Source organism: Pseudophryne corroboree, chromosome 5, assembly GCF_028390025.1.
Source record: "Pseudophryne corroboree isolate aPseCor3 chromosome 5, aPseCor3.hap2, whole genome shotgun sequence".
In the NCBI taxonomy this organism is placed as follows: domain Eukaryota; kingdom Metazoa; phylum Chordata; class Amphibia; order Anura; family Myobatrachidae; genus Pseudophryne; species Pseudophryne corroboree.
Genome location: NC_086448.1, coordinates 609281041 through 609425219, shown reverse-complemented (window position 1 = coordinate 609425219; position 144179 = coordinate 609281041). Strand labels below are relative to the sequence as shown.

The following is a 144179-nucleotide window of genomic DNA, read 5'->3' as shown; positions in this document are numbered from 1 at the left end:
TGGATAGGAATGGAGTGTGTAAGATGGGAATGGATAGGATAGGATGGGAAAGAAATGCATAGGATAGGAACAGATAGACTAAGAATAGACATGATAGGAATGGAATGGATAAAACAGGAATGAATAGGATAGGAACAAGTATGATAGGAATGGATAGGATAAGATAGGAATGGAATGAAATGTATAGGAACAGATCGGATAGAAATGGATGGGATAGGATTGGATAAGATAGGAATGATTAGGATGGGATAGGAACAGATAGGATAGGAACGTATACGATAGGAATGGAACGGATAGGATAAGATTGGAATGGATAGGAAGGGATAGGATTGGAAGTGATAAGAATGGACAGAAACAGATAGGATAGGAAAAGATAGGTTAGGATAGGATTGGAACAGATAGTAAAGAAACAGATTGGATAGAAACAGATAAGATAGGAATGTATAGGATAGAAAGGGATAGCAAAGGAATGAATAGATAGGATAGGCATGGATAAGTATGGATCACAATGGATAGGACAAAATAGGAATAGAATGGCTAGGATCAGAATAGAGTTTAGGAAAGGAATTGAATGGATGAGAAGGGATGGGATAGGAATCGATATGATAGGAATGGGATGTATAGGAACATAAGGATCAGATTGGATAGGAACAGAATGGAAAGGATTGGATGGGAACGAATGGGACAGGAACAGATAGGATAAGAATGTATAGGATCGCAACAGATAGTAAAGAAAGAAATACAACGAATGAAGCGCTGTCATGCCATCGTCATGGAAGTAGAATTGTTGTAATGAACATTGGTCATTTGGATTAATTAATTATTAATTAAATATTATTTCTCATACGTCCTAGAGGATGCTGGGGACTCCAAAAGGACCATGGGGTATAGACGGGATCCGCAGGAGACATGGGCACACTATAAGACTTTGAATGGGTGTGAACTGGCTCCTCCCTCTATGCCCCTCCTCCAGACTCCAGTTAGACTCTGTGCCCAGAGAGACTGGACACACACTAGGGGAGCTCTCCTGAGTTTCTCTGAAAAGACTTTATGTTAGGTTTATTATTTTCAGGTAGACCTGTTGGCTACAGGCTCCCTGCATCGTGGGAGTGAGGGGAGAGAAGCAGACCTACTTCTTCTGAGTTCAAGGGCTCTGCTTCTTAAGCTACTGGACACCATTAGCTCCAGAGGGTCTGATCACTTGGTTCGCCTAGCTGCTCGTTCCCGGAGCCGCGCCGTCACCCCCCTCACAAAGCCAGAAGAAAGAAGCCAAGTGAGTAAAGGAAGAACAGAAGACTTCAGTGACGGCAGAAGACTTCAGGGTCTTTGAGGTACCGCGCTGCACACCATTGCTCCCACACACAAGCGGCACTACAAGGGTGCAGGGCGCAGGGGGGGCGCCCTGGGCAGCAAAAATACCTCACATACATGCCTGGCAAAGAGGTATACAGTGCATAGGCACTGTATACTGACCCCCGCCAGTATAAAAATGTAAAAAAATAGCGGGACTGAAGCACGCAGAGAAGGGGGCGTGGCTTAGCCCTCACAACTCTATACAGCGCCATTTTCTCCTCACAGAGACGCTGGCCCCGCCAAAAACACTGTTGAACACTAACAGTGTAAAACGAGGGGGGGCACAGTTGTTTAGTGCACTATAGGTTCATATAATGAAGCACTATATACATATATATATATATAAATGAGCGTGTGGTTAATGAGTTGTTAAAAGTTTCTGTGTTTTCCCTGCTACCCATTATAGCGATGTCGGTGGGTATTTTAGTACACGTGGGTCGACGTGTGTGTGCTCTGCTACAAACAGCTATGGGAATCCCTCTGTCGGCATTGCCGACTCCTAATGGTACTTGATTCAGGAGATGAAATGTCAGTATTGTAAGCTTTTCCAAAGTAAACACTGTATGGGAGACACAGTCGTATGTGGGTGACCCTGTCGGCACCAACTGTTCTAACTGGGTGTAAATTAACATGATAATGTAAAAACCTATACCTGTATGGTATCCGGACTCCAGGTCGACAGAAAAAGGTCGACACACCTTAGGTCGACGCCAATTGTCAACACACCTTAGGTCGACATGGACAAAATGTCGACAGGAACAAGGTCGACATGGAAAAAGGTCGACATGAGTTTTCACGATTTTTTTCTTTTTTGGAACCTTTTCATACTTAAAGATCCACGTGGGCTCCGATTGGAACGGTAATCTGTGCCGAGAGAAGCGGTAGCGGAGCGAAGGCACCATGCCCGAAGCATGGCGAGCGGACGCGGTGCACTAATTGGGGTTCCCGGTCACTCTACGAAGAAAACGACACCAAAAAAACATAAAAAACTCATGTTGACCTTTTTCCATGTCGACCTTTTCCTGTCGACCTTTTGTCCATGTCAACCTTTCGTCCATGTCGACCTAAGGTGTGTCGACCAATTGGCATCGACCTAAGGCGTGTCGACCTTTTTGCTGTCGACCCTGAGTCCCAGACCCACCTGTATATATGTATATATGTATGGTACGGTTGCATTGAGAGGTAACTCGAGCACAGACGTGATATTAAAATTATGTATATATGTTTCCCTCAGATCCCTCGGGGTCGCAAGAATGTTATTTTGCCCGGTTACTACTCCCTGTTGTCGACGAATACTATGTCTTATGTCGACCATGATGTTTCCTGAATAGATCCACAACTTTGGCATTCAGTACATGTTCATACACATTCAGAACACATTAATGTCACTAGGGACCCTGCTGTTCCTGACAAAATATATATATATATATATATATATATATATATACACAACAAAAATGCCCGGCACTCTGATATGCTTTGTGTATCCGGGTGCCCTCCGCAGCGAAAGGTGCATCAAAATAGGAAACAAAAAGGCAGCGGCACTCCGGCGATGAATGAATCAAACGTGTATTAAATCAAAGCATTACAAACAATGGTTCACCGTGACCATTGTTTGTAATGCTTTGATTTAATACACTTTTGATTCATTCATCGCCAGAGTGCCGCTGCCTTTTTGTTTCCTATATATATATATATGTATATATATATATATATATATATATATATGTGTATATATATATATATATATGTGTATATATATATATGTATATATATATATATATATATGTATATATATACAAAATAGAGAATTCAGCACTCACCATAGCAAGCTCACTTGTCCTCACAACATATATGTATATATATATATATATATATATATATATATATATGGGATGTATATATAGATATATGTGTGTATATGTGTATTTGAAGGTGTATATTTATATTACAATTTCTAATGAATGCTGAAGTAAAGTTATTCATTCTCATGTGCTGGTCGCTCTGTTGATAAAGCTCTAGGTCAGCCGTGACAAGATGGTCTCAAATCCTCACGAGGAGTCCGAGTGTTTATTCTTTTCCCGCCATGGATAGAATAAAGTGAAAAGTCAACCCCTGGTCTGCACGGGGCCCTGTCACAAAGGATCGTATACAGGAAGCTAAGTGATATTTTAATTATATGCTTTGATGATATTTACATTACATATGCATGGGGGAGTGCTTGTATTCAGAAATGGTCGGTTAACCTTGTCATCCGATATAATTACCCTGGGGAGAGATGAGATATTCCTTAAGTTGGGCCTTATCTAGAACATTGCAGCTTGCTGCCGTGCGACTACAGGAGGTATGGCGGGAGTGTATTCCCTATGAAGGTGTAACCTGGTTTGGGGATGGCTTTGTTAAGTTGATCTCGGCAGATACCACTGGTAAGTCTACCTTCTTGAGCTATGTTCCCTCACAACGGTTGGTGACGCATTTTTTGTAGGATGCAGTCATTTTGACCGGTTGGATACAGTTTGTTTCCCCTTCTTTGCAGGAAAAGGAAGGTGAAAAGGTAAGAGGTCTGCAGCCTTTTTAAGGTCGCAGAAGCAGATATCGTCCTCTGTTTTCTACCACATCCACTGCATGTCGCTGGGTCTATCTTGCTCGAGCCAACACCGGTGGGAACTCGTCTAATACTCTTCGGTCAGTCCTGGAATGGACTTGGACCAGTGAGTTAAGAATAGAGTCAAAAGGGGGACATACTGGAGTTTCCAGATGATTTCCCTCGCTGATTTTTCAAACAGATCTTACCAATTCTCCTCTGGTCGGGGAGGTAGTATGCGACGCCATACAAGAGTTGGGTCAGGATCAGGACATTGTCCTGCTGTCCCTGTCACACAAAAAAAAAGCTGTTATTCAAGCTTTTTTGTGCTTCTGAGCCTGGACAGCTCGGTCAGAACAATCCCAAAAAGAAAGAGGATTTAAATGCGGTTTCAGCCGCATTAAGCTTACCTGGTTTTGCTATTCAGGATTGTCATTGCCATTTCACAGGAGTGATGGCAGTATGATGGTTTTCCTTGATGGTTTTCCTATGATGGTAAGAGCCATTTTTATTCTGTACTGGGACGCTCTCCTCACTACGGCGAGGTCAAGAAACAAGTGGTACAAATCGTTGTTTCTCTATGACAGTTCTTCAACACAGAGAATCGCTGTTGATCCCAACGACGCAGAGGTCGGAGTTGGGAATAAGATTAGATACTGAACTGTTAAGAGTTTGTTTTTTCCTGTGGAAAGAGATCTGAGGATCCAGAGTCGGATCACATTTGCAACAGTGTAAACCCATCAATACGTTCCGTTGATGCAGAAGATGGTTGCGGCCTACGAGGCCATTCGGTGAGCAGGTCAAAAGCCAGAGTTGTTTTTGCGGGACCAGTTGGACATGTGGTCCGGGTCTCACCTGCACATGCACCGGAAAATAATCTTATTTTCCAGGACCAGGATATCTCTCCTGTCGTGGCTTCACAGTTCTCACCTCCTAGAGGGACGAAGGTTCGGGATCCAGGATTAGATCCTGGTGTCCATGGATACAAGTCTCCGAGGCTGGGGAGCAGTCTTTCCAGGGCAAGAATTTCCAGGGGAAAAGGTCAAGCCGGGAAGCTTGTCTGCAATAAGCATTCTTGAATTAAGAGCTATTTACAACGGAACATCTTCTTCGCAATCTGCCCGTCTTAATTCTGTCAGACGACTTAACAGCAGTGGCGTAAGTAAGCCGCTAGGGCGGAACGAGGAGCAAAGCAGAAATGGTAGAAGCCGCAAAAGTTTCCGCTGAGCGGAAAGGCAGGTAAACGCTCTATTAGAGGCCTTCGTTCCGGGTGTAGACAACTGAGAAATAGACTTCCTCAGCAGACACGATCTCCATCCAGGAGAGTGGGGTCTTCATTAAGAAGTTTTCACAGAAGTGGCAAGTCTTTGTGGAATTCCTCAATTAGACATGATGGCGTCTCGCCTCAACAAGAAACTTCAGGAATATTGTTCCAGGTCAAGGGACACTCAAGCAATAGCAATGGACGCCCGCATGACACCATGGGTGTTCCCTCCACTTTCACTCTTTCCGAAGGTGATAAACAAAAGAAGAACAAAGGTTCAGGCGATCCTCATTGTTCCGGTCTAGCCAAGGAGGGCTTGGTATCCAGATCTTCAAGACTTACTCATAGAAGATCCCTGGCCTCTTCTACGAGAGGACCTGTTACAGCAAGGACCGGGCATGTATCAAGATTTACCACGGCTGCGTTTGACGACATGGCGGTTGAACGCCATATCCTAGCCCGAAAGGGTATTTCCGGTGAAGTCATTCCCACATTGCTTCAGGCTAGAAAAGGAGTAACGGCGAAGCTTTACCACCGTATTTGGAGGAAGTATGTGTCTTGGTGGGAATCCAAGAAGGCTCCTACGGAAAAATTTCAGCTCGGTCGTTTTCTCCATTTTTTGCAAGCAAGTGTGGATGCAGGCCTAAAGTTAGGCTCCATTAAAGTGCAGATTTGGGCCTTATCAATTTTCTTTCAAAAAGAATTGGCCACCCTTCCAGAAGTTCAGACTTTCGTGAAAGGAGTGCTGCACATCCAACCTCCGTTTGTGCCCCCAGTGCCCTTAACGTGGTGTTGCAGTTTTCTTATGTCACACTGGTTGGAACCTTTATGAAAGGTTGAGTTAAAATTTCTCACTTGGAAAGTGGTCATGCTATTGGCCTTGGCGTCCGCAAGGCGGGTGTTGGAATTAGCGGCTTTGTCTCACAAGAGCCCCTATTTGATATTCCATGTGAATAGAGTGGAGTTGAGAACTCGGCAACAATTTCTGCCAAAAGTGGTTTGTGCGTTCGCAGGAAGCAACCTATTGTGGTGCCTGTGGCTACTGAAGCCTTGGCTGATTCAAAGTCTCTCGATGTAGTCAGAGCTTTGAATATTGATGTCGCCAGAACAGCTCAGATTGGGGAAACAGAGGCTCTGTTTATCCTGTATGCTCCCAACAAAAATTGGGGCTCCTGCTTCTAAGCAGACTGTTGCACGCTGGATCTGTGATACGATTCGGACTGCTCATTCTACGGCTGGATTGCCGTTACCGAAGTCACTGAAGGCCCATTCTACCAGGAAGGTGGGCTCTTTTTGGGGCAGATGCCCAAGGAGCCTCGGCGGTTCAACTTGGCCGAGCAGCTACTTGGTCGGGTTCAAACACTTTTGCTAAGTTTTACAAGTTTGATACCCTGGCTGATGAGGAACTCATGTTTGCTCAGTCGGTGCTGCAGAGTCATACGCACTCTCCCGCCCGGTCTGGAGCTTTGGTATAGACCCCATGGTCCTTTTGGAGTCCCCAGCATCCTCTAGGACGTATGAGAAAATAGGATTTTAATACCTACCGGTAAATCCTTTTCTCTTAGTCCGTAGAGGATGCTGGGCGCCTGTCCCAGTGCGTACTGTATCTGCAGCTATTGGTTGTGGTTACACTCATGTGGTGTTTCTTTTCAGTCAAGTTGGTTGCTGCTGTTATTCATGCCGTGGCATTTGGTATGTGATTATTGGTCATGTTTACACACAGGTTGTGTTACATTTTCGGTCAGCATATTGCTGTATGTTTTTTCATGCCGTCAGCTGGTGTTCTATTGAATGCCACGGTCTGCGGCATGTTCGAGGTGTGAGCTGGTATGACAATCACTGTGTTTAAACAATAAATTCTTTCCTCGAAATGTCCGTCTTCCTGGGCACAGTTCTCTAACTGGAGTCTGGAGGAGGGGCATAGAGGGAGGAGCCAGTTCACACCCATTCAAAGTCTTATAGTGTGCCCATGTCTCCTGCGGATCCCGTCTATACCCCATGGTCCTTTTGGAGTCCCAAGCATCCTCTACGGACTAAGAGAAAAGGATGTACCGGTAGGTATTAAAATCCTATTTTAACTGTTCCCCATTTAGAGGGTGCTTGATTTATCCATTAAAATGACCAATAATTCATTGTGGTGTTCTATGTAAATGTTTTTAATGAAATATTGACACCGGCCGTGTGTGTATTTGTTTTTATGTGTTTTTGTTATAGGATATGGTGGGATAAACAATAAATAGAATTTTAAAACAAAAGATTCTGGTATGACAGCGCTTCATTAGTTGTATTTCTTTCTTTCTTGTGATCATGGAGATGCAGTGATCTCCTCATGAAGCAGCAGTATACCAGGATTTATTAAATCATAAAATATAGATTGTCCCGGATTAGTCAGCCCCCGGTATTTGTTGTTGTTTTAGATAGTAAAGAAACGGATAAAAATGGATAGGATAGGAGCGGGATGATTAGGATAGGAACGGGACAGAAAGGAATGGCTAGGATAGGATTTGATAGGAACTATTTGGGCAGGATAGCATAGGAACAGAATGTATTGGAACAGAATGGATAGGATAGGAACAGATGGGAACAACAGACAGGATAGGATGGGATAGGAATAGATAGGATAGGAATGGATAGGTTAGGAATGGAACAGATAGGAATGGATAAGATAAGAACTGTACGAATGGGATAGGACAGAAGTGTATAGTATAGGATAGCATAGGAACAGATGGGAATGGATTGGAAACGGGATGGCACAGGAATGGATAAGAATATATGTTATTGGATGGGAATGGATAGGATAGGAATGGTTTGGAATGTATAGGACAGGATAGGAATGGATAGAATAGGAATGTATAGGATGGGGATGGAAATGATAAGATAAGAATGTATAGGATAAGAATGGATAAGATAGAATCTGAACAGACAGGATGGGAAAGGAATTAAATTGATGGGATGGGATAGGAATGGATAGGATAGGAATGGTAGGAACATATAAGATAGAATCGGAATGGATAGAATAGGAACAGATTGGATTATATTGGAACGCATAGGATATTGGAACGGATGGCATAGAAATGAATGGGCTGGGAATGTATAGGATAGTATAAGAATGAATATGTAGGATAGGAACAGATGTGATTGGATAGGAACGGATAGGGTTTGGACTGGATTGGATTGGAACAGGATGGATAGGATTGGATATGAAGGGAATGAATAGGAACAGAATGGATGGGATGGGAATAGATAGGAACACGTATGATAGAAACGGATAGGATAGAATAAGAGAGGCGTGGATAGAATAGGAATGGATAGAATTGGAACAGATTGGAATGGAACAGATGGGATAGGAACGGATAGGATAAAAATGCATAGGATATTATAGGAACGGATTGAATAGGAATGGATGGGATAGGAACGGATAGGATAGGATAAGAATGAATAGTGTAGAATAGCATAAGATGGGATTGGATAGGAACAGATAGGGTTTGGGATGGATAGGATAGGAATGGATAGGACAGGATTGGATAGGAATGGAATGAATATGAACAGAATGCGTAGGAATGGAATAGGTTAGATGGGATGGGAATGGATAGGAATGGAACAGATAGGTAAGGAATGGATAGGAACATATAGGGTAGAATTGGAGTGGATAATAACAGATAGGAAAGGAACAGATAGGATAGGAATGGATAGAATAGAAATGGATAGGATAGGAACCGATCGGATTATATTGGAACACATAGGATATTATAGAAACAGGTGGGATAGGAATTGATAGGATAGGATAAGAATGAATAGTGTAGGATAGGAACAGATAGGATTGAATAGGAATGGAATGAATAGGTACAGAATGGATGGGATGGGAATGGATAGGATAGGCTGGGATAGGATAGGAACAGATAGGATAGGAATGCATTGAATAGGAATAGATAGGATAAGAACGGACAGGATAAGACAGGAATGAATAGAATTGGAACAGGTATGATAGGAATGGATAGGATAGGCTAAGAAAGGAATGGATAGGATCGGAACAGATAAGACAGGAATGGAACGGATGGGATGAGAAAATATTGAATAAGATGGGATAGGAACGGATAAGACAGAAATGAATAAGATAGTATAGGAATGGATAGAATAGAAATGGATAGGATAGTAACAGATTGGATATTATTAGAATGCATATGATATTATAGGAATGCATGGGATAGGAACAGATAGGATAGGATAAGAAAGACTAGTGTAGGATAGGAACAGATGGGACTGTATAGGAACGGATCAGACAGTATTGGATAGGAATGGAATGAATAGGAACATAAAGTAATAGGAATGAAATGGCTAAGATGGGGTGGGAATGGATAGAATACGATGGGAAAGGAATGGAACAGATAGGATAGGAATGGATAGAATCTGAACAGATAGGATAGTAATGGATTGGATAAGAAAGGAATGAATAGGATAGGAACAGGTATGATAGGAATGGATAGGATAGGCTAAGAAAGGAATGGATAGGATCGGAACAGATAAGACAGGAATGGAACGGATGGGATGAGAAAATATTGAATAAGATGGGATAGGAACGGATAAGACAGAAATGAATAAGATAGTATAGGAATGGATAGAATAGAAATGGATAGGATAGTAACAGATTGGATATTATTAGAATGCATATGATATTATAGGAATGCATGGGATAGGAACAGATAGGATAGGATAAGAAAGACTAGTGTAGGATAGGAACAGATGGGACTGTATAGGAACGGATCAGACAGTATTGGATAGGAATGGAATGAATAGGAACATAAAGTAATAGGAATGAAATGGCTAAGATGGGGTGGGAATGGATAGAATACGATGGGAAAGGAATGGAACAGATAGGATAGGAATGGATAGAATCTGAACAGATAGGATAGTAATGGATTGGATAAGATAGGAATGAATAGGATAGGAACAGGTATGATAGGAATGGATAGGATAGACACGGATAGCACAAGATAAGAAAGGAATGGATAGGATTAGAACAGATAGGAAAGGAATGGAATGGATGTGAACAGAACGGTTAGGATAAGAACGGATAGGATAGAAATGGATAGGAACGGATGGAATAAGATAGGAATGGATAGGATAGGAACGGGACAGATAGGATAGGAACTGATAGGATTGGACAGGAATGGAATGCATAGGAACGGATAGGAAAACAACCGATAGGAACAGAATGAATAGGTTTGGAATGGATAGGATTACATAGGAGTGGATAGAATAGGATAGGAAAGTATAGGACTGAAACAGGAATGGTTAGGATAGAAACGGATAGGATAGTAATGGAACGGATAGAATCGAAACATATAGGATAGGAACAGAATGAAACATATGGGGGTATATTTACTAAAATTCGTAATTTACTGAATGAGGTTAAAGTTCAAACACGAAGGACATCGAATGTGTGAAATTGCAACTTTTTGAATTTTTTACGACTCATTTACTATGCTGTCGTATTCTGCATTTTCGAGTTTTCCGATGTCGATGTCATTCGTATTTTCAGGCAGTGTTTTACGGGAGTGAATAGTAAAACACTGCCGACATTAACACAATGAATCTCGGCCGGATCTGTGAGATCCGTGCAGGGCTTCATTGTGCACCTTTAAAAAAAAATTAAAGTGTTAAAAATAAAAAATAAAAATGCGTGGGGTCCCCCCTCCTAAGCAAAACCAGCCTCGGGCTCTTTGAGCCGGTCCTGGTTGAAAAAATATGGGGGGAAAATGACAGGGGTTCCCCCATATTTGATCAACCAGCACCGGCTCTGCGCCTGGTCCAAAAAATACAGGGGACAAAAAGCGTAGGGGTCCCCCGTATTTATTGTACCAGCACCGGGCTCCACTAGTCAGAGAGATAATGCCACAGCCGGGGGACACTTTTATATAGGTCCCTGCGGCCCTGGCATTAAATCACTAACTAGTCAGCCTTGGCCGGGGTACCCTGGAGGAGTGGGGATGCCTTAAAACAAGGGGTCCCCCCCCCTCCAGCCACCCAAGGGCCAGGGGTGAAGCCCGAGGTTGTGTCCCCCCCCCCCCATCCAAGGGCGGCGGATGGGGGGCTGATAGCCTTGTGCAAAAATAAGAATATAGTTTTTTTGTAGCAGTACTAAAAGTCCCAGCAAGCCTCCCCTGCAAGCTGGTACTTGGAGAACCACAAGTACCAGCATGCGGTGGACAAACGGGCCCACTGGTACCTGTAGTACTACTACAAAAAAAATACCCCAAAAAAAACAGGACACACACACCGTGACAGTAAAACTTTATTACATACATGCACACCTACATACACACATACTTACCTATGTTCACACGAGGCTCGGTCCACTTCTCCATGTAGACTCCACGGGGTACCTGTGAAAAAATATATACAACCATAATCCAGTGTAGCAAGTGTCCTCTTTATAATCCACGTACTTGGCAAAAAAACAAACCGGAAACCCGAACCACGCACTGAAAGGGGTCCCATGTTTACACATGGGACCCCTTTCCCCGACTGCCTTCTGCCAATCAGGGAGCGCCACGTTGTGGCACTCTCCTGATTGGCTCTGCGCTCCTGTACTGTCAGTGAGGCTGCGCACTGAAGATACAATGTAGCGCATAGGTGCTCCATTGTATCGAATGGTGGGAACTTTGCGGTCAGCGGTTGAGGTTACTCGCGGTCAACCGCTATACATTGTAAAAAAAAGCAGGTCTATTTTAAAACTGCATTTTTTTACGATTTGTATTTTTTCACGGCAGTGTTTGGCTATTGCCGGCAGTGTTTGTGAAATAGAATTTTTAGTAAATTACCGAGTTGTATCAAATAACAGCCGTATTTGACCGATGGTGTATTCATTCGTATTTTTTTTTCTTTGACTTAAAAAAAAAAATACGAATGCCCTCATCACTGCCGAGATTTCAGCTTAGTAAATTCCCGAGATGACACTTTGATGAAAAAACACCAAATCGGTCAAAATCGGGAGCTTAGTAAATATACCCCATGGTATGGGAACAAATAGGATAGGATGGAATAGGAATGGATAGGATAAGAATGAATAGGAAAGGAACGGACAGGAGTGTGTACTGTAGGCTAGGAATATATATGTAGGATAGGAATAAAGATAGAGATGTGCGGCTGGCACTTTTCGTGTTTTGGTTCTAATTCCACTTTCGTGTTTTGGTTTTGACTTGGTTTTGCCAAAACCACCCTTTCGTGTTTTGGTTTTGGATCTGGATCAGAGTTGCCTACCCTCCCTCATTCTGCAGGAGACTCCCTGAAATAGTAGCAATCTCCCTCACTCCCTGAATAGACCAGCAATCTCCCTGATTTTACTTTACATTCTTAGAGTAAAAAAAATAAATCAGAGATCTATACATTCAAATGAGGTCATCAGTGCCATTTCTCTGCATTGTTATAAGGCACAGTGATCCCTAATGGCTAAATGAATTTTAAATAAGGTTTCTCTTGGCCACTTAAAGTATAAGGAAGCTCTTCTAAAACACAATACACGAACAATTCCTGAAAAATAGCAGTGTCTTTTCTTCAACAAGTAGATCTTACAAACTTTGGGGCTCATTTACATTTGGATGTAAGTCATTTTTATGACACGCCTCTCAGATGTAGCAGTACACGTCCGCGCTGATAGGTGTTACTTTCACAATCTCCCTGAAATGCTTTTTCAAAAGTAGGCAAGTATGATCTGGATGATTTTTGAAAAAAACATAAAAACAGCTAAAATCACAGAAATTGGGGGTAATTTTGCTCCTACGGTATTATTAACCTCAATAACATTCATTTCCACTCATTTCCAGTCTATTCTGAACACCTCATACCTCACAATATTGTTTTTAGGCCTAAAAGTTGCACCGAGGTGGCTGTATGACCAAGCTAAGCGACACAAATGTGCAGCACAAACACCTGGCCCATCTAGGAGTGGCACTGTAGTGTCGGACAGGATGGCAGATTTAAAAACTAGTCCCCAAACAGCACATAGGCCCTCATTCCGAGTTGTTCACTCGCTAGCTGCTTTTAGCAGCCATGCAAACGCTAAGCTGCCGCTGGGAGTGTATCTTAGCTTAGCAGAAGTGCGAACGAAAGGTTCGCAGCGCTGCTACAAAAAAGATTGTGCAGTTTCTGAGTAGCTGGAGACCTACTCCTAGCTTGCGATCACTTCAGACTATTTAGTTCCTGTTTTGACGTCACGAACACGCCCTGCGTTCGCCCAGCCACGCCTACGTTTCCCCAGCCACTCCTGCGTTTTTATCTGACACGCCTGCATTTTTACACACACTCCCCAAAAACGGTCAGTTACCTCCCAGAAACACCCACTTTCTGTCAATCACTCTGCGGCCAGCAGTGCGACTGAAAAGCGTAGCTAGCGCTTGTGTAAAACTGCATCGGCTTTTGTGAAAGTACGTTGCGCGTGCACATTAAGCCGCATGCGCAGAAGTGACGATTTTTAGCCCGATCGCTGCGAACGAAAGCAGCTAGCGATCAACTCGGAATGGGGGCCATAATGCAAAGAAGTGTCACGCACTGGATGAATGTCGAGAGTGGGCCGCAATTGTTCAGTAAACTGACAGCATCTCCAGCATGCCCCATTTTTTTAAAAAATCTGCAATTGGTGGACTTATACGGCAGTACCCCAGGACTAATACATCAGTACCCCTGGACTCATACGGCAGTGTCAGACAGGATGGCACTTTTCAAAAACTATGCCTCAAACAGCACCTCATGCAAAGATGTTGAAGAGGTGCAATGAGGTAGCTGTATGACTAAGCCAAGTGACACAAACAATTCCCACTGGAATTATACGTCCAAATCACTGGAATTAAATGGCAAAATCACTGGAATTGTACGTCCAAATCACTGGAATTATACTGCAAAATCACTGGAATTATACATCCAAATCACTGGAATTATACGTCCAAATCACTGGTGTTATACGTCAAAATCACTGGAATTATACGTCCAAATCACTGGAATTAAATGGCAAAATAACTGGAATTATACATCCAAATCACTGGAATTATACATCTAAATCACTGGAATTAAATGGCAAAATCACTGGAATTATCCATCCAATTCACTGGAATTATACGTCCAAATCACTGAAATTAAATGGCAAAATCACTGGAATTATACGTCCAAATCACTGGAATTTTTCGTCCAAATCACTGGAATTAAATGGCAAAATTACTGGAATTAAATGGCCAAATCTCTGGAATTATACGTCCAAATCACTGGAATTAAATGGCAGTACCACTGGACATATACGGAAGTGTCAGACAGGATGGCACTTTAAAAAAATAGTCCCCAAATAGCATATGATGATAAGAAGAAAAAAAGAGGTGCAAGATGGAATTGTCCTTGGGCCCTTCCACCCACCCTTATGTTGTATAAACAGGACATGCACACTTTAACAAACCAATAATTTCAGCGACAGGGTCTGCCACACGACTGTGGCTGAAATGAGTGGTTTGTTTGGGCCCCCACTAAAAAAGAAACAATCAAATCTCCTTGCACAAACTGGCTCTACAGAGGCAAGATTTCGGCCTCATCCTCATCCTCCGATTCCTCACCCCTTTCACTGTGTACATCCACCTCCTCTTCAAAGAGTATTAATTCGTCCTCACTGGAATCCACCATCACAGGTCCCTGTGTACTTTCTGGAGGCAATTGCTGGTAAAGGTCTTCCCGGAGGAATTTATAATTAATTTTGATGAACATCATCTTCTCCACATTTTGTGGAAGTAACCTCCTACGCCGATCGCTGACAAGGTTACCTGCTACACTAAACACTCTTTCGGAGTACACACTGGGGGTGGGGGGGTGGGGGGGGGGGGGGCAATTTAGGTAAAATAAAGCCAGTTTGTGCAAAGGCATCCAAATTGCCTCTTTTTCCTGACAGTATACATGCGGACTGCCTGACATGCCTACTTGGATGCTGTTACTCATATAATCCTCCACCATTCTTTCAATGGTGACAGAATCATAAGCAGTGACCGTAGACATGTCAGTAATTGTTGGCAGGTCTTTCAGTCCGGACCAGATGTCAGCACTCGCTCCTGACTGCCCTGCATCACCGCCAGCAGGTGGGCTAGGAAATCTTATCCTTTTCCTTGCAGCTCCAGTGGCGGGAGAAATTGAAGGAGGAGCTGTTGACGGGTCATGTTCCGCTTGAGTTGATAATTTACTCACCAGCAGGTCTTTGCACCTCTGCAGACTTGTATCTGCCGGAAAGAGAGATACAACGTAGGCTTTGAACCTAGGATCGAGCATGGTGGCCAAAATGTAGTGCTCTGATTTCAACAGATTGACCACCCTTGAATCCTGGCAAAGCGAATGAAGGGCTCCATCCACAAGTCCCACATACTTTGCGGAATCGCTCCGTCTTAGCTCCTCCTTCAATTTCTCCAGCTGCTTCTGCAAAAGCCTGATGAGGGGAATGACCTGACTCAAGCTGGCAGTGTCTGAACTGACTTCACGTGTGGCAAGTTAGAATGGTTGGAGAACCTTGCACAAGACAGAAATCATTCTCCACTGCGCTTGAGTCGGGTGCATTACCCCTCCTTTGCTTATATCGTAGGTGGATGTATAGGCTTTAATGGCCTTTTGCTGCTCCTCCATCCTCTGAAGCATATAGAGTGTTGAATTCCACTTCGTTACCACCTCTTGCTTCAGTTGATGGCAGGGCAGGTTCAGGAGTGTTTGCTGTCGCTCCAGTCTTTGGCACGCGGTGGCAGAATGTCGAAAGTGGCCCGCAATTTTTCGGGCCACCGACAGCATCTCCTGTACACCCCTGTCATTTTTAAACAAATTCTGCACCACCAAATTAATTGTATGTGCAAAACATGGGACGTGCTGGAATTTGCCCAGATGTAATGTACGCACAATATTGGTGGCGTTGTCAGATATCACAAATCCCCAGGAGAGTCTAATTGGGGTAAGCCATTCTGCGATAATGTCCCTCAGTTTCCGTAGGAGGTCAGCAGTGTGCCTCTTACGGAAAGCTGTGATACATAGCGTAGCCTGCCTAGGAACGAGTTGGCGTTTGCGAGATGCTGCTACTGTTGCCGCTGCTGTTGTTGCTGCAGGAGGCCATACATCTACCCAGTGGGCTGTCACAGTCATATAGTCCTTAGTCTGCCCTGTTCCACTTGTCCACATGTCCGTGGTTAAGTGGACACTGGATACAACTGCATATTGTAGGACACTGGTGACTCTTTTTCTGATGTCTTTGTATCGCCTGCCTAGTGAAGTGGAACCTAGATGGGATTTGGTACCGGGGACACAATAAGTCCATCAATTGTCTAAATCCCACTGCACTAATGGCGGATATCGGACGCATGTCTAACACCAACATAAGTGTCAAGGCCTCAGTTATCTGCTTTGCAACAGGATAACTGCTGTCATATTTCATCTTCCTCACAAAGGACTGTTGGACAATCAATTGCTTAGTTGAAGTAGTACAAGTGGTCTTCCGACTTTCCCTCTGGGATGACAATCGACTCCCAGCAGCAGCAGCAGGTGTACCACTCAAGGATCCTCCGGAGGAATCCCGGTTAGGAGAGGACTCCTCAGTCCTCAGTGACAACCTTCGGGACTACTGACGTTCCTGGCTGAGGAGGAAGTTGACGTTGAGGGAGTTGGTGGTGGGGCTTGCAGGAGCTTGGGTACAGGAGGAAGAAGGGATTTAGGTGTCAGTGGACTGCTTACGCTCTTACCCAAAGTTTCACAACTTGACACTGACTTATGATGAATGTTCTGCAGGTGACGTATAAGGGAGGATGTTCCTAGATGGTTAACATCCTTACCCCTACTTATTATAGATTGACAGAGGCAACACACGGCTTGACACCTGTTGTCCGGATTTGTGGAGAAATAATTCCACACCAAAGAGGTGGCTTTTTTGGTAGTTTGCCCAGGCATCACAATGTGCTTCTTCATCGCACGGACAACAGGTGTCTCCCCCGGTGCCTGACTTAAACAAACCACATCACCATCAGAATCCTCATTGTCAACTTCCTCCTCAGCGCCAGCAACTCCCATATCCTCACCCTGGTGTACTTCAACAGTGACATCTTCAATTTCAATATCAGAAACTGGACTGTGGGTCCTCCTTCCAGCACTTGCCGGGGGCGTGCAAATGGTGGGAGAAGCCACCTCTTCCCGTCCCGTATTGGGAAGGTCAGGCATCACAACTACTGACACACTTGGACTCTCCTTGGGAATTTGTGATACCATCTCAGAACGCACAGTTCTTTTCTGTGCTTTTTCCATCTTAACTCTTTTAATTTTTCTAGCGGGAGGATGAGGGCTTCCATCGTCATGTGAAGCTGAACCACTAGTCATGAACATAGGCCAGAGCCTCAGCCGTTCCTTGCCACTCCGTGTCGTAAATGGCATATTGGCAAGTTTACGTTTCTACTCAGACCATTTAAAAAAAAATTGGGGGGGTCTTTTTACTGAACTTTGGCTTTTTGGATTTTACATGCCGTCTACTATCACATTGGGCATCGGCCTTGGCAGACGACGATGGCATTTCATCGTCTATGTCATGGCTAGTAGCAGCAACTTCAGCACTAGGAGGAAGTGGTTCTTGATCTTTCACTATTTTATCCTCCAAATTTTTGTTCTCCATTATGTTTCTGGAGTTATATAACATAATATGCGGCACAGGAATGACTGATGACTGATGGCCAGGACACTACCACTGGTCTGATGCAGCACAACACAGCAACACTGTGAGGGACTTGTTGTTATTATTATTATTATTATTATTATACGGTAGCAGTGGACATATAGCAGCAGCGTATACCACTGTGACTGCCTGGTCACTGGAATGACTGATGGCCAGGACACTACCACTGGTCTGATGCAGCACAACAGAGCAACACTGTGAGGGACTTGTTATTGTTGTTGTTATTATTATTATTATTATTATTATTATTATTATTATTATTATACGCAGCAGTGGACATATAACAGCAGCGTATACCACTGTGACTGCCTGGTCACTGGAATGACTGATGGCCAGGACACTATCACTGGTCTGATGCAGCACAACACACCAACACTGTGAGGGACTTGTTGTTATTATTATTATTATTATTATTATTATACGGCAGCAGTGGACATATAGCAGCAGCGTATACCACTGTGACTGCCTGGTCACTGGAATGACTGATGGCCAGAGGCGGATTTAGACCTCATGGGGCCCTAAGCGAAATACCGATTTGGGGCCCCCCTACCTCAAACAATCCATAGCACTATATTTTTGTTTTGACTTATGCCCCCTTACATTGCAGATGGAGTTCCGTATGTGCCTGGGCCTATCACCGCGTCTGGGGCGCACACATGTCCGTGACACGCACGCGCCCCATTCACTGGAATGAGAGCGTCTGTGTGCACTCCCGGCGGGGCTAAGCGGCGACCAGACAGAGAGTGCCCCATAGAGGTACTGTGCCCCACGGCGCGCGCGCGCCAAAAAAATGGGTGTGGCCAATTAAAATGGGACGTGAAACACAGACATATGCCCCCAATAGTGCAGTGCCAGATCCACAATTGCCCCCACAGTGCCAGATCCACAATTGACCCCACAGTGCCAGGTATACAAATGCCCCCACAGTGCCAGATCCACAATTGACCCCACAGTGCCAGGTATACAAATGCCCCCACAGTGCCAGGTATACAAATGCCCCCACAGTGCCAGATCCACAAATGCCCCCACAGTGCCATATCCACAAATGCCCCCACAGTGCCAGATCCACAAATGCCCCCACAGTGCCAGATCCACAATTGCCCCCACAGTGCCAGATCCACAATTGCCCCCACAGTGTCAGATCCACAATTGCCCCCACAGTGTCAGATCCACAATTGCCCCCACAGTGTCAGGTAATACCTGACACTGTGGGGGCAATTGTGGATCTGACACTGTGGGGGCAATTGTATACCTGACAGGTATACAAATGCCCACACAGTGCCAGGTATACAAATGCCCCCACAGTGCCAGGTAAACAAATGCCCCCACAGTGCCAGGTATACAAATGCCCCACAGTGCCAGCCAATTGCCCCCACAGTGCCAGGTATACAATTGCCCCCACAGCAGCCAGTGCTGCAGCTGCTTACCGCTGCTGCACTGCTTCTGCTGCTCCTCCTCCGGGCTCCGGCTGTGAGGGACGGGTGAGTCAGGAGAGGAGAGCGCCCGCCAGCGCGGCTGTGTCTGGCGCGGCGGCGTATAGCGGACTTCGTTCAAACCAGCCGCCGGTTCGTGAGCCAATCAGAGCTCGCGGACCGGCGGCTTCTGATTGGCTGCCGGTCCGCGAGCTCTGATTGGCTCACGAAGCGGCGGCTGGTTTGAAGTCCGCTATACGACGCCGCGCCAGACACAGCCGCGCTGGCGGGCGCTCTCCTCTCCTGACAGCTGAGACACGCTGCCGCCGGACTGAGCGGCAGCGTGTCTCAGTGACACAAGCGGGGGGCCCGCTTCAGGCCCCCTGACCCGGCGGGCCCTAGGCAACCACTTAGGTTGCCTAGCGGCAAATCCGCCACTGCTGATGGCCAGGACACTACCACTGGTCTGATGCAGCACAACACAACAACACTGTGAGGGACTTATTGTTGTTATTATTATTATTATACGGCAGCAGTGGACATATAGCAGCAGCGTATACCATTGTGAATGCCTGGTCGCTGGAATGACTGATGGCCAGGACACTACCACTGGTCTGATGCAGCACAACACAGCAACACTGTGAGGGACGTGTTGTTGTTATTATTATTATACGGCAGCAGTGGACATATAACAGCAGCATATACCACTGTGACTGCCTGGTCACTGTAATGACTGATGGCCAGGACGGGTGGTCTTCTGCTTGCCGAATGTCGGGATCCCGGCGCACAGTATACTGGCGCCGGAATCCCGACACCCGGCATACCGACACACATTCTCCCTCGTGGGGGTCCACGACCCCCCTGGAGGGAGAATAAATAGCGCCACCGTGCCCGCAGCGTTGCGAGCGTAGCGAGCCCGCAAGGGGCTCATTTGCGCTCGCCACGCTGTTGGTATGCCCGCGGTCGGGCTCTCGGCACCGGTATGCTGGTCGCCGGGAGCCCGGCCGCCGGCATACCATACTACACCCGGCCAGGACACTACCACTGGTCTGATGCAGCACAACACAGCAACATTGTGAGGGACTTGTTGTTCTTGTTATTATTATTATACGGCAGCAGTGGACATATAGCAGCAGCGTATACCATTGTGACTGCCTGGTCACTGGAATGACTGATGGCCAGGACACTACCACTGGTCTGATACAGCACAACACAGCAACACTGTGAGGGACTTGTTGTTGTTGTTATTATTATTATACGGCAGCAGTGGACATATAGCAGCAGCATATACCACTGTGACTGCCTGTTCACTGGAATGACTGGTGGCCAGGACGGGTGGTCTTCTGGTTGCCGAATGTCGGGATCCTGGCGCACAGTATACCGGCGCCGGCATCCCGACACCCGGCATACCGACACATATTCTCCCTCGTGGGGGTCCACGACCCCCCTGGAGGGAGAATAAATAATGCCACCGTGCCCGCAGCGTTGCGAGCGCAGCGAGCCCGCAAGGGGCTCATTTGCACTCGCCACGCTGTCGGTATGCTGGCGGTCGGGCTCCCGGCACCGGTATGCTGGTCGCCGGGAGCCCGGCCGCCGGCATACCATACTACACCCGGCCAGGACACTACCACTGGTCTGATGCAGCACAACACAGCAACATTGTGAGGGACTTGTTGTTCTTGTTATTATTATTATACGGCAGCAGTGGACATATAGCAGCAGCGTATACCATTGTGACTGCCTGGTCACTGGAATGACTGATGGCCAGGACACTACCACTGGTCTGATACAGCACAACACAGCAACACTGTGAGGGACTTGTTGTTGTTGTTATTATTATTATACGGCAGCAGTGGACATATAGCAGCAGCATATACCACTGTGACTGCCTGTTCACTGGAATGACTGGTGGCCAGGACGGGTGGTCTTCTGGTTGCCGAATGTCGGGATCCTGGCGCACAGTATACCGGCGCCGGCATCCCGACACCCGGCATACCGACACATATTCTCCCTCGTGGGGGTCCACGACCCCCCTGGAGGGAGAATAAATAATGCCACCGTGCCCGCAGCGTTGCGAGCGCAGCGAGCCCGCAAGGGGCTCATTTGCACTCGCCACGCTGTCGGTATGCTGGCGGTCGGGCTCCCGGCACCGGTATGCTGGTCGCCGGGAGCCCGGCCGCCGGCATACCATACTACACCCGGCCAGGACACTACCACTGGTCTGATGCAGCACAACACAGCAACATTGTGAGGGACTTGTTGTTCTTGTTATTATTATTATACGGCAGCAGTGGACATATAGCAGCAGCGTATACCACTGTGACTGCCTGGTCACTGGAATGACTGATGGCCAGGACACTACCACTGGTCTGATGCAGAACAACACAGCAACACTGTAAGGGACTTATTATACAGCAGCACTGGACATATGGCAGCAGATGACACCACCACTGTGAATGGTCACTGGACTGACTGATGCCCAAGACACTACCACTGGTCTGATGCAGGAAAACACAGCAACACTGTAAGGGTCTTATACAGCAGCACTGGACATATGGCAGCAAAGGACACCACCACTGTGTCTGATGCAGCACAACACACCACCACTGAACTGATGCAGCACAACACACCACCACTGAACTGATGCAGCACAACACAGCACCACTGGACAGCACTGGACATATGGCAGCAGAGGACACCACCACTGTGACTGATGCAGCACAAAACACCACCACTGAACTGATGCAGCACAACACAGCACCACTGGACAGCACTGGACATATGGCAGCAGAGGACACAAGCACTGTGACTGGACAGATTCAGCACAAGCCACGGACACTAAGAGAATGGAGACACGTCCTCTCTCTACACTCTCCAATGCCGGAGTGAAAATGGCGGGGACGCGCGGCTCCTTATATGGAATCCAAATTCTGCGAGAATCCAACAGCGGGATGATGACATTTTGCCTCGTTCGGGTTTCCGAGTCAGGCGGGAAAACCCGAGCCTGGCTCGGAACCGGACTCAAATGGTGAAGTTCTGTAGGGTTCGGTTCTCTGAGAGCCGAACCCACTCATCTCTAGATAGAATAGGAAAGTTTAGTATAGGAATGGATAGGATAAGATAGGAATAAAATGGATAGGATAGGAATAACTATGATAGAAAGGAATAGCTAGGATAGGAACGGATAGCATGGGATAGGAATGGATAAAATAAGAATGGATTGGATAGCAACAGATAGGAGTAAATAGGAAAGAAATTAATATGATAAGAATGTATGGGATAGGAATGGATATGATCAGAACAGATACAATACGAATGGATAGAAAAGGAATGGATGGGATAGGAACATATAGGATAAGTTCAGAACAGATAGGTTAGGAAAAGATTGGACCGGATAGGATAGAATAGGAACATTTAGGATAGAAACGTAACAGTTAGGATAGAATTAGATAGGATTTGGATTGGAATGGATAAGAAAGGAACGGATAGGATATGGATAGGATGTGAATGGATAGGAAAGAAACAGATAGGTTAGGATAGGAATGGATAGGATAAGAATTGATAGGATAGTATTGGATAAGCTAGTATAGGAATGGATCAGAATGGATAGGACAGGATTAGAACGGAACAGATAGGATTGAAACAGATAGGAAAGGAATTGAACGGATGGGATGTGATGAGAATGGATAGGATAGGAACAGTACGGATAGGAATAGATAGGACAGGAATGTATAGAATAGAATAGGATCAGATGGAGACAACAGGAATGGTATGGATAGGATAGGAATGGATAGGTTAGGATAGGAATGAATAGAATAGGAAAGGAACAAACTGGATAGAAAAGAATAGGAAGGGAACAGATAGAATCGGAACAGATAGGATTGGATAGAAATGTATAGGATAGTAACAGATAGGCTAGGATAGGAATTGAACAGATAGAATAGTAATGGATATTATAGGAATGGATAGGATAGGGATGAAAGAAATGGAATCGGAATGGAACGGATAGGATAAGATTGGAATGGATAGGATCACAATGGATAAGATAGAAACGTATAGGATAGGAATGGATAGGTTAGGATAGGAACAGATAGGATATCGGATAGGAATGGATAGGATAGGAACAGATAGGAAAGGATAGAAATGTTTAGGAACGGATAGAAAAGGAATGTATAGGATAAGAACGGATAGTATAGGATTGGATAGGAATGGATAAAATAGGTTTGGAACAGAGAGGATAGGAAATTAAAGAAAGGATAGAATGGGATACGACCAGATAGGATAGGTTCAGATAGAAAAGTATAGGATAGGCTAAGATAAGATTGGATAGCAACGGATAGGATAGGACAGGAATGAAAAGGATTATATTGGAGGATAAGAAAGGATCAGATAGTATAGGATGGAAAAGGAACAGAACAGATAGTATAGGAATGGAATTGAACAGATGGGATGGGATGTTCCACTCTCACTGTCTACCCTGTGTCACCCCTGTCTGTCTGGCCCTCCCCTTTAGAATGCAAGCTCTCACGAGCAGGGTCCTCTTCCCTCGTGTGCCTTTTCTCCTGTTACTTAAACCATCTTCTACTCCGTACTCCCTCGGCTTTCTGCCACCCTAATACTTATTTCAGTGTCGTCTGTTGATGCAGCTATGTTTATATACCCTGTAATTGTCTTATATTGTCTTGAACTGTAAGTCACTTTTTTGTTTTGCTTGTTTGTTTATGTACTCTGTATCTGGGGTGTTGCGGATCCTTGTGGTGCCATATAAATAAAGGATAATAATAGGAGAGGAACGGATAGGTTAGGAATGGATAGCATAGTATAGGGAAAGATGGGATAGCATAGGAATGGATAGGAATGGGAGGGATAGGATTTGATTGGATAAGAACAGAAAAGATAGGATAGGGACAGATATGAAAGGACGGATAGGAACGGAACAGATATGATAGGAATGGATAGGAACTGAAAGAATAGGATAGGAATGGATAGGAACAGAGTGGATTGGAATGGAAAGCATAGAATAGGAATGGTACAGATAAGATAGAATTGGAATGGTTGGCATAGGATAGCATAGGAACACATGGGAAGGGATCAGAACAAATAGGATTGGATAGGATAGTATAGGAACATATAGGATAGGAATGGATAGCAACAAGTAGGATAGGAATGGAAAGAATAGGAATGGATAGGATAGGAACAGATAGGAATGGATAAGATAGGATAGAAACAGATAGGATAAGAATGGATAGGATAGGAACGTATAGGATAGGAATAGATAGGATAAAAATTGATAGAATAGGAATGGCTAGGTATGGATTGGAATGGATAGGATAGGATCAGAATAGAAAGTATAGGAAAGGAATTGAATGGATGAGATTGGATTGAAATGGATAGAATGGGATAGGAATGGAATGGAAACGATTGGATGGGAAAAGATAGGACATGAATGTGTGGGATAGAAACAGATAGGATAAGAATGATTAGGAATGTATAGGAACTGATAGGATAGGAATGGATGGGATGGGAATGGAATGGATAAGATAGGATCGGAACAGAAAGGAATGGATGGGATAAATACAGATAGGGTACGAATGCATAGGAATGGTTCGGAATGGATAGGATAGGAATGGATAGGGTAGGAATGGATAGGATAAGAATGGATAAGATATGATCAGAACAGATTGAATTATATTGGAACACATAGGATATAGGAATGCATGGATTGGAACGGGTAGGATAGGTACAGACAGTATAGGAAAGGAATGGAAAGGATAAGAATTGAATGGATAGGATAGGAAGGAACTGATAAGATAGGATTGAATAGGATAGGGTAGGAACAGAATGAATAGGAATGGATACGGTAGGAATGGAACAGATAGGATAAGAACTGAATGAATAGGGTAGTGAACCAGTGCTGTTTCTAATGGCTGGTGAGCTGTGCTGCTAGAAGTGGCTGCTATTCCCTGTGACATCACAATGCAACTGCGCCATTTTGAGAAACTTCCTTTCACCCCCCCCGAGCAGAGTATTTTGGGATGGAGGAGGGGGAGCAGGATAGGGGTCAGCAAGCGCCACAGTGGGCGCCACCTAGTATACACCCATGGCAACAAGCATTACCCCTGGCAACGAGCATTACACACCCCTGAGAACGAGCATGACACCCAGAGCATGAAACCCCTGGCAATGAGCAATACACACCCCCTGGGAACGAACATGACACCCAGAACCAGAGCATGAAATCCCTGGCAACAGGCATGGAAACTAGAAACCCCTGGCCAGAGCCGGCCTTAACTATAGGCAGGCTAGGCATTTGCCTAGGGCATCCAAGCATGTCTAGGGGCATCCAAGCATGTCCCTGCAGTATCTCATGCTGCAAACTATCTGTTACTTTCTAAATGTATTCAATCAGTACTTGCATACACTGCTGTTTACATTTGTCAAATAGAATGCAGACAGTCCCTTAAGCTCCCTCCAACATGCTTGAATGCCCCTGACTTGTGAGACCTCAGACAGCAGAAGCCCAGTAACTGCAATTCCTAGACCTGTGACATTTTCACTGACTATATAAAGTTATTACTGGATGGATCCTTATGATACCACATGTGTATTTTTGAAGACTGATCCACATAAATCTGACATCACCTATACTGCTTGTGCACATGGGGGAGGGGGGCCCTGCTATCCTGTGTCCCTTATCCCTGTGCAAACCCCAGGTGTCTGCAAGGATATAACATGGGCAGTGTTCTCCCCACACTTTATTTCTCAGTCAGTCCATGGCATAAAATTCCCCTGCCAACCAGCACTGTAACGTGGGCAGTAAGTTGCGTTGCGTTATTTCTATATGAAACATCAGTGCAGCGTGACTTTCAGACATGTCAGACTGGAGAGCAAAGCAGTTTGCTCCTGCAGTATAAAATAAAGGGCATGCAGTTGCTGGGAGTAACAGACACCAGCAAACACAATGAACAATAAAGAGAAGACAGTTGCTACATGTTTGATACTGGTCTTTTTGTATAACCAACAAGTATGGCAGTATCTGGACTTTGCTGCCATCTGTGTCCAACCAGCAAGCTAAAATAAAGGATGGGGCTTGCAAAGGACGCCATACCCTGTGAGGTCACATCCCTTGTACGGGTGCCCCTTTAACGGGTGCAAGCGCAAGCACTCACCCATCCTGCCATCCCCCACCACTCAACGCAGTCACGGATCTAGGGAGTTGCATGGGCGCACACACTGACTGCAAGCACACCAGCAGTTTTATAAACAAAAAGCTACTAGCATTACTAATGGGGCATATGTGTAAGGTGAATTGCTGTGTGACATTATGTGTATTATGGGCATTACTAATGGGGCATATGTGTAAGGTGAATTGCTGTGTGATATTATGTGTATTATGGGCATTACTAATGTGGGGCATATGTGTAAGGTGAATCGCTGTGTGACATTATGTGTATTATGGGCATTACTAATGTGGGGCATATGTGTAAGGTGAATCGCTGTGTGACATTATGTGTATTATGGGCATTACTAATGTGGGGCATATGTGTAAGGTGAATTGCTGTGTGACATGTGTATTATGGGCATTACAGTGGGGCATTATGCAGGGTTGAACTTGCCCACAGGGGCACAGGGTAACCCCCCGGTGGGCGTCACTGCCTGAGTGTTGCTGGGTCAGATGCAGAACTAGCGGCGGTATTAGTGCTACGGCGCTGGTCTCCGGAGTAGTGTCGGGATTCCGGCGTTGGTCACATGACCGCTGGCATCCCCACCGCTGGGATGCCAAACTCATCCCAGCAAGCTAAAATAAAGGATGGGGCTTGCAAAGGACGCCATACCCTGTGAGGTCACATCCCTTGTACGGGTGCCCCTTTAACGGGTGCAAGCGCAAGCACTCACCCATCCTGCCATCCCCCACCACTCAACGCAGTCACGGATCTAGGGAGTTGCATGGGCGCACACACTGACTGCAAGCACACCAGCAAGCAAAAGTAAGTTTTATAAACAAAAAAGCTACTAGCATTACTAATGGGGCATATGTGTAAGGTGAATTGCTGTGTGACATTATGTGTATTATGGGCATTACTAATGTGGGGCATATGTGTAAGGTGAATCGCTGTGTGACATTATGTGTATTATGGGCATTACTAATGTGGGGCATATGTGTAAGGTGAATCGCTGTGTGACATTATGTGTATTATGGGCATTACTAATGTGGGGCATATGTGTAAGGTGAATTGCTGTGTGACATTATGTGTATTATGGGCATTACAGTGTGTTAGGGTCTCCTGCCCTGTGCTGCCACGTCGTCATGGCAACCGGGAGACAAGTGCTAGTGGAGTAACCTGAGCGCAGCTGATACTCCGGTTCGGGTCTTTTGCTGTGCAGTGGTTATAGGCTCTGTGCACGGCAGGGGATCCGGTGCTGGTTTTTGTGCTCACAGTCTGTGAGGTCTGAGTGGGGCGTGGACAGCACCTGCTTTATAAGGCCTCTTTTCAGGGTAAGCAGATGCTGCTGAATCTCTGTTGGTTAGTCAGTTCATGAAAGTTAGCCAGTACTGTGTAGCTTTGTATTTGTTTGTTGCTTACTGCAAATAGGCCTGGGGATTTGGTATTACACTCTGCCAATCCAGACCTAGCAGTAAGGCTGGAGTCAGTCGTTTAGCTTGCTGGGGTTCTGTTATTACTCTGTGAACTTAGCAAGTTTGCGGCTGTATTCTAACACTTGCCTGTCTAATCCTGTCTCACTGTGCTAGGTGTCAGGGGTCAGTTTAGTGGCAGTAAGCTTAAACCTGTGCACTGCAAGTGAGAATCAGGATTGTGGAGGCTCTCCTTGTGTCTATCATTCCATCTCTGACCAAGGAGTTTACTGCCACACCCGTTGGTAACCCTTTAGGGTTTTGCTGTTGCCCTTAGCAACAGCATTTCGGGTTCTCTACGTATTAAAACACAACATCTTGCTTTTTACATCTGAGCAGTTCTAATACAAGGGAGATACCCAGTTCCTTAGCCTCTGGGCTTCTCTGTTCACTGTGTGTGTATTTTGTTACCCTATCACCTTCTGTGTACGTTATGTCATATTCCCCAGTTTGTCTGTGAGTCCATTTGTTTTGCATAACAGTTCAAACACCAGTACATTCCTGCAGACACTGGAGTGCATAACATATTCAGCAGCCTAATACTCCTGTTGAAATTTTGTGGGAATATGGAGCATACCCCTCAAAATACGTTGCAACAGGTGGTCGATCAGGTGCAGGTCCTGACTCGGCAATTTAATGATTTGTCCATTAAAATGCACACCTCCCAGGCTGCTAGCGGAGCTCCCGCAGCAGCAGCACCTGCAGGGGTTAAGGAGCCGAAAGTAAATCTCCCGGATCGTTTTTCTGGAGATCGCTCGCAGTTCTTTTGTTTCAAGGAGAGCTGCAAGCTATACTTCCGGCTTAGGCCTCAGTCTTCTGGGTCGGAGATTCAGCGGGTGGGCATAGTGATTTCCTTGCTACAAGGAGACCCACAGGTCTGGGCATATGGGTTGCAGCCTGACTGTCCGTCGCTTAAAAGTGTTGATGCTTTTTTTACGGCACTGGGCATGTTGTATGATGACCCTGACAAGACGGCCTCAGCCGAGGCTCAGATTTCGATCCTTAAGCAAGGGCGAAGGCCAGTTGAGGTTTACTGTACGGAGTTTCGGAGGTTGGCCCATGATACCCAGTGGAATGACCCAGCCCTGAGACACCAGTACCGAAGAGGTCTTTCTAACCAGATAAAGGACCAACTGGTACAATATCCCTTGCCTGATAGCTTGGATCAGCTCATGCAGTTATCCATCCGGGTGGATAGACGGCTGAGAGAGCGTAGGCTTGAAAGGGAGACTGAGATTTCCTTCCTTCCCAAGGGAACCTCAGACTCTGAGGAATTTTCTGAGGAGCCTATGCAGATTGGGGCTACCCGCCTCTCCTCGCGTGAGAAGACGCGGAGGAGACAGCAGGGGTTGTGTTTGTACTGTGGGAATAAAGGTCATGTGGTAGTATCATGCCCAGAAAAGCCGGAAAACTTCAGGGCCTGAGGGTGATGGGAAATATCCTGTCAGGCCAGAAGTCAGAATTTCCCAAGAAGACTTTTATCATTCCGGTGACCTTGAAGATCCTCGGTCAAACTGTCAAGACTGAGGCCTTTGTGGACAGTGGGGCCGACGGGGTTTTTATGGACCGCCAATTCGCCCTAAAACACTCTGTTCCCTTAGTACCCTTGGCATCGGAAATTGAGATTTGTGGGTTAAACGGGGAACCATTATCCCAAGGTAAAATTACCTCTTGCACTAGCCAGATTTCTTTGTTTATTGGAGCCACACACTCTGAAAAATTGTCCTTTTATGTGACTGTCTGTACTTTTGCCCCATTGGTGTTGGGGTTACCCTGGTTAAGGGCCCACAATCCTCAATTTGACTGGGTCTCTGGGGAGATTCTTAGTTGGGGTACTGATTGTTTCAGGAGTTGCTTGAGCCTTCCAGTCAGGCTCTCGCAGCTAAGTTTGCCAGGATTGCCAGGGTGTTATGCAGATTTTGCGGACGTGTTCTCCAAAAAAGTTGCAGAGGTACTACCTCCCCATCGCCCCTATGACTGTGCCATTGATTTGTTGCCAAATGCTAAGCTTCCCAAGAGCAGGTTGTACTCCCTGTCACGTCCTGAGACTCAGGCTATGGCAGAGTACATTCAGGAGAACTTGGCTAAGGGATTTATCAGACCTTCACAGTCTCCAGTTGGGTCGGGGTTCTTCTTCGTGGGTAAAAAGGACGGTTTGTTGCGACCCTGCATCGACTTCAGGGAATTGAACCGTATCACGATTAAAAACTCATACCCACTGCCTCTCATTTCGGTCTTGTTTGACCAGCTTCGTACTGCCACCATTTTTTCTAAGATTGACCTACGCGGTGCGTACAATCTAATCCGAATAACAGAGGGGGATGAATGGAAGACTGCCTTTAATACCCACTCAGGGCATTATGAATATTTGGTGATGCCTTTTGGGCTCTGTAATGCCCCGGCAGTCTTCCAGGATTTCATGAATGATGTGCTCAGGGAATATTTGGATAGATTCTTAGTTGTATACTTAGATGACATCCTAATCTTCTCCCATTCCCTGGAGGAACATCGGAAGCATGTACGCTTAGTCCTCCAGAAACTCAGAGACCACCGGCTTGGGGCGAAGCTGGAGAAGTGCGAATTTGAAGTTCAGCAAATCGCATTTCTAGGATATATTATCTCCCCAGAAGGTTTCCAAATGGAGGGTTCCAAGGTACAGGCAGTCCTGGATTGGGTGCAGCCCACTAGTTTGAAGGCGCTTCAGCGTTTCCTGGGCTTTGCGAATTTTTATAGACGATTTATCGCTGGATTTTCGTCTATAGTGGCGCCCTTGGTGGCACTCACTAAGAAAGGGGCGGATGTTGCTCACTGGTCTTGTGAGGCTAAAGCGGCTTTTGCCCGTCTCAAAAGGGCATTTGTTTCGGCCAAGGTGCTGCGACACCCAGATCCAGAGCGTCCTTTTGTGGTGGAGGTGGATGCCTCTGAGATGGGTATTGGGGCAGTGCTTTCTCAGATGGGAGTGTTTGATTATCGCCTTCATCCCTGTGCTTACTTTTCCCGTAAATTTTCGCCTGCCGAGATGAATTATGACGTGGGTAACCGGGAATTGTTGGCTATTAAGGATGCACTCGAGGAGTGGAGACACTGGCTTGAGGGGGCTAAGTTTGTGGTCTCAATCCTCACTGACCATAAGAATCTGGCATATTTAGAGTCAGCGAAGCGTCTCAATGCCAGGCAGGCACGATGGGCTTTGTTTTTTGCTCGCTTTAATTTTTTGATAACATATCGCCCTGGGTCAAAAAACATCAAGGCTGATGCGCTCTCGCGGAGTTTTGCTCCAATCCAGGAGACCACCGAGGAGCCGTTGCCCATTGTTTCCCCATCATGTATTAAAGTGGGCATTACCCAGGACCTCTTATCATTAGTCCTTAGAGCACAGGAGCAGGCTCCTCCAGACCTTCCGGTAGGTCTTTTGTTTGTGCCTCCTAGGTTAAGACAGCGAGTGTTCCTGGAATTCCATGCCAAGAAGTCGGCAGGTCACCCGGGTATTGCCAGAACTCGGGAGTTGCTATCTAGGGCGGTGTGGTGGCCCTCGGTGGCTAAGGATGTGGATCAGTGGGTTCGGGCATGTGACATCTGTGCCCGAAATAAGACTCCTAGAGGGGTTCCTGTTGGCCCATTACATCCACTCTCTATCCCATCTAAGCCATGGACCCACATTTCAATGGATTTTGTGGTGGACTTGCCCAAATCCTCGGGGATGACAGCCATCTGGGTTGTCGTTGACAGGTTTTCGAAGATGGCGCACTTCGTTCCACTGGTTGGGCTGCCATCAGCCAGACGCCTGTCTGAATTATTTATGCTGCATGTTGTGCGTCTCCACGGGTTGCCACTTGATGTGGTCTCTGACCGCGGATCCCAGTTTGTGGCCAAATTCTGGAGGGCATTTTGTTCCGATCTCCAGATTTCTGTCAGCTTGTCGTCAGGCTACCATCCGCAGTCTAATGGGCAGACTGAAAGGGTGAACCAGTCCTTGGAGCAGTTCCTCAGGTGTTATGTCTCCAAGTGTCAGACTGACTGGGTTGCTCATCTGTCCATGGCGGAGTTTGCCTATAACAACGCGGCTCACTCTGCTACAGGGATCTCTCCCTTCCTTTGTGTGTATGGGCATCATCCTAAGGCCAATTCTTTTGACCCCCTGGACTCCACGCCTGGTGGTTCCTCTGTGGTTTCGGTCCTTAGAGGTATTTGGCGGAAAGTGAAGAAAGCCCTTGTATCTGTGTCATTAGTGACCAAAAGGGTTTTTGATAAGCGGAAAAGACCCTGCAGCTTCAAATTAGGAGACTTCGTCTGGTTGTCTACCAAGAATTTGAAGTTGAGACAGCCATCTCATAAGTTAGGGCCCCGGTTCATCGGCCCTTATAAGATCACCAGGGTTATCAATCCGGTGGCATTTCAGTTAGATCTGCCCCGTTCTTTGGGTATCAATAAAACATTTCATTGTTCCCTTTTAAAACGGGCGATTAGTAATCCTTCTTCCAGTGGAAGACCTTCCCCTCTTCTGATACGTGGCCAGAGGGAGTTTGTTGTTGAAAGGATTCTTGACTCCAAGGTGGTTCGGGGTCGGCTGACATTTTTGGTGCACTGGAAGGGGTATGGGCCGGAGGAGCGGTCGTGGGTGCGCAGTTGTGATCTTCATGCCCCCAGACTGATACGCTCTTTCTTCTCGCAGTTCCCCGATAAACCCGGTGGTAGGGGTTCTTTGACCCCTCGTCAGAGGGGGGGTACTGTTAGGGTCTCCTGCCCTGTGCTGCCACGTCGTCATGGCAACCGGGAGACAAGTGCTAGTGGAGTAACCTGAGCGCAGCTGATACTCCGGTTCGGGTCTTTTGCTGTGCAGTGGTTATAGGCTCTGTGCACGGCAGGGGATCCGGTGCTGGTTTTTGTGCTCACAGTCTGTGAGGTCTGAGTGGGGCGTGGACAGCACCTGCTTTATAAGGCCTCTTTTCAGGGTAAGCAGATGCTGCTGAATCTCTGTTGGTTAGTCAGTTCATGAAAGTTAGCCAGTACTGTGTAGCTTTGTATTTGTTTGTTGCTTACTGCAAATAGGCCTGGGGATTTGGTATTACACTCTGCCAATCCAGACCTAGCAGTAAGACTGGAGTCAGTCGTTTAGCTTGCTGGGGTTCTGTTATTACTCTGTGAACTTAGCAAGTTTGCGGCTGTATTCTAACACTTGCCTGTCTAATCCTGTCTCACTGTGCTAGGTGTCAGGGGTCAGTTTAGTGGCAGTAAGCTTAAACCTGTGCACTGCAAGTGAGAATCAGGATTGTGGAGGCTCTCCTTGTGTCTATCATTCCATCTCTGACCAAGGAGTTTACTGCCACACCCGTTGGTAACCCTTTAGGGTTTTGCTGTTGCCCTTAGCAACAGCATTTCGGGTTCTCTACGTATTAAAACACAACATCTTGCTTTTTACATCTGAGCAGTTCTAATACAAGGGAGATACCCAGTTCCTTAGCCTCTGGGCTTCTCTGTTCACTGTGTGTGTATTTTGTTACCCTATCACCTTCTGTGTACGTTATGTCATATTCCCCAGTTTGTCTGTGAGTCCATTTGTTTTGCATAACAGTTCAAACACCAGTACATTCCTGCAGACACTGGAGTGCATAACACAGTGGGGCATTATGCAGGGTTGAACTGGCCCACAGGGGCACAGGGTAACCCCCTGGTGGGCGTCACTGCCTGAGTGTTGCTGGGTCAGATGCAGAACTAGCGGCGGTATTAGTGCTACGGCGCTGGTCTCCGGAGTAGTGTCGGGATTCCGGCGTTGGTCACATGACCGCTGGCATCCCCACCGCTGGGATGCCAAACTCATCCCATTTGTATATGTGTTTGAGAAGTAATATGTATTGTATTACAAACAGCAGACATATAACAATATATAACCTTTATAGGTTTATGGATTTTTTTTCTTATCCTCTGTATAAGCAGAAGCCAATATACAGAGCCAATGTTTCCCCTCCTAATATATCAGAATAGAAAGCTGCCCTCTTGTTTGTCAGATGTGTGTAAGAGCTGCTGCTCCCTCTAGCACTGGAGATATTATTATTAATAAGAATAGCAGTAATCTGTGATGGGGATGGGAGACAGGAGGGAGGTGCTCTAGAAACTGGCTGCAACTTTTTGTGACTAGCATATTGGGGGCTGGGATATCCCAGACCCTCCTCCTCCCTCTCTCTCCCATACGCCATCAGAGTGCAGGGAGACTGCTGCAGCAGAGAGCTGTGTAGTCTCATCCCTGTTGTAAGGAGGATTCCGTGACCCCGGGGTGAGGACTGAACACTGTCCCATACAGCCAACTGGTAAGCACCTTACAGGAGCTGGGTTTGGGTGTCATGGAATAGGAGAAATGATCTTTAATTGATTATTAGAGGTGAGTTTGGAAACTATTAGGAAACCAAGTGATTTCTATTCTTCCCGTGTCAGAGGGAGAAGGGATGAAGGGGTGGATTTTATACAGGCATTCCTGAACTTGGCTTGGGAGAGGGGTGCACAGACTTTACCTATAGGGACGGGAGCATCAGAAGGAATGTGCTCGTGTAATTAGTTGCAATGGTCTGTGCTGCTTAACCCATTGTACTCCCGTGCAATAGCCCATTCCATACTCCGCTCCTGGGGCTGTGCATGCATGTCCCTGTGCGGCTGGAATCTAGCATTGATTCCATTTGATTCCATGTCTTCTGTGCGGGATCTGCCTGCCCATTGCATGACCATTGCTGATGGCAGGGAAGATTGCATAACCTTCCAGCGTTGTGTGTTTGCTGCTACCTTTACAGAAATGTTTTCGTGATCCTTTTTATTTACATATTCTTATAAAGGCAACATTTCTATATCAAAATAATTCAACGAAGGCTAAGGCATTTATCTTAAGTGGTAATATCCCTGCAAAATATCAGAATAAGAAGTATTAGGCTCCCAGGTGTGTTGTTGTTGTTGTTGTTCTTTACTGACACTTTGAGTTTCAGTATAAAATGTTATGACTGAATCTCACTTATCTTTTGTTCTGCAATGCAGAGGAATATATTTTGGCCTATAAATGTTATGTATGGGTGGCACAATGGCAGTATTGCTGGTTTACCACCATCTGTTGCTGTTTCAGTGAAATTTTTTTTAGTTCTCCCTGTGTTTTTGAGGATTTTTGCCAGGTAATTTGATTTCCACCAATAGTCTAAAAAACATACGGCTAGTTAATAGTTTTAGTGAATTATATTGTAACTTCACTGGGGTAGGATTGTAAAGTTCTGTGTAATATACTGTAGCCATGTAAATAAAGCATAATAAATTAAAGGGTCTATGTACTTTGCCTTGGAGAGAGAGAAAGTAACAGTAAATCAGCTCCTGTCATTTTTCAGGCACATGCCCAGATTTATCAAGCCTTGGAGAGTCTTAAATTGCACGGTGATAAAGTACCAACCAACCAGCTCCTAACTGTCATTTTTCAAACCCAGCATGTTACCTGACAGCTAAGAGCTGATTGTCTGGTACTTTATCTCTTTTTAAGGCTTAGTACATAGACCCCAATGACTAGCTTAGTAGTTTACATTATGCAATATATTAACATCATACTGTACTGTAGGAGTAATATTGATCATAATAGAGACCACTGTCCTTGAATATATGTTGTTGGTGTTTGTTTTTTTTCTATCAGAAATAGGTACGTTGGTCACCTGTTTCCTGGGATTTGACCAGCTATAGCTTTAGTGAGCTGTGGTGAAGGCTGCAAGCATTAGGTAAAATGATCTTTCCCTACAATGAGAGGCCCAAAATTCAACATGCTAATTAGCTTCACATCAGTCATCAACTGGAATGTGTTCTGGTTATCTTATCTTGGTGTGGAGTAAAACTGTACTAATGAAAAGACTTACAGACTTTCTACTTTCTAATGCAAAGACTTACTACATTCTATTTTTCAAAACTCTGTTGGGAACAAAATCTGAGCTTCCTGTCTGATCATTAGACTAAAGTCAGAGATAACCCTGATTGTTGCACCATAGTAGCTTTCATATTTAGCACACTAGGCAGGAAAGATAACTTGCCATCTAAGCATCAGAACGGGGATGATCATACAAACTGTTTTACCAAAAATAGATAATGATGCTTCTACTAATTCTGTTATTGCATGTCCTATTTTATTGTGTCTGCAAAGGAATGCTAAACAGCCATGTTATATGATCATAATTCACTGAGTTATTTTTAGATGCTTGGTTAGTTCCTCAACTCCATTACTCTTAACCTTGGTAATACATAAAATCAATAATATAATAACATATTTGTTAAGCTTGTGCTATGAGCCGTAACAAGTGACAATAAGCAGAAAGGATTTGGGGTCTGCAAAGCAAAGGCTTGGAGAGTGGCATGCGACCCTGGGACCTCTTGAGTGCATTATAGCGATGATTGTCAGTAACACTGCATATTATTGCCAATCAATAAAAAGAGCTTAGTACAAAGTAAATATGACATTTTTGGGATATTAGAACACAGAGAGTTTTGCTGCATATCCCTTATAGGCCCTACACACTGGCCGATTTTTGGAAAGATATGAACGATCTCGTTCATAAATGAACGAGAACTCGTTCATATCTTTCAGTGTGGAGGCTCCAGCGATGAACGATGCGCGTCCCCGCGCTCGTTCATCGCTGGTCTCCCGTCGGCTGTGCATGCAGGCCAATATGGACGATCTCGTCCATATTTGCCTGCACTTCAATGCAGCCGCGTGACGGGGGGAGTGAAGAAACTTCACTCCCCCCGTCACTGCCGCCCCGCCGCCGGGTCGCTCGTCGGCCGTATCCGCCGTCGGGCAGCTCGGCGGCGGATCGGCTAGTGTATAGGGCCCCTTATTCCCATTTCTGTAGCTCCCTGCACAGCGCTACAGACACTTGGTGGCACCAATTAAATGAAAGCTAATAGTAATTGCAAGATCTGCTTGTATCTCATTACCCATCCTCCCAATCCAGCAGTACTCCCAGAATCTCCTGTGGTCCAAAGAGTCCCCTTTCCTGATGATAATGGTAAAGCAGGCATCTAGAGAGACTTCTCACTCTCAAGGCAGACTTTTTTTTTTATCTGTACAGGCATTGTACTGTCCATCCACACTCTGCAGCAGAGGTTCTCAAACGTGGTCCTCAAGGCACCCCAACAGTCCAGGATTTAGGTATATCCATAGCTCAGCACAGATGGTTAAATCAAATTGACTTAGGTGCTAATTAAGTCACCTGTGGACAAGCATGGATACATTTAAAACCTGGACCATTGGGGTGCCTTGAAGACTGCATTTGGGAACCTCTGCTATGCAGCCTGCAGAATCCCTGGATAAATAACATTTTGTTTTACACGTATGGAAGCAATTCAGTTAAGTCACATTGACGATATTTATATGCCACTATTATAAGTGTTCCCATCACATGCTGAGAGAACATCACCAACATCACATTAAATTGCATTGTCCCCATAGAACGCCAAATAAAGTTATACTGTTGGTTTTGGGTGGAGTTCTCCTTTACAAAGATGGTTGGCGAGGAGAGCATTGGTAGCATGCAGAACAACCTAACCATGGTCAGCTGACATCCACCTGCCAAAACCTCACAGTCCCTTCAGCTCTTTTTTTTTTTATTGGTAGTCCACCTAGTATTGTCATGGTACCAGCCACTGAGTTTGGTTAGTAAATGTGAGATGTTAAGTCATTTATTTATTCCTCATATTTACACTTATTGAAGTCCATGTGTTAACTTCAGACAGTGGAGTCCGCTATTTTGTGGGTTGAACCAATAATTTCGAGACATATTACCCCATTTGTTATCAAGCAAACTCAAATACATAAGTGTTTGGGGGGAGATGTACTAAGCCTTGGAGAATGATAAGGGAGGCAGTTAATTGGCAGCCTGTCTGGATCCCGACACCAGCTGAAATACCGGCGGTCGGAGTCCTGACCGCCGGCTTGTTACCTCTCTTGGGTGGTGGTTCACACAATCACCCGGAGGGGAATAGAAACCTGTGGCGAGCGCAGCAAGCCCGCGAGTGGACACGCTGCGCTCGCCGCTGGGATCCCGGCTGTTGGGCTCACAGCTTCTTTCTCCTGACCGCCGAGATCCCAACCGCCGGGGTCTCATACTGATCCCAATGATAAAGTGGAGAGAGATAAACCACCAGCCAATCAGCTCCTAGCTGTACTGTTGCAGTCTGTATTTGAAAAATGACAGGAGTTGGTTGGTTGGTTCTTTATCTCGTCTACTGTATAACTGTCCAATGCTTAGTACATCTGTGTCTTTTTAGGGTTATAACTTGTTTGGGCTGCATATCCATTTGTCTGATGTGTCCTTTTCTCAGCTTTCTTAAGAAGTTCTCCTTATCTGCTATAAAGAATGAAGTGCTCCCACTTTCCCATCCCAGCAATAGCAATCATCCTCTGCATCTCTTGGATCCTGCCCATTCGGTGTTGCAATAAAGCTCTCTGCGCAAGTGATGTCAGCAAATGCTTAATACAGGTAATTTGTTATAATGTCATAGGTAGTATTTGGTATGCGGGACTGTGTAGTTGGGCTAAGCTGCTGTCCGCACACACTACAATTCAGTTGTCCAGTTTATGGCTTGTCAGATGGCAACTACAGACTTTAAATACAGGTGCTTGCCCTTGAAATCATAATCCTAAAGCATGTGGATATTTGACATTATATAACCTGGATCTTCACATGACCCAATAAAATCTGGTTGACAGACTAAAATTGCACATATCTGTCACGCAGCGGGGCATTCCTTTCATAACCTGCAACTGCCACCAGGCAAAGGGAAAAACTGACTAAAGTTCATTCAAAGCACTAGAAGTGAGAAGATTCAAATAGCATCACATGATTCAGTATTAATTAATGACCCTTATTTACAGAGCGGCACAATAAATGTGCATCTTTGCAGCTGCATCCTAACAATTTGCTAAGTTTCAAACACTGCTGCTAAGACCGCTGCTTTTTCTGCCTCTTATCGGACCACACCTAGCATCATAATGCTACTTTACTGTCTTACATTGTTATGAGTCTTTAGGTCAGTAATACTCAGCAAATGAGAAACAAGGTTGCCATATACAGGTTGAGTATCCCATATCCAAATATTCCGAAATACGGACTTTTTTGAGTGAGAGTGAGATAGTAAAACCTTTGTTTTTTGATGGCTCAATGTACACAAACTTTGTTTAATGCACAAAGTTATTAAAAGTATTGGCTAAAATGACCTTCAGGCTGTGTGTATAGGGTGTATATGTAACATAAATGCATTCTGTGCTTAGATTTAGGTCCCATCACCATGATATCTCTTTATGGTATCTAATTATTCCAAAATACGGAAAAATCCCATATCCAAAATACTTCTGGTCCCAAGCATTTTGGATAAGGGATACTCAACCTGTACTAAACAATATGTTTCCTCCAATGTCACAAAGCATCGGTCATGTCACCTACACAGCGGACCAGTAACTCTCCACACTTGTCAACATCTTTTTGTGGAAAAGTTAAAATACAAGTTGCCTAATAGAAAAATGTTGTTCGGATATAGAAATGTATAGGTGAAGTTCCTATAGCTTGACAGAATTTAAGATAATTATCTATATATTGTTCTGCAGCAAAACACAAACTACTGACCTGTTATCCTCCAGCTAGGTATAGGAGAGTGCCCCCCGACAGTCACACCTATATTTCTAATGTTGTTGATTGATGTCATAGCTGATACTTTGTAGGTTCAGTGGCCATTTCAAAGTTTCAAAATGCAGTTTTTGAGGTTTTCTTTTTTTTGTTTTTTTGTTTATGGCTTTTTACCTTTTGGAAGCTAACAGGAATCCAGTAAATGGATCTGTCTTTAAGATAATAAAGTGGGGAAAAAGAAAACTGTTAAGGAAAGCTACAATTGGGTAGTATGCATACCTGTGCTGACAGTAACTATTGACAAATAGCCACAGGCAAGTTTTTGTGTTGGAGAAAGTGAGAATCATGCTGGCCTTATTACAGCTGTCTACAGTAGAGAACTGAACAGACACAGTGGTGCCTGGTCGAGGTCTAGAATTGGGGAGACGCCCAGGAGTCCGTTCAATATGCCTTTAAGACTAGACTATGTTACCACATCTGACAGAGTGCTGCAATGTTGTCATTTTGCAATTTTAGAACACAAAATTTTTTACATTTTCGGAGGTGTTGTGGCTTGTGTTTGTTTCTATTTTACTGGTGTCTCACACAGCACACGATTATTCCAAATGTGTCTCTCCATGCACATGTAATGCCCACTTTCAGGTGAGCCCAATACCTTATGAAATCCATGAAACGCCATAATTGTGCAAACAACAAAGTACAAATAAAAATAATAGCACACTTACCCTACTCCTGCAGAATGGCCAGCATATGTTGAAAGGGAAACAGCCCATATCTGCAGCCTAATGCCTCCATCCTCCTCCCGCCTCGCTTGTTGATCCTCTTCTATTATTAAACTAAAACACTTCAAACTAGCTAACTATAACTTACACTACCTAAACCTAACACTTTGTTACTTATATAAAAACTCTAAACCATTACTATTGCCAACAATATGATCGAACACTACCAGCTCCAGAGATTGCTTCCTGCACTAGTGGGGCCAGGCAACAGGATAAACCCTACTGTGCTGCCCTGGCTTACCACTTATTGTGTAATCATAGGACCATTGTGATGTCATTGCACATACATTAGCAGCAGCTATACAGGCAAATATTTGTGTGACATAAAGTATCAGACGGTGTATAGGGGTAAGCAGGGCCAGAATTGCATATCTCCCACCTGCCTCAATTTAAACACCCTGAATTGGGCAATATTTTAATCAAAATCGATGGAGCTTTGCAGATTGGGGCGGGCTTATTTTGTTCCATTGTCACGTGTCTGAACGCTGTGAAGTGGATCAGGCATTGTAAAGCACCATAATAAAGTTTGGGTAGGGGCTTTGCGATTCTGCTTCAGCCACACAGGGCACTCCCTGTGCTCTTAGAAGGGCAGAGCGGGCACCTCGTATGATTATGTGTGCCCCTGATAAAGCCAAAAAAGCGACGTGTGCATTGGCAGAACGCCCGCTGTATATTGTTATGGTAACAGTGATATGTTACTCTGTGTGAGTGAGGGTTAGTCAGTGGAGCTAGATAGTGGGGTTAACTGCGAGCCATAGAATAGATAGGTGCCGAATGCTGATTGGCAATACTGACTCACCCAATCTATAGTGTAAAAGTAGGGATCCTATGGTCTAAACCAGTGGTTCTCAAACTCGGTCCTCAGGACCCCACACAGTGCATGTTTTGCAGGTAACCCAACAGGTTCACAGGTGTATTAATTACTCACAGACACATTTTAAAAGGTCCACAGGTGGAGTTAATTATGTCACTTGTGATTCTGTGAGGAGACCTGCAAAACATGCACCGTGTGGGGTCCTGAGGACCGAGTTTGAGAACCTGTGGTCTAAACAATTATATCTACTGACTAAACCAGGGGTGGGGAACCTTTTTTCTACCGAGGGCCATTTGGATATTTATAAAATCCTTCGGGGGCCATACAAAAATTCTCAAGTTAAAAAATTACCCTGCCCCCCAGCAGGTCTGCCTCATAGAGGTACTGTGTGTGCGCTGCGGAGGCGCGCGCACCAAAACAATGGGTGTGGCCAGTTAAAATGGGACGTGATACACATATGCCCCCAATAGTGCAGTGCCAGATCCACAATTGCCCCTCACAGTGCCAGGTATACAAATGCCCCTCACAGTGCCAGGTATACAAATGCCCCTCACAGTGCCAGGTATACAAATGCCCCCACAGTGCCAAGTATACAAATGCCCCTCACAGTGCCAGGTGTACAAATGCCCCTCACAGTGCCAGGTGTACAAATGCCCCTCACAGTGCCTGGTGTACAAATGCCCCCCACAGTGCCAGGTGTACAAATGCCCCCCACAGTGCCAGGTGTACAAATGCCCCCACAGTGCCAGGTGTACAGATGCCCCCACAGTGCCAGGTATACAGATGCCCCTCACAGTGCCAGGTATACAGATGCCCCTCACAGTGCCAGGTGTACAAATGCCCCCCCCCACAGTGCCAGGTGTACAAATGCCCCCCCCCCCACAGTGCCAGGTATACAGATGCCCCCCCCCCACAGTGCCAGGTATACAGATGCCCCCCCCCACAGTGCCAGGTATACAGATGCCCCCCCCCCACAGTGCCAGGTATACAGATGCCCCCCCCCCCCCACAGTGCCAGGTATACAGACGCCCCCCCCCCCCACAGTGCCAGGTATACAGACGCCCCCCCCCCCCCCCCCCCCCACAGTGCCAGGTATACAGATGCCCCCCCACAGTGCCAGGTATACAGATGCCCCCCCACAGTGCCAGGTATACAGATGCCCCCCCACAGTGCCCCCCCCCTTCCGTGCTACTTACCGCTCCTTTCGGCGGGACACGGAGGAGAGCGCGGCTATGTTGGGCTATGTTGGGCGGCGGCGTGTAGGACTTGAAACCAGCCGCCGGTTCGAGAGCCAATCAGAGCTCGCGGACCAGCAGCCGCGGCTCCTGATTGGCTGCCGGTCCGCAAGCTCTGATTGGCTCACGAACCGGCGGCTGGTTTCAAGTTCTACACGCCGCCGCCGCACTCTCCTCCCTGTTCTGACACTGACAGCTGAGACACGCTGCCGCCGGACTGAGCGGCGGCGTGTCTCACTGGGAGAAGCGGGTGGGCTGGAGCAAACGGCTTTGCAGGCCTTATACGGCCCGTGAGCCGGAGGTTCCCCACCCCTGGACTAAAGGAATAAAGACACAGTTAAAATTAAAGCTTGTTCTTTTAGTTAAATAAATATCATGTGTGTTATTTAATAACAGATTGAAATGTTGGAGTGAATCACAGCACACTATCCGTCAGTGTTACATCTACCCTGTATTACACCTGGCTTACAGACACATTGCGTGTATCTAAAGCAGCCTACCCTGTATGGCACTGGCTTACTGACACATTATGTGTAACTATAGCAGCCTACCCTGTATGGCACTGGCTTACTGACACATTATGTGTAACTATAGCAGGCTTCCCTATATGGCACTGGCTTACTGACACGGGGCGTGTACCTATTGCAGCCTACCCTGTATGGCACTGGCTTACTGACACATTATGTGTAACTATAGCAGCCTTCCCTGTATGGCACTGGCTTACTGACACATTATGTGTAACTATAGCAGCCTTCCCTGTATGGCACTGGCTTACTGACACGGGGCGTGTACCTATTGCAGCCTACCCTGTATGGCACTGGCTTACTGACACATTATGTGTAACTATAGCAGCCTTCCCTGTATGGCACTGGCTTACTGACACGGGGCGTGTACCTATTGCAGCCTACCCTGTATGGCACTGGCTTACTGACACATTATGTGTAACTATAGCAGCCTTCCCTGTATGGCACTGGCTTACTGACACGGGGCGTGTACCTATTGCAGCCTACCCTGTATGGCACTGGCTTACTGACACATTATGTGTAACTATAGCAGCCTTCCCTGTATGGCACTGGCTTACTGACACGGGGCGTGTACCTATTGCAGCCTACCCTGTATGGCACTGGCTTACTGACACATTTTGTGTAACTATAGCAGGCTACACTGTATGGCACTGGCTTACTGACACATTTTGTGTAACTATAGCAGGCTACACTGTATGGCACTGGCTTACTGACACATTGGGAGAGATGTGCTAGGCCGGTCAGCTCCTGTCATGTTACAGGCTGCGTTTGAGAAATGAAAGTTGGGAGCTGGTTGTTTGGTGCTTTGCCTATCTCTGGTGCTTAGTACATCTGCCCCATTTTGTGTATCTATTGCAGCCTACGCCAGAATCCCATTTATCTAATACCAGAGCTCGCCTGTCACCTATTTGAGGTGTGAAAATCCTCTCCCTATAGTATCAAGGCACTTGAGACTTCCTTTTGATGCGTTATGATGAGGTGTGACCAGTTATAAATGTGTCCAACATTATATTTGGAACAGGCAAAGTGATTGCAACTATAATTAACTATACAACTTCTCATTTATATGTTAAATCATGTACTTTCTTATGGCCCCCGTACTTTCTGATTTGTTGTTATCCTTCATCTGCAAATTGGAATGATGTCCCCCTAGGATACACGCCCCGTCACACCTTGCTTACACACCATGTTGTAGAAAACGGAAAGTCAGGATGACAAACATTAGTGAGTGCAAGAAAACTTCTGCTGTTGCCTTTCATCTCCATTAATGAACACAAATGTATTCAGTTACTTTATACTACTAAAGTTGACCCTGTCCTAGCAGTACACTACTTGTTCATTTCTCTCTGCTAGATGTAAGCAATGGCATTTTATTTATTAACTATGAAACAGCATAACAGTAATGTCAGCGCCGGTGGCTGTAAGCGCTGGAACGGAGCTACAATTGAATTGCTCCATCGGGTACTATCTAGTGGCCACGGGTGTACAAGGCACTTGAATCCCCCCCCCCCCCCATAGATGTGAGGAGCAGCACTGGCCTTTTATCGATGGCCTATATCGATGCCATATACAGGTCAGTAAATGTAGGCATCCCTGCATATATAAGTTATGCCATTCTGTGCTCCCCTGTAAATGATCTCATCCGTTGTAATCGCATATAGTCCAGAATTGGGATGGGGATGGGGGTGGGGGTTGTTATTTTTGCACTGGGAACTTAGAAGTTGAAGAACTTGACTTTGGCACTGTACTTGACCCTGCATCAGCAGGTCTACAGACCATGGTCCTATTTCCAGTGTGCGCTGAGTCAGATCCACATTAGATAACACCTGCTCTAATATAGTCCATTCTAATTGCTTACACCACACTCTCACCATTTCATCAGCGGCTCAAAACCTAAAGTAAATAAAATCATTATGAAGTTATGTCTGTGTAGCTTGCCATACAGAACCTAGACCCCTGTTATAGTCAGCCCATCCTACGTCTACAAATATGTACATAAGACCTACATCCTGAGGCATAAGTTACACACATCTCAATATAACAAAGCTAATGTGTGGTTATTCATTTTTCTGAGGTTTGTATGTTCTATCTGCAAGATATAAACTCAGAATGGGACATACGGTGCTCGCTGTAAGAAAGGAGTAAACATTTGTAGCACTGTGCTCCATCCTTAGAACAGTAATGAAGCATCACACTACAATGTAAACCTGGTAACTTTGCTCTGAGCATTGTTGAAACACAATTAAGGAGTTGGTGTGTAAACAGAAGCTTAATGACTTCCTTTTGTGTGACCTTTCCAGACATTTGTTCAAAACTAGACCAGAAGTCTCCGCATTGCAAAGCGCTTTGCACGGTGTCTCCTGCTGAGAGCAGTAATGAGGACTATGACAATCCCAGTGAGCTCTGTCTGTCCTGATGTTTATCCTACTTGCATACTGTAGCTACTGGTTTTTGTTACAATTGTACATATAAAGGTTCACAAACCTTACTAATTGAAACAAAATCATGTTTTGTTTTGAATTTCATATTTGTGGCCTTTCATTAACCGTTCCATTTGATTGTGAATAATAATTATTATTATTATGATGATGTTGCTTGCAGTGATTTGTACTTTGTTCTATCAGGAGCTCTGCCAGTGTCGACCTACAGATGGAAACTGCTCATGTTGTAAGGAGTGCATGCTGTGCCTGGGCACACTCTGGGATGAGTGCTGTGACTGTGTTGGTAAGTGTATCCTATAACACTAGTGACACCATATATACAATTACTCAGCAAGCTTTCAGGGTACGTCCAGATGGGTTTTCTTGTGTTGTATTGGAGTAGTTATTGTCATGTAGGATACCTTTGTTGTGGGTCAGTGTGGACATGATCAGATGAACAATAGTGGGGTCTGTTTGTTTCTGCATAGGTGAAAGGAGGTTTTGTAACGTCACATGATTATATTGCATGAATGCACCCATCTGTGCAGGGGAAGTGCATTCACTAAGGTGTCAGGAAGGCAACACTTTTACTTCGAATGTGAGGAGTTGGGCAAAATGTTAATTTCGAGATAAATGTGGGTTATGGCCAAGAGTGGGATTTCTTGTAGTACAAGATATATTGTGTGCTTAAAGCAGACTGTGGACAGTATAGGCAGTACATGCCGATGACCGCAGTGCTTCTGTGACTGTGAACAACTGACTTGCTACTATGTGGTGACCGTTACAGAAGTGCGTCTGTCACTGCGGGTCATCAGCCTCCTCTTCTGGGATTTCTGTTAGATATTAAATACAGGTTGAATATCCCATATCCAAATATTCCGAAATACGGAATATTCCGAAATACGGACTTTTTTGAGTGAGAGTGAGATAGTGAAACCTTTGTTTTTTGATGGCTCAATGTACACAAACTTTGTTTAATACACAAAGTTATTAAAAATATTGTATTAAATGACCTTCAGGCTGTGTGTATAAGGTGTATATGAAACATAAATGAATTGTGTGAATGTAGACGCACTTTGTTTAATGCACAAAGTTATAAAAAATATTGGCTAAAATTACCTTCAGGCTGTGTGTATAAGGTGTATATAAAACATAAATGCATTTTGTGCTTAGATTTAGGTCCCATCACCATGATATCTCATTATGGTATGCAATTATTCCAAAATACGGAAAAATCCCATATCCAAAATACCTCTGGTCCCAAGCATTTTGGATAAGGGAGACTCAACCTGTATAGATAAAGCTCATGAAGACATTGATGGGTGGCATTGTTTAATGTGTGTGGCAAATAAATATGTTGTCCAAAGAAAAGACATTTAAAATGAATTAAGCTGTAAAGTGTATTATGGAGAAACCGCTTTCAGCACTTACAGTTGGGTGTGTTTGATCTTTCCATTATGCATTTTACTACAATACAAACTGGCAGGCAACCAGGACTACTGCTGCCACAGGACAACAGTTGTAGAGCTCTAGAAACATTTAACCATTAGTTCTACAAGGAAGCAGCTATGTTTTAAAAGTTGTTTATTAGCTATAAGGTGGCAGATAAACGAATAAAATAAATTCCTTGACATAAGCAGGTAAATAACCCCCCCTCTCAGCCTTGCTGCTTACTGTGCACTGGCTGAAGTGAGTGGCCATTGCTCAGTAAAGGTTCAAACAAAAATGTGAGCTTGACAGTTAAAAAACAACTTATTGAGCTCTTCAATATACTGGTGTGCTTGTAGATATTTCTGTGTTTCTTGGATGGTCAGTGCAGTTGTCAACCAGACTAAAAAAAACACTTGAGTAGTTGGGGAAGAACCGATGAATACAAACAGACTAGTGTAGGATTTTAATACAGGTTAAACCCGATGGACAACTTGTCTTTTTTTCAACCTCATTAACTATGTTACAATATATGTTACTGATTCGGATTGTAGCATTGTGTAGCGGGCAATGGACCCTATTCAGTAAGGATTGCGAATTCTGCTTTTTATACTCCTTTGCCTCCCATCGCAAGGCAAGCCCGCAATTAGTGCACAGTCGCAGAAATTAGGGAAGCCTCCTGTCGGCACAGCCTGGCTGTGTCGGCAGGAGGCCCGCCACCATCTTTTTGACGTCACACAGCCACCCCGATCACGCCGCCACCACGCCCTTGTAACTCTCCATCTCCGCCTTGGAAATGGAACATTGCCGCCCCGCGAATGCTTCTGCTGTCAATCAGGCAGAGGCATTCGCAAATACTGCGGGGCGCCTGCAGTAAATGCAGGCGCATGCGCAGGATAGGCCCTGTGCATGCGCCTGCCGGGGCGAACCCAGAATTTCCAGTTGGATGGCGATTGTCTGTATTTTGCAGGGTGATGGTATTGACTGTAGCATTGTGTACCATATATCACATGCAATAATTATTGTCCAAATTGTGTAGATATATTTTAAAAGCTAAACGAGAAAAGAGTTTTGAAACTGCACTGGATCTTGTTTGTATATTAATTAATTGTCAACCAACATACCGGCTATAACTGCAAACAATTTCTTTTTAGCTCTTAGTTGGTGGTGCTCCCAGATAATTAGTCCGAACAGACTATACAAAAAGGGGTTTTATATAAGGCATAAAGAAAGGGGGACTGGGGCACACTTATAAATTCATCATTTAGAATAGAATTAAAAAGTAACCTTTAATAAATAATTTAAAAAAAGCTAGGCTTTATTGCGACATAACCCAGGTAGTACTTACATACGAGTTAAATCTATCATAAATCCAATTAATAATGTAGCGAGAATATGAAAAGTAGTGTCCGGAGATTAAATTCCCATCAATTTATCTACCAATAGAGTCTTTTTTGGGAGGTCTGATCGTTCTGTTCACCACCACGATAATACAAATAAGACAGCAGAGGAAAAATAAAAAAGCTTGTTTTTGTTGTTGGAGTTTGTTTGTACTCCCTTATTTTATCACCTCAAATGCGTATTATTTACTAGGATGAGTAGTTCTCCACCAATCATTCGTGTGGGTAACAACTCATCTTGTATGCAGCAACAAATAACAACCTCTATTTAAGCAGCAAATCCTTATTGAATCACCTCTAATAGATGTTGAGTATTAGGATATGAGTGGTGCTCCACCAATCAGTCATGTGGATAACAATCCATCCAATATTAATCTCCATCTATAACATGGGGACAAAAGGTATACTTCCTTAGGGTAGATATGGCTGATATGTATATGTTCAGATGTATAAGTAACTTGATCTATAGCAGGCTGTCACATGGCATATTAGTTAACTGTAAAAATATTACACATTTAATTGCATAAAATATATCCTTAATAGGGACCAGCTTTTGCAATGTATGTAACCTTGCCCTAAGCATGGAAAGAGACTACGATTCTACAGATGGTGGTGACAGTACATGAAATATACTAGATTTGGCCATAAAAAGTGTTGACCATAGTAGTGCCTGAAGTATAATTACCTGTAATGAGCTTATTACATGCAATTGACAATTTTGTAAATACACACTATTACATTTGGTGAAATTATCTTTTAATACTTTTGTCTTTGATGGTACGTACTGTAACTCATAATACAGCAATATTGTGAATTAAAAACGCTGTTGTACATGGATGTGTCTGGTATACCTGGCCCATTGGGCTGCAGAGTTGCCCTTTTATGGGTCCCATTGCTGTCAGTATAACATATATGTACATAGCAGAAAAAAAAATCCAATTCACTGGAAATAAAGATCCTGTAACAGCTATTGTTAGTTCCATGCATTAACCTATATTACAGCTGTTATAATTGGATTTATCCTAATTCAAGTGATATTTGGAAAATATTTTTAATGTGAAGTATATTAGCTATATTAATGTAACAATGTGTACAATACTAGAATAGCTAATATTTAATAATATGTGAGAGGAAGTTCATGACATGCACTCCAAGTTATTTCTGACAGGAAACCCATCTAGAGCCGTTAAATCCCCCCATCAGTTCATGAAAAGTGTGCAGGTAGTGATGCACGATAGATCACACTGCTAGTTTGTGATGTCTCCAGCCGGCTATGCATGATTGAACGCAGGTGTCTTAGGCGAGGGCCAGACTAGAACACACCCTCAGGGCCCGTTGCGCTGTGTTTGTCTCCAGATGTGCCGAGTTATGGGCTGACATCACTGCTTACACAAACACTAGCTGTAGCTGCACTTTCATTACACCTCCAGTAATAAACACTTCCCCTCTCCAACGTTTGTTTGATTTTTCTTTTTAAATAGATCTTCACTTTTCTTTCCTAACTGAGTATGTACATCACAGATTATAAATTGTACAGTTGTTTACCAGGCGTTTATAACTAAGGGATATAGCTTTAATAACCATCCTGACTGTCCTGTAAAACTTCCAAAGTTATTTTATTTCCTCCATCTCTGAGATTATAGCTTTGATATGTGCTGGTGATTTCTCTGCAGCACATACAGGCAGTTTGTGGTTCTCTACATGTTGAATTACAGATACCAGCATCTCTTGTAGGTCTTGCTGGAACTTGTGGTTAGCTGGAGGAGTGCAGATTGTCAGAAACGTATACAGATATGATTAGGGCCATATTCTTATCTACTCATATTGTCTTATTAAGACGTCTGGGCCTAATTCATTTGCAAAAGCGATCCTTACTACATTTTGCTGATGTTCATAGACTGCGCACACTGAGTACCCATACTGCGCATGTTCAGAAGGGGTCCTGCGATCTTCTCACTAAAACGCGAACGCCTCTGCCTCATTGACGGGCAAAGGCGTTCGCGGGGAAGGCCGGGGTCGTCCAGGAAAACAGAGGCATGTCGCCCCCATTTTCCGGGAGTGGCAAGGCCAAGGACTGCGCCATGAGATGCAGTTTCCTTGGCCTCGCAAGCCGCTCTGCATCGGCAAGCCTGAGTAAGCTGAAGCTGAGATGTGATCGCATCGCAAATGCAGGGTGGAGGTAGGGTATCCGTTCAGATGGTCGACCATGTTATGGTCGACAGTCATTAGGTCGACCACTATTGGTCGACATTGACATGGTCGACATGGACACATGGTCGACACATGAACCGGTCGACATGAGTTTTTTAACTTATTTTTCTTTTGGGGAACTTTTCCATACTTTACGATCCACGTGGACTACGATTGGAACGGTAATCTGTGCCGAGCGAAGGCACCATGCCCGAAGCATGGCGAGCGAAGCGGTGCACTAATTGGGGTTCCCAGTCACTTTGCGCAAAAAACGACACCAAAAACAGTTAAAAAACTCATGTCGACCTTTTAATGTGTCGACCTTTCATGTGTCGACCTTGTCCATGTCGACCATGTCAATGTCGACCAATAGTGGTCGACCTAATGACTGTCGACCATAACATGGTCGACCATTCATACCGGAACCGGAGGTAGTATGCACCTCCTCTTGCCGAATCTGGCCCTTGGCCTTAAAGTGCCATATGATAAAGGACACTAAATACTAAAATGGAAACTTTCAGATATTGGTGGTCATTCCGAGTTGTTTGCACGGCTGCTAAAAACTGCTAGCGAGCGAACGCTATGCTGCCTCCCACTGGGAGTGTATTTTAGCTTAGCAGAAGTGCGAACTAAAGAATCGCAGAGCGGCAGCAAACTTTTTTTTGTGCAGTTTTAGAGTAGCTCAATACCTACTCATCGCTTGCGATCACTTCAGACTGTTCAGTTCCTGTTTTGACATCACGAACACGCCCTGCGTTCACCCAGCCACGCCTGCGTTATTCCTGGCACGCCTGCGTTTTTCCGAACACTCCCTGAAAACGGTCAGTGGACACCCAGAAACGCCCTCTTCCTGTCAATCACTCTGCGGCCAGCAGTGCGACTGAAAAGCTTCGCTAGACATTGTGTGAAACTACATCGTTCGTTGCAATAGTACGACGCGCGTGCACATTGCGCCGCATGCGCAGAAGTGCCTTTTTTTGCCTCATCGCTGCACAGCGAAGGAATGCAGCTAGCGATCAACTCGGAATGACCACCATTAACAATAGAATAGAGGTACAATACATTGCTTAGTAATGCCATATCATTGCTTTGCAGCTCTGTTACAGTATTACAATTCTGACTACTTCAGTGTTTTAGTATTCCTGATGGCACCAATGGGGTTTCAACTAAACATTCTCCTATTCTTACTGGTTGACATGAAGAAGGGGTTGTGTTTTAGTAGTGTTAAAACGTTTTGCCAGTCCCTCTACTCTGCTGCCGTTTGTAACCTGTTGTAAAGCAGATGGGCATTAGAGACAGGTGAGACGTCATGCTGCGGGATAGTCTTGCAGCATGTATGCCGATGTCATAAAGGGGCATAGCCCTCGTTTGAAAGAGGGGAGTCTCTTCTTTCACCTTAGATTTCCCAATAGATGTTAATGTCTGGTGAGAAGTGTGATTACCAGACATTAGAGTTCCTAGCGCTATACAACTGCGCTAGCAACTCCCTAACAAAAGGAATCAAGCAGGCGAAAAAGCAGTTCTCGGACAAGCTGGCAAAAGATCTCTCAACCAAGAACCATGTATCCGTATGGAAAGGTATGCAGGCCATCACCAACTGCAAGACACCCCCAAAGCACTCCGCCATGAACCAGAGGCTAACAAACGAGCTGAACCTCTTCTACTGCAGGTTCGATAAAGAAGCTCCCTGTGAACCACACAAACTCCTCCCCACTGCCCTCACCTCTGATTGCCAACCTCAAGCACTGCATATTGCCCATGAGGAGGTGGAGGAGATGTTCAAGAGGATCAATCCAAGGAAGGCACCCGGTCCTGACGGAGTATCCCCATCTACCCTGAGGGCATGCACTGGTCAGCTAGCCCCCATATTCTCCAAAATATTTAATAAATCGCTAGAAATACGCAAAGTTCCCTCCTGCTTCAAAATCTCCACAAACGTTCCGATCCCCAAGAAACTTACTATCACAAGTCTGAACGACTACAGACCGATTGCACCGACGTCTGTGGTCATGAATGTGTTCGAGCGCCTGGTTCTGGACCACCTTAAAGCTGTGACCAGCCCCCATCTAGATCCCCTTCCGTTTACCTACCGAGCGAATCGGTGCATTGAGGATGCTGTCAACCTGGGCCTGCACCACATCCTGCGGCATCTGGACACACCCGGAACCTACGTGAGGATACTGTTTGTAGACTTCAGCTCGGCCTTCAATACAATCTCCCCCCAACATTCTCTACCACAAACTACTCCGCCAAGGGGTCCCGGAAGCAACCTGTTCCTGGATCGTGGACTTTCTGACCGACAGAATACAGGTGGTCACCTCCCAAGCTCAGTCCATCAGTACCGGAGCACCCCCAGGGCTGTGTCCTCTCACTCCTGCTCTTCTCTCTGTACACTAGTCCCAGTCGGTTAAAATCATTAAATTCGCCAACGACGCCATCATCGGCCTCATAAAAGAAGGGGACGAATCGGACTATAGACGGGAATTGGATCGGATGGGCCGGTGGTGTAGCTGTAACAACCTAGAGCTCAACTCAGTTAAAACTGTCGAGATGGTAGTAGACTTTAGGAAGAACCCAGCGGAAGAAACCCCCACTAATAATAGCTGATAGTGTGGTGTCGCTAGTGGACTTCTTCAAGTTCCTGGGGACCACGATCTCTAGAGACCTCAAGTGGGGACCAAATGCAGATGCTACCATCGGAAAGGCGCAGCAGAGGCTGTTCTTCCTAAGGCAACTTAAGAAGTTTAACATCCCACAGAATCTCCTGCTCCTCTTCTACTCCGCAATTGTAGAATCTGTTCTGTGCTCCTCGATTATCGTTTGGTATAGCTCCGCCAGTGAGTGGAGACCCACAGAGGGAGAATAGCCTCTCTCGCTGGTATTACGGCGGCTGCATTTCACCCCCTGTTTTAGTCTAAAGCCCAGATCACCAAAATCTTGTGTCAAATAATAATAAAAAAAAGGGTCTGCTCAATTAATGCAGTATAATTTCTAGTTTCTTTTCGTTATTTTGTAAAGGAGAATTAATGCTGATGCACGAACCACAAAGTATGCATTCGTATGTTTATAAGATCGCCGCTTTCAGACATGTGACCCGGGAATTTGCCAGGTCTACACTCCGTGATCTTGGTCAGGAGCAGGGTTGTGTAAGTCCTCGATCATTTGCATTCACACATACAGAAATCCTGGATTGATGCACGTTCACGTGAAAGCCCCCCAGATTTCCATTTATGTGTTACAGGAGTATAAGTAAATAAAGAACATCATGTTTGCTGTTGGCTCACTCTCTTGAAATATCAATTGAAAAAAAAAATAGACTTTTTGTTAAATTTTAACGTTATGCTTCGTAAAAAGACGAATAGTATTTTATACAAGGTATAATTTTTGTTGGGACTGCATAGCAATTATTGATATTGATGTTGGAATGTGACCAGCACAATTGGCGAAAATGGTTTCCGCACAAGAGGGAAATAACCCTCAGCTGTGAAGGGGTTAATTTTAATACTCTTTTCACATATTTATAGAACTTTGCTTGAGTATGATAAAGCTTCATGCTTCCCTTTTTGATTGGTAGAACTACAGTGACAATTTTAAAGACGCATTTTACTATTAGCCATATGTGTACAGGAAGTGGGGAAAAAAAATCTGGCATTTTCCTTTGCTTTCTATGTGGAAAGTACTACCTTTGAACTGCGTAAAATTACTGTCAAAGAAGAATGATTGAGTGCAGTAGTGGTAAGGATTTTATAGTGATGGTTTCGCACACATTTGTACCACTGACATGGAACCTTCTCTAGGGAAATCTGCAAAATGAATCCCATAGGCTTCTATAGGCAACACTATCTGACAACACAAGCTTTGGAAAGTTTTGCTTTCTATAACTTGATACATATGGGTATTGCAGCAAAACGCTGAAAAAAACCCAAACGGATTTTGGAGGTTTGATGGCATTCTAGTGCTTAGTACATCCCACCCAATGATGGATTGTCATTTGTTTGATATTTGAAGATCATCTGGTTGCGGTCACAGCTAGAAATACTTAGAGCGGCTGCAAATATATTTTCAACTGTTCTTTGAGTCGGTTCAATAGCAGCTGTTCCATTAACACGTAGCTACAGCATACCTGGTCAGCCAGAACCTAAAGCCTTTATGGTCGTGCAGCAATGTCGGTGAAAGCCCATCTGGTTGCCGTCACATGCCATGCTACCATGCCAGTTAAGTGGATAATACACTGTCTGGTCTCTGGGGGAAGTGCCAGCTTGCGTTGTTGGAATATACATTTGATACCTGTATTGTAGATTTATTCACGTGTAAACTTGGAGCAAAAAAACATGTAAACAAAGGTGGAGCCTCCAGAGATAAGAATTTGGCAAGTAACTGTGAAAGCTAATCCATTTACTAGCAAGCTGGCGACATAAAGTTAATTCCTATATTCCACCGTAGAGTGTCAGGTGACCACTATAGTTTCTTATGTTTAGTAATTAGAAACATTGCTGTACTTTGACATTTGTACCTTTTTTAGTGCTGCAGAGATGATGATAAATGTAAATAAAATGTTATCACACAGTGGAGACATTGCATCCTTTATCCTGTGACGTATAATATTGAAATATTTGTTCCAATTGTATGAAAGGTTTGCTTCAGTTATGATTACTTTCAATACAAATATTTGTGTGTTTTTTTTTAAATCCAATTACCATATTCAATTCTAGAAAAATGTAATCTGGAAAAAAAGATTGATATTTAATTCACCCTTTAGGAATGTGCAATCCAAGGAACTACAGTGACACTCCCCCAACTTCCAAGAGTACGGTTGAGGAACTGCATGAGCCCATTCCGTCTCTGTTCCGGGCACTGACGGAGGGAGAAACCCTGAACCAGCTGAACTGGAACATTGTGTCCTTCCCTGTGGTAGAGGAGCTCTCGCATCATGAAAACCTGGTCTCCTTCCTGGACACAGTAAATCAGCAGCAACAACAGAATGTGTCTGTCCCACAGAGTGGAGTCCATGTGTCCCACACCAGTGACAAAGGTATTTCAAGGCAACTGCTATATTGACACACTTTTTTTCTTTTCTTTTCGTTTTGTTAAATGCAAATTTCAACAATTGAAGGCTCCGTCTACACTAAGTATTTGGCTATTTTATTGTATTTAACTGGTTGCTCACCTTTAGATTATTTTACAGAATAATGCAATACGAAAGTTGTATTTTAAGCGAAATAAAAATGTAATTTTTTTTTCCGTTATTTACAAATAGTTTAGTTAAAGTGGATAAAAAAAGGTAATAGCAGACCTCTGATGGTTCTAAAGGTCCCCTGACACACTTCTCTTTAGCCTGGTGAGCCAGGATCTATGTGAAAGCCTATTTAGAAACAGGATGAGTGGTGTAGTGGGTCCCACATAGTACTGTTACACCCATCAGGTGTCTCTCAATGGATTGACCAGTTGGCACATCCAAGGGAAGTAGGACTTCACTCCTTGAACATCAGTCATTCTATAAATTACAGATACACCTCCGATAATCCGGCACCCTTGGTTCCAGCACTGCGCCAGATTATCCATTTTGCCGGATTATCAGTGGTTCATACAGCGGCATCCAGACGGTTTACCCTCCACACTGCCTAATCTTAAACCTCCCGCAGCATGACTCCCTCCCACTGCCTAACTTTTCCCTTGCAGCGCCTAATCCTGACTACCGACCGCAGTCTATCTCTACTCTGCAGCCTGACCGAGTCTTCCCACAGCCTATGTCCTCAACTCAGTGGAAAACCGTTAATCTGGGTCCATAGACCCAGGAATCCAACCCGGCTAACTTGCAAGGTTAGTCCCGGGAAGTGCCCAGGTTAAGGGGCAGTGTAAACAGGATGTAGTTATGTGACCGCCAGTCACAATACCTCCCCCTACATCCCGGACACTCACAATTCCGATGGTCAGCATGCCGACCAACAGGGACTATTCCCACTCTGTGGGTGCTTTCACCACCGAGGCCGCAGTGTGGTGAACGAAGCGAGCCCACAAGAGGCTTGTTGCGCTCGTCCCCCACCCTGTTATTCCGCTGCCGGGATACTTGCAGAGGTATGCTGACTGGCGGTCTCCTGACCGCCGGTCACGCATACCACACCCATGTAAACAGGTAAACCAGGTCATCCGACCCGGCTCCTGTTTACAACATAGGGAGATCCACAGGGATGCTGCTTTCTGTATGTATGTATATATATATATATATATATATATATATATATATATATATATATCGGACTGTTATTTCTGGACATCCAGCGCTCCACATATACTCCACATAATGGAGCTATAAACATTACTACCTTGCTTTTTTATGCAGCAGTATATGTGTGTGTTTTTGTTTTTACATGGTAGTGCACATTTTATCTTACTTTATTAACGCTCGTTTACTCCCTAATATTTACTATTTATCTAACTGAGCAGCTTTCCTCATATTAGTTCAAAGTACTTTTCTCTTACGTCCTAGAGGATGCTGGGGACTCTAAGGACCATGGGGTTTAGACGGGCTCCTCAGGAGACATGGGCACTATAAAGAACTTTTAGATGGGTGTGCACTGGCTCCTCCCTCTATGCCCCTCCTCCAGACCTCAGTTAGATCCTGTGCCCAGAGGAGACTGGGTGCACTACAGGGGAGCTCTCCTGAGTTTCTCTGAAAAATAATTTTGTTAGGTTTTTTATTTTCAGGGAGCACTGCTGGCAACAGGCTCGCTGCATCGTGGGACTGAGGGGAGAGAAGCAGACCTACTTAAATCTTAGGCTACTGGACACCATTAGCTCCAGAGGGTCGGAACGCAGGTCTCACCCTCGCCGTTCATCCCGAAGCCGCGCTGCCGTCCTCCTCAGAGAGCCGGAAGATAGAAGCCGGGTGAGTATAAGAAGAAAAAAGACTTCAAAGGCGGCAGAAGACTTCAGATCTTCTCTGAGGTAACGCGCAGCCATTGCTCCCACACACAGCGGGCAATGAGGGGCGCAGGGTGCAGGGGGGGCGCCCTGGGCAGCAATAATAAACCTCTATGGACTGGCTAACATATATATATATATATATATATATATATATATATATATATATATATATATATATATATATACAAAGAAAAAATCCGCGGCACTATTCAAAACATTAATGAAAAGGACATCAACGTTTCGGGGATTTTAACCCCTTTGTCAAGATGTATGATAGAAAAGTAAAAAAGAAAAAGACTCACCTTATAAAGAGAGAGAGACCCGCCGAGCCCAATGTGCGTTGCCGCCCCGTGACAAGCTGCAGAGGAGAGAGTGCGCCCAGTGATGACGTGCCGTCGCGTCTGGGCTGTGTCAGAGCCGGCTGGTTGCTAGGCAACGCCGGAAAACAGATGCAGCATTCGTGCGGCTGTGTAAAAAAGCAAAGTGAAGGGTGAAAGGGAACAGTAAAGCCACAGTGCCAAGTAACAGCCACGGTCCTAGTATATAATATCACCAAAAGATGCATGTATTGTAACGGTCAGAGGGTGCGGAAGTAGACCCGTAGGGTGCCTGGTAACATGCATCGTAATGGCCGGTGGTGAAGGCTGATGAGCAGTGTAGAATAAAGAATTGTGCCCTTAAAGTGTGGTCTAAAGATAGACATGCTTAAGCTTTGAGCCCAGTGACCCTGTATAATAAGGGCAATAGTGTATATAAGGCTGAAAGACTAAATTGAATAAATAAATAAGCCAATATTGTCCTGAAAAGATGCCATATTATCCCCTCGCTGTAAAGTCACTACATCAGGCAGCTTGAGAAGATGTTCATCCGAACGTACTCCAAACGATTCTCTCATTGAGCCCGGCTGGATGAATCGTGCCCAAATTGTAAATCCAGGAGGCTTCCTTCCTAAGGAGCTGGCCCTCTCTGTCTCCCCCACGTAGTGATCTCGGTATATGGTCAATGATGATGTGTTTGAGGCCAGATATGGGATGTTGAGCTTCAAAAAAATGTCTGGCCACAGGTTGGTCAGATACCTTGCCTGTTAATGCTGCTTTGATCGCGGACCGGTGCAATGCCATACGCTCACGTAGGGATCTGATGGTTTTACCCACGTAGCACAGGCCGCACGGGCATGTAATCAGATAGATAATGTATGTCGAAGTGCAGGTCACAGTGTGTCGTATACGTATTGTTTTATCGGATAAAGGTAATTTAAACACAGAGCCCGTCAACATATGTGTGCACGTGGTGCACCCCAGGCAGCGGTAGCAACCTGGTTTCTTGATGATAAAAGTGTCCCTCTGTGGCCCAACAGTGGCTTTGGGAAAGTTGGTGATATTGGTGTGTACCAGCATATCGCGTATATTGCGGCCTCTTCTGTAGCACATCATGGGGGTTTTATGTTTGAAAGGCAAAGATGCATCGGTGGAGACTATGGGCCACAATGCCCGACTTGCTCGAGTGAGGATAGGACTGGAGGTGTCGAACGTCGTGGTCCAAGGTACCCTATCGCTCGCTGATTTAATCTTGACCTGCAATAAAGAACTGCGAGGTAATGTCAAAACCTCTCTTTTGGTGGCTTCCAGCAATGAGCAGTCGTAACCCCAGGCAATGAACTTGAGGATCATCTTGTCCAGTTCGCCCTCTAGATTCGCCGACTGACTGTGGATGCGGGCTACCCTTATCATTTGCGACCTAGGTAAACCCTTCTTCAATGATCGGGGATGGTGGCTGTTGGCTTGGAGAAGGGTGTTTTTATCCGTAGGTTTATGGTAAACGCACGTATGTAGTTTACCATCTTTCACTGTAACCAGGACGTCTAGATAATTGATGGAGACAGGGGACCACTGGTACGTGATTCTTATGGGTGAAGGTCTGGTGTTGATTGATTCTAAAAGCGACTTCAACGCAGCCTCACCACCTGTCCAAATAATAAACAAATCGTCTATATATCTAGTGAATAGTGCAATTGATCTTGCCGTTGTCTGGTCATGGAAGAACATCCCTCTCTCCTCGTTAAGCATATAGACGTTGGCATATGACGGGGCCACGTTGCTACCCATCGCACACCCGGTCCTTTGTTGGTAAAAGCTGGCATCAAAAAGGAAATAGTTCCTGGTAAGGGTCAGTTCTAGTAAATTCATAAATAAGTCTAGGTCCACATCTGTCATTTTTTCTTCAGTCAAGAACAGCCTCATGGCGGCTAAGCCATCAGTGTGCGGTATGCTGGTATACAGGCTGCATATGTCGACTGTACAGAGCAATGCCCCTTCGGGAACTGGACCGAATGCCTCCAAAAGACACAGAAAAGAGGTAGTGTCCTTCAAGCAGGAAGATTGTTTGAGTACTAGAGGTTGCAATATACTGTCCAGAAATTGCGAGATGGGTTGGTATAAAGACTGACGGGCCGAGATGATAGGCCGGCCAGGAGGTAACTGTAGGTTTTTGTGAATTTTGGGTACGGTAAAGAGGACCGGCACTACCGGGTGTTTCTGGACAAGAGCCTTGTGTAGCTTGTCGGTGATCAACTGCTGCGAATGTGCTGATGATAGGAGGTTGTCTAGTTCCTGTTTGTATGTGATGGTGGGGTCGGAGCTCAGTAGACAGTAAGTATTGATGTCGGATAATTGAGTCAGAATTTCTGACTTGTAGTACGCAAAATCTAAGACAACTACGCCACCGCCTTTGTCGGCGGGGCGAATGATAATGTCTGTGTAAGAGCTCAGATTTTTCAGAGCAGTCCATTCCTGTTTAGATAGATTGAAATGATGACTATGATCAGCCTTGGTGTATTTGTCTACAGCTTCATCCATCAATCGTGTATATGCTTTGATTGAAGGGTTTGTAGACGGGGGATCAAACAAAGAATGGCTCCTTTTATTCAAAAACGGTTGGAAAATAGGTGTCGGTACTGTATCCTGCGATGGGTGCGCAGCAAAAAATTCCTGTCGACGCAATTTGCGTGAAAATTGATACAGATCGACTTTCCAGGACAGCTCGTTGTGTGAATTGGTAGGGACTCATATGAGTGCAAACTGAGTGGTTGTGTTGTTGTATTCCCTATCAGTTACAACCACGTTTATAATGTTCCAGCTTTGAATAATGACAGGCTCTCCTGAACAGACACTGCTGTTCAGGAGAGCCTGTCATTATTCAAACTCAACTCAGTTTGCACTCATATGAGGGCTAGACCTATGGTGAATACTGATGCACTCAGCGTGATTGTTTTGATTTTAATTCCTTGAAATTGCTTGTGGGAATAGCATTACCGCTAAATCGGTTTCTTGCCCCCATTACTCTTCCAATATTGATTGACATGAACCCCTGATGAAGTCCTTGGGGACGAAACGCGTCGGGTATGGTTTTTCTGTGAGAACATCAGACATCCTGTATAAAACACTATTGGATGGAATATATTGATTATATCATGTCGTTGTAATCTGTATTTTAAATATATTCACCATTGGATTTTTATGTGATAATCTATGTTCACTAAAAGTATAATGTGCATAGATAATATGTGAATAAATCTAGTTTTTATCACTTTGTGGTCATAATCTGGAAAAGTATTTCATATAACCAACACATACAGCTCCCTTTTGACATTCTGTATTTTTGTATATATGTGTGTGTGTGTGTGTGTGGGTGTATATATATATATATATATATATATATATATATATATATATATATATATATATATATATATATATATATATATATATATATATATATATATATATATACACACACACATATACACACACATATACACACACATATATATACATATATAATATGCGCTGTTTTATCTGAGAATTTTGTTTCCAGTGTCAGTTGGCTCTGGTTGTGTGCTGGCATACTCTCTGTCTCTCCAAAGGGCCTTATTGGGGAACTATCTCCATATAGATATATCCCTGAGTGTGGGGGTGTCGGTACGCGTGTGTCGGCATGTCTGAAGCGGAAGGCTCAACTAAGGAGGAGGTGGAGCAGATGATTGTGGTGTCTCCGTCTGCAACGCCGACACCTGATTGGTTGGATATGTTGAATGTTTTAAATGCAAATGTGTCTTTATTACATCAGAGATTGGACAAAGCAGAGTCCAGGGATAGAACAGGGAGTCAATCCATGGCTTTGACTGTGTCACAGGGCCCTTCAGGGTCTCAGAAACGTCCCAAGTAGCAGACACTGATACCGACACGGATTCTGACTCCAGTGTCGACTACGATGATGCGAGGTTACACCCAAGGGTGGCCAAAAGTATTCATTATATGATTATTGCAATAAAGGATGTTTTACATATCACAGATGACCCCTCTGTCCCTGACAAGAGGGTACACATGTTTAAGGAAAAGAAACCTGAGGTAACCTTTCCCCCATCTCATGAGCTGAGCGCGTTATTTAAAAAGGCTTGGGAAACTCCAGACAAGTAACTGCAGATTCCCAAAATTATTCTTATGGCGTATCCTTTCCCTGCGCAGGACAGGTTACGGTGGGACTCCTCACCCAGGGTGGACAAGGCGTTAACGCGCTTGTCCAAAAAGGTGGCGCTACCGTCTTCAGACACGGCAGCCCTCAAGGATCCTGCTGATCGCAGACAGGAAACTACCTTAAAATCAATTTATACACATACGGGTGCCTTGCTCAGACCGGCAATAGCGTCGGCTTGGGTTTGTAGCGCTGTTGCGGCTTGGACGGATACTTTGTCAGCTGACATTGATACCCTGGATAGGGATACCATTTTATTGACCTTAGGTCACATTAAAGACGCAGTCTTATATATGAGAGACGCTCAGAGAGACGTTGGTCTGCTAGGTTCAAGAGCCAACGCCATGGCGATTTCTGCTTAGCGAGCCCTGTGGACCCGCCAATGGACGGTTGATGCAGACTCAAAGAAGCATATGGAAGTTTTACCTTACAAAGCAAAAGAAAATGCCGCAATATCAGATGCAGTCCTTTCGGTCGCATAAGTCCAGAAGAGGTCGGGGCTCTTCCTTCCTCGCCAGAGGTAAGGGTAGAGGGAAAAGACTGCCTGCTACGGCTAGTTCCCAGGAGCAGAAGTCCTCCCCGGCTTCTACAAAATCCACCGTATGACGCTGGGGCTCCACTGAGGGAGTCTGCGCCGATGGGGGCACGTCTTCGACTCTTCAGCCACGTCTGGGTTCAGTCAGACGTGGATCCTTGGGCAATGGAAATTGTATCCCAGGGTTACAAGCTGGAATTCGAAGACGTGCCTCCTCGCCGGTTTTTCAAATCTGTTTTACCAGCTTCTTCCCCCAGAAAGGGAGATAGTTTTAGCTGCAATTCAAAAACTGTGTCAGCAACAAGTGGTTGTCGAGGTTCCCCTAGTTCAACAGGGGAAGGGGTACTATTCAACCCTATTTGTGGTCCCGAAACCGGATGGCTTGGTCAGACCCATTCTAAATTTAAAATCCCTAAACCTGTACTTGAAAAAGTTCAAATTCAAGATGCAATCGCTCCGGGCAGTTATCTCCAGCCTGGAAGGGGGGGATTTTATGGTGTCACTGGACATAAAGGACGCATACCTTCATGTCCCCATATATCCCCCCTCATCAGGCGTACCTGAGATTCGCTGTACAAGACTGTCATCACCAGTTTCAGATGTTGCCGTTTGGGTTTTCTACGGCCCCGAGGATTTTCACCAAGGTAATGGCGGAAATGATGGTGCTCCTGCGCAGGCAGGGAGTCACAATTATCCCGTACTTGGACGATCTCCTGATAAAAGCGAGATCGACAGATCAATTGCTGAAAAGCGTGTCGCTCTCCCTGAGAGTGCTGCAGCAGCATGGCTGGATTCTAAATCTACCAAAGTCAAAGTTGATTCCAACACGACTCGGTTATCTTTCTTAGGCATGATTCTGGACACGGAACAGAAGAGGGTTTTTCTCCAAATGGACAAAGCCCAGGAACTCCAGAACATGGTCAGAGACCTGCTAAAACCAAAAAGAGTGTCAGTCCATCAATGCACTCGAGTACTAGGAAAAATGGTGGCGACCTACGAGGCCATCCCCTTCGGCAGGTTCCATGCGAGGACGTTTCCGTGGGACCTTTTGGACAAGTGGTCGGGGTCCCATCTACAAATACATCAGAAAATAAGCCTGTTCCCCAGGGCCAGGGTGTCTCTCCTGTGGTGGCTGCAGAGTGCTCACCTTCTCAAGGGGTCGCAGGTTCGGCATTCAAGACTGGGTTCTGGTGACCACGGACACGAGCCTCAGGATGGGGAGCAGTCACACAAGGAAGAAATTTTCAGGGACTATGGTCAAGCCAGGAGGCTTGTCTACACATCAACGTACTGGAATTGAGGGCCATATACAAAGGCCTACGTCAAGCGGAGAATCTTCTTCGCGACCTACCGGTTCTGATTCAATCAGACAACGTCACAGCCGTGGCTCATGTAAACCGCCAAGGCGGGACAAGGAGCAGAGTGGCAATGGCGGAAGCCACCAGGATTCTTCGCTGGGCGGAAAATCACATAAGCGCGTTGGCAGCAGTCTTCATTCCGGGAGTGGACAACTGGGAAGCAGACTTCCTCAGCAGACACGACCTCCATCCAGGAGAGTGGGGACTTCATCAAGAAGTTTTTGCAGAGATAACAAGTCATTGGGGACTTCCTCAAATAGACATGATGGCGTCACGCCTCAACAAGAAGCTTCGGAGGTATTGTGCCAGGTCAAGGGACCCTCGGGCAGTAGCAGTAGACGCCCTGGTGACACCGTGGGTATTTCAGTCGGTCTATGTGTTCCCTCCTCTTCCACTCATCTCCGAGATATTGAGAATCATAAGACGAAAAAGCGTGCGGACAATTATCATTGTTCCAGATTGGCATCGAAGGGCCTGGTATTCAGATCTTCAGGAAATGCTCACAGAAGATCCGTGGCCTCTTCCTCTCAGAGAGGACCTGTTGCAACAGGGGCCCTGCGTGTTCCAAGACTTACCGCGGTTACGTTTGACGGCATGGCGGTTGAACACCGAATCCTAGCTGGTAAAGGCATTCCAGAAGAAGTCATCCCTACTCTGATAAAGGCTAGGAAGGAGGTGAGGGCGAAACATTATCACCGTATCTGGAGAAAGTATGTATCTTGGTGTGAAGCCAGGAATGCTTCTACTGAGAAATTCCATCTGGGCCGTTTTCTCCACTTTCTACAGACAGGAGTGTATATGGCCCTAAAATTAGGCTCCATTAAGGTACAGATTTCGGCCTTATCAATTTTCTTTCAGAAGGAATTGGCTTCTCTCCCAGAAGTCCAGACTTTTGTAAAGGGAGTGCTGCACATACAGCCTCCTTTTGTGCCTCCAGTGGCACCATGGAACCATAACGTGGTGTTACAGTTCCTAAAATCTCACTGGTTTGAACCTCTTCAAACGGTTGACTTAAAATTTCTCACTTGGAAGGTGGTCATGTTGTTGGCCTTGGCATCTGCAAGGGGGGTGTCCGAATTGGCGGCTTTGTCTCACAAAAGCCCCTATCTGATTTTTCATGTGGACAGAGCGGAGTTGAGGACTTGTCCTCAATTTTTGCCTAAAGTGGTTTCATATGAACCAACCTATTGTGGTACCTGTGGCTATGGGTGTCTTGGAGGATTCCAAGTCCCTTGATGTGGCCAGGGCCTTAAAAATGTATGTAGCCAGGACGGTTCGGGTTAGGAAAACAGAGGCACTGTTTATGCTGTATGCAGCCAACAAGGTTGGCGCTCCTGCTTCTAAGCAGACTATTGCTCGCTGGATCTGTAACACGATTCAGCAGGCTCATTCTACAGCTGGATTGCAGTTACCAAATTCGGTTAAGGCCCATTCCACTAGGAAGGTGGGCTCTTCTTGGGCGGCTGCCCGAGGCGTCTCGGCATTACAGCTTTGCCGAGCGGCGACTTGGTCGGGTTCAAACACTTTTGCAAAATTCTACAAGTTTGATACCCTGGCTGATGAGGACCTCATGTTTGCTCAATCGGTGCTGCAGAGTCATCCGCACTCTCCCGCCCGGTCTGGAGTTTTGGTATAATCCCCATGGTCCTTACGGAGTCCCCAGCATCCTCTAGGACGTAAAAGAAAATAAGATTTTAAACCTACCGGTAAATCTTTTTCTCCTAGGCCGTAGAGGATGCTGGGCGCCCGTCCCAGTGCGGACGTATTTCTGCAAGGCTTGTATATAGTAATTGCTTACATAAGGGTTATGTTACAGTTGAGATCAGTCTTTGGCTGATGCTGTTTTTTGTTCATACTGTTGACTGGTTGCGTACATTCCAGGTTATACGGTGTGGATGGTGTGGGCTGGTATGAATCTTGCCCTTAGATTAACAAAAATCCTTTCCTCGTACTGTCTGTCTCCTCTGGGCACAGTTCTCTAACTGAGGTCTGGAGGAGGGGCATAGAGGGAGGAGCCAGTGCACACCCATCTAAAGTTCTTTATAGTGCCCATGTCTCCTGCGGAGCCCGTCTATACCCCATGGTCCTTACGGAGTCCCCAGCATCCTCTACGGACTAGGAGAAAAAGATTTACCGGTAGGTTTAAAATCTTATTTTTTCTTTTTTTATGATTCTTGTTCAGTCAAAAGCTAAAAAAATTGCAACACTAATTAATAGAAAAGGCATATACTGTACATGAGAAGGCGAGTCCGGACTCCAGGTCGACACACCTTAGGTCGACGCCAATTGGTCGACAAACCTTAGGTCGACATGGACAAAAGGTCGACAGGAACAATGTTGACATGGAAAAAGGTCGACATGAGTTTTTCACAATTTTTTTTATTTTTTGGAACCTTTTCATACTTAACGATCCACGTGGACTACGATTGGAACGGTAATCTGTGCCGAGCGGAGGGGAGCGAAGGCACCATGCCCGAAGCATGGCGAGCGAAGCGGTGCACTAATTGGGGTTCCCGGTCACACTACGAAGAAAACGACACCAAAAAAACTCATGTCGACCTTTTTCCATGTCGACCTTGTTCCTGTCGACCTTTTGTCCATGTCGACCTAAGGTGTGTCGACCTAAGATGTGTCGACCTTTTTGTTGTCGACCTGTAGTCCCAGACCCGCTAGTGCAGGTAGCTATAATAAAAATCCATCATACTCATTTTTTAACATGTGAGACATGCAGTAGAAATGTTGGATAATAACTGGGTTTGTAACATAGGTGAAGATGTATCGAAAGCGTGGCGAGATAAAGTACTAACCAAACAGTTCCTGTCATTTTTCAAACACAGCCTGTATTGTGACAGTTTGAAGCTGATTGGTTAGTACTTTAGCTCTTATTTTGTGTTGATAAATCTCCCCCATGGTACATGGATAACACAGTTGATGCCAATGAGATTTGAGGGACACATAACCCTTATGGTATATATTTCCTTGGAAACGTGGCTGTCTTTATTATGTAATGTTTATACCAATACATTTTTAGTTGTTTGCTCTCTATTATTTCAACTGTTGGGTTCCCATGGCAGAGGATTCGGATGCTGGCTTTTCATTGAAGTTGCCTGTTACACAGAGGTCCTGTCTGTATATCCAATAGATGTTACTCTTTTTGTCTGGCACTGATGCATAAGTACAAACTGTTTTAGTTGTGCAATATTGTATTACCTATGTACCCCCTAGAAGGGCTATTAAGAGATCAACAGGATCTGGCTACTGGAGGGCATGTGTGCGTATGTCTCCTATTAAAAAAAAGAAAGAAAATAAACGAAAAAATATTATGTGTAGCAGTTCCACTCCCTGGGCTTCTTTAACAGGTTCAGGTAATTAGTAACCCCCCGTCATCCACATCCTCATTCCCCATCTTGACACCCCTGGCCATTACATCAACTGATACTTATCATTAGTGTACACAAGAACAGTTGTTTGGTGTCTGGGGATGGCTGGCAATGTACTGAAATAAAAAAATGCAAGTGACATAATAGTTTCTGTTGGTGTGGTTCTGTCAAGGAACACTAGACCTTTCTGCCTAGCGTTCAAAGCAGAAACTATTCTAGTGATTAGTGGTGTACTAGGAGAAGAAGGGGTCCATGTGCAGTCTCTGTCCGGGCCCCTTCTGCTCTTGCCTGCAGCGCAGTACTCTGGGGAAATGACGCAGTGGCCATTTTTCCTGGCGATTCCCCTACTGCACACACAGAGGACTGAGAGAAAATTGCCATGGCAACATTTTCCCGCTGACTTTGTAGGGCTGCCGTAGCGGTTGCTGGACTCCAGAGAGGTGAGTACTGAAGTAATGGGTGCAGCGTGTGCGGTGTGGGCCCTCCCGGACCTGGGGGGCCCGTGTGCACCACACACACTGCACCCAATATAGATACGCTACTGCTTGTGACCTACATACAATACATGGAGCATTCTATTGAGCTCTCTACACTATACAGAGCATGTTAATGACCAATCTTCAATACAGGTATAATTATGTTGAGGTCTATACAATGGGTGTGGTTCATCAAATCGATAGTATCTAGGTCGACAATGTTTAGGTCGACCACTATAGGTCGACAGTCACTAGGTCGACATGGATGGAAGGTCGACAGGGTTTCTAGGTCGACATGTGCTAGGTCGACAGGTCTAAAGGTCGACATGAGGATTTTTTTATTTATTTTTGTGTCGTTTTCTTCGTGGAGTGACCGGGATCCCAAATTAGTGCACCGCGTCCCCTCGCATGGCATGGTGCCTTCGCTCCGCTTCCGATTCGCTCGGCACAGATTACCGTTCCAATCGTAGTCCACGTGGATCGTGAAGTATGAAAAAATTAAAAAAAAGAAAAAAAACGTGAAAGTCATGTCGAGCTTTAGACCTGTCGACCTAGCACATGTCGACCTAGAAACCCTGTCGACCTTCCATCCATGTCGACCTATAGTGGTCGACCTAAACATTGTCGACCTAGATACTGTCGATTTTCAGACCGGATCCCCTATAAAATACAGAGGAAATTTTGTTGACATCTATACAAAGTGTTATAGTGACTGACACACAAGACAGGAATCTTTCTTGTGCTTGCTATATTGTATATTCAGAGAGTGACCAGTGTACAAGACAGAAAGGGTTTCTAGTATCTGATATATAAGAAAGCATTCTAATAACTAATATACAGTACACAAAGCATTTCAGTGACTACTGTGCAACAGAATGTGTTCTAGTGATATCTGTGCCATTCAGGGATTATTCTAGTGAGCTATATGCAATGCAGGAAGAATTCTAATGACTAATATACAATACTCTGTACATTCTAATGATCAATTTGCAGTCTCCAGGAGATTCTAGTGACCTTTATACAATATACAGAAGAACATAGTGACATATATGCAATACATAGAGCATTCTAGTATCCCCTATACTACAGACAGCCTAATTACATATTTAAAGAACGGCGATGCCTTGAATATATCTTCCCTATTGTAGTATGTGGCCTCCAAATGAGGGTAGATGCCACCCTGCTCCAAACCCACCCCACCCTTAATAAACATGTTAATAGCATCGAATTTTGTGTGCGTGTGACATTTTTTAGACATGATCATGAGTGCCCATGTTCTCTGTATTGCTGTGGTTACATTGTCACAAGAGGAAGCATGTAAAAAGTAAAAACTTAACAAAGATGGATAGGTGTAGTTTTTATTATGTCTAAAGTTGTGTAATGTAATGGAGAATAGACTAGTATATTGAAATCCTGCAACTATACATAAGTAGGCTTATCATATTATCTCTTTAAACTGGGGCACTCATGAATTACTCAGGTTTTGTGGATGATTTAAACCAGGTGAAATGCTGGCTTGGATTCTGCAAGCCATAATACCTGTGTAATTCATGAGTGTCCCGGTTTAAAGGGGTTGGGTATGGAATCCTGGGGGTCAGAATACCGGGGCGAGCTTTAGAAAGCCCCTTGCAGGCTTGCTGCGCTCGCCACAGGTTCTATTCCCACTCTATGGGTGTCATGGACTCCCACTAGTGGTAATAGCTCTGATGCAGCTGTCAGTATTCTGACCGCCGGGATCCTGACCGCCGAGATAGTAACTACATCCCGTTTAAAGGGATGGTATGGTAAGCCTACGCATATTATTATTGGGATTTATGTTTTGTTATTTGTTCAAATTATGAGTCCACACAACAGATGAGCAGTAGTTATTGAAAACAACTTTATAGTGACGACCAATCACTCTAATTGTAATATTATTATTATTATTATTATCCTTTTATATGGTGCCACAAGGGATCTGCAGCGCCCATTACACAGTACATAATCAAATGAGCAAACAAGAAAACAGCACTTACAGTTCAAGACAATATAGGACAGGTATAGAAAACCAGGGTTTAGCTGCCATCAAAGGGAGTATGGAGTATAAGATAGTGTAAGTAAGAAAAGGAAAGGCACATGAGGAAAGAGGTCCCTGCTCTTGCGAGCTTACAATCTAAAAGGTGAAGGGCTAACAGACCGGGGTGACACAGAAGGGGTAGACAGTGAGCATAGACAAGAGGGTTAGGAGGATAGTTGGCTGGGTTTGGTGAAGAAGTGGGTCTTGAGAGCCCGTTTGAAGTTTTGTAGAGAGGTGGAGAGCTGGATGGGGAGAAGGTAGAGAATTCCAGAGATAGGGAGCAGCACATGCAAAATCTTGTACGTAGGAGTGGGAGGAGGTAATCAGTTGGCAGTAGAGACTGCGTGCATTAGAGTGAAGAGGATGGGTGGGAATGAAAAGAGAGACCAGGTCAGAGATGTAAGAGGGAGAAGAGTGGATGAGGGCTTTGTAGCTGAGTGTGATAAGCTTGAATTGGATTCTGAATGGGAAGGGTAGCCAGTAAAGGTCCTGCAAGAGAGGGGATGTAGATGTAGTACGTTTGGTGAGGAAGATGAGACGGGCAGCAGCATTGAGGATAGATTAGAGTGGAGAGAGGCATTTTTGAGGGAGGCCAGATAGGAGGAGATTGCAGTAGTCAAATCTGGAGATGATCAGTGAGTAGTGTCCTGGGCGAGAGAGGGTCTGTTCCTGGAGATGTTTTTGAGATGGAAACGGCAGGTTTGTGAGAGGTACTGAATGTGTGGTTTGAAGGAGAGGGAGGAGTCAAGGATTACTCTAAGACATTGCACTTGGGGGCTAGAGGAGATATGTGTCCCATCAATGGATAATGCAATTGTGGGAGGTGAGGTTATGCGGGAGGGAGGGAAGATGATCAGCTCAGTCTTAGACATGTTAAGTTTAAGAAAGCGCTGAGACATCCAGGAGGAAATAGCAGAGAGACAGTTGGAGATACGAGTGAGGAGAGTAGGGGAGAGGTCAGGGGAGGAAAGGTAGATTTGAGTATCGTCAGCGTAGAGATGATATTGTAAGTCAACAGAGCTAATGAGCTCCCCTAATAAGGATGTATAGAGAGAGAAAAGGAGAGGCCCAAGAAAAGAACCTTGGGGGTCACCTACTGGTAGAGGAAGTGTGGGGGAGGTGGAGTCATGAGAGAAGACCGAGAAAGAACAGTCAGAAAGGTAGGAGGACAGCCAGGAGAGAGCAGTATCATGCAAACCAAGGGAGTAAAGGATTTGCAGGAGGAGAGGGTGGTCTACAGTGTCAAAAGCGCAGAGAGGTCAAGGAGAATAAGCAGAGAGTGTTGACCCCTGGATTTAGCAGCAAGAGGACGGAAACCAGACTGGAAAGGGTCCAGCAGTGAGTGGGAAGAAAGAAAGACAGTGAGGCAGTTGTAGACAATACGCTCAAGGAGTTTGGGGGCAAAGGGGAGGAGAGAGATGGGTCGGTAGTTGGAAAGATTGGTTGGATCAAGCGTAGGGTTTTTAAGAATAGCGGAGACAAGTGTAGGCTTGAAGGCAGAAGGGACAGTGCCTGATGAGATTGAGAGATTAAGTAAATGGGCAAGATGGGAACAGGCAAATGGGCAAGATGGATACAGGCAGAAGAAGAGAGGAAGCGGAGAAGGCGGGAGGGAATAGGGTCAAGTGGGTAGGTGGAGGCGGGGGGGGGGGTGAGGACCGGATGAGGACCATGACTTCCTCTCCAGTTACTTGGAAGAAAGATGTCAGAGTTGGTAGGAGGGAAGGCGAGGGGGGGGGGGCAGGAAATGGAGGATGGGGTTGTTCAGATTCTGGTGGGATGTTATGTCCTGACGAATAGAGTCCATTTTGGATGTGAAGTAGGTGGCAAAGTGAAGAGTGGAGTTGAGGCAGGGGTGGGCAGAACAGCGAGTTGACAGTGGCAAAGAGGCGCCGGGGGTTTGAAGACTGGGAGGAGATGAGGTTTTTTAAGTAAGATTGTTCAGAGAGGGTAAGGGCAGCAAAGTAGGATGAAAGCATAAATTTGTAATGGAGGAAGTCTGCCTTAGAGCGTGATTTCCTCCACTGTCGCTCAGCGGTACATGCGCATTTTTGCAGATATCTGGTGCATTTAGTGTGCCAGGGTTGAGGTGTCTATCTGCGAGGCTGAATAGTGGTTGGTGGGGCGACAGAGTCAAGAGCAGAGGTAAGGGATGCATTGTATAGGGAAGTAGCTTGTTCTGGGCAGTAAAGAGAGAATAGGAGAGAGGAGTGAGTCAAACAGGGAAGATAGGGAAGTGGTGTCAATAGCCTCAATGTTACACTTTGTGATAGTAGTCTTAGGTGGTAGAGATGGAGAAGCAGATAGAGAGAGGTTAAAAGTGATTAGGTGATGGTCAGAGAGGGGGAACAGGGAGATGGAGAAATCGGAAAAATCACTGCGGTGAGTGAAGACCAGATCCAGTGAGCTCCCACTCACATGGGAGGGGGAGGAGGTCCACTGGGAGAGACCAAGAGAAGAGGTGAGGTTAAAGAGTTTAGAAGCAGGTGATTTTGTGGGGTTACCGATAGGGATGTTGAAATCACCTAGGATAATTGAGGGAATGTCGGAATAGAGGGAGTGAGGAAGCTAGGAAGCAAAGTTGTCAAGGAATTTGGAGGGCATGCCAGGGGGCCATGCTAGAGAGTAGTAGGAGCCCAACACCACCACCGTGGCGACCCCCAGGTCGGGTGGGGGGAGGGGGGGATGAGAACGTGAGGCCCCCAGTAGAGAGAGCAGCGGGAGAAATTGTGTCAGAGTGGGTAATCCAAGTTTCAGTGATGGCTAGGATATGCAAGGAGTTAGAGATGAAAAGGTCGTGGGTGGGGACCAGTTTATTACAGACAGATCTGGCATTCCAGAGGGCACAGGAGAGAGTCTGAGGGAGTGATGTGAATGCGATTATCAGGGTTGCTGTAGCAATGAGGTGAGGTGGATTTAGAAGGCAGGGATACAGAGGATGTAGTGAGGGTGGCTCCTGAGCTAGGAAGGGACACTGCAGTAGTTGAGCAAGGAGGGAGTAAAGTGTGGTATAGAGGGATATGATGTGAGGTAGGGAGGGGAGGGAGGGAGCAGGGCAGAGTGGTGGACGATTGGGCCCAAAGTAGGGTAGAGTTGAATGACAGTGGGGTGTCAGGGAAAGAGTGGAAGTGAGGCAGTGGGCAGGATGGGAGACCGAGGAGGGGAGAGAGGAGGAAATGTAGGAGACTAGGGGAGAAGGATAGATTGGGGAGCAGGGGACCGAGAAAAGGATAGGGCAGACGAGGAAATTTGGAGGGTGATAGTGACATGTTTGACATGCTGTAGTATGTATGAGGTAAATACTGTGATAAATTTGGAAATAGGAGTGGTGGTTGTAAGATGAACAGAGCAGCAGGATTGCAGAAATGCAGGTCAAAGGATAGTGGTCCTAATTCAGACCTGATCGTAGATGTGCTAAATTTAGCACATCTACGATCAGTCACACAGACATGCGGGGAACGCCCGGCACAGGGCTAGTCCACCCCTCATGTCAGGTCCGACACCCTTTCCCCACCCCCTCCGCACAAGTACAAAAGCATTGCGTAGCGGCAATGCTTTTGTACTTTAGGAGTAGCTCCCTGCCAGCGTGTGTGTGACGTCACGCAGCCGCCGCCTGCCCCCCCCCCCCCCCCCCAATGGACCCGGCATGCTTGCGTTGCCCGGACCGCACCCCCTAAACGGCGGGCAAATGCCACCAGACCACCCAGCGACCGCCTCTGCCTGAAAACGCACAGCAGCGATCAGGTCGGAATTAGGCCCAGTGCTGGAAGTGTTCAGTTGCATTACAATTTGGTTACAGCAGAAATTGAAGTAGAAGGAGTTGTTAGGAATGAGAGGGTAAGCAAAAAGCAAAGGTAATTCAGACTGGATTTGCAGGTGTGTAAAGACAAAATGATATAGGTTCAGCATGTGCATGAAGATGTTTGTGAATACTGCAAGTAAACATACAAGTAACTGAAGGAGAAATTAAAATTGTAAATGCGTCAAAAACATGGAAATACAGTGCTTATTGTCGAGTTTACACAGACGGGATTTGTTAGGTGTGATAAGAAGGTGAACTCACAATTGTCAATGAAGATCTTTGGGATCCTGATTATGGATGGAAACTTGATCTTGCATGTTCCTTTCTGCAAATGGGTTGCATAGTGTTCACAGAGTGAAAGTTGGAGGGTGATAAATTTGCACATACAATTGATAATTGATAAGTGGTTCATTGGTTGTTGTTTATGTAGTTAGATGTTTTTTGTCCAGTATAAGTCCAGGCTTTGATGTTACAATTATATATCTTCTCCCTTTGAGCCTACTCTCTTTAGAGTCCTAAACCCTGGATCAATCAGCCAGGCTTAATCAGCCTACAATACTCGAATATGAACTAATACAAACATTTATAACGTATAGGTTCACTGATTAAAACCCCACCCATTTCCCAACACCCACTGGTGGGCAATAAAAGCTAAAACAAACAAATATTTATAATAAATAAATACTTAGTAATAATTGTACAACACAAGTGTCAGTCTGCAGTCCCAGTACTGACTGACTGCTTCCAACTATTTGTAAACTCCAGGTGTCAATCTTCCCGCAAGAGCCGACAGTGTGCCAACATAAGCTTGTATGTGCTACTTCTTATTCTCTGCTTCACCACAACAGTTTGTACAAGAGTCCAGTTTTGCTTGGCAAAAGGTGTCTAACTGGGGGTCTAGACACACAAAGGGTGTGTGTCCAAATTTCACAATTTTAACCAGTGTGGTGAGAGGTGTGCTCTTGCAATAAAGGAAGAGGCAGGAATGTTAATCTGTGAAAGAATATTTTATATAAGCAAAATGTGACATTTTCCGTTTGTAATGTGTGTGTTTTTAGAATATTTAGCACTGGAACCTCCGTTTTTTACATTCCCAGATTTGTAGTGTTTTTTTTATTTTATTTTTTTCGTTTCCCTCACTTAAACTGTAGTGTTTTATGCGGGTGGTGTGGTATGTAGGCACTGGCTAGTACCAGAGCCAGCTTTACACACAATATATGAACCCAAGTGTACATGTGGACATTATACACAGGTGCAGCAGTAAATACTGCTGGAAATTAGGTGAGTATTGAGCAGAGATGTGCGGATAAAGACAGGCTGGGGAGGCACTGCCTCACCTGTCATAGACTTTTTACTCCAGAGTTTTGACTAGAAAAATTATTAGAAAAAATACAAAGAAGATATTTATACTAATATTCTTTGTATTTTTTTGTAAACGCCAGTTTACATACAGGACTTAAAGCAACACTTTAAAAAGACATTTAATACACTTTAAATGGGGCCGCTATACTCAATCCTTAACCTACGTACTTATTACACCATTAGCATGCAGAGCCCCGTACCGTGTACGTACTTTGCGTACAAACGCCGCGCTGGCTGTACAAAGTACACTCGGTGCGTACACACCCTAAGATACTTTGTGAGCCCTTAGCAGCTACACATGTGATTGTAATACACTTATAACCTTAGCAGGGAAAGGAAACACGACACCAGATTGTATTTAAAATGCCGGGTTCCGACACACCAACATATAATTACTGAAAGGGGGTTACAATAACAATACCATACAATAGAATAATGGCTACAATCAATGGTACAAACGTGTTTGGTTTCGCCTGCGCTTCCCAGTCTGGTCCTCAGTCATCAAGGTAGATGACCTTCAGAGTCTGTGTTTGACCTGGCATGCAGCTGGCTCTTTTTATACAATATTCCAAAACCTAACACAATTGATACTGTAATCTCTTTGTCCATTGGACACAGGGATGGTCATTTACAGTACAGGAGAGGTCATAGGTCGGTTTGAATAGGTGGGCGATGTCTGTTCCAGGTGCACTTGCAGATGGTCTCCTCTGGGTTCCCGCCGCATATCAAGTGTACAGTAAATACAGTTAATATTTATATTCTGCTCCTGCGCATAACTATTCGCAGGAGCGTGCGATCTTCTGCAAACTAACACCGGAATATTGCTCTTAAAATACCCTACAGCTGGATACCAAACACCACCTTATAACCTAGTTCTGTCCCCTCCTATCCTGTAAAGTTGAATCCCTTTGTTTTTATACCATTTAAACTAGTGTAACTTGCTGGTGTGGTGCAGGGAGACTATGTATACATTGTGCACTATTTGGATTAAATATGTAATGTGTTTTTATGGCTTTTCCATGCGACTACAAACACTACCGTAAATACTCATACCACGCGCTAATGCGCAGGACCACGGGAGCGACCATACGCAAATTGCGAATATGCGCACGCACGGCAGAACAAGTACGCGCACGGAGGCCATCTGTGTGTAGTTTGTACGTGATGTGTGTTGCAATATTTTTCGACATTTTTTATATACTTTCTATAGTCAAAACTCTGGCTCATACATTTAGTATGACCGGAAAGGCTTTAGCTCACCTGCCTCACCCCACCACACGTCACTGGTTTTATGGGACCCTATCCTTACTTTGTATACAGCCATTTCGTTGTCTTTAAAGTTTATTGTGATTTTAATTCCATCCATGGGACAGAACAGTTAAAAAAAAAAGAAAAAATTATTATGCTGTATTGTAAGAGCTTTTGCTCTGTTGTATAGAACACTCAGGCTCTGACATAAGCAAATGCTGTAATTGGAAAGCATTGACTTATCATTGGTCAGCCCCTGTTACATTTACCTTAAATGCAGTGTGCTCCAATTTATATGAATCACCAGTAGCCAATGAGAATGATGGCTGCTTCTTAACCACAAATTGCAGTGCAGTGAATTCTTTTCTAAGTTCTTTATAGAACACCTACATATTAAGCAGTGTTTTACAGAGCATATTTAATAATTTATATCAGTCCCTACCCCATAGAGCTTCACTAAGGTTAAGTTTACCAATTAATCTACCATCCTGTCTCTAGATCAGTGATGGGGAACCTTTGGCACTCCAGCTTTTGTTGAACTACACATCCCAGCATGCCCTGCTACAGGTTTAGCATGGCCAAATATCAAAATTGTAGGAAGGCGTGCTGGGATGTGTAGTTCAACAACAGCTGGAGTGCCAGAGGTTCCCCATCACTGCTCTAGAGTGTACGAGGGAGCCAGAGCACATGGAAGAAACCCAAAAAGAACATTTGAAGGGCTCAGGTCATTGTAAAAATGACTGCAGTGCAGTGGGACAGTATTGCTAACCACTGTGCCACCATGCTGCATAAAAAAAGGTTAATGGGTTTTTCTCTGACGTCCTAGTGGATGCTGGGAACTCCGTAAGGACCATGGGGAATAGCGGGCTCCGAAGGAGGCTGGGCACTCTAGAAAGATTTATGACTACCTGGTGTGCACTGGCTCCTCCCACTATGACCCTCCTCCAAGCCTCAGTTAGATTTTGTGCCCGGCCGAGGTTGGATGCACACTAGGGGCTCTCCTGAGCTCTTAGAAAGAAAGATAGACTTAGGTTTTTTAATTTTCAGTGAGACCTGCTGGCAACAGGCTCACTGCAGCGAGGGACTAAGGGGAGAAGAAGCGAACTCGCCTGCTTGCAGCCGGATTGGGCTTCTTAGGCTACTGGACACCATTAGCTCCAGAGGGATCGACCGCAGGCCCAGTCCTTGGTGTTCGGTCCCGGAGCCGCGCCGCCGTCCCCCTTACAGAGCCAGAAGCAATTATAACACCTTGGCTGGCAAAAATACCACAATATATAGCCCTAGAGGCTATATATGTGGAAAATACCCCTGCCAGAATCCAGAAAAAAGCGGGAGAATAGGCCGCGGAAAAGGGGCGGAGCTATCTCCTGCAGCACACTGGCGCCATTTCTCCTTCACAGATCCACTGGAAGGAAGCTCCCTGGCTCTCCCCTGCAGTCTACACTACAGAAAAGGGTAAAAAAAGAGAGGGGGGGCACTAAATTTAGGCACTGTATATATTATATATAAAAAAGCAGCTATAGGGGACATAACTCAGTTAGTCCCTGCATTATATAGCGCTCTGGTGTGTGCTGGCATACTCTCACTCTGTCCCCCCAAAGGGCTTTTGTGGGTCCTGTCCTCTGTTGGAGCATTCCTTGTGTGTGTGCGGTGTGTCGGTACGGCTGTGTCGACATGTTTGATGAGGATAATGATGTGGAGACGGAGCAGATGCCTTTAGAAGGGATGTCACCCCCTGCGGGGCAGACACCTGAGTGGTTGAGCTTATGGAAAGAAATGAGTGCACGTATAGACTCCTTACATAAGAAATTTGACGACATGCCAAATGTGGGACAGCCCACTTCTCAGCTCGTGCCTGCCCAGGCGTCGCACAGGTCATCAGGGGCTCTAAAACGCCCGCTACCTCAGACCGCAGACCCAGATGTCGACACTGATACTGACACCAGTGTCGACGACGATGAGTCTAATCTGATGCCCACTAAGGCCATTCACTGCATGATTGAGGCAATGAAAGAGGTGTTACGCATTTCTGATATAAATACAGGTACCACTAAAAAGGGTATTATGTTTGGTGAGAAAAAAAACTACCCGTAGTTTTTCCCCCATCAGATGAATTAAATGAAGTGTGTGAAGAAGCGTGGGCTTTCCCTGATAAAAAATTGGTAATTCCTAAGAAGGTACTAATGGCGTTCCCTTTCCCGCCAGAGGATAGGTCACGTTGGGAAACACCTCCTAGGGTGGATAAAGCGCTCACACGTTTGTCAAAAAAGGTGGCACTACCGTCTCCGGATACGGCCGCCCTCAAGGAACCTGCTGATAGAAAGCAGGAGGCGATCCTGAAGTCTGTATATACACACTCAGGCATTATACTTAGGCCAGCTATTGCGTCAGCTTGGATGTGCAGTGCTGCCGCTGCGTGGTCAGATAAACTGTCAGAAAATATTGACACATTAGACAGAGACACGATCCTGTTAACCATAGACCATATAAAAGACTCAGTCTTATATATGAGAGATGCACAGAGGGAAATCTGCCGACTGGCATCTAAAGTTAGTGCATTGTCCATTTCTGCTAGGAGAGGCTTATGGACTCGCCAGTGGACAGGAGATGCAGATTCTAAAAGGCACATGGAAGTGTTGCCATATAAAGGTGAGGAATTATTTGGGGATGGTCTCTCGGACCTAGTTTCCACAGCAACGTCTGGGAAGTCAGCATTTTTACCCCATGTCCCCTCACAGCCTAAGAAGGCGCCGTTTTATCAGGTTCAGTCCTTTCGGACCCAGAAAAACAGGCGTGGAAAAGGCGGGTCTTTTCTATCTAGAGGCAGAGGTAGGGGAAAAAGGCTGCAACAAACAGCAGGTTCCCAGGAGCAAAAGTCCTCCCCCGCTTCTTCTGCCAAGTCCACCGCATGACGGTGGGGCTCCACAGGCGGAGCCTGGTACGGTGGGGTGCCGCCTCAAGAATTTCAGCGATCAGTGGGCTCGCTCACAGGTGGATCCCTGGATCCTTCAAATAGTATCTCAGGGGTACAAACTGGAATTCGAGGCGTCTCCACCCCACCGGTTCCTAAAATCTGCCTTGCCGATTGCTCCCTCAGACAGGGAGGCGGTGCTAGCGGCAATTCACAAGCTGTATTCCCAGCAGGTGATAATCAAGGTACCCCTACTTCAACAAGGCCGGGGTTACTATTCCACACTATTTGTGGTACCGAAACCGGACGGTTCGGTGAGACCCATTTTAAATTTGAAATCCTTGAACACATACATAAAAAAATTCAAGTTCAAGATGGAATCGCTCAGGGCGGTTATTGCGAGCCTGGAAGAGGGGGATTACATGGTATCCCTGGACATCAAGGATGCTTACTTGCATGTCCCCATTTACCATCCTCACCAGGAGTACCTCAGATTTGTGGTATAGGATTGCCATTACCAATTCCAGACGCTGCCGTTTGGACTGTCCACGGCACCGAGGGTATTTACCAAGGTGATGGCGGAAATGAGGATACTCCTTCGAAAAAAGGGAGTTTTAATTATCCCGTACTTGGACGATCTCCTAATAAAAGCGAGGTCCAAGGGACAGTTGTTGGTGGGAGTAGCACTATCTCAGGAGGTGCTGCACCAGCACAGCTGGATTCTGAATATCCCGAAGTCACAGCTGGTTCCGACGACACGACTACTGTTCCTGGGTATGATTCTGGATACAGTCCAGAAAAAAGTGTTTCTCCCGGAGGAGAAAGCCAGGGAGTTGTCATCTCTAGTCAGAGACCTCCTGAAACCAAAACAGGTATCAGTGCATCGCTGCACGCGGGTCCTGGGAAAGATGGTGGCTTCTTACGAAGCAATTCCCTTCGGCAGGTTCCATGCCAGAATCTTTCAGTGGGACCTGTTGGACCAGTGGTCCGGATCGCATCTTCAGATGCATCGCTTGATAACCCTGTCTCCAAGAACCAGGGTGTCTCTACTGTGGTGGCTGCAGAGTGCCCATCTTCTAGAGGGCCGCAGGTTCGGCATACAGCACTGGGTCCTGGTGACCACGGATGCCAGCCTTCGAGGCTGGGGGGCAGTCACACAGGGAAGAAACTTCCAAGGACTATGGTCGAGTCAGGAGACTTCCCTTCACATAAATATTCTGGAACTAAGGGCCATCTACAATGCCCTAAGTCAAGCAAAATCCCTGCTTCTACACCAGCCGGTGCTGATCCAGTCAGACAACATCACGGCAGTCGCCCATGTAAATCGACAGGGCGGCACAAGAAGCAGGATGGCGATGGCAGAAGCCACAAGAATTCTCCGATGGGCGGAGAATCATGTACTAGCACTGTCAGCAGTGTTCATTCCGGGAGTGGACAACTGGGAAGCAGACTTCCTCAGCAGACACGACCTCCACCCGGGAGAGTGGGGACTTCATCCAGAAGTCTTCCAGATGCTGGTAAACCGTTGGGAAAAACCACAGGTGGACATGATGGCGTCCCGCCTCAACAAAAAGTTAAAAAGATATTGCGCCAGGTCAAGGGACCCTCAGGCGGTAGCTGTGGACGCTCTAGTGACACCGTGGGTGTACCAGTCGGTTTATGTGTTCCCTCCTCTGCCTCTCATACCAAAGGTATTGAGAATAATAAGAAAGAGAGGAGTAAACACCATTCTTATGGTTCCGGATTGGCCAAGACGAGCGTGGTACCCGCAACTTCAAGAGATGCTCTCAGAGGACCCGTGGCCTCTACCGCTCAGACAGGACCTGCTACAGCAGGGGCCCTGTCTGTTCCAAGACTTACCGCGGCTGCGTTTGACGGCATGGCGGTTGAACACCGGATCCTAAAGGAAAAGGGTATTCCGGAAGAAGTCATTCCTACGCTTATTAAGGCCAGGAAAGATGTTACGGCAAAGCATTATCACCGCATATGGCGGAAATATGTTGCATGGTGCGAGGCCAAAAAGGCCCCAACAGAGGAATTTCAACTAGGTCGATTTCTGCATTTCCTGCAAGCAGGAGTGAATATGGGCCTAAAACTAGGCTCCATTAAAGTACAGATCTCGGCTCTGTCGATTTTCTTTCAAAAAGAACTAGCTTCAGTACCTGAAGTTCAGACATTTGTGAAAGGAGTGCTGCATATTCAGCCCCCATTTGTGCCTCCTGTGGCACCTTGGGATCTCAACGTGATGTTGAGCTTCTTAAAATCACATTGGTTTGAGCCACTAAAAACCGTGGATCTGAAATATCTCACGTGGAAAGTGGTCATGTTATTGGCCTTGGCTTCAGCCAGGCGAGTGTCAGAATTGGCGGCTTTATCATGTAAAAGCCCTTATCTGATTTTCCATATGGATAGGGCAGAATTGAGGACTCGTCCCCAATTTCTCCCTAAGGTGGTGTCAGCGTTTCACCTGAACCAGCCTATTGTGGTGCCTGCGGCTACTAAGGATTTGGAGGACTCCAAGTTGCTAGACGTTGTCAGGGCCCTGAAAATATATGTTTCCAGGACGGCTGGAGTCAGAAAATCTGACTCGCTGTTTATCCTGTATGCACCCAACAAGCTGGGTGCTCCTGCTTCTAAGCAGTCTATTGCTCGCTGGATTTGTAGTACAATTCAGCTTGCACATTCTGTGGCAGGCCTGCCACAGCCAAAATCTGTGAATGCCCATTCCACAAGGAAGGTGGGCTCATCTTGGGCGGCTGCCCGAGGGGTCTCGGCTTTACAACTTTGCCGAGCAGCTACTTGGTCAGGGGCAAACACGTTTGCAAAATTCTACAAATTTGATACCCTGGCTGAGGAGGACCTGGAGTTCTCTCATTCGGTGCTGCAGAGTCATCCGCACTCTCCCGCCCGTTTGGGAGCTTTGGTATAATCCCCATGGTCCTTACGGAGTTCCCAGCATCCACTAGGACGTCAGAGAAAATAAGAATTTACTTACCGATAATTCTATTTCTCATAGTCCGTAGTGGATGCTGGGGACTCCGTCAGGACCATGGGGAATAGCGGCTCCGCAGGAGACAGGGCACATCTAAAGAAAGCTTTTAGGATCACATGGTGTGTACTGGCTCCTCCCCCTATGACCCTCCTCCAAGCCTCAGTTAGGTACTGTGCCCGGACGAGCGTACACAATAAGGAAGGATCTTGAATCCCGGGTAAGACTCATACCAGCCACACCAATCACACTGTACAACTTGTGATCTGAACCCAGTTAACAGTATGATAACAAACGAAGTAGCCTCTGAAAAGATGGCTCACAACAATAATAATAACCCGATTTTTGTAACAATAACTATGTACAAGTATTGCAGACAATCCGCACTTGGGATGGGCGCCCAGCATCCACTACGGACTATGAGAAATAGAATTATCGGTAAGTAAATTCTTATTTTCTCTAACGTCCTAGTGGATGCTGGGGACTCCGTCAGGACCATGGGGATTATACCAAAGCTCCCAAACGGGCGGGAGAGTGCGGATGACTGTGCAGCACCGAATGAGAGAACTCCAGGTCCTCCTTAGCCAGAGTATCAAATTTGTAAAATTTTACAAACGTGTTCTCCCCTGACCACGTAGCTGCTCGGCAAAGTTGTAATGCCGAGACCCCTCGGGCAGCCGCCCAAGATGAGCCCACCTTCCTTGTGGAGTGGGCCTTTACAGATTTAGGCTGTGGCAGGCCTGCCACAGAATGTGCAAGTTGGATTGTGCTACAGATCCAACGCGCAATCGTCTGCTTAGACGCAGGAGCACCCATCTTGTTGGGTGCATACAATATAAACAACGAGTCAGATTTTCTGACTCCAGCTGTCCTTGAAATATATATTTTTAATGCTCTGACAACGTCCAGTAACTTGGAGTCCTCCAAGTCGCTAGTAGCCGCAGGCACCACAATAGGCTGGTTCAAGTGAAAAGCCGAAACCACCTTAGGGAGAAAATGAGGACGTGTCCGCAGTTCTGCCCTGTCCGAATGGAAAATCAGATATGGGCTTTTGTACGATAAAGCCGCCAACTCTGAAACTCTCCTGGCTGAAGCCAGGGCCAGTAGCATGGTTACTTTCCATGTAAGATACTTCAAATCTACAGATTTGAGAGGCTCAAACCAATGAGATTTGAGAAAATCCAAAACTACGTTTAGATCCCACGGTGCCACTGGGGGCACAATCGGGGGCTGTATATGTAGTACACCCTTGACAAAAGTTTGTACTTCAGGCACTGAAGCCAATTCCTTCTGGAAGAAGATTGATAAGGCCGAAATTTGAACTTTAATAGACCCCAATTTGAGGCCCATAGACAATCCTGCCTGCAGGAAATGTAAGAATCGACCCAATTGAAATTCTTCCGTTGGGGCCTTCTTGGCTTCACACCACGCAACATATTTTCTCCAAATGCGGTGATAATGTTGTGCGGTCACTTCCTTCCTAGCCTTAATCAAGGTAGGAATAACTTCCTCTGGAATGCCCTTTTCTTTTAGAATCCGGCGTTCAACCGCCATGCCGTCAAACGCAGTCGCGGTAAGTCTTGGAACATACAAGGTCCCTGCTGAAGCAGATCCCTTCTTAGAGGTAGAGGCCACGGATCCTCCGTGAGCATCTCTTGAAGTTCCGGATACCAAGTTCTTCTTGGCCAATCCGGAGCCACTAGTATTGTTCTTACTCCCCTTTTCCGAATAATTCTCAGTACCTTTGGTATGAGAGGCAGAGGAGGAAACACATACACTGACTGGTACACCCATGGTGTTACCAGAGCGTCCACAGCTATTGCCTGAGGGTCTCTTGACCTGGCGCAATATCTGTCCAGTTTTTTGTTGAGGCGAGACGCCATCATATCCACCTTTTGGTTTTTCCCAACGGTTCACAATCATGTGGAAAACTTCCGGATGAAGTCCCCACTCTCCCGGGTGAAGGTCGTGTCTGCTGAGGAAGTCTGCTTCCCAGTTGTCCACTCCCGGGATGAACACTGCTGACAGTGCTATGACATGATTTTCCGCCCAGCGAAGAATCCTTGCAGCTTCTGTCATTGCTCTTCTGCTTCTCGTGCCGCCTTGTCTGTTTACGTGGGCGACTGCCGTGATGTTGTCCGACTGGATCAACACCGGCTGACCCTGAAGCAGCGGTTTTGCCAAGCTTAGAGCATTGTATATCGCTCTTAGCTCCAGTATATTTATGTGAAGAGACGTCTCCAGGTCTGACCATACACCCTGGAAGTTTCTTCCCTGTGTGACTGCTCCCCAGCCCCGTAGGCTGGCATCCGTAGTCACCAGGACCCAGTCCTGTATGCCGAACCTGCGACCCTCTAACAGATGGGCACTCTGCAACCACCACAGGAGAGACAACCTTGTTCTTGGTGACAGTGTTATCCGCTGATGCATGTGCAGATGCGATCCGGACCATTTGTCCAGCAGATCCCACTGAAATGTTCGTGCATGGAATCTGCCGAATGGAATTGCTTCGTAAGAAGCCACCATCTTTCCCAGGACTCTTGTGCATTGATGTACTGACACAGTTCCTGGTTTTAGGAGGTTCCTGACCAGTTCGGATAACTCCCTTGCTTTCTCCTCCGGGAGAAACACCTTTTTCTGAACCGTGTCCAGAATCATTCCCAGGAACAGCAGACGTGTTGTCGGGGTCAATTGAGATTTTGGAAGATTAGAATCCACCCGTGTTGCTGAAGCACTACTTGGGTTAGTGCTACACCGACTTCCAGCTGTTCTCTGGACTTTGCCCTTATCAGGAGATCGTCCAAGTAAGGGATAATTAATACGCCTTTTCTTCGTAGAAGAACCATCATTTCGGTCATTACCTTGGTAAAGACCCGAGGGGCCGTGGACAAACCAAACGGCAGCGTTTGAAACTGATAATGACAGTCTTGTATCACGAACCTGAGATACCCTTGGTGTGAGGGGTAAATTGGGACATGCAGATAAGCATCTTTTATGTCCAGGGACACCATGAAGTCCCCTTCTTCCAGATTCGCTATCACTGCTCTGAGTGACTCCATCTTGAACTTGAATTTCTGTATGTACAGGTTCAAGGATTTCAGATTTAGAATAGGTCTTACCGAACCGTCCGGCTTCGGTACCACAAATAGTGTGGAATAATACCCCTTTCCCTGTTGTAGGAGGGGTACCTTGACTATCACCTGCTGAGAATACAGCTTGTGAATGGCTTCCAATACCGTCGTCCTTTCTGAGGGAGACGTTGGTAAAGCAGACTTTAGGAACCGGCGAGGGGGAGACCTTTCGAACTCCAACATGTAACCCTGAGATACTATCTGCAGGATCCACGGGTCCACCTGTGAGCGAGCCCACTGATTGCTGAAAATCTTTAGTCGACCCCCCACCGCTCCTGAGTCCGCTTGTAAAGCCCCAGCGTCATGCTGATGGCTTTGTAGAACCCGGGGCGGGCTTCTGGTCCTGGGCAGGGGCTGCTTGCTGCCCTCTCTTACCCTTTCCTCTGCCTCGCGGCAGATAAGACTGTCCTTTTGCTCGCTTGTTTTTATAGGAGCGAAAGGACTGCGGCTGAAAAGACGGTGTCTTTTTCTGTTGGGAGGGGGTCTGAGGTAAAAAAGTGGATTTGCCGGCAGTTGCCGTGGCCACCAGATCCGATAGACCGACCCCAAATAATTCCTCTCCTTTATATGGCAATACTTCCATATGCCTTTTGGAATCCGCATCACCTGACCACTTTCGCGTCCATAAACTTCTTCTGGCAGATATGGACATCGCACTTACTCTTGATGCTAGAGTACAAATATCCCTCTGAGCATCTCGCATATAAAGAAACGCAACCTTTAATTGCTCTAGAGTCAATAAAATACTGTCCCTATCCAGGGTATCAATATTTTCAGTCAGGGAATCCAACCACACTACCCCAGCACTGCACATCCAGGCTGAGGCTATTGCCGGTCGCAGTATAACACCAGTATGAGTGTATATACTTTTCAGGGTAGTTTCCAGCCTCCTATCCGCTGGATCCTTGAGGGCGGCCGTATCAGGAGACGGCAACGCCACTTGCTTTGATAAACGTGTGAGCGCCTTATCCACCCTAGGGGGTGTTTCCCAGCGCGTCCTAACCTCTGGTGGGAAAGGGTATAATGCCAATAACTTCTTAGAAATTAGCAGTTTTCTATCTGGGTTAACCCACGCTTCATCACACACGTCATTCAATTCCTCTGATTCTGGAAAAGCTACAGGTAGTTTTTTCACCCCCCACATAATACCCCTTTTTGAGGTACCAGCAGTATCAGAGATCTGCAAAGCCTCCTTCATTGCCGTGATCATATAACGTGTGGCCCTGTTGGAAAATACGTTTGTTTCTTCACCGTCGACACTAGATTCATCTGTGTCGGTACCCGTGTCGACTGACTGAGGTAAGGGACGTTTTACAGCCCCTGACGGTGTCTGAGACGCCTGAGCCGGTACTGACTGGTTTTCTGGCCGTCTCATTTCGTCTACTGACTTTTGTAATGTACTAACATTATCACGTAATTCCATAACTAAAGCCATCCATTCCGGTGTCGACTCCCTAGGGGGTGACATCACCATTACCGGCAATTGCTCTGCCTCCACACCAACATCGTCCTCATACATGTCGACACACACGTACCGACACACAGCAGCCACACAGGGAATGCTCTAATCGAAGACAGGACCCCCTTAGCCCTTTGGGGAGACAGAGGGAGAGTTTGCCAGCACACACCAAAAGCGCTATAAATGTATATAAACAACCCTAAAAGGTGTTGTTTTTGTTATAAGCGCTTTTAATATATAAATATCGCCAATTTATGCCCCCCTTCTCTTTGTTACCCTGTTTCTGTAGTGCAGTGCAGGGGAGAGTCCTGGGAGCCTTCCTCACAGCGGAGCTGAGCAGGAAAATGGCGCTGAGTGCTGAGGAGAATAAGCTCCGCCCCCTTTTCGGCTGGCTTTTCTCCCGGGTTTTGAGAAATCTGGCCTGGGTTAAATACATACATATAGCCTTAATGGCTATATGTGATGTATTCTTTGCCACTAAAGGTATTTAATATTGCTGCCCAGGGCGCCCCCAGCAGCGCCCTGCACCCTCCGTGACTGGTCAGTGAGAAGTGTGTAGCAACAATGGCGCACAGCTGCCGTGCTGTGCGCTACCTTCATGAAGACTGAAGAGTCTTCTGCCGCCTGTTTCCGGACCTCCGATCTTCAGCATCTGTAAGGGGGGTCGGCGGCGCGGCTCCGGGACGAACCCCAGGATGACCTGTGTTCCGACTCCCTCTGAAGCTATGTCCAGTAGCCTAAGACTCCAATCCATCCTGCACGCAGGTGAGTTGAAAATCTCTCCCCTAAGTCCCTCGATGCAGTGAGCCTGTTGCCAGCAGGACTCACTGAGATTTAAAACCTAAAAAAACTTTTTCTAAGCAGCTCTTTAGGAGAGCCACCTAGATTGCACCCTGCTCGGACGGGCACAAAAACCTAACTGAGGCTTGGAGGAGGGTCATAGGGGGAGGAGCCAGTACACACCATGTGATCCTAAAAGCTTTCTTTAGATGTGCCCTGTCTCCTGCGGAGCCGCTATTCCCCATGGTCCTGACGGAGTCCCCAGCATCCACTAGGACGTTAGAGAAAATAAGAATTTACTCACCGGTAATTCTATTTCTCGTAGTCCGTAGTGGATGCTGGGCGCCCATCCCAAGTACGGATTGTCTGCAATACTTGTAAATAGTTTATTGTTAACTAAAGGGTTATTGTTGAGCCATCTGTTGAGAGGCTCAGTTGTTTTCATACTGTCAAACTGGATATAGTATCACGAGTTGTACGGTGTGATTGTTGTGGCTGGTAAGAGTCTTACCCGGGATTCTAAATCCTTCCTTATTATGTCAGCTCGTCCGGGCACAGTGTCCTAACTGAGGCTTGGAGGAGGGTCATAGTGGGAGGAGCCAGTGCACACCAGGTAGTCATAAATCTTTCTAGAGTGCCCAGCCTCCTTCGGAGCCCGCTATTCCCCATGGTCCTTACAGAGTTCCCAGCATCCACTACGGACTACGAGAAATAGAATTACCGGTGAGTAAATTCTTATTTTAAGACCTCGTAATATAAACTAGTCCAGGTGCATGCTCTTTCAGATGGCATGGATGTGCCATATGCATCGGACTGTTGCATGTTTAAGTGGAGTCTTGCTCTTCTCTCATGCAAAGTGGCCTGCAGAGAATTAGGGGGAGATGTACTAGCCTTGGACAGATAAAGCACCAGCCAATTGGCTCCTAACTGCCATGTCACAGGCTGTGTTTGAAAAATGACAGGAGCTGTTTGGCAGGTACTTTATTTCTGTCCATGGCTTAGTAAATAGACCCCTAAATCACATACTATTATGTAACTCTGGTGTACCACTCAGTGTGGTGGGTGGCTTGCGGTCTATCTCAGCTCAGAGACACTCTCATTATTATTATTATGTTAGCCTGACAGATAATGGATTTCCTGTATGAGCAAATGGATTGATAATGGACATTGCAGATGTTAGAAAACCAGCAGAATGGATGGAATTTCAGACCCTATGTATATATGCATATGTGAGTTATAATGTATTCATTACTTAATTACTCCTGTAACTGAAAATATTGAGCTATGTCTTTATTTTAGCACTTATGAATATACAAAAAAACAAATTCTGTTGCACACAGGGGTATTCCTATTTAATTTTGCCAAGAGCTTTTTTTATTTTATTTATTTTTTATTCTTTTTATTGAAACACAAGCGTTTACATCCTTTGAATTATAGAGATAAAATACATAATGTCAGTACATTCGGATGCGTACATGAAGTTCAAGAGTACAATTAAAAATTTCGATTTTGGACAAACAAAGCATAACATTGATACCATGGCAATACAACAGTATAACGTGGATCTCAAGCAAGGGAACTTAGCTTTAAAAAACACATTGTTACATCCCCTATCAGTAGCTTTGTTATAAATAGTCAAAAGCGTCTATCAGAGCGGAGTAGAGGCGGCTTAACATTCTAATCGATCCCATTCAGTCACCACCTGTTAGACCAAGTGGTAACATTAATGGGCTCAGCTGGTCTCCAGATATTACCTGCGTGACATACCATTGTGTGTTTTTAATGAAGACATGAATTTTACGTCTCACCTCTAAGTGCAAAGTTGTAATTTAACTCTCCCACGTATCCATACATTTCATTACCCATCTATCTCCATCCAATATCGACTCCACCCGTTCCATGTTAAAAACATGGAAAAGTTTTTCTTTAAAAAGATTCAGTGTTGGAGGGTTCACATCAAGTCTGCAATATTGATTTGTGTGCTACTGACCTTATGATTAATAGTAGTTTCTTACACCCTTTTGCCACTCGCTGCCCCTCCGGCAGCATATCAAACAGCGCCCAAACATCATTAAGTGGGACATAGACCCTCATTCCGAGTTGTTCGCTCGCTGCTAATTTTAGCAGAATTGCTAATAGGCTAAAATCCAGCAGTTCTGCGCATGCGTATGCACAGCAGGGCGCACGCGCTAAGCAAACTTACACAAAACTATGCTATTTTACTCACAGGCGAACAAAGCTTTTCAATCGCTCTGCTGATTGACAGGAAGTGGATGTTTCTGGGCGGAAACTGGCCGTTTTCAGGGAGTGTGCTAAAAAACGCAGGAGTGGCTGGAGAAACGGAGGAGTGGCTGGTCGGACGCTGGGCGTGTTTGTGACGTCAAACCAGGAACTAAACGGACTGAGGTGATCGCAATCTAGGAGTAGGTCTGGAGCTACTCAGAAACGGCAAGGAAATTGCTTTCGTTAGCAATTCTGCTAATATTAGCAGAATTGCTAATCTTTCGTTAGCAATTGCTAATCTTTCGTTAGCAATTCTGCTATGCTAAGATACACCCCCAGAGGGCGGCGGCTTTGTGTTTGCATTTCTGGTAAAAGTAGCTAGCGAGCGAACAACTCGGGATGAGGGCCATAATTCACCAGTTGGTCATATGCATAGTTCCGCACGTGTAACCAGAATCGACGTATGAAGGGGCAACTACAAAAATAGTGGTATGTGACTGCTACTGGGGAAAGGCAGCGAGAGCAAGACTGAGAGGCGGACATCCCTGCCAATTGTCTGTGGGGAGGGAAATATGCTTTATGGAAAATAGTCAGGAATATCTCCTGATACTGTATCGCTGGCAATAATTTTCTGGACCAGTTAAGTGCTTTTTGCCAAAAGAGCTTTTTTTAAATGGCAAACGCTTTTACTGTTTAACGCTACCTTTTAAAAGAGGGGAAACTTTTTTCCTTTCTGACAGAAGTTCTAAATGCAGCCAGCAAGCTCTCTCACAGTCACTATAGCTGTTTCTCTGAGAGCACTCTGTACATGTGTAATTTCAGCAATGAATCCCAGGTGTAGCAATCCTAAAAGCATTAAAAATTTTTCAATATTTATTTTGTCCCTGTGTAGCGGCTGAAAACCAGGTGCAGCGTTTTACTCTTATCATTTGCAGTTTATATTTAACGTGTCCTCGGTGCTCATTTCAATAACTGATTATGTTCTTTACATTTGCTAAATATACCAGATGATGTATTTATGAAGGATATGCTTCTGCTTTGGGTGATGGTAAATAATTATACTGACTGCTTGCTGAGGTATATTGTTCCTCCTCATCCTGTGACTTCCCTGACATCTGTAAGTCCTGCCATGCTCTAATGCATTTTGGGGCATTGACACATATCTACCAGTTTCAAACAGGCAAGTGTTACAAGAAACAGTGAGGAGAGCATTGCTGGACTGTTGGATGTGCTGAATCTGGAGGAATGCCAGACCCCAAGTATATTAATGTTAATTTTATACATGTATCCCAACAGTGGTGTGACTAGAGCAGTGATTTTCAACCTTTTTTAACTCGCGGCACACCGAACAATATTTTAAAATTGCCAAGGCACACCATCAGTTCTCCGTGGAAAAAAAACACACACACACACATTGGCCCTCACAGTAAAAAAAAATAATAAAATCCACACATACATTGGCCTACACAGAAAAAAATCACATTGCTCCCCACATAAATCCTATTAAATTATTCACTTTGTTCCCCCCATAAATCCTTTTGCTCCCCACATAAATCCTATTGCATCACACAGGAGAAATAAGATAACTAATATTAGCCCTAATCTGTCAGCTGTCCTCTTCCCTGTCCCTCAGTTGTTCATAGTGGAGAGCAAATACTGAGCAACGGACGGTCGGGCAGGAGTGGATGTGGTGGGCAGGGAAAGTTTTGTATGCGGGTGGGAACTGGAAGATGTGTATGCAGGCAGGTGGGCTGGCTGGGTGGTGAGACGTGGCTGTGATCTATGATGTCACACTGATGCGTCTTCAAGGCATAGGTCACGACTGATCCTCTAAGTAGAGCCCGGGCCAACAGGTCGCTCTGAAGGTGCAGGAGGCGGCTCTGACTCCGCGGCACACCTTGCAACTGGTCGCGGCACACTGGTTGAAAAAGCCTGGACTAGGGGCTTGGAGGCCATTGGCAAACTCTCAAGGTGGGCCTCCTATTTGATTTCAATTTTCTAGGTCTACATGTTTTCATATCCTAATTGGATCATGCATATTAGAAATAGAGCCAAAGCCTTGTAAGCGTATCAGCTCCGCTTACCCAGCTGCTAGTCTTTCAGTAGTGGCTGCTGCCCCTGGGTTGCAGCACAGGCCACACATAGCATGGAGGGTGGGACCGGTTAAAACATATAAACATAACTTTAATATTACATGTAGTATGTGTGACATCTGCCTGACCCCTGAGTTCGGCAGCGCTGTGTTTCACAGCCGCTGCTGCATTTGGGACTCCGCTTCAGCTCTCCTTCCTGTGTAAGCCCACCCCCAGACCCTGTTGGCTAGTTACACGGGAGTCTACGGGTGAGCTTATACAGGAAGGAGAAGCTGAGTGCTGTTGCATCCCAAGTGCAGCGGCGGTTGTTAAACACACATCGCTGACCATCCCTGGGACTATCGTATCGTTTTATTAGAAGTCGCAACTCAAACTGATTAGTACTTAATAGTACCGTGTACAGAGTAATGAATTTCCAAATCATGTATTTAATCTACAGTATTTAGAGGTCTATTTACTAAGCCTTGGAGAGAGATAAAATGGAGAGAGATAAAGGGGTCTGTGTATTAAGCCTTGGATGGAGATAAAAGTACCAGCCAGTTAGCTCCTAATTGCCATGTTACAGGCTGTGTTTCAAAAAAGACAGGAGCTGGTTGTTCGGTACCTGATCTCTCTCCAAGGCTGATTTCGGGGTGGGCCCCTGGACATGTGCCAGTCTAGCCACCCTGTAGTTACCCCACTGTATATTCCAGCATTGGAAATATCTTTATCAGACACTATAAATATCTTTATCAACTGAGTGTGAGTGTGTCGATTAGGGACATGGCTGTGGTGCAGTTGGTGTGTGTGTGACCAACAGAATAACTGGGTACCAAAGAGGCAGGACAGAGCAAATGCCTTTCAACTTCCTGCAAGTCCAGACAAACGTGCAGATGGTGGGACAGTTTCCTTAAATTGGGACCATTGAAATTGGGGCAGGTTGAATACATGTTTAATGAATGGAGCTACCCTTTTGGTGTGTGTTCAGCAGGCCCAGACTTAGGGGTCTATTTACTAAGCCTTGGAAGTACCCGCCAATCACCTCCTAACTGTCATTTTTCAAACCCAGCCTGTGACATAGTAGTTAGGAGCTGATTGGCTGGTCACTTATCTCCATCCATTTTATCTCCATCCAAGGTTTGGTAAATAGACCCCTAAGGCACATAAGGACTGTGCTTCCCTGACATCTGCTTCCCTGAGACAGTAGAGCATGGGATAGGCATATGAACATCTTTACAAAGAACTAAGGTTCAGAAGGATTTCAGATTGCCTAAAGAATTTTAAAAAAGGGGCAGACTAGATGGGCCAAGTCGTTGTTATCTGCCGTCAAATTCTATGTTTCAAATTCTATGTGCTGAAGTTTGTTCCGTTTTTTTGAAAAGCAGCTTTTTCTTTGCACAGTTTTTGTGCCAAAGGATTGTATTTATTTATTTATTTATTTTATACTCTCTTAAAACAAATGGACTGTGTAAATGAGAAAGAACTGACCTGGGTTATGGTGCAATGTGGAAATACTACATTACTATATGGGATGGGAGCTTTACCCGTATAGATGAATTTTGCACTTTAAAGTCATATTCTCTAGGATGGTACTACAAGGGCAGTAAAATATTAATGAGAAGTGTGTACTGCTGTGCAACTACAGGATACAGTAAAATCTGGCTCTTGTGGCGAGTCAGAAGTTACTTTATTTTTACATTTCCCCAGAGGAATGCCCCTATTATTTTTGTCATTACATAGGGCAAATATCGGTGTTTCCACTGCCATCATGAGCAATCAAGGGGACAGAGGTCATCCCCTGCTTTGTACCTCTCTTGGCAAGGAAATGAGACAGCCACTGGCCACAACCTGAGCAGTAAGGCAGCTGTAAGTAGTTTCTAAAAGATGGATGACTTCCTTAGGGTAGGCCCACACACAGCGGCCAATCGGGTCCCGTTCAGCGGGACATGCTTGGCTAAAAGGAGACTGGACATGGGCTCCTATGCAGGAGCCCACACTTACATGTGGTGGTTCCGTCGCCCCCGGATCCAACCGCAGTGTGCTGCGGTTGGGCCGGATAACAGGATGGCGGGATTTCAATGTGAACACATACATTTCAGTGTATGTGTTCTATTGAAATCCCGTGTGTCACTGTCTGGATCCTGTTCTGCAGCATCCCAGGATCCGCGTGAACACAAAACCCCCCTTCCGGCCAAGCTGTCCCGTTCAGTGGGACCCTATGTGTGGCCCTAGCCTTAGGGAAGCCAAATCTATGGAGCACCTGAAATAATAGGTCAATAAATCAAAGGCCTTTTTATTGCTCTTTCCTTACACCCCCAGGGACTGAATTGCAGCTAACATTTTACTAATATTAGTGACAAAGTGTCTCTCCCCTCGAAATGGGTGTGAATTATTAGATCTACACTGAAAAGATCTACAGTCCAATAAGTCTACTAATGGTAGACATGCATTAGGTCGACAGATTCAAAAGGTTGACATAGAATAGGTAGACAGTAGGAAAGGTCGACATGTAAATTGGCAACACAAAAAAGATAGACCTAATTTATCTATCCCCATTAGTATACAACGTCCCTTCGCATGACTTTCTTCAGTGCTATGCTTCAGGCAGGTTACTATTCCCAATTGTAGTCCACGTGGATGGAAAAAGTATGAAAACCCCCCAAAACTTGTGTCTACCATATGTTTGTCGTGTCTACCATATGTTTGTCGACCTTTTGACCCTGTCGACATTTTGGAACTGTCAACTTTTTGACCCTGTCGACCTAATGCATGTTTACCATTAGTGGTAGACTGATTGACTATAGACATTTTTAGTGTAGACCTATAGCCCGGATACCATCGAAATACGGAGATCGTTATGGAGAAAAATGAGGGTGGCAATGAGAGATATAAGGGTGAAATTCAGAGATATGAGCGCAATATGGAGGGGCAAATGAAGGATAAATGTGGGGAGGGAGGATCTTTGAGATATATGGATGTAATAATGGTGACATGAGGAGAGGTATAAGGGTCAAACTAGAGTGCTATGAGGGAGCAATGGTAAAATATTTAGAGGGCAATGTTTGTATATGTGTGTATAGTTCAGTATTTTGTATATTGGTGTTAATAGTTAATGTACTTGTTAGTACCTCTTGAAACTTTCTTGTGAGTACCATTGCTCTAGGTAGGTACTCTGTTTCTTTAATCCTGACTATGCTTATATTTCACAGCAAGATACTTGGAATGTAACAGTTCTTTATGCCGAAGGAGATAGAGAGGCAGATGTATCATATTATCCTAATCTATTAGAGAAGTTGTCTTTTGATCTCTGGTAAAGGAGCAAATAAAATCTCAAGGACAGGAAACATACTTGTAATTCCTACTGTTTAGGAATGCTTGTTTACACTGAAAGTTTAGTAGATCATATGTTAAACTAGTTGGCTGAAATGTCTTTTCGTTAAGGGATTTGTTGATGGAATTGGAGTTCTCTGCAAGCTGTTAGGGTTTTAGTTAGACTTGGGAGGCCTTGACGAAAAGGTTAACAGTTGGCCTAGTGAACTTGATCTTATACCCCTTTCACATCGCACAAATAACCCGGTACCGACACGGCATATTGCCGTGTCGAACCGGGTCAGTGTGCGATGTGAAAGCACACTGGCCGATTTAGCGGGTCGCCTGACCCGGTAAATCAACCCGGTAAAAAAGAAGGGTTTTACCCGGGTTGATTACCGGGTCAGGTGCGGTGTGAATGGGAGCCGTGTCGATGCGACACGGTTCCCATTCACAAGATAGGGAGAGGCGGCGCTGGAGATGAGCTCATCTCCCGACGCCGCCTCCACCCCCGCCCCTGCTGCTGCTGCGTGCTCCGTTGTTATGGCAACCGACCCGGTATATTGCCGGGTCGGAAAGCCAGCAGCGGAGTGCAAATGCCGGATCCCACCCGGTAAGTACACGTTTGTCTTACCGGGTAGGATCCGGCATTTGCAGTCTGAATGCAGCATTAGACTGTTCCTTGATGATTACTTCACTTTTTGCTCAGCCATTTCTTTGTACACCTAGGGGCAGCTTCAATTGGCCACAAAGGTCTGAAGGACTGATATGTTGGATATTAGGCCAGTGAAAACTCACTATTTTTTGCTTGCATCCCATAAAGGTGTGAGGTTTTCCTACCATAACAAACCGAAATATACCCGCAAGTTGAATCTGCTGCTATGAAGACATTTTACTGTGCTATCAATTGAAAAGAGTATAGTATTAAATGATGTTGGCACTACTGTAATTGGTCCATATGTGTACAGTCAGGCATTGCACAGTAGTACCAACATTGCAAGATTTCCCTCAACTCTATGAGTTCAATTGAAAACTTGCGATGTCTGCTGTTCCGGAACTCCATATCGCATCCTTCACACAGAATTGAAATCTTCCCACTGGTTGTTAATTAATTTTCAAGTGATAATGCTGTTATCAAATCCGAATTGAGGTTTCTGGGGCACCATAGCAACTAATTTGTGGGGGATTTGAAAGTTAAAATTGCTTGCGGTCAGATCAAGTCATGTCTGAGACACCCACCATGACATGCCAGTTCTGAATCTCTCAGTCAGTCCCTGCTCTGCTCTCAATAGTTCAACAATGTAGGTTTGTATTCCCTTCAAGTGCTACATACATAGAGTATAAGGAGTCCGTCACCTTATAGCCTGTAAAGGAGGAGTGAGAGCAGCTCTGGCACAGCTCTTACTACATTGCATGACCATCTGCTGATGAAAATAAGAGTTTTAAGCACTACGATTCTAAATCCAGGACATACCGAGAGAGTTAAAACACACGTACTTATTAAAACACTTTTATGGGAGGTTTAACACTGATGAAGTTGGATAAAAATAGAAATGCTGCCTTTGATGAACAGATTCCTAGGCCTACAACACAAACAAAAATGTTTGTAACCTCATACCCATTGCAATATTACCTCCTGGACAAGATTTTAAATCAAGTTACAGCATGTGAAACACATTTTGCATATGACATGCTTTGTGAAAGTTTGTTTTTACTTACAAATAAAACAACCGGGGGTATATAAGGCCAGAAGAGCATATAAATCCAGTCAGAGGCAGAACTACAAGTGGTGCTACAGGTTCACTGCACATGTGCACTAAGGGGCCCTCTAGCGCTGCTGCCAAGATCAGCAATTTGTTTTCCCTGGCCTGAGTCGCCCATCCATTTCCACAGGGTTTGACTGATCAGTGGGGAGCCACCAGTAAGATCCTGGGATGTTGGACCCAGGGGCGTAATGCTGTGTGTATTTCTGTCTGCTGGTGGGAGCAGGCTGCTGGACTCTGGGAGAGATGCGGGTCACACCAGGTAGCTTCATACCTGGCAAGGCTGTTTTACTGAGCACAGGGGACGCATACAGCATCATCATGGTAAGGGTGTACTATGCCTCTAATCATCCTCTGCCTCCCCCTGTCACTCACTGCCACCTTTGGTCACTGACTGCCTCCCTCTGTCACCCACTACATTCCTCTGCCACTTCCTGTCACCAACTGCCTCTCCTTGTCACACTGTGACTCCCTCCAGAGAACCACCATCTGCTTTAAACATCCGCTCCTATCAGAAGATATAGTGACTGTACTGCACCGGACTGTGCGCTTCTCACCCTGTCACTCTGGTCACCCTGTATTATAAACTCCAGGTGAGGTGAAAGAGGGGGATGAAAGCATATTTTTGTACCTGGGACTACAACTCGCAAGTTCTGCCACATTATTCTAGCAAAATCTGTGTGTTTCTTATTTGAATAATATACATTTGCAGCAGACTGCCATGTTAGGCTGGAGCTGCTTCTCTTAGCAGCTAGAGGATGAGTGACAGCCTGTTAAAACATATCAGAGTCAGACAGTCCTTACAATTAAGGATTCTTCAGAACTGCCAAAATATTGTTATGAATCTGTAGTTTTATTATACATTTGTCCCTTGCAGTGCAACATGGTTTTGCAAATGTTTCTTTATTTTCTTTGATCCCAACTATACATAAGGCTATAATGCATAACATAGCATAGTTAGATGCTATAAATTAGTAAACTCATAACATCTATACTAACACTGCAATCATTTAGCTCTAGTATTGGTTATGATCACAATCTGTACAAATAATGTTTTTACTGTCCTGGCAAGGGGGAAAAATGGGATGATGGGTGTTCAGGCCTTCGCTCTAGTGGGGAAAACAATAATGCGGTAATGGAAACAACACTGATCCCACTCATATGCACCTGCTCAGTGACACAGCATTTTACACTGGAGCATTTGCACAGTCCTTGTGAGCAGGGCCAGATTACCTGTTAGGCAATCTAAACATCTCCATTTTCTATGTTCCTAATACTAAAAGTAATGGTCAAACAGAACAATGTGCTCCACCTGCATAAGTCATATCTTAATTTTTGTGGGTTTTGAGATTCATTGGTCCTTCATCAAAAGTAATGTTTATGAATTAGATTAAACGAACCCCCACCTAACTTGTATAACAGAAACACAGCAATTGCTCAGTTGCCAAGCTATGTGTAGTCTGCAGGCCTCCAAGTCTGTAGAATGTGTTTTGTAAGGAAGAGAGGACTGTGTGGCGGCACCTTGTCACCATCCAGTCAGGTGACATACAAAGAAAAAAAGAGAGACACCTGGGCGCTGACAAACAAAAGATTCTGGGATATTAATCAATATATATTAGCCTGATCAAGGACTGCCGCTTCACTTAAGAGGTCACTGTTAACCTCAGAAAAGCAAATAATACACAACACCAAAGAATGAAGCGCTGTCCAGATCAGTACATTTTTAAAACATAGAACATTTAATATACATTACACACAAAACATTAAACACACGGCCGGTGTATACCAATGAATTAAAATAACATAAAAATATATAGATCCTAGTGGCCACTCCTGAATCAATTAGCTTAATTGCTACACTAATGATTAGCAACATGCAGTAACATTTAGCCAACAGTTCATAGCATTTATATTTGCCAGATATAGATGGTAAAGCTTGAAGATGTTAGAAGCTCAAGAAGCACCAATGGTTAATAGCATTTATGTTTGCCAGATATAGATGGTAAAGCTTGAAGATGTTAGAAGCTCAAAAAGCACCAATGGTTAATACCATATAGCAATATTTAACTGACAGTTCATAGCATTTGTCAGATGATGATGAATAAGCTTGAAGATGTTATAAGTTCAAAGCATATACAGTCATATGCAACTTGTTAGTAGCAGAAATTATAAATATTAGTGGTCTCTGTGTAGTCTCTTTTCAGAGATTATCATTATACTCAACAGTCCAGCGTGGCCACGCTATATAATTAAAACCAGCTCAACGTGTCTTCAGACCTGGGGTCTAAATGCAGGGTGACGTCTCTCTCCTATTAATTCACACTCCGGTCCTCACGTATAGCCGCTGGATACACACTGAGTCTCAGCCGTAGATAGCACTCCTCTCTACGCGTTTCTCTGCCTATGTGCAAGTCGGCGGCTTCTTCCAGAGAATCGATGAATGAGCTCATTCATCGATTCTCTGGAAGAAGCCGCCGACTTGCACATAGGCGGAGAAACGCATAGAGAGGAGTGCTATCTACGGCTGAGACTCAGTGTGTATCCGGCGGCTATACGTGAGGACTGGAGTGTGAGTAAATAGGAGTGAGACGTCACCCTGCATTTAGACCCCAGGTCTGAAGACACGTTAAGCTGGTTTTAATTATATAGCGTGGCCACGCTGGACTGTTGAGTATAATGATAATCTCTGAAAAGAGACTACACAGAGACCACTAATATTTATAATTTCTGCTACTAACAAGTTGCATGACTGTATATGCTTTGAACTTATAACATCTTCAAGCTTATTCATCATCTGACAAATGCTATGAACTGTCAGTTAAATATTGCTATATGGTATTAACCATTGGTGCTTTTTGAGCTTCTAACATCTTCAAGCTTTACCATCTATATCTGGCAAACATAAATGCTATTAACCATTGGTGCTTCTTGAGCTTCTAACATCTTCAAGCTTTACCATCTATATCTGGCAAATATAAATGCTATGAACTGTTGGCTAAATGTTACTGCATGTTGCTAATCATTAGTGTAGCAATTAAGTTAATTGATTCAGGAGTGGCCACTAGGATCTATATATTTTTATGTTATTTTAATTGGTATACACCGGCCGTGTGTTTAATGTTTTGTGTGTAATGTATATTAAATGTTCTATGTTTTAAAAATTTACTGATCTGGACAGCGCTTCATTCTTTGGTGTTGTGTATTAGGTGACATACAACACACTGTCTCAACAATACTCACTACTAAGGCCTGGAGAATACATTGGATAAAAGCAGATGGGTGTTGGGTAAAGAGAGCATCTGCTCCAAGTAGCAATTCCAGAAAAACATTTTCTATAAAACATTTTAATGAGACTGTTGCACATCTGTAAGAAAGTAGTTCAGTAAGGGCAGGTTAAACCTGGTCACACTGCTCCTGCCACTCAGAAAGTGGTCCCGTACCCTGACACTAGCTGTGTTGACCACATCATGTACGTAGTAAAATTAGAGTTGATAATTTTTTTTCTTAATACCATAAACCATTTCAAGGGGAAGCAAATATATAGCCTTATGGTGAACCCCTACAGCAGTGGTTTCCAAACTTTTTTGAATCACGGCGCCCTAGAATATCAGAATTGTTTTTCACGGCACCCCTAGGCCAAAAATTTCTTATTGAGACATTTAGAAAGAAATATTACATTAAGTAGATTGCGTTTATATGTCATTATTAGGGTCAGTTATGTGGTGAGGGACAAGATTTGCTTCTGTTTGGCCACATATTTTATGACTGGCAGCCACCAGCACTGGTTTTGCCTATTATATTGACCATGAATAATTTGAATTGGTCCTGGACCACCAACCCAGGGCACCCCTGCAAGTGTCCCGAGGCACCCCAGGGAGCCACGGCACACAGTTTGGGAACCTCTGCCCTACGGTGTGTCAAACATTTTATAATGTGTGGTTTTTCATTTGCCTAGCATTGTCCAGCACTTTACAAGTATCACTATTCATACACTATTTAAGCAGTGTTTTCTTTGAGAGCCTGGTGTTTGCTTATGACTAATAACTGGTATGTTGAATTTATCTCTTCTCTACCAAATTTGACCTCCTTGAGCTTGGCTGTGCAGATGTCTATTCAGATTGTCCTAATATAACCCAGTGAATCTGAACTAGTACTCCGGAGGTGATGTAGTTGAAGAACAAACATTGCAGAAGTGTCAGAAGGGAACTTCCTGCAGAATGGGGCTGGAGAAGGAAAAATAAATGTTTTTGTTAAGGAAGCTGTTAAAACTTATACTGCACATCAATTGTTTTGTGTTTTTTTTTTTTTTTTTTTTTTTTTTAAATCTATACATAAGCTCAGCAAGTTGTGTGTCAGCCACCCACAGTATTTATGGTTTGCCAAGTGTCTTGGCTTGGGTCTTTGTCATATTTTCCAGTCACTATTTTATATTTAATTGCTGTGTTTTTTTTAATTTTGTGTTTGTTTTGTTGCCAAGTCACCTCACGCCCTTATTTTTCATATGAATGCCGTTAGTGAGTAGCAAGCAAACTACACTGCTTCAGAGGCTTAAAGGAGAAATGTTGCTCAGAAAAATGGAATTTGTTTTCTACTCTATTAGGTGCTCTGGCATATCACAATTTCTAGACTGTAGATTTTGTTTTTTTCTGGATTTAAACCAGGCAGATATTTTATTGTACAGACAAACTAGAATGCAGGTAGAAAATAGAAACATGGACGAAAAATATAACTTTTCTGGACCCCCTTGGGGTGAAAGGCTCACATATGTGCAACCACTAATAAGATGCCATCCCCTAGAAACCAGGATTAAAAAATCTAGAAACTCAGTGATTATAAGTATCAAGATGTGAGATGGAATTTAAGCCTGTGAATTGCAGTCTGTGCGGGACTTGTGCAAGGCTGCCAGTATGTTTAAAGCACCAATCATTTACATGGCAAAACCAGGTTGGGATATGGTCGTTAGGTCGACACAACTTAGGTCTACAGTCATTAGGTCGACATGCATTAGGTCGACATGGTCATTAGGTCAACATGTACTAGGTCAAAAGGTCGACATGAGGTTTTTTTAAAAAAAATTGTCAATTTTTTTTACTTTTTCATACTTTACGATCCATGTGGACTACAATTGGGAACGGTAGCCTGTGCCGAGCGCAGCGGTAGTGGAGCGAGGCACCTTGCCTGAAGCATGGCGAGCGAATCGGTGTACTAATTGGGGTTCCCCGTCACTTTACGAAGAAAACTACAACAAAAAAGTCCAAAAACACATGTCGACCTAATGACCATGTTGACCTATTGTCCATGTGGACCTAATGCATGTCGACCTTCAGTGGTCGACCTAATGACTGCCGACCTTAGTTGAGTTGACCCAACGACCCATACCCACCAGGTTTGCCCGTATTTTTAAAAACAGATTGCTTTTGCTGTGTAAATGATTGCCACTTTAAAAAATCGGGCAGACTCGCACAAAGTCCTGCACCGCCCGGGGGATTTAGAAAAATAATCAAATTACTGTATTTGCAGCTGTCAAATATGGGATATGAATGTGGTAATTTATGTATGTTTTGTCTATTTTGTTCATTGGATTTTTTTTTTTCCTTTTGGTGCGTTTCCAAATCTTTTCTTTAAAAAAAAAAAAACAATTTCTCCTCCATCGGAGGGACACTTCTCACCCAGAGGGTTGGAGTTAAGCTGGTTACACACCTGCTGGCGATGTGTTGTAGTGATGAGATGAATTGATACGTTGCTCCTCTGCACACACTGCACAATAAGCTTTATTACGGCACTGCTGTATTTTTACATGCTGCGTGTAACTACATCACTTTGGCTGTGGAATCATCCCACTGGAAATGCAGCACATCCAATAGGACAGTGCGACAACACAGTTTATCAAACAATGAATTGGGTGGATTTGAGAGTACATACTATACACTGGACTTTGTGATCCCTTGCACAATGGCCCTCATTCCGAGTTGTTCGCTCGGTAATTTTCTTCGCATCGCAGCGATTTTCCGCTAATTGCGCATGCGCAATGTTCACACTGCGACTGCGCCAAGTAAATTTGCTAAGAAGTTTGGTATTTTACTCACGGCATTACGAGGTTTTTTCTTCGTTCTGGTGATCGTAGTGTGATTAACAGGAAGTGGGTGTTTCTGGGCGGAAACTGGCCGTTTTATGGGTGTGTGTGAAAAAACGCTACCGTTTCTGGGAAAAACGCGGGAGTGGCTGGAGAAACGGGGGAGTGTCTGGGCGAACGCTGGGTGTGTTTGTGACGTCAAACCAGGAACGAAACTGACTGAACTGATCGCAGTGGCAGATTAAGTATCGAGCTACTCAAACTGCAAAGAAATTTCTATTCGCAATTTTGAGAATCTTTCGTTCGCAATTTTGCTAAGCTAAGATTCACTCCCAGTAGGCAGCGGCTTAGCGTGTGCAATGCTGCTAAAAGCAGCTTGCGAGCTAACAACTCGGAATGAGGGCCAATATCCGATATGTGTACACCGCTTTAGGGAGTCGGTAGTGTGCACATTATTATGTTGTGTCCAGTATACATGCTCCTTCCCTCAAAGTAGCAAAGATGGCAGCATCTTATAGTAAGGATAAAATGATGTGGACTCCACAGGAGCACTGAGGCCTGTTTTGATGACAGCATGTGTGTGTTAAAAGCCATAGAAAAATGGGCAGAAGCCTTAGCAGAGGACAATTAGGTGGGTCGGCCACAGACTGTTCGCTATAACTGAGCAGATAAACATGACTTCTCTGAATATGTGGAAGAAGCTTCATTGGATGCTGCTTCCATAGAATCATGCATGGGGTACAGTTTGGCTTAGGTCTTGGTCAGCGGGCATGCAGCTACTAGATCTCTCGCTAGAGGGCCCTGATTAAGTTCATTTTGAGGAAGAAAGGGGATATCTTTCACAAACAAGCTTCAGGGGAAGTTAGTAAAGTTGCCCTTTAAGTCATGTAGAAGTAAGCAAAAGGGCACCAAAAAAAATGGAAATACAGGGTCAAGAAGTACTTAAAACCTCAGCTGAACATAATGCATGACAGACATAGGATGCAGCAGCACAATGATTCCATTGCAAAGAGACCGTATTTCTCGGTCAATAGCATCCCTAGTGGATGCAAAAGTAATTTCCCATGTTGCAAGAGATCAGTTCAGACTTCACTCACAAATATTCCAGATCAACCCTCTGAAGAATTGGTTGGGATCCATTCAGAATCATCACCTAGACTTGCAGATAATCAATTTATCTAAAGGTACATGCCAAGCTGTCAGATGGTGGTTGAAAAAGGGAATTTTTTTAACCAAGGTCCTTCTCCATAAAAAACTGTACAGTTGTCACAACAGATTATGTTTGGGTGCAGTAGTCCTGCATCTTCAGTTGCAGGGAACTTTGGTCTGCAGCTATATCATGATATGTTCATCCTTTGGAACCATTAGACCTTAACCTTGTCCATTCAGTTCTTCAACTTCCACCATTTTAACCTTTTGGAGATACAGTAGTTGATTTGGCATTGGCAGACTTGAAAAAAATGTTTGTTTGTTTTTTAGTTTTTTTTATTATTAGCTCTCTTATAAGCAAGACGAATTGGAAAAGTTAGGGGCTATGTTATGCAGATCCTCCTTTTTTTTTATATTCCACAATGCCTAGTTCGTAGTTGTATCCTAAGGTTGGATCCAATTTTTAGATTCATCAGGAAATTATCATTCCCATTTTTCAGTTTTCAGAGTCTTCAATTGAAGACAGACAGCTCGTTCTACTGTATGTAATACGGACGTTAAATATTTACATAAAGAGAACAGCCAAACTGTGCAAGAAAGACCAGTTTTATATCAAGCACAGAAGAAGGGTTGAACAGCATCGAAACAGATTGAATTGTCAACTGCTCAGCAAGATTATACTATAGCTGGGCAGCCTGCTCCTTCCAAGATCTCTGCTCATTCAGTTGGTGCTTCATGGATAGTTTGGCATGGAGCCTCAACCGAGCAGCTGTGTTGAGCAGCCATGTGTTTGCCAGTCTTCACATTCTTTTTTGTTACTTTCCAAATAATTTTCTCCAAGTCCATCTGAGGAACACTGCATTGCCTTCCAATCGCTTTTCTTCTATGAGATTCTAGTCTGTCTCTCTATTCTAGTCTACACCTTATCCTTTGAAGGATTCAAAAACAATCTGGTAAAGGGTTGTAGGGGAAAAGAATAATTATCCTAATTTCTCTTACGTCCTAGAGGATGCTGGGGACTCCAAAAGGACCATGGGGTATAGACGGGATCCGCAGGAGACATGGGCACACTATAAGACTTTGAATGGGTGTGAACTGGCTCCTCCCTCTATGCCCCTCCTCCAGACCTCAGTTAGATTCTGTGCCCAGAGAGACTGGACACTCACTAGGGGAGCTCTCCTGAGTTTCTCTGAAAAGACTTTTGTTAGGTTTTTTATTTTCAGGGAGACCTGCTGGCTACAGGCTCTCTGCTTCGTGGGAGTGAGGGGAAAGAAGTCAGACCTACTTCTTCTGAGTTAAGGGCTCTGCTTCTTAGACTACTGGACACCATTAGCTCCAGAGGGTTCGATCACTTGGTGCGCCTAGCTGCTTGTTCCTGGAGCCGTGCTGTCAACCCCCTCACAGAAGCCAAAAGAAAGAAGCCAGGTGAGTATACAGAAGACAGAAGACTTCAGTGACGGCAGAAGACTTCGGTAACGGAGGTACAGCGCAGTGGTCGCGCTGCGCTCCATACTCCCACACACACACCAACGGCACTCACAGGGTGCAGGGGGGGTGCCCTGGGCAGCAGGTTACTGGAGATTTTCACTGGCAAAGAGCATATTATCGGCCACTAAATATATAACCCCCGCCAGTATAATTTTTTAATTTGAGCGGGACTACAGCGCGCCGGGTGGGGGCGTGGCTTAGCCCGCATAGATTACCAGCGCCATTTTTCTCTCTTCACAGTGCATGCAGAGACGCTGGCCCGGACCTCCACTCTCCTTAACAAGTACAGGGAACAAAACGGGGGGGGGGGGGGGGGGGGGCACAGTCAATTGGTGCTATATATATGTATATAAAACAGCGCAGTGATCATATATTATTTTTTAGTAGTATATGGGCGCTGGGGTGTGAGCTGGTATACTCCCTCTGTGTTCTCTCTAACAGGCTTCCCTGTGGGTCTGTCCCCTATTGCCAGTGTGAGTGTGTGTGTGTCGACATGTCTGAGGCTGAGTGCTCCTCCCCGGAGGAAGTTACTGGGGGCGCAGAGAAGGATTTGGGAGTGACTCTGTCGGCACCGCCGACTGCTGATTGGGTGAATATGTTGAGTACATTGAATGCAAATGTGGCTTTTTTGTCTAAGAGGCTGGATATATCTGATTCTCAGACACAAACGTGGAGAAAATCCATGGAGGATGTCTTGTCTCAGGTGCAGGCCCCCTCAGGGTCACAGAAACGTTCATTTACCCAGATGGCAGATACGAATACCGACACGGACTCTGATTCCAGTGTCGACTTTAGTGAGGCCAGTTTACATCCAAAATTGGTTAAGAGTATTCAGTACATGATTGTGGCTATTAAAGATGTTTTACATATTTCTGAGGTGCCTCCTGTTCCAGATAGAAGGGTTTGTTTATTTAAAGGGAAAAAGCCAGAGGTGACGTTTCTCCCCTCTCATCAACTGAACGCTCTTTGTGTAAAGGCTTGGGAGTCACCTGACGAAAGGTGGCAGATTCCCAAGATAATTTTTATGGCATTTCCTTTCCCCTCTGACGACAGGGAAAAGTGGGAGTCATCTCCCAATGTGGACAAAGCTCTGTCCCGGCTGTCCAAGAAAATGGCGCTTCCGTCTCCTGACACTGCTGCCCTCAAGGATCCTGCGGATCGTAAGCAGGAAACGACATTAAAGGCCATTTATGTCACTACGGGGGCACTCCTCAGACCTGCCGTGGCGTCGGCATGGGTGAGTAGTGCTATTGCTAAGTGGGCTGATAATTTGGCATCTGACATGGATACCCTAGATAGGGATAACATTCTTTTGACTCTCGGTTATATCATGGACGCTGCAGCTTACCTAAAGGATGCGGCGAGGTATATTGGCCTCTTGGGATCAAGGGCCAATGCCATGGCAGTCTCGTCCAGGAGAGCACTGTGGATTCATCAATGGAATGCTGATGCCGACTCCAAGAAAGCTATGGAAGCTCTCCCTTATAAAGGTAGTGTCTTGTTTGGTGACGGCCTCGCTGACCTGGTGTCTACCGCTACAGCGGGTAAGTCATCTTTTCTTCCTTATGTTCCCGCACAACAGAAAAAGGCACCCTATTATCAGATGCAGTCCTTTCGGCCTAATAAATACAAAAAAGGAAGGGGCTCGTCCTTCCTCGCTTCAAAAGGTAGAGGAAGGGGAAAAAGGTCGCCTGCGGTGTCTGGCGCCCAGGACCAAAAGTCCTCCCCGGCCTCTGCCAAGTCCAGCGCATGACGCTGGGGCTCCCCTACGGGAGTCCATGCCGGTGGGGGCCCGTCTCCGACTCTTCAGTCAGGTCTGGTTTCAATCGGGCCTAGATCCTTGGGTCTTAGACACAGTGTCCCAAGGGTACAAACTGGAGTTTCAAATCAGCCTTGCCAGTTTCTATCCCAGAATGGGAAGTAATAAATGCTGCGATACAAAAGCTGCGTCAACAGAGTGTCATTGTCCCGGTTCCCCCGTCCCAACGGGGAGAAGGGTTCTATTCGAGCCTCTTTGTCGTGCCAAAGCTGGACGGTTCGGTCAGACCGATCCTGAACCTAAAATCCCTCAATCTGTATTTGAAAACTTTCAAGTTCAAGATGGAATCTCTTTGAGCGGTGATTTCCAGTCTAGAAGGGGGGGATTTTATGGCGTCAGTCGACATAAAAGATGCCTACTTACACTTCCCGATATATCCTCCACATCATGCTTTCCTGAGATTTGCGGTGCAGGATTCTCATTACCAATTTCAGACGTTGCCGTTTGGGCTTTCCACGGCCCCGAGGGTCTTCACCAAAGTTATGGCGGAAATTATGGTACTCCTACGCAAGCAGGGTGTCACAATTATCCCGTACTTGGACGATCTCCTGATAAAGGCGAGATCGAAGGAGCAGTTGCTAAGAAATGTGGAGCTCTCCCTGACTGTTCTGCAACATCATGGTTGGATTCTAAATTTGCCAAAGTCCCAGTTGATTCCGACAACTCGGCTGCCTTTCTTGGGCATGATCCTGGACACGGGACTGCAGAGAGTGATTCTTCCAGCGGAAAAAGCTCTGGAAATCCAGTGCATGGTCAAGGAGATTCTGAAACTGGCAAGAGTGTCGATTCATCAATGCACTCGAGTGTTAGGGAAGATGGTTGCGGCTTACAAAGCCATTCCGTTTGGCAGGTTTCATGCCCGGGTGTTTCAGTGGGACCTGCTGGACAAATGGTCCGGGTCTCACCTGCACATGCACCGGAAAATAAGTCTATCTTCCAGGACCAGAATTTCTCTCCTGTGGTGGCTGCAAAGTTCTCACCTTTTAGAGGGACGAAGGTTCGGGATCCAGGATTGGGTCCTGCTGACCACGGATGCAAGTCTCCGAGGCTGGGGAGCAGTCACACAAGGAAGAAGTTTCCAGGGAAAATGGTCAAGCCAGGAAACTTGTCTCCACATAAACGTTCTGGAGTTATGAGCCATTTACAACGGCCTTCTGCAAGCGGAACACCTTCTTCGAGGTCTACCTGTCCTGATTCAGTCGGACAATGTAACAACGGTGGCGTACGTAAACCGCCAGGGTGGAACAAAGAGTAAAGCGGCAATGGCGGAGGCCACAAGAGTTCTGCGCTGGGCGGAAAAGCACATGAGCGCTCTGTCAGCAGTCTTCCTTCCGGGCGTGGACAACTGGGAAGCAGACTTCCTCAGCAGACACGATCTCCACCCAGGAGAGTGGGCTCTTCATCAAGAGGTATTTGCAGAAGTGACAAGGCGTTGGGGGATTCCTCAAATAGACATGATGGCGTCTCGCCTCAACAAGAAGCTTCCGAGGTATTGTTCCAGGTCAAGGGACCCCCAAGCCAGTGCAGTGGACGAACTGGTAACTCCGTGGGTGTTTCAGTCGGTGTATGTGTTCCCTCCACTTCCTCTCATTCCAAAAGTGTTGAGGATCATAAGACGAAACGAGGGTTCCGGCAGTGCTCAACGTTCCAGATTGTCCACGGAGGGCCTGGTATCCGGATCTTCAGGAATTGCTCATAGAAGATCCTAGGCCGCTTCCTCTCAGAGGGGACCTGTTAATGCAGGGGCCGTGCGTTTTTCAAGACTTACCGCGGCTGCGTTTGACGGCGTGGAGGTTAAACGCCAAATCCTAGCTCGGAAAGGTATTCCCAGGGAAGTCATCCACACTCTCCTTAAGTCTAGAAAGGAGGTCACGGCGAAGCAGTATCACCGTATTTGGAGAAAATATGTGTTGTGGTGTGAAGCCAAGAAAGCTCCTACGGAGGAGTTTCAGCTGGGTCGTTTCCTCCATTTTTTGCAGGCAGGCGTGGATGCAGGCCTGAAATTGGGTTCCATCAAAGTGCAGATTTCGGAGTTATCTGTTTTCTTTCAAAAAGAATTGGCCGCCCTTCCTGAAGTTCAGACTTTCGTGAAGGGAGTGCTGCATATCCATCCTCCGTTTTTGCCACCCGTGGCACCGTGGGATCTTGACGTGGTGTTACAATTTCTTATGTCTCACTGGTTTGAACCTTTGCGGAAGGTTGAGTTGAAATTACTCACTTGGAAAGTGGTCATGCTTTTGGCCTTGGCATCCGCCAGACGGGTGTCTGAATTGGCGGCTTTGTCTCACAAGAGCCCATATTTGATTTTCCATGTGGATAGAGCGGAATTGAGGACTCGTCAACAATTTCTGCCGAAGGTGGTTTCTTCGTTTCACATAAATCAACCTATTGTGGTGCCTGTATCTACGGATACCGTGACTGTGCCAATATCTCTCGATGTCGTAAGAGCTTTGAAAATTTATGTCGCCAGAACGGCTCTTGTTAGGAAAACGGAGGCTCTGTTTGTCCTGTATGCTTCCAACAAGATTGGAAATCCTGCTTCCAAGCAGACTATTGCATGCTGGATTTGTAATATGATTCAGCACACTCATTCTACGGCCGGATTGCCGTTGCCGAAGTCAGTGAAGGCCCATTCTACCAGGAAGGTGGGCTCATCTTGGGCGGCTGCCCGAGGGGTCTCGGCACTTCAACTTTGCAGAGCAGCTACATGGTCGGGTTCAAACACTTTTGCTAAGTTCTATAAGTTTGATACTCTGGCTGATGAGGACCTCATGTTTGCTCAATCGGTGCTGCAGAGTCGTCCGCACTCTCCCACCCGGTCTGGAGCTTTGGTATAGACCCCATGGTCCGTTTGGAGTCCCCAGCATCCTCTAGGACGTAAGAGAAAATAGGATTTTAATACCTACCGGTAAATCCTTTTCTCCTAGTCCGTAGAGGATGCTGGGCGCCCATCCCAGTGCGGACTGTTACTTGCAGTTGTATTGTTAGTTGTTGTTTTCGGTTACACGAAGGTTGTGTATCGGTTATGTTCAGCTTTTGCTGTTTTTCGTTCATACTGTTATCTGGTTTTCCTGCTAATCCAGTTGTACGGTGTGTTTGTGGTGTGAGCTGGTATGTGTCTCACCCTTAGTGTAACAAAAATCCTTTTCCTCGAAATGTCCGTCTCCCTGGGCACAATTCCCATAACTGAGGTCTGGAGGAGGGGCATAGAGGGAGGAGCCAGTTCACACCCATTCAAAGTCTTAGTGTGCCCATGTCTCCTGCGGATCCCGTCTATACCCCATGGTCCTTTTGGAGTCCCCAGCATCCTCTACGGACTAGGAGAAAAGGATTTACCGGTAGGTATTAAAATCCTATTTAAATGCTTGTTCCTGAAGCCCTAACTCCAACTATGAGGAAGGCTAGACAGATGCTTGGCTGCATTGGTAGAGGAATCGGTAGCAGAAAGAAAGAAGTAATAATGCCACTGTATAGGTCATTGGTACGCCCTCATCTAGAATACTGTGTTCAATTTTGGAGGCCATATCTTCAGAAGTATATTAATACATTTGAGACTGTACAAAAAAGGAGATTTATGGTAGACTTACCATGGTTAAATCTCTCTCTGCGAGGTACATTGGGATCCACAGGGAATACATCAGGGTGTAGAGATGGATCTTGATCCAGAGGTACCAACAGGCTAAAGCTTTAGACTGTTCCAGGATGCAATGCGGGTGCCTCTTCTATATAATCCCGCCTCCAGGCACTGTGAGCTCAGTTTTAGTTAACTAGTCCAATGCGGAAGCAGGTAAAAGAGAAGGCAGATGTTAGTCACATAGGAACCACGTTCTCACGACAGGAGAAGGGACCAGCGGCTAATGCCATACAAACTCAAAGAAACTAAGTGCGTCAGGATGGGCGCCCTGTGGAACCCAGTGTATCTTGCAGAAAGAGATTTAACCATGGTAAGTCTACCATAAATCTCCTTTTCTGCATCTGGGTACACTGTGTTCCACAGGGAATACATCGGGGATGTCCTAAAGCAGTTCCTCAAGGGATGGGGACGCACCTTAGTGGGTATGAGAACCCGGCGTCCAAAGGAAGCATCATGGGAGGCAGATATATCAAAGGCATAGAACCCAATTTATTTAGTATTTATTACCAGTTATTTATATAGCGCACACATATTCCGCAGCGCGTTACAGAGAATATTTGCTCATTTACATCAGTCCCTGCCACAGTGGAACTTACAATCTATATTCCCTATCACATGTACACAAATTCACGCTAGAGTTAATTTTGTTGGAAGCCAATTAACCTACCAGTATATTTTTGGATTGTGGGAGGAAACCGGAGTACCTGGAGAAAACCCATACAAGTACGGGGAGAATATACAAACTCCGCACATTTAGGGCCATGGTGGGATTCGAACCCATCTCCTCCTTGCTGTGAGGGAGTAATGCTAACCATTACATCCTCCGTACTGCTTAATGTGTGTTCACTGAGGACCACGTAGCCGCCTCGCACAATTGTTCTGCGGACGCGCCACAGCGGGCCGCCCAAGAAGGTCCAACAGACAGAGTAGAATGGGACTTAATAGCAGCAGGAGCCCAGCCTGTGCATAAGCTTGCGCAATCACCATTCTAATCCATCTGGTCAAGGTTTGCTTATTCGCAGGCCAGCCACGTTTGTGGAAACCAAAAAATACAAAAAGGGTATCTGACCTCCGGATAGAGGCAGTCCTCTCCACATAAACACGGAGATCCCTTATCACATCCACAGACTGATTTTTGGAGGACAAGTCAGAAGAGATGAAGGCCGGAACCACAATCTCTTGGTTAAGGTGAAAAGATGACACCACCTTAGGAAAAAAAAAAACGGGACGAGTTCGCAGAACTGCGCAGTCATGATAAAATATCAAAAAGGACGGACGACAGGACAAAGCGCCTAAGTCTGACACCCTTCTGGCAGAGGCAATAGCCAATAAGAAAAATAAGATTTTACTTACCGGTAAATCTATTTCTCGTAGTCCGTAGTGGATGCTGGGGACTCCGTAAGGACCATGGGGAATAGACGGGCTCCGCAGGAGACAGGGCACTTTAAGAAAGATTTTGGATTCTCGTGTGTTCTGGCTCCTCCCTCTATGTCCCTCCTCCAGACCTCAGTTAGAGAAACTGTGCCCGGAAGAGCGGACAGTACAAGGAAAGGATTTTGGAATCCAGGGCAACACTCATACCAGTCACACCAATCACACCGTATAACTTGTGATAAACTTACCCAGTTAACAGTATGAACAACAACGGAGCATCAGATCAACCCTGATGCAACCAAACATAACCCTTATTTAAGCAATAACTATATACAAGTATTGCAGAAGAAGTCCGCACTTGGGACGGGCGCCCAGCATCCACTACGGACTACGAGAAATAGATTTACCGGTAAGTAAAATCTTATTTTCTCTGACGTCCTAGTGGATGCTGGGGACTCCGTAAGGACCATGGGGATTATACCAAAGCTCCCAAACGGGCGGGAGAGTGCGGATGACTCTGCAGCACCGAATGAGCAAACACAAGGTCCTCCTCAGCCAGGGTATCAAACTTGTAAAACTTTGCAAAAGTGTTCGAACCTGACCAAGTAGCTGCTCATCAAAGCTGTAATGCCGAGACCCCCCCGGGCAGCCGCCCAAGAAGAGCTCACCTTTTGGAAGCGGCAATCCAGCCGCAGAATGAGCCTGCTGAATCGTGTTACAGATCCAGCGAGCAATAGTTTGCTTTGAAGCAGGAGCACCCAGCCTTGTTGGGTTACAGGATAAACAACGACTCAGTTTTCCTGACTCTAGCCGTTCTGGCTACATAAACCTTCAAAGCCCTGACCACATCTAGTAACTCGGAATCCTCCAAATCACGAGTAGCCACAGGCACCACAATAGGTTGGTTCATATGAAAGGATGACACCACTTTTTGCAGAAATTGTGGACGGGTCCGTAATTCTGCCCTGTCCATATGGAAAACCAGAAAGGGGCTTTTATGTGACAAAGCCGCTAATTCTGACACACGCCTAGCTGACGCCCAGGCTAATAGCATGACCACCTTCCACGTGAGAAATTTTAACTCCACGGTTTTGAGTGGCTCAAACCAGTGTGACTTCAGGAAACTCAACACCACGTTAAGATCCCAAGGTGCCACTGGAGGCACAAAAGGGGGCTGAATATGCAGCACTCCCTTTACAAACGTCTGGACTTCAGGAAGAGAAGCCAGTTCTTTTTGAAAGAAAATGGATAGAGACAAAATCTGGACCTTAATGGAACCCAATTTCAGGCCCAAAGTCACTCCCGACTGTAGGAAGTGAAGGAAACGGCCCAGCTGGAATTCCTCCGTAGGGGCATTCCTGGCCTCACACCAAGCAACATATTTTCGCCATATACGGTGATATTGTTTAGCCGTCACGTCCTTCCTAGCCTTTATTAGCGTAGGAATAACCTCATCCGGAAAGCCTTTTTCTGCTAGGATCCGGCGTTCAACCGCCATGCCGTCAAACGCAGCCGCGGTAAGTCTTGGAACAGACAGGGCCCCTGTTGCAGCAAGTCCTGTCTTAGAGGTAGAGGCCATGGGTCCTCTGTGAGCATTTCTTGCAGATCCGGATACCAAGTCCTTCTTGGTCAATCCGGAACAATGAGTATTGTTCTCACTCCTCTTTTCTTATGATTCTCAGCACCTTTGGTATGAGAGGAAGAGGAGGAAATACATAAACCGACTGGAACACACACGGTGTCACTAGTGCGTCTACAGCTATCGCCTGAGGGTTTCTTGACCTGGCGCAATATCTCTGTAGCTTTTTGTTGAGGCGGGATGCCATCATGTCCACCTGTGGCAGTTCCCACCGCCTTGCAAACTGCGTGAAGACTTCTTGATGAAGTCCCCACTCTCCCGGGTGGAGGTCGTGCCTGCTGAGGAAGTCTGCTTCCCAGTTGTCCACTCCCGGAATGAACACTGCTGACAGTGCTCTTACGTGATTCTCCCCCCAGCGAAGAATTCTGGTGGCTTCCGCCATCGCCACCCTGCTCCTTGTGCCGCCTTGGCGGTTTACATGAGCCACTACGGTGATGTTGTCTGACGGAATCAGCACCGATTGGCCGCGAAGCAGGGTCTCCGCTTGACTTAGGGCGTTGTATATGGCCCTTAGTTCCAGGATATTGATGTGAAGACAAGTCTCCTGACTCGGCCACAGACCTTGGAAATTTCTTCCCTGTGTGACTGCCCCCCACCCTCGGAGGCTTGCATCCGTGGCCACCAGGACCCAGTCCTGAATGCCGAATCTGCGGCCCTCTAGAAGGTGAGCACTCTGCAGCCACCACAGGAGAGACACCCTGGCCCTGGGGAATAGGGTGATCACCCGATGCATCTGTAGATGTGATCCGGACCACTTGTCCAACAGATCCCCTTGAAAGGTCCTCGCATGGAACCTGCCGAAGGGAATGGCCTCGTATGATGCCACCATCTTTCCCAGGACTCGCGTGCAGTGATGCACCGACACCTGTTTTGGTTTTAATAGGCCTCTGACCAATGTCATGAGCTCCTGAGCCTTTTCCATCGGGAGATAGACCCTCTTCTGGTCTGTGTCCAGAATCATGCCCAGGAAGGGCAGACGAGTCGTAGGAATCAACTGTGACTTTGGGATATTTAGAATCCAGCCGTGCTGTTGTAACACTTCCCGAGAGCGTGCTACGCTGATCAGCAACTGCTCTCTGGACCTCGCCTTTTATGAGGAGATCGTCCAAGTATGGGATAATTGTGACCCCTTGCTTTCGCAGGAGCACCATCATTTCCGCCATTACCTTGGTAAATATTCTCGGTGCCGTGGAGAGACCAAACGGCAACGTCTGGAATTGGTAATGACAATCCTGTACCACAAATCTGAGGTACGCCTGATAAGGTGGATAAATGGGGACATAAAGGTATGCATCCTTTATGTCCAGAGACGCCATAAAGTCCCCCCTCCTTCCAGGCTTGCAATGACCGCTCTTAGCGATTCCATCTTGAACTTGAACCTTTTCAGGTATATGTTCAGGGATTTTAAATTCAATATGGGTCTGACCGAACCGTCTGGTTTCGGGACTACAACATGGTCGAATAATACCCCCCTCCTTGTTGAAGGAGGGGAACCTTGACCACCACCTGTTGTAGATACAATTTGTGAATTGCAGTTAACACTGTTTCCCTCTCGTGGGGGGAAGCCGGCAGGGCCGTCGGTGAGGGGGCATCTTCTCAAAGTCCAGCTTGTATCCCTGAGACACAATATCTATTGCCCAGGGATCTAACAGGGAGTGAACCCACTTGTGGCTGAACTTACAAAGGCGTGCCCCCACCGGGCCTAGCTCCGCCTGTGGAGCCCCAGCGACATGCGGTGGATTTTTGTAGAGGCCGGGGAGGACTTCTGTTCCTGGGAACTAGCTGTGTTGTGCAGCTTCTTCCCTCTGCCCCCGCCTCTGGCAAGAAAGGACGCACCTCGGACTTTCTTGTTTCTTTATTCGAAAGGCTGCATTTGATAATGTCTTGCTTTCCTGGGCTGTGCAGGAATATAAGGCAAAATATCAGAATTACCAGCTATAGCTGTGGAGACCAGGTCCGAGAACCCTTCTCCACACAATCCTCAGCCTTCCATATGCCTCTTAAGTCGGCATCATCTGTCCATTGCATATTCTACAGGACACGTTAAGCAGAAATCGACATAGCTTTGAATCTAGGACCCAGTATACTCATGTCTCTTTGGGCATGTTTTATATATACATATCTCTTAAGACAGCATCTTTAATATATATATATATCTCTATATATATACATATATATATATATATCTATATGCATACTAGGGTCTCAGTCTCTGCTGATAAGGTACCTGTCCGCGCTGCCACAGCGCTATAAACCCATGCCGACACAATCGCCGGTCTGAGTAGTGTACCAGAATGTGCACGCTATCTGCAGGATCCCTGAGAATAGCTGTTACGTCAGGGCTACCTTTTGGGCAAACGTGACACCCTAGGGGAAGATTCCCATCATATCCTGGCCCTGGTGGGGAAAGGATACTGCCTGAGAATCCTTTGTGGGAAACTGCAGTCTCTTGTCTGGAGATTCCCGCTCTTTTTCCTCATGAGAGGAGGGAAATTTACCTCAGCTTTCTTCCCCTTAAACATGTGTACCCTTGTGTCAGGGACAGATGAGTCATCAGTGATATGCAAATCATCTTTTATTACAATAATCATATATTGAATACTTTTCTGCCATTTTGGCTGTAACTTTGCATTATCGTAGTCGACACTGGAGTCAAACTCCGTGTCGATATCAGTGTCTATTATTTTGGATAGTGAGCATTGAGAGACTCTAAAGGTCTCTGCGACATAGGGACAGACATGGGTAGATTTCCTGTCTGTTCTCTAATCTTTTGTGCAATAAATTCACCTTAGCACTTAATTACACATATCCAAACAGTTGTCGGCGTTGTCGACGGAGACACCCTCTCACCCACACATTTGCTCCATCTCCTCTTTAGGGGAGCCTTTTACCTCAGACATGTCGACACACACGTACCAACACACCACACACTCAGGGAATGCTCATCTGAAGACAATTCCCCCATAAGGCCCTTTGGAGAGACAGACAGAGAGTATGCCAGCACACACCCCAGCGCTATTAACCCATGAATAACACAGTAACTTAATATTAACCCAGTAGCTGCTGTTTATATTGATTTTTGCGCCTAATTATGTGCCCCCCCCCCCTCTTTTTACCCTCTTCTACCGTGTAACTGCAGGGGAGAGACTGGGGAGCTTCCTCTCAGCGGTGCTGTGGAGAAAAAAGCATGGCGCTGGTGAGTGCTGAGGAAGAAGCCCCGCCCCCTCGACGGCGGGCTTCTGTCCCGCTTTTATGTACAATTTTAGCGGGGGCTCATACATATATACAGTGCCCAACTGTATATTATGCAAACTTTTGCCAAAGAGGTCTCTAATTGCTGCCCAGGGCGCCCCCCCCTGCGCCCTGCACCCTTACAGTGACCGGAGTATGTGGGTTTAGTGTGGGAGCAATGGCGCACAGCTGCAGTGCCGTGCGCTACCTCATATGAAGACTGGAGTCTTCTGCCGCCGATTTCGAAGTCTTCTTGCTTCTGTCACCGGCTTCTGTCTTCCGGCTCTGCGAGGGGGACGGCAGCGTGGCTCCGGGTTCGGACGACCAAGGGTGCGATCCTGTGTACGATCCCTCTGGAGCTAATGGTGTCCAGTAGCCTAAGAAGCAGGACCTATCTTCAGTGAGTAGGGCTGCTTCTCTCCCACGTAGCAGAGAGTCTGTTGCCAGCAGATCTCTCTGAAAATAAAAAACCTAACAAAATACTTTCTTTTTAGCAAGCTCAGGAGAGCTCACTAAGTAGCACCCAGCTCGTCCGGGCACAGATTCAAACTGAGGTCTGGAGGAGGGACATAGAGGGAGGAGCCAGAACACACCAGAATCCAAATTCTTTCTTAAAGTGCCCTGTCTCCTGCGGAGCCCGTCTATTCCCCATGGTCCTTACGGAGTCCCCAGCATCCACTAGGACGTTAGAGAAAGGATCTTAGCCGTAAGCCATTTAAGGTCCACTGACTCAAAAGGTTGAAACGGGGACTCTTGCAGGACATTCAGGACAACATGGAGCCACAGGAGGGACATAGGAAGGCTGAATCCACAGTATGCCCTGAGTGAATGTATGAACGTCAGGAATAGACACAATTTTTCTCTGAAACCACACCGACAAGGCAGATATGTGAATCTTGAGGGAGGTCAGACGAAGTCCTAAATCCCGGCCTTGTTGCAAAAAAGCCAGAAGTCTGGAAGTACTAAACTTGTAAGCATCATAATTCTTAGCAGCACACCAGGTGAAGTAAGAATTCCAGACCCTATAATAAATCCGTGCAGAAGCCGGTTTGCGGGCCTTTAGCATAGTTTGGATAACCGCCTCAGAGAATCCTTTAGCCCTCAGGAGTGAAGCTTCAAGAGCCACGCCATCAAAGCCAGTCTGCCCAGGTCCAGGTAGACACAAGGGCCCTGAACGAGGAGGTCTGGGCGTTGAGGAAGTAGAAGAGGACGCTCTATCGATGAGAACCAATGCCGTCTGGTCAAGGTTAAGGTCTAATGGTTCCAAAGGATGAACATATCATGATATAGCTGCGGACCAACCAGGTGTAGAGCTTTGTGCCTTCAAAGGGTCCGAAGGGATAACCGTCGTTCAGAACTGGCGAAGGGGATGTCGCTTGAAAGAGACTGCGTACCCATGAGAGACGACTTCTCGCACCCATACATCTGAAGTGGTCTTTTACCAGACCTGGGTGAATTGCAGAAGTCTGCCTCCCACCCTGGGATCCCCCAGGGGGAGGCCCGCCCCGTCGTGCAGCAGGTTTACCTTGTTTGGAAGCAGGCTGACGGGCAGCCCAGGATTGTTTTTGCTTTGGGCTTAGTGGCTTTGGGAGCACGAGGTTGTCTCGGGTATGCCTGACCTTTTGCTTTCCCTTGAGGTCGAAAGGAATGAAAAGTGGTACTCTTTGCCTTCTGTACAGAAGGATTAGTATTTGGGAGAAACACAGTCTTAGCAGCCACTAAGTCAGTTACAATCTTATTCAGATTCTCCCTGAACAGGATGTCTCCCTTTAAAAGGGAGCACCTCCAAGGTCTTTTTGGAGTTCAGGTCCACCTTCCATGACCTCAACCACAGAATTCTGCGAGCCTGGGTAGACGTAGTCGATGCCTTGGCCGCCATTACACCTGCCTCAGAGGTCGCCTCCTGAATGTAGTGGGAGGTGGTGAAAATATGAGACAGATATTGTCTGGCAGTGTCAGATATATCCTGAGGCAGCTCTTCCTCTGTTGCCTGAACCCATGATTCAATTCCTTTTGCGGCCCAGGAGGCTGCTATAGTGGGTCTATGTACAGCACCAGTAAGGGAGTAAATAGACTTCAGGCATCCTTCGACACGCTTATCTGTCGGTTCCTTCAGTGAGGTGACAGGTAGAGTAGATGACACCACAAGACGGGTGACATGGGAATCCACCGGCGGTGGATTTTCCCACTTGTTACACATCTCAGCGGAGAGAGGATAATGAGCTAGCATCTTTTTAGACAGGGAAAATTTCTTTCCTGGAGAAGACCAGAGTTCCTTATGTCAACCAAATGATCAGAATGTGGTAAGACTACTTTACTTTAGTTACCTTCTGACGTTTAAATTTATCAGGTTTATTAGACGCAGTAGTGGGATTTACATAATCATCGATTTGTAGAATCAGCTTAATAGCCTCCACTAGGTTAGGGACATCAACTTTTGTTGTAGTTTCCTCGTCAGAAGACACTGTATCAGTGTCTGATGGACCAGTATACTCCCCATTCTCATTAGAAGTATCATCTGACATATTAGTGGATTGTGAGGAGGAGGTGGCCCGCTTAGATGACCCCTTGACCGCAGAGGGATGTGGGGTAGGTTTTTGTCGAACCAAAGATTGATTACATTTTTGTATCTGGGTAGACAGAGTATCCGCCCAGGGCGGATTAACCATAGGGACAATATGTGGCTGCAATGGCACAGGAGGGCGTAAGGGGTGTCACATGCGTATTAAGCATATTTGAGAAAGCCGCCCAAGGTCGCTTCTGATTGGGTACAGGATCAGCAGACTGACTGGTAGATGTACGGCACATATTACACAGACCATCATTCAAGGCTTCCCGCTCAGGCAAATCCCTTGCGCATGCGCTGCATGATACAGGAGCTTCCACGGATTTCCCGCCCTTTGTGTTAGACATTTCAGTGAAAGTAACTGCAGAGCGTATGAGTACAATACAGCCAGACGGGTGGTCTTCTGTTTGCCGGCGGTCGGGCTCCCGGCGCTCAGTATACCGGCGCCGGGAGCCCGACAGCCGGAATACCGACAATTATTTTCCCTCGTGGGGGTCCACGACCCCCATAGAGGGAGAATAAAATAGTGTGGCGCGCGTAGCGCGCCACCGTGCCCGTAGCGTGGCGAGCGCAGCGAGCCCGCAAGGGGCTCATTTGCGCTCGCCAAGCTGTCGGTAAGCCGGCGGTCGGGCTCCCGGCGCCGGGATGCTGGTCGCCGGGAGCCCGACCGCCGGCCAGCCGTAGTGAACCCAGCCAGACAGAGTACAATACCTGCAAATAAATCCTCTAGTATGTGACAGTGTACACAGTAGACAACACCAGCGTCTAAATCCGGTACTATGTGACTGCGTACACAGTACACAACACCAGCAAATAAATCCGGTATGATGTGACTGAGTACACAGTAGAATACACTTAATGGTAAATACTGTGCAGCACTATATATGAGACCCTGACACACCTAGTCCTGGGGTACAGAATACAATGATAGATACAGCTGGGATACACTGAAAGTGAAATCCACACGGCAGATACAGGCACACACAGTCACAATGACAATGCAGATAATAATTTTAGTCAGACAATAAAACTGCACTGTACAGCACCAGTAAGGGAGTAAATAGACTTCAGGCATCCTTCGACACGCTTATCTATCGGTTCCTTCAGTGAGGGGACAGAGTAGATGACACCACAAGACGGGTGACATGGGTACATTCATACATACATACATACATACATACATATACAAACAGAAAATTCAGCACTCACCATAGCAAGCTCACTTATCCTCACAACATCAATAAATAAATGATGGGGGTTTAGTTACCCACCCTATGAGTGGTTAGTGCAGACATTGCACCCCGCTTCTGGGATGGCGAGTGCTATGGTTTTATATTTGTTTGTATATTTGAATTTATATTATGTGTGATACAGTTGCCAGGTTTTAATTTTTAACTAAACCCCCATCATTTGTTTATTGATGATGTGAAAATAAGTGAGCTTGCTTTGGTGAGTGCTGAACTTTCTGTTTGTGTATTTGTAAGTAGGTGGCCATGGGCTACAGGCACCCCACCCTGTGAGTGGTTAGTGCTGACATTGCACCCCGCTTCTGGGGTGTCGAGTGCTGTGTTTTTTATTTATATATATATATATATATATATATATATATATATATATATATATATATATATTATTCTCGTACAATATATTCTGGTAGAGGTACACTTGTTCTTAACTAGCGCGGTCTTAAAATGACATGTAGAATACTTAAGTGTCTGTAGAATCACAGCGCTGATAAATCAGGCGGATTTACAGAGGAGACCTTGCTCTGCAGTCCCGGAGACGAGTCGCAGCTGCTGTGAGAAGATGGCGCCCAGTGTCTGTCAGGGAGTGAGGGAGAGCGTGAGGCAGCTCCAGGGTGGGAACACCAGCAGTATATGGCGCCCGGAGCTGGGGGAGGGGCTACAGGTCAAGCGCCTTATCCTCTATGCTGGTCCTCACCACCTGGTACTATGGAGCCTTATTAAACATGGATAATGTGTTATCCGACCTGTGCTCCCCTGCCCTGGTGGATATAGTGGGGTCCCTGTACGGCCACAGTGTCCACATCAGTGTCGCGGTCTGTCTCCGGAGACCGCAACTGGAATGCGATTTAATGGTGGGTCCCGCCTGGAGGACCCTCTTACCTCCTCCCTTATTAGCAGCCATGCGATCCAGGAGAGCATCTGTGGTGGTGTGCCTAGGAACCGTAGCGTCTCCGCCGCAAGTACCTGGGAACCGAGCCAGTGGGAGTATACGACGCTGCTGGGGAGGTGATGGAGCCGCAGCACAGAATGTCACACTGACATATGAAGTGCTGCAGCCCTTGAAGTCTTCTAAATAGCGTTTTCAGGGCTGCCTGCATAGCCCCCCCTCTTGTTAAGTGACCTGCTTATGCAGGCACCAACTCTAAAACTGAGCTCACAGTGCCTGGAGGCGGGGTTATATAGAGCAGGCCCCGCAATGCATCCTGGGACAGTCTAAAGCTTTAGCCTGTTGGTGCTTCTGGATCAAGATCCATCTCTACACCCCAATGTATTCCCTGTGGAACACAGTGTACCCCGCTGCAGAAAAGGACAGCTGAAATGGTGCATGTACTACATCACAAAACATACCCAGAAAGACTAAAACATCTCAATATGTATAGTTTAGAGCAGAGAAGGGAAAGGGGGGCACATGATAGAATCTTTCAATATATCAAGGGTTTTAACAAAGTCCTGGAGGGAAACCTTCTTCAAATGAAGAGAATTAATAGGACACAAGTACATGCACTGAGACTGGAGGGAGGTAGGTTCAGGAGAAATTTGAGGAAAAAGCGCTTCACAGAAAGGGTAGTGGACATGTGGAATACCTCATATCAGAGGTGGTAGATGTGAAGACGGTAGAGCAATTTAAACATGCATGGGATAGACATAAGGATATCTTTACAAAGAAATAAGGATCAAATAAGGTTTGAGATAAAAAAATATGGTGCAAAAAATGGGCAGAGTAGATGGGCCAAGTGATTCTTATCTGCTGTCACATTGTATGTTTCTGTGTAACCCCTATGGCAGTGGTTCCCAAACTTTTTTAGTCCAAGGCACCCTTACGCCAAAATAATCACCAAATTGTCGCTTTTTTAAAGTAGTTGGGTCGCAGAAGTGCCATTTTTTAGCCTCATCGCTGCACAGCGAATTAATGTAGCTAGCGATCAACTCGGAATGACCCCCTATGTCTTTTTGCAGTGCGACACTGGTCACCTGCATTCATTTAAAAAAAAAAAAACAGGCTTTGTATAAAATAACAGGTTTTTTTTGCAGTCAAATAAATCAATCTAAAAAGGCTCCTGTGCATCCATGCACCAAGACCAGCCCCCCACCTGCTTACCAGCTTGTCGTCGCATAAAGGGGCCCTACATACACACTTAAAGATTTTACTGAACGATATGAACATTCTCGTTCATTAATGAACGAGAACTCGTTCATATCTTTCAGTGTGTAGGCACCATCGATGAATGATGCGCGGCCCAGCGCTCGTCCATCGTTGGTGCCGACTCGTTCATACCTGCAGGCCAATATGGACAATCTCGTCCAAATTAGCATGCAGGGCTATGGAGCCGGGTGACGGGAGAAGTGAAGAAACATCACTCCCCCAGTCACCTCCCCCTCCGCCGCCGGGTCGTTTGACGGCCATATCGGCTGTCGGGCAGCTCGGCGGCGGGTCGCCGAGTGTGTAAGGCCCTTAAGTCACTTACAGCAGGCACCCCCCTCCTATAGATTTCCCTATGCAGCATCTCACATACAGTATCATATATTAATATTCTACTCACTTTTTCAGCCAGCTCCTCTGTCACGCCGGCCAGGACTTCAATGAGCCGTCAGGATCCTTACCCAGCGCACTCCTTGGTCACTGCAGCGCACTTCTTGGCCACACCAGCGCACTCCTTGGCCACTCCAGCCTGCTTGCACCCGCATTCTCCACTGATTACACTCACAAGTTCCCCGTGCACACAAACACATCCCGCATAACACTACCCCTTCCCTGCCGGGTGACTCCAGCCATCGGTTACCCCCCCCTGCACCTGAGAGCACAACATCCCTCCCCCCTCTCTCCGCCGGGTGACTCCGTGACCAGTGACATCCCCCCCCCCCTGCAGCCGATGAACTAGCCGCAGACATCCCGCACTCTCCTTCCCTCCCCCCGCCCCACAGCGACCGCTGATTACACATTGCGGCTGACTTTGGCTGTACCTAGCTCCAGCCGCCCGCACTCCCCCCCTGCTGATTACTTGTCTTATTACTAGATGGCCGCTCCAGCCGCTCGCGCTCCCCCCCCCCCCCCCCCTGCTGATCACTTACTAGACCGCCGCTCGAGACGGCCGCGCTCTCCGAAACCCCCTCCCCGCTGATTACTGTCTTACGGGACGGCCGCTCCAGCCGCCCGTGCTCCGCTCCTCTCCCCTCCCCCCCGCCCCGCTGATTACATACTAGACGGATGCTCCTGTCCCCCGCACTTCTCCCCCCGGCTATCTACACACTGGATGGCCGCTCTGTCCTGCCGCCCGCACTCCCCTCAGCCCGGCTGACTACTCGCTGCCCGGCCGCCGCTCCAGCAGCACACAGTCTCCCCTTCCATCCTCCGGCTAACTATAGGCTGCGGCTCCCCTGTGACAGCGCTGCGGCACCCCAGGGAGCCGCGGCGCACAGTTTGGGAACCCATGCCCTATGGTGAGCAGTGTCCCTCAGATGGATTTGGAGAGAAGTGTTTAACAGTAAGTACCAAACATTATGTAAACGAATAGCTTTACAATACATTATTATTTATTGTGTCAGATGTGATGATTATACTTTAAACTCCTCAATACACCTCTCTTTCATTATCTCTCTCGTGTGTTTTTTTGCAGAGCATATGTGCACGGTAGTATACTTTGATGACTGTATGTCTATCCATCAGTGCAAGGTTTCCTGTGAGTCTATGGGAGCATCCAAATACCGGTGGTTTCACAATGCGTGTTGTGAATGTGTTGGCCCAGAGTGCATCGATTATGGCAGCAAAACAGTGAAGTGTATGAACTGCATGTTTTAAGCGCATTCCCTCCAGACCATCACATCAACAGTACTTTTACTGCTCGCTGTGTAGAACTCCTTTCATTCCACTAAAATATGATCCATACTGCAATCTTGTTATCACTGCTCACTTACGCAGCAAGACCCTTAAAGAAGGGGAATATCAACTACTACATAAGAAAAGAAAATCCAATTCTGAACAAATGTTTTTTATATTTTCTTATAGTCTAAATTTATGTAAATGTTTGATTGTAGCATTTCAGTTTTGCAGATTGTATTTTTCTAAACATGTAAAATGTAAGTTTTATATTATATTTTAGAATACTATGCCATTTTTATGTTCCCTTACTTTATAGTCCCGCATCAGCTGATTAAATCAACAAAAAGGCAACATAATTTCTGTAGCAGCCTGCATGATGTCAGCAAGGATAGTACGACTTTCCTGTCTGTCTTGTTCTTTTGTATTACTGATAGTATTGGGGGGTTTTCTGTCGGAGAGAGAGTGTCTATTGAAAGGTATATACTATCTTTTTCCTAAAATAACCCCCTTTACTATGGGGAATTTATATAATTGCACTTTCAGCTAGTGTTCCAAGATGCTTGATATAAATCAGTGTTGCCTATGTTCTCTATACGACTATGGGGGCTATTCAATTTTCCCCAAGGGTGCCGGGTGATGAGTATCGCCGATGGGGGCTTATCGGGGGTTTTGCTTCACCTGCCTCCGGCAGGCGAAGCAAAATGCCCGATAACATCCACGTTTTCGGATCTATTTCACCCGAAAACACACAAGTTTCACTGAACCTGTGTGTTTACGGATGAAAAAGCAGGTTTTACCGGCCGAGCTAATTAAATAGCCCGACCGCAGCACCCGAAGAAACATCGGGGGTTTTTACTCCTGATGTCTCTTCTGGCCAAATTGAATATCCCCCTATGTATTTTACGTTGCCTGTTTGGTGCACAAAGAACACAAAGAAACTTATTTAGACATTGAAACAAAAACAAAAAAATGCCTTAAGAAAATTGATGCCGGAAAAACATTCACTTCTTCTGAAATGGACAACAAAAAGGCTAGCCTGTCTTTTGAACAAATGTAGACATATAAATGATCTTTAAATTACCTTTGTTTTTCTAATTATAATCAAAACTGTGCTTGGCGGTTTCTTTTGTTTCTTTGCTTGCTCTTCCAGTTTACATTTTTATAAGTATGTATGTGTGTGTGTGTGTGTGTGTGTGTGTATATATATATATATATATATATATATATATATATATTAAAGAGGATAATATCTGCGCAAACTCCTTAAAATTAAAGATTTTAAGATTTAAAATTTGCAGCCGTAGAATAAACCGGTACCCTTAATGGTCATAGATTAGAATATGAAATCCTGGTGCAGCATTTGAATTGAAAAATAAATAAAAGAAAAAAGGGAAAAGAAAGCATGTAGGAATATATCAGACTGAATGAATGAAATCACATTTATTCATCACAAATGATTAAAAGTCTATAAAAACACAATAGATCGTGTCTAAAAACTATTGCCAGTATCAATCCCTCTAATTAGATGGATGAACACTTGTCCACAAAGTCACAGCCTAATCGGCTTCAAGTGTCCTGAGACCTGATTTCCTTTGCCGCAAGGGCTTTCCGGTATTTTTAACCGTGCTGGTTTTAAAAGTGGTGTGCTTATAAAGTCACACTATGGTCTCATTAAGTGCTTGTATGAACCAAAGCAGCAGGACCTTATACACCCTATTTGGATTAGTGTATGCTGACACAGGTAGTTCCTAATCGCAGTATGCGTTGTTGATATACCTTTTATCCTCCGCTCCGTCTGCCGGATCTTCGTCTCTGTCCGGGCCCCCTCCTCAGTTGTTAGCTGGCCGCCGCCTCCCAGAGCCGCAGTGCTTCTCCACTCTGCACTGCTCGTGGGCTTTGGAACGCACCACTTCAGCTTCCGGTTTCGCGGTCCGCGGCTTCTGGGGGTGTGAGCGAGGTGTGTGTAGTCAGCGTTGCTCGGGTGATTCCGTCCACTTGGTGCAGCTCCTTTAATTCATTCAGTCTGATATATTCCTACATGCTTTCTTTTCCCTTTTTTCTTTTCTTTATTTTTCAATTTAAATGCTGCGCCAGGATTTCATATATATGTGTGTGTGTGTATAAATATATATATACAGGTTGAGTATCCCTTATCCAAAATGCTTGGGACCAGAGGAATTTTGGATAACGGATTTTTCCGTATTTTGGAATAACTGCATACCATAATGAGATATCATGGTGATGGGACCTAAATCTAAGCACAGGATGCATTTATGTTACAAATACACCTTATACACACAGCCAGAAGGTAATTTTAGCCAATATTTTTTATAACTTTGTGTATTAAACAAAGTGTGTGTACATTCACACAATTCATTAATGTTTCATATACACCTTTTGCACATAGCCTGAAGGTCATTTAATACAATATTTTTAATAACTTTGAGTATTAAACAAAGTTTGTGTACATTGAGCCATCAAAAAACAAAGGTTTCACTATCTCAGTCTCACTCAAAAAAAGTCCGTATTTCGGAATATTCCGTATTTCGGAATATTTGGATATGGGATACTCAACCTGTGTATGTATGTATATATATATATATGAAACGAAATAGAGGAGATGGCGCCAAGGGAGTTATATCAACGCCCTACCTAAAAACGGACCCTTACAGTACTCTCCGGATAAATTACATCAGATAACAAATACTAACATAAAAATTTATTAAAACAACATATAAACCCGACACAAATGTTCATAAGTATACAGAGTTGATACATTTACATTTGTCGCACAATTTGAACAATCAGTTTGTAGTGATGAGGAAAAAGCGTAGATATATCACTACGATTTCCTCCTTCTCCTTATTGTAGATTCGGAGGTAACATCAGATAATAGATAGATAAATAACCCAACGCGTTTCGTCTTGTTCCAAGACTTCATCAGGGGTAAAATCTACAATTGTAGAATAATAAGTCAAAACAAATACATAGCAATAAGCATCTTACACTCACATATAACATGACATATTGGTATCAAAAGAACATGACATAGCAACATGAGGAGGAAAACAGAATAAATAACATGAAGAAAGAGGAAAAAAGAGAACCAAAAAGCACAGGTTGTAAAAAACATACCTCTTCATTTCAGAACATATTGTCAGCACATAAAAGGTCATTCAAAGATGTATGAACAACGTTTTAATATTTCAATGGGACTTGATTGATACAGCGGGGACCATACCTAATTAAAAAACATTTAATAACCTTTATTAATTAAAGGACACTTTTTGTTCAAAAAGTGTCCTTTAATTAATAAAGGTTATTAAATGTTTTTTAATTAGGTATGGTCCCCGCTGTATCAATCAAGTCCCATTGAAATATTAAAACGTTGTTCATACATCTTTGAATGACCTTTTATGTGCTGACAATATGTTCTGAAATGAAGAGGTATGTTTTTTACAACCTGTGCTTTTTGGTTCTCTTTTTTCCTCTTTCTTCATGTTATTTATTCTGTTTTCCTCCTCATGTTGCTATGTCATGTTCTTTTGATACCAATATGTCATGTTATATGTGAGTGTAAGATGCTTATTGCTATGTATTTGTTTTGACTTATTATTCTACAATTGTAGATTTTACCCCTGATGAAGTCTTGGAACAAGACGAAACGCGTTGGGTTATTTATCTATCTATTATCTGATGTTACCTCCGAATCTACAATAAGGAGAAGGAGGAAATCGTAGTGATATATCTACGCTTTTTCCTCATCACTACAAACTGATTGTTCAAATTGTGCGACAAATGTAAATGTATCAACTCTGTATACTTATGAACATTTGTGTCGGGTTTATATGTTGTTTTAATAAATTTTTATGTTAGTATTTGTTATCTGATGTAATTTATCCGGAGAGTACTGTAAGGGTCCGTTTTTAGGTAGGGCGTTGATATAACTCCCTTGGCGCCATCTCCTCTATTTCGTTTCATATTTCCACATCTAGTTCCTCCTAACAGGGAACTTAGAGGATACAGGCAGCCATATAATTAATTAATTTTAGTGTTTTATTTGAAATAGCGCAGTGGGAGAGTAATTCTTGTCATATATATATATATATATATATATATATATATATATATATATATATATTATCCTTTATTCCCCCCCCCCCCTCAAATTATATATTTTTCATACCCATGCTCATAAATAGCCCATGATCTGTTTTCCTCGTGCTGTTAAGCATGTGTTGTCACACCAGTTAGTGCTGTATGTGCTTCCATCATGTTTTAGAATTTGGCCGTTGGGTAAGTGTTCTGTTGGCTTCAATGTGTGAAGACAGAAGTGGCAATAAAATTATTTGTGCAGAATAATGTTATGCAGGCAGGGAAAGTAAGTCTGTGTTAAACTGATTGGGGGAGGAGGACACTGGTTCAACAGTAGTTCCAAAAAAGTGATATTGCTCATAGTTATGGTCTTTCTAATTCTTATTTTGCTAATACGTTTTACAAAACAAAAGCGGATATCTGATTGCTATGGTTTACCATTTTGTTTTCAGGTACCTGTACACCATTTGCATTTTTTTAATTGAAGCCATTTTTTTTTTCTTTTTTTGGTGCGTCTTTTAGGGTGCGATTCAGTTTAGCCACGAGGTGGCTCACCCCACAAGCAAGTGCGACCGTAGGCTGCACTTACGGTAGCTCCGCACTTGCAGAGTTTTGTTTGCTGCCCCATAGATTAAGTTGAAGTGCAGTTGGAACATCTCACGGCTAATTAAATTGACTTGTTAATGTTGCAACAAAAGTTGAAGCATTACATCTGCAAGATGTTGTGAACTCCTCTATAACAGAACTCTTATTTCTCATTTTGTGAAAGGCTTCCTCTCACCTATGATAATTTGAAGCTACACACTGTTTTTCTTGTCGAAGTGGTTTTGTTCCCACAGCATAATATCATGTCACTCTAATGGATTTTTGTATATAATTTTTGTAAACTATTTTATATTGCTGTTGTCATTTATTGTGATGCAAAAAATATTTGGTATCGCATATACCAATTTAGTGTGAATTTATAAAGAGATTTTTGTTGGAGTGCTGGTTTGTACAGTGAAGAAACGTTTTGGAGAAAAAGTTGCATAACTGCTAGCATTTTAAACCAATTTCCAGGAATAATATAGAGTGCTTACTGATGGGTAGGAGCTATCCATGCTTCTATATGCAGGCAGTAGAAATTCCTATAAAAACAAGTTTCTAATTGAAATTAACCTACTAGTCTTCCATCCGATAATTTATCTTAATGGTAAGTAGAAAAACATAGATTACTAGAATCAAATTTAATTGACAATATGTAATAAAGCAATTTAAATGTGTAATATGGGCAAATTTAATCTCAGGAAATTGTTTAATACAAGCCAGATTTATTCACTACCCACATTGCTCAAGCTATCCTAACTCAAAACTGGTCATATCAGCTCATGTGATACCTATAGATTTCATACAGTATTAAATATTAATGAAAATGTTTTATGTTTATATGAGGCATAATTATCAACAAAATATTTGCAATGTGTCTGCATATTTGTTTGGGGTTGCTAAAATGACAAATTCACCAAGCTTTCCAGGCCCCGGTGCTGAGCGCCATCAGATGGAATTTGCCAAACTGTATCTGTGTGACTTTGAGGAAAGGAAAAAGGCAACAGAGACCACAAGTGAACCTAATATGAACCGCAAAATTTTATAAAATCAAATGAAGCAATGATATTGGTACCAATGAAAACCAACGTCTTTCAGATCCTCACCGGATAGGATATGAAACGCATTGATATTTAAGCTCCTTTCTGCACTTAGGTCATGATCCACTGACACTGCTGTGAATTTCCGAAGGCTATTTCCAGTTTAACCTGCTTGGGTTAAACTAGTTGCACCATCCTTGGCGGTGATTTTAAGGGAGGATTGGCCATAGTCTACACACTACTTCAGGGCTAAGAAAGCATTTACAAACCTACACACCACAGCCGCCGTGATCCTCCAGCCCAAACATCACACTGGGGCACGAGCTTCACAGCAGGCTCTCGCATTACAGTTACAGTGGGAACTGTCTTGACAGGGTGCAGTGAGAAGTCACAGCAGGGATTTGCTAATTTCACAACGTCAGCTTTACTCCTGGTCGTAAATCGCTGTCTATTATATGTCAACTCAAATGCCTGTTCTACTTATCTAACAACTTTGTGCAGGAACCCAGTACGTTTCTCCCGGGAGCTATATTAAGGAAGCTTCCCTGTAGCCCAGACGAGCCAGGTAACATCATAGCCATCACAGCAGCAGTTATCAGGTCATCTATATCAATTATTGGGACTTATCAGCTACAAATCCAACACTAAAGTCGGACACTAACATTACCGGCAATTATATCTTTTCATATGTTGGACAGAGGGACAGGTCTGATCTGATCTGGCTCTAGTCTTTCTTGATGCTGGCCAACCTCTATTCTGCACATTGTAGGGATCCAGCAAAGCATCAGTCCTTTTGAAGAATGAAAGCTCTATCCTGGTAAATCTGAATAACTTAAACCACATTCTGAACTGCCATCTGTCCTTGATCCAGGCACTTCACACAAGTAGCTATATGTTAGTTAAGATGAAAACCTGGCACCAACTTTGGAAGGACAGAGTTGTACACAACATCTCCCTGTCATCATGAAAGATCAAACAAAGGGACCTGCACACAGCACCCAATTCCAAAACTTGTTGAACTCAAACAATGCTTAGAAGTTAGGTCATCTACCAATTTAATTAAATTGAATGGTCTCCAGAGTTTGCAACGGACGGAGCTGAAAAACTAAAATGACCAGATTTAGCGCCCAAGAAACCATCAGAGGGGCATAAAGAATGTGGCTGTACAGGTATAACAATTGCATGAAACATGAGGACCAAATCAAACACTACAACATAATCCAGAAGGAAGAAAGGAAAGAAGATGCAAAGCCTCACCAATCAAAGCCATCTACTATTGAAAGCATAAACACAGAAGGGCACCCTTCAAGGGTATTGTCATTTAAAGTCACTACAAGACTAGCTAGGAGGGTGTCAACCCCCAAACTCAAGTAAATGAACAAGGAGATGGAGAACAGTGGTAGTTCAAAATGTACACATGTAGATAGAAATGTTAGGTTGGCCCAAATATCAAATTGAACTATTCCAAGCTTAGGACATGAGTCCTTATTGGATGAATGCAATTAGTGGCTTTCCTATGTTTTGGTTGCTTGTTTCAGGTTGAAATAAACCAGGAACATGATGCTCTTCAAGTTAAATATTGTTATGCAGGGATGATGGTTGCTACTTCCAGTACAAATTCCAGTGAGAAATTGAGTGTATAATGGCAAGTGTTATGGATTCATCAATAATTATTTTTTGACAAAGTGTCTATTTCCTGCAGTATCCAAAAGCTGGCTGGTAAATAAATTTGGTAATTAGGCTGGTCTCAGGAATGGTATAACCAGAGTCCACAGTACTAGACCAACAGCTCGGAAACCTGAATCTTCAGGGAACTAAGTCAAAGACCACCACCCAATCCAGACTGAAGAAACTAAAGAAGGTGCAAAAGCCTAAAAGAAAAGAAGTTATCCATATCCTAGGAAGGGCTTATGGCTTTCTAGCTTTCCGTATAATGTATATAACATAATTTAACAATCTATTGGCTCTAAAGCAGTTATAGCCTCTCAGAAAATGACAGAGTTGCTGATTTATCTGGTCAGGATGTGTAGGGTCTAGGTCCTGAGATCATAGTCTGGCCTCCTGTCAGCAGTCACTTGCTGGTGACTGCTTACCTCTCTTGCAATGGCGCTTCCACTAGGGTCTGGTGCACAGCTCTGGGCAAGATTTAAAGTTTTCAATACTGCCTTTCACGGCACCAAATCCCTCAGTTTTCTGCCGCCCTGATAATTAAGTGCTGTTTACTGATGCCGCTATATTTATTTACCCTGTACTTGTCCTATATTGTATTGAATTATAACTGTCTTTATGTTTTGCTTATTTGTTTACTCTGTAATTGGTCACTGCGGGTCCCATGTGGCTCCATTTAAATAAAGGATAATGATAATAAAGGTATAGGCACACGTGACTGACATCACTTCCAAATACAAACAGCATTCCTACCTAAGCCTACTCTGTACAGTGGAGAGTAATAGTTCATGTCAGCCTGTTTCATCATATTATAGATATATAGTTAACCAATTTCTGTCTACTGACCCTGCAAGTATTTGACTTTGAACCTCTGCCTGTGACCCTGACCTCAGCTCCACTGTTCTGAACCTCTGCTTGTGACCATGATCTTGGATTCATCTGACCTCTCTGAGCCTGTCTATTGTGTACCTCACTTTGTTATATGGCAGTTAGAGGACGCAGGCTCCTGCTGAAGAAACACACCACAGTGTGGTATTTCTTGGTGAACCATAGGGTCCAAACGACTTCACACCTGCTAGCATAAATCTTGACTATCCACTCAGCTCGAAGCTTGATTATGAAAGTTCTGGTGTAGAAATGCATCTTGGGACAGATGTTTGCTGCAGAGGTTTACTACTAATGAGCCTACTATCATCATTACAATGTCAGCGTACCAGGTGCTTTTGGCCAATCTGAGGCTACAAGGACCACCAGAGCACCTTCCTGGTTGGCCTTTTTTGAGGACACAAGGGAGTATTGGTATTGGGAGATAGAGATAGAAAAAACCTGAATGCCCAAGGAATCAACTAGACATGACAACGGACTCCTGGTCCTAGATCAGAATTGTGGATATCTTGGCTTTCTGCCTGGGGTAGGGGCTCATCAGAGTAATCTCTGAACAACCCAACAGTACATCAGAATACTTGTGATTAGAGTAACCATTTTCTTGGGAGAATGTCTGTTTAAAAAAACCAAAGTTGCTCTTACAGGGCCAGCCACAGAATTAGCAACAGCAGCTCTTTGTAGTCTGTCAGCTTTATCTTTGCTCAGGAAAGAATGGCAAGCCTTGTACATTAAGAAAATCCCACCAGCTGTCCTCGCATAAATGTATAAAATGTGATGGAGAAAGGGTAGACCTATTTCACGGTCTCTGGAACAGTCCAATTCTAAACCAATTTTGGAAGAGAGTTGGAGGATTCTTGAACCAGTATGGGATAACAAACATCCAAGTAAGTGGAGAACAGGCTATTCTGGGAATTTTACCCCAGGAAAGAAAATACACTTGGGAATGTCGAAAAATGGTAGCCTCTGCTGCCGCAAAGAAATCTATATTACACATGTGGACTCAAAATATTGCAAACCCCCCCCCCTGAGGAAGGTAGATGGGCAAGCATTAGTGTGATTCTGCAATAAGCCAATGTTACTCCATTTTGTTATATTCAATAGATTATAAGCTTACTTTAGCATTAATATATGATATGCTTAAATATGCTGGGGAGAAGGAAAAGTATAGAATGATGAAATGTTCAGTTGGCAAAAAAGAGGAACTTGTGGGTAAGCCATGTCTGAGAGAGAGAGAGCAAAAAAAAGGAACAAGACCGTTATCAGGAAGAGGACACAACCCTGAGGTTAAACTGTAAACTCCTCTGAGCCTTTTAAAACAAGTATAAATGTGTATGTGTTATGCACACCAGTGCCTGCAGGAAAGTACTGGTGTCAGAACTGTTATGCACTCCAGTGTCTGCAGGAATGTACTGGTGTTTGAACTGTTATGCAAAACAAATGGACTCACAGACAAACTGGGAAATATGACATAACGTACACAGAAAGTGATAGGGTAACAAAATACACACAAAGTGAACAGAGAAGCCCAGAGGCTAAGGAACTGGGTATCTCCCTTGTATTAGAACTGCTCAGATGGAAAAGCAAGATGTTGTGTTTTAATACGTAGAGAACCCGAAATGCTGTTGCTAAGGGCAACAGCAAAACCCTAAAGGGTTACCAACGGGTGTGGCAGTAAACTCCTTGGTCAGAGATGGAATGATAGACACAAGGAGAGTCTCCACAATCCTGATTCTCACTTGCAGTGCACAGGTTTTAGCTTACTGCCACTAAACTGACCCCTGACACCTAGCACAGTGAGACAGGATTAGACAGGCAAGTCTTAGAATACAGCCGCAAACTTGCTAAGTTCACAGAGTAGTAACAGAACCCCAGCAAGCTAAACGACTGACTCCAGTCTTACTGCTAGGTCTGGATTGGCAGAGTGTAATACCAAATCCCCAGGCCTATTTGCAGTAAGCAACAAACAAATACAAAGCTACACAGTACTGGCTAACTTTCATGAACTGACTAACCAACAAAGATTCAGCAGCATCTGCTTACCCTGAAAAGAGGCCTTATAAAGCAGGTGCTGTCCACGCCCCACTCAGACCTCACAGACTGTGAGCACAAAAACCAGCACCGGATCCCCTGCCGTGCACAGAGCCTATAACCACTGCACAGCAAAAGACCCGAACCGGAGTATCAGCTGCGCTCAGGTTACTCCACTAGCACTTGTCTCCCGGTTGCCATGACGACGTGGCAGCACAGGGCAGGAGACCCTAACAGTACCCCCCCTCTGACGAGGGGTCAAAGAACCCCTACCACCAGGTTTATCGGGGAACTGCGAGAAGAAAGAGCGTATCAGTCTGGGGGCATGAAGATCACAACTGCGCACCCACGACCGCTCCTCCGGGCCATACCCCTTCCAGTGCACCAAAAATGACAGCCGACCCCGAACCACCTTGGAGTCAAGAATCCTTTCAACAACAAACTCCCTCTGGCCACGTATCAGAAGAGGGGAAGGTCTTCCACTGGAAGAAGGATTACTAATCGCCCGTTTTAAAAGGGAACAATGAAATGTTTTATTGATACCCAAAGAACGGGGCAGATCTAACTGAAATGCCACCGGATTGATAACCCTGGTGATCTTATAAGGGCCGATGAACCGGGGCCCTAACTTATGAGATGGCTGTCTCAACTTCAAATTCTTGGTAGACAACCAGACGAAGTCTCCTAATTTGAAGCTGCAGGGTCTTTTCCGCTTATCAAAAACCCTTTTGGTCACTAATGACACAGACACAAGGGCTTTCTTCACTTTCCGCCAAATACCTCTAAGGACCGAAACCACAGAGGAACCACCAGGCGTGGAGTCCAGGGGGTCAAAAGAATTGGCCTTAGGATGATGCCCATACACACAAAGGAAGGGAGAGATCCCTGTAGCAGAGTGAGCCGCGTTGTTATAGGCAAACTCCGCCATGGACAGATGAGCAACCCAGTCAGTCTGACACTTGGAGACATAACACCTGAGGAACTGCTCCAAGGACTGGTTCACCCTTTCAGTCTGCCCATTAGACTGCGGATGGTAGCCTGACGACAAGCTGACAGAAATCTGGAGATCGGAACAAAATGCCCTCCAGAATTTGGCCACAAACTGGGATCCGCGGTCAGAGACCACATCAAGTGGCAACCCGTGGAGACGCACAACATGCAGCATAAATAATTCAGACAGGCGTCTGGCTGATGGCAGCCCAACCAGTGGAACGAAGTGCGCCATCTTCGAAAACCTGTCAACGACAACCCAGATGGCTGTCATCCCCGAGGATTTGGGCAAGTCCACCACAAAATCCATTGAAATGTGGGTCCATGGCTTAGATGGGATAGAGAGTGGATGTAATGGGCCAACAGGAACCCCTCTAGGAGTCTTATTTCGGGCACAGATGTCACATGCCCGAACCCACTGATCCACATCCTTAGCCACCGAGGGCCACCACACCGCCCTAGATAGCAACTCCCGAGTTCTGGCAATACCCGGGTGACCTGCCGACTTCTTGGCATGGAATTCCAGGAACACTCGCTGTCTTAACCTAGGAGGCACAAACAAAAGACCTACCGGAAGGTCTGGAGGAGCCTGCTCCTGTGCTCTAAGGACTAATGATAAGAGGTCCTGGGTAATGCCCACTTTAATACATGATGGGGAAACAATGGGCAACAGCTCCTCGGTGGTCTCCTGGATTGGAGCAAAACTCCGCGAGAGCGCATCAGCCTTGATGTTTTTTGACCCAGGGCGATATGTTATCAAAAAATTAAAGCGAGCAAAAAACAAAGCCCATCGTGCCTGCCTGGCATTGAGACGCTTCGCTGACTCTAAATATGCCAGATTCTTATGGTCAGTGAGGATTGAGACCACAAACTTAGCCCCCTCAAGCCAGTGTCTCCACTCCTCCAGTGCATCCTTAATAGCCAACAATTCCCAGTTACCCACGTCATAATTCATCTCGGCAGGCGAAAATTTACGGGAAAAGTAAGCACAGGGATGAAGGCGATTATCAGACACTCCCATCTGAGAAAGCACTGCCCCAATACCCATCTCAGAGGCATCCACCTCCACCACAAAAGGACGCTCTGGATCTGGGTGTCGCAGCACCTTGGCCGAAACAAATGCCCTTTTGAGACGGGCAAAAGCCGCTTTAGCCTCACAAGACCAGTGAGCAACATCCGCCCCTTTCTTAGTGAGTGCCACCAAGGGCGCCACTATAGACGAAAATCCAGCGATAAATCGTCTATAAAAATTCGCAAAGCCCAGGAAACGCTGAAGCGCCTTCAAACTAGTGGGCTGCACCCAATCCAGGACTGCCTGTACCTTGGAACCCTCCATTTGGAAACCTTCTGGGGAGATAATATATCCTAGAAATGCGATTTGCTGAACTTCAAATTCGCACTTCTCCAGCTTCGCCCCAAGCCGGTGGTCTCTGAGTTTCTGGAGGACTAAGCGTACATGCTTCCGATGTTCCTCCAGGGAATGGGAGAAGATTAGGATGTCATCTAAGTATACAACTAAGAATCTATCCAAATATTCCCTGAGCACATCATTCATGAAATCCTGGAAGACTGCCGGGGCATTACAGAGCCCAAAAGGCATCACCAAATATTCATAATGCCCTGAGTGGGTATTAAAGGCAGTCTTCCATTCATCCCCCTCTCTTATTCGGATTAGATTGTACGCACCGCGTAGGTCAATCTTAGAAAAAATGGTGGCAGTACGAAGCTGGTCAAACAAGACCGAAATGAGAGGCAGTGGGTATGAGTTTTTAATCGTGATACGGTTCAATTCCCTGAAGTCGATGCAGGGTCGCAACGAACCGTCCTTTTTACCCACGAAGAAGAACCCCGACCCAACTGGAGACTGTGAAGGTCTGATAAATCCCTTAGCCAAGTTCTCCTGAATGTACTCTGCCATAGCCTGAGTCTCAGGACGTGACAGGGAGTACAACCTGCTCTTGGGAAGCTTAGCATTTGGCAACAAATCAATGGCACAGTCATAGGGGCGATGGGGAGGTAGTACCTCTGCAACTTTTTTTGGAGAACACGTCCGCAAAATCTGCATAACACCCTGGCAATCCTGGCAAACTTAGCTGCGAGAGCCTGACTGGAAGGCTCAAGCAACTCCTGAAACAATCAGTACCCCAACTAAGAATCTCCCCAGAGACCCAGTCAAATTGAGGATTGTGGGCCCTTAACCAGGGTAACCCCAACACCAATGGGGCAAAAGTACAGACAGTCACATAAAAGGACAATTTTTCAGAGTGTGTGGCTCCAATAAACAAAGAAATCTGGCTAGTGCAAGAGGTAATTTTACCTTGGGATAATGGTTCCCCGTTTAACCCACAAATCTCAATTTCCGATGCCAAGGGTACTAAGGGAACAGAGTGTTTCAGGGCGATTTGGCGGTCCATAAAAACCCCGTCGGCCCCACTGTCCACAAAGGCCTCAGTCTTGACAGTTTGACCGAGGATCTTCAAGGTCACCGGAATGATAAAAGTCTTCTTGGGAAATTCTGACTTCTGGCCTGACAGGATATTTCCCATCACCCTCAGGCCCTGAAGTTTTCCGGCTTTTCTGGGCATGATACTACCACATGACCTTTATTCCCACAGTACAAACACAACCCCTGCTGTCTCCTCCGCGTCTTCTCACGCGAGGAGAGGCGGGTAGCCCCAATCTGCATAGGCTCCTCAGAAAATTCCTCAGAGTCTGAGGTTCCCTTGGGAAGGAAGGAAATCTCAGTCTCCCTTTCAAGCCTACGCTCTCTCAGCCGTCTATCCACCCGGATGGATAACTGCATGAGCTGATCCAAGCTATCAGGCAAGGGATATTGTACCAGTTGGTCCTTTATCTGGTTAGAAAGACCTCTTCGGTACTGGTGTCTCAGGGCTGGGTCATTCCACTGGGTATCATGGGCCAACCTCCGAAACTCCGTACAGTAAACCTCAACTGGCCTTCGCCCTTGCTTAAGGATCGAAATCTGAGCCTCGGCTGAGGCCGTCTTGTCAGGGTCATCATACAACATGCCCAGTGCCGTAAAAAAAGCATCAACACTTTTAAGCGACGGACAGTCAGGCTGCAACCCATATGCCCAGACCTGTGGGTCTCCTTGTAGCAAGGAAATCACTATGCCCACCCGCTGAATCTCCGACCCAGAAGACTGAGGCCTAAGCCGGAAGTATAGCTTGCAGCTCTCCTTGAAACAAAAGAACTGCGAGCGATCTCCAGAAAAACGATCCGGGAGATTTACTTTCGGCTCATTAACCCCTGCAGGTGCTGCTGCTGCGGGAGCTCCGCCAGCAGCCTGGGAGGTGTGCATTTTAATGGACAAATCATTAAATTGTCGAGTCAGGACCTGCACCTGATCGACCACCTGTTGCAACGTATTTTGAGGGGTATGCTCCATATTCCCACAAAATTTCAACAGGAGTATTAGGCTGCTGAATATGTTATGCACACCAGTGCCTGCAGGAAAGTACTGGTGTCAGAACTGTTATGCACTCCAGTGTCTGCAGGAATGTACTGGTGTTTGAACTGTTATGCAAAACAAATGGACTCACAGACAAACTGGGGAATATGACATAACGTACACAGAAAGTGATAGGGTAACAAAATACACACAAAGTGAACAGAGAAGCCCAGAGGCTAAGGAACTGGGTATCTCCCTTGTATTAGAACTGCTCAGATGGAAAAGCAAGATGTTGTGTTTTAATACGTAGAGAACCCGAAATGCTGTTGCTAAGGGCAACAGCAAAACCCTAAAGGGTTACCAACGGGTGTGGCAGTAAACTCCTTGGTCAGAGATGGAATGATAGACACAAGGAGAGTCTCCACAATCCTGATTCTCACTTGCAGTGCACAGGTTTTAGCTTACTGCCACTAAACTGACCCCTGACACCTAGCACAGTGAGACAGGATTAGACAGGCAAGTCTTAGAATACAGCCGCAAACTTGCTAAGTTCACAGAGTAGTAACAGAACCCCAGCAAGCTAAACGACTGACTCCAGTCTTACTGCTAGGTCTGGATTGGCAGAGTGTAATACCAAATCCCCAGGCCTATTTGCAGTAAGCAACAAACAAATACAAAGCTACACAGTACTGGCTAACTTTCATGAACTGACTAACCAACAAAGATTCAGCAGCATCTGCTTACCCTGAAAAGAGGCCTTATAAAGCAGGTGCTGTCCACGCCCCACTCAGACCTCACAGACTGTGAGCACAAAAACCAGCACCGGATCCCCTGCCGTGCACAGAGCCTATAACCACTGCACAGCAAAAGACCCGAACCGGAGTATCAGCTGCGCTCAGGTTACTCCACTAGCACTTGTCTCCCGGTTGCCATGACGACGTGGCAGCACAGGGCAGGAGACCCTAACAGTATGTAAGAAACAATAAAGCAGAACTCTATTGACTACACCAGGTTCTGTGTGTGATCATTTGATTTCTCCAGCTAGCTGCACGGCACTTAAAATTCTGTCCACAGGTGATTCTGAATACAAAAGACAGGCTGTTGTTGGAGTCCTCTCAGAGAAGGCTGAGGCTAAAGGAGATCTACCTCCAACATTTTCATGGTGCCGAAACCCGGGAAGCCAAGAAGTTGAATAGAGGAGCAACAAGTCACCTGACTCTAGACGTTGGAACCGTTTAAACCGCGGTAAGTAACAAATTTATTGCGATTTTTCGCCAATTGTTGCTTTACGTGTTTTAACGTGTGTCAGAAGTGTCGGTTTTCTCTGTTCAACTCAAGCGCTTCCTAGTAAAAGCCTTGCCTCCTTTTGTATCAGAACAAGCAATGTAAATATATGTCTGAAATTGAAGAATGTATTGATTTTGAAAGCTCATATGGTTGTGGGTGTTGTACTGTTAGTTTAAAGTGGTTTGTGCAAGGTCCTCATGGGTCCGTAAATATTAAATTTGTTGCACACACTGAAAAAGATATATCAGGTTTTAAAAGGTAGGGGACATCAAGAAGGGGTTTATGGTAAAACTGTGGGTTATATGAAAGGTATATTAACAGGATGTCATGGTTTTGTTAATCTAAGGGAAGGCAAGGACTTGCGCCAGATACTGAAAGAACCAAAACCTGAAAGATTCTTTTGTCCCTATTCTGTCAGACCCACCAGATTGAGATATACCTTGATAACGGAAGATTGTGAGTCCACCCATAAGGAAACTGAATGATTACAGGTGTATGTAATCAGTAGGACTGAGGTAAACCTGTAGTGTTCAGGAAACCCATCTTTCCAATAATCAACACAGAGTACTTGAATTAAGTAACTCATATCGGAAGGACAGTGTTGATAAGTTGGCAGAAGGCAGGATGGCAACCTCTAATAGCAAGGGTGAATTAACCCCTGTGAAAATAGTTAAACAGGAGGTTGGACCACATGCAGTTAAAGATATAGCCAAGGTATTTAAAAGGGGAGGATTTCCTCCAGATGGGGAATTTAACACTGACAAATGGAGAAAGTTTAGAATATGTAATAGGGAATGGATAGAAAAACGCAAGAAAGGGAATCAGGTTTATATTTGGCTAACAGCAAGTGAGAAATGGGAGCAGGAGGAGGAAAGGAAGAAGAAAGAGAGGGAAGATGACCAGCATATGACGGTCTGTTTAGCAACTACAGGAACGAACCAGGTCCATAATGTGCCAGTTATTCCCAATCTGCCCCCTCCTCCACCTGTAATACCAGTCCCAGTACCTACACTAGTCACAGATCCACCCCCTTAACCGCAAATCTGGGAACCCCAGGGCAACCTCCTATAGTATGGAACCAGTACCCTGATTTAACTAAATGTCCCCAATGTGCATCTTTGTTGGAACCAGAGAGGATGACCTGTCCCACCTGTACACCCCAGATAGGAACAGGCCACAGAACTCCATTAATGATAAATAGACTGAAACCGTACAACCTACCCGGTCAAGGGGAAATGCATTCAGGATCCCCATTGTCTCATAAAGACAAAAGAAAACTGAGAAAGGGGAGACTGGGAACAAGAAATGTATTTTACACTGAAGCAGAAAATTGAACTCTACAGATGCATGAAATTGAGGAAGATGAATCAGACAACTTGGATGTTCCTGTTGTTACCCAGTACGTACCTATGCCTATGTCAATCCAAGAGGACAGCCTATATTAGCGAATGAGGAGGGATATGTTCAAGGAGGACAGAATAATTTTAGACCACAGTTTCTTACAAGAGAACAGCATACCCCTTTTTCAGTAATGGAAGTTACAGCCATAATAAAAGATAGCCCAGATCCCTACAAACAGCCAGGACGGTTTGGGTTATATATGGAGACTATGTGTAATTTACATTCCGCAGCATGGGTAGATGTGGAACAAATATGTAAAAATAAATTAGCAGAGGGTGATCTAAGACAGATTAAGGATATGGCATCTCATCAAGCCACTGATTATCATGAACAGATAGAAGATGTACTAGAAGCACAAAGGAAAACTATAGCCAGTGGACCACAATTTGTGGCACGCCTAAGGAGATGGTGTTATTTAAGAAATCAAAGGTATCCAGAAGCCATTGGACCACAAGGAGAACAACCGTTTAGAAGTTACCTCTGTAAAATTAAGGATATGGTCCGAAATGAAGGTTTGGACGCAGAAGCAGGAGAAAGGATGGTCAGATACCGAGTATTGGAAGGTTTAAGACCAAGTCTAAAACAGAAATTAATTACTAGTACTCCTGCATATAGGTCTACACCTATGGATCAAATTCTGGATACGGTAGAGGCCTTAGAAGATCTGGAAAAGGAAAAAAAAGGCAGCCAAACCCAAAACTGTCTACCTGGTCACAGGAGAAGGCTCAAAGAAAAAAATTAGAAGGGGAAGGAAGAGCCATGATCAAGCCCGAATCGGGAAAATGCTTCTGGTGCAAGAAGCCAGGACACTTCAAAAGAGACTGTCGCACATATAAGAGTTGGATAGAGAAAAGGGGCAATCAAGCCCCCAAGGATAAGTCAGACTGAAGTCCCGGCACCCCAGTACCAGTGATACTGCCAATGAACCCCCCCCCCCCGATAGAATGGAAGATAGGTTTATTAAACTCAAACTGCCAACGGGAGAAAATGTTTCCTGCCTGCTTGATACTGGGGCAAGCCAATCCGTTATAAGACAGGAAGAAGTAAGTGGAGAAAAGATCCAGCTGAGGAAAACTAGGATCCTCAATGTACAAGGACATCCACATGAAATCCCAGTAGAGTTCCTAGTATCTCCCACCTGCCCAGTCAACTTGCAGGGAGCAGATTTGCTGCAGAAACTACAAGCAAGTATTCTGTACAGAGGGAACAAGGTGATATTCAAGACAGCACTATCACCCACAGACTATGATCAAGTGCAAGCCGATATACAGATATTTCTAGCAACCACCGCAGAAGAGGATGAAGAAGAAACCCCAGAACAAATTAAAACCTGGCGAGGATGGGGAGTTCCAGACAAGGTATGGGCAAAAGGAAAAAGAGATGTGGGAACCATGAAGGTCCAACCTGTGAAGCTATCAATCAAACCAGGAACTGTACCAGTAACTATAAAACAGTACCCCTTAAAGAAGGAACAGACAGCAGCCATAGGGGTACAGATTAAAGATATGCTGGAATTAGGTATCATAAAGAAGTGCAAGTCTCCCTATAGCACACCTCTGTTCCCTGTGAAAAAGAAGGCCACTCCAGAAGATAAAGGAATAGCAAACTACAGGATGGTACATGATTTAAGAGAGATTAACAAGAGACTGATCATTCCAACCCCAATGGTACTTAATCCACACACTTTATTGAACACAATAAGTCCAGAAGCCCGATGGTTCTCGGTACTGGACTTAGCAAACGCATTTTTCTCAGTTCCCATTACAGAAGACTCACAGCTGTTATTGGCCTTTTCACATGATGGACAACAATAATGCTGGACAAGACTACCTCAAGGAGGGGCAACCAGCCCATCTGAATTTACTGAAGCCCTGGCAACAGTTTTGGAGAAATGGGGACCCAGGTATCCAGACACTCAACTACTGCAATATGTAGATGACCTGCTGCTAGCAACTGCCACTAAACAGCAGTGTGAAGAAGAAACAATATCATTGCTGAAGTTTCTCGCAGATGAAGACTGTAGAGTGACACAAGCCAAGTTACAGTTTGCCCAAAAGAAG

General features: G+C 45.3%; 1 protein-coding gene across 3 annotated transcripts; it reads left to right on the top strand.

Moving 5' to 3' along the window:
- The first annotated feature begins 34062 nt into the window (after window positions 1-34062).
- On the top strand, window positions 34063-125840 carry TWSG1 (twisted gastrulation BMP signaling modulator 1). Of its 3 annotated transcripts, none has more exons than XM_063923473.1 (5): window positions 34063-34268; window positions 38290-38447; window positions 45570-45669; window positions 55143-55415; window positions 124526-125840. In XM_063923473.1, exons 2-5 carry the CDS (start codon window positions 38325-38327, stop codon window positions 124705-124707), a joined length of 678 nt encoding a protein of 225 aa, XP_063779543.1. In that variant the 5' UTR covers window positions 34063-34268; window positions 38290-38324; the 3' UTR covers window positions 124708-125840. The 3 variants fall into 3 exon arrangements, with proteins under 3 accessions (XP_063779543.1, XP_063779545.1, XP_063779544.1); XM_063923475.1 differs by lacking the exon at window positions 34063-34268 and adding an exon at window positions 34277-34339; XM_063923474.1 differs by lacking the exon at window positions 34063-34268 and adding an exon at window positions 35609-35696.
- Window positions 125841-144179: the final 18339 nt, after the last annotated feature.

Excerpts from the sequence above, each read along its gene's own strand:
- TWSG1 (XM_063923473.1), top strand. The coding sequence starts at position 38,325 with ATGAAGTGCTCCCACTTTCCCATCCCAGCAATAGCAATCATCCTCTGC. Across the intron at positions 38,448-45,569 it reads TCAGCAAATGCTTAATACAG|GAGCTCTGCCAGTGTCGACC; the intron begins GTAATTTGTTAT and ends TTGTTCTATCAG. Across the intron at positions 55,416-124,525 it reads GTCCCACACCAGTGACAAAG|AGCATATGTGCACGGTAGTA; the intron begins GTATTTCAAGGC and ends GTTTTTTTGCAG.